Source organism: Chelmon rostratus, chromosome 1, assembly GCF_017976325.1.
Source record: "Chelmon rostratus isolate fCheRos1 chromosome 1, fCheRos1.pri, whole genome shotgun sequence".
Classification (NCBI taxonomy): Eukaryota; Metazoa; Chordata; class Actinopteri; order Chaetodontiformes; family Chaetodontidae; genus Chelmon; species Chelmon rostratus.
Window position 1 is genome coordinate 28,077,730 of NC_055658.1, and position 123,606 is coordinate 28,201,335.

At 41.6% G+C, this 123,606-nt stretch overlaps 2 protein-coding genes across 5 annotated transcripts; both read right to left on the minus strand.

The window, feature by feature from the left end:
- Positions 1-5,879: 5,879 nt before the first annotated feature.
- On the minus strand, positions 5,880-40,685 carry gramd2aa (GRAM domain containing 2Aa). The gene is made up of 12 exons (XM_041940242.1): positions 40,546-40,685; positions 30,145-30,249; positions 20,585-20,642; positions 19,120-19,192; positions 16,799-16,902; positions 16,134-16,232; positions 14,095-14,166; positions 13,949-14,005; positions 12,797-12,974; positions 10,230-10,323; positions 9,070-9,174; positions 5,880-8,147 (listed from the first exon to the last, which is right to left on the minus strand). Exons 1-12 carry the CDS (start codon positions 40,683-40,685, stop codon positions 8,144-8,146), a joined length of 1,089 nt encoding a protein of 362 aa, XP_041796176.1. The 3' UTR covers positions 5,880-8,143.
- A 1,748-nt stretch (positions 40,686-42,433) lies between these two features.
- On the minus strand, positions 42,434-115,944 carry LOC121607166 (zinc finger protein 609-like). Of its 4 annotated transcripts, none has more exons than XM_041937873.1 (9): positions 115,644-115,944; positions 93,508-94,391; positions 65,417-65,642; positions 53,600-53,687; positions 49,176-51,492; positions 48,686-49,055; positions 47,292-47,672; positions 46,956-47,034; positions 42,434-45,744 (listed from the first exon to the last, which is right to left on the minus strand). In XM_041937873.1, exons 2-8 carry the CDS (start codon positions 94,261-94,263, stop codon positions 46,961-46,963), a joined length of 4,212 nt encoding a protein of 1,403 aa, XP_041793807.1. In that variant the 5' UTR covers positions 94,264-94,391; positions 115,644-115,944; the 3' UTR covers positions 42,434-45,744; positions 46,956-46,960. The 4 variants fall into 4 exon arrangements, with proteins under 4 accessions (XP_041793807.1, XP_041793816.1, XP_041793799.1 ...); XM_041937882.1 differs by having other exon boundaries at positions 48,686-49,052; positions 115,519-115,944; XM_041937865.1 differs by having other exon boundaries at positions 115,519-115,944.
- Between the last annotated feature and the right edge of the window lie 7,662 nt (positions 115,945-123,606).

A 123,606-nucleotide genomic window follows, 5' to 3' on the forward strand; every position in this document is an offset into this window, starting at 1 on the left:
ATCTGACAAAATGGGTGATTAAACGTCAGTTGCTGTGCACCACAGTTGGAAAATGCAGTGATTACCAATCGGCTTAGCTGAGGTCATTTGGACGAGTTGGATCTTTCAGTTAAAGTTAATGACTGAACATAACAAATGCAGAACTTTCCGGACAAGATCAGCGACTGGTTTGATGAGTACGGAAGGCGCAAAAACATTACAGTGTTTAGTTCTGACCAGGTAAAATCTCCCATTCCTGTTGAAAAAAAACTTGGTTGCAGTCACACCTGTAAAGTCTGCTTACACCTGGTCAACCCATGCGGTCCATCCCTATGCACATTCATTCACCCTCTTTTGTGCATGCCTCTCTCGTCTCTTCTTTCAGGTACTGTCTGGGGCCCAAACTCAACTTGGGCGGCTCTACACCTGATACTGAGCCTCCCCCTCCCTCACAGACCTGCCTAAACAAACACCTTCCTCCTGCAGGTTCAGCCCCTTCCTCACATACATTCGTCCATCCTCTACATACAGTATGTCCTCATAGCATTAAACCTCCAGATTCACATTATTGTGTTGTGGTCTTCACCACGTGAACAGCTTTAAATAAAAATAAATAAAAATATTTAAATGCCAGAACACCTCACAGATCATGAGGGACTTGAATCAGTTTACCTGCAGGGACTTGACTTGGACGCATGCTCGAAAGGCTTGTTTGCCGCAACAGCTTTGAGCTCTACCTGCATCAAAAACACAAAAGCTTTCAGCATGCATTTGGCTTTAATCTATGTCCAGACATATACCTTCTCTTATAGCCATAAACCAACGCAGAGCTCCATTAGTGAACTCACTCACCGCTGTTGTTCATCAGTGTTGTGTGTAATTGATTTCAGGAGCAGCAGCCAAGGTTTCCCCTCCAGGTGGTTCATATTCACTCATCAGACTGAACCCCTCAGGCCTGGAGGAGGTATACACAATGCACACACACACACTTCAACACAAACCATACAGCCCCATAATGTGAGCTCAGACCCTCCTTTAACCTCTGAAAGCAAAATTTGCTTTGGGAGTGTTGCCTCTTGTACATTACATCATGTCCTGCCACCACACATCTGCAACCAACTACAACAACTTGGAGCCATTGTAGCCTCATTCGCAGCAGCATGCGTGAGAATCAGTTTGATTAAAACAAGCAACATCCCATCGAGAGGCCCCGGTTGACACAGTTACATCCTGGACGGCACCGCTTCCAGGTGTGCACCGCACCGTGACGCGCCTTTCTTATTCAGGAGGTGGAAGTAGGTCAGGTCCATATCAGAACATCACAGGAGAAATTAAAAGAGAAGGCAAGACTTGGATGCTCCACCGCATGTGCAGCGTGATTCCCCCTGAGATAATGCTCGCCATTGTGCTCCATGTTAACAAACTGAGATGCCAGCCAGGCTTGTCCATCTCAAGTCCTTGGATCAGGTGGCACATTGGAGGCGGTATGTAGGTCACTCATTGCCTGAGCACCCATTTAATGTTCTGTCCCTGCAGAAAACAAAAATTACAAATCTAATGTACAACAAAGCACAGAATAAGAAACTTGAGGTTTCAGCTTCAATATGTGAAGTATTTTAGTAATCCTGAAATGTTTTGTACTTCTATCGTCCTCTAATAACCAGGTAATTGGAGCAACACCTCCTCTAAAGTGCTCCATGTTGAATAAAATAACTAATTTAAATCACCTCATAAATTAGCATCAGGGAAAGAAATAGTTGAGTCACCACTCTTACTGTTCATGCCTTCCTTCTGAGAGTTAGATTTGAACCACTTTCAGGTTTTCCTGTACATGTAAGGCTTCAGCTAGCAGCTGGTTAGCTTAGCTTAGCTTAGCTTGGAAAGCCATGAAAGACAGAGTTGTAAGTAGTAGTAGTAATAGCTTGAGATTTTGTGGGAAATACACTTATTCTCTTTTCTTGCTGAAAGTTAGATGATAAGACAACACCAGAACACTTGTATGAGAAATCTAAGGCTACTGCCAGGAGCGTTAGCTTAACTTAGCACAAATGCTGGAAAGCCATGAAAGACAGCTGTTGTTCTAATGTGTTAGCTAGTTCAAAGGTGTAAAGTAATAGCTTGAGATCGTCTCTTTCTTGTCAAGAGTTAAATGATAAGATTGATGGCAAAATAACACAATAATTTAACACTAATATTTGTATGATAAAAAGGCTACTGCCAGCGGTCAGCTAGCTTAATTTAGCACAAACAAACAGAGAAACTGGTAGCCTAGCTTGATCCAAAGGTGAACATGATGTGTTAATTAGTGATGTTTAAGGTGCTGGTAGGTGGATTTCGCTACCTTCAGATCAAGCTAAGGTAGCTGTTTTGCTGTTTATTTGTGCTAAGTCAAGCTAACTGGCTACTGGCGGTAGCCTTCGACTTATCATACAAATATCAGAGTATTAAATTGTCATTTAACTCTCAACAAGAAAGAGAAAAAATGTATTTCCCACAAAATCTCAAGCTTTTACTTCACATCTTTGAACCATCTAATATTAGAACAACATTTCTGTCTGTCTTTCATGGCTCAAACTAAAAAGCCTCACCACACGTGTCTTATAAAAACACACCGTGCAGCCTGTGTCACTTGGTGGACACTTGCAACCAAAAGCCACTCACTCTGTGGAAAGTGTCTCCACACTGAGTTATGACGGGCCGCCTCTTGCTCAGCGGTTGGACTCGCTGGGTTCAATTAGTTCTTGCTGGAAGCAAAAGTAAAGAAATCCGAAGAGCTGATGAAGTGCAGATGCTAACACAGAGAGAACAAGGCCGAGGAAGATGAGGGTGAAGAGGAAAATGAAAAGGTACAGTAAATTTAGTTCCGTTTTAATGTTCGTACAGACGACAGTTGATCCAGACGTGAAGATTCAGACCTGCATGGTTGTTTTTACTTCCAGTCAGGGGCTGCAAACAATGAATAATGTCATGAAACTTGCACGAAAGCAGACCAAAAATCCCAACCTGACGGATTTTGCCCAAGAAAGGATTCCTTCAAGGACAACTTCTCCTGTATATACTCTAACGGGCTATTTAACATGCACTTTCCAGGAGTTAATGTGCACTGACATGTTGTAATATATTGCTCTGCTCTGAGTGGTTTCCCATCACTCCCAGAATTCAACAGCTCTTCGGAGAATGGGTGTGATCTGGCTGCTCTCAGTCAATGGTGGGCATGTGGACGTATAAATATAGTGAAGCTATCCAACTTGTTTGTGAACGCTGGGGTGTGTCTGTGGTCACAGCCAACCTCCGTTAATCAAAACACAGTTTATCATGTGGCTGCGTTGTGTTCAGGTCCTTTGAGGTCTGCTGGCTGAGGATAAATGAAATGCGTTACCGTTGAAACCTCGAGGTAGCTGACTACATTTTTGGACCATCAAATTCAATTGTAGTGTGACGTCCTGCCTTCTTCTTGGCTGGTTTTTCAATGGAAATGAGAAGAATACACCCCCATTAACATTTTTTTCCCACAGAGTTAACATTGATTTTTGCTCTTACACAGAACTGTACATACATCTGGAATCGCTAAAAGAGATCTATTAAATCAAATATCTGCTCACTGTATACATTTTCACATAATGCTTAATTCATGTTACGGAATATTAAAGAAAATTTGTTATCTAATGCAGTTTTCAAGGTCTTGCCAGGTAAAATAACGCACGAGCATCCATCTTACTTTTTAAATTAGCATTTTTTAATCATTAGCATCTTTTTAATCTAATATATGCCTGCGTAAACCTCCTCTCATCAAACTTCTTAAGGATTTTATTGCCATTTTATTGCCTCAGTGTGGTATATCTGCATAAGATGTGCAGCACTTGTAATTCCAGAGTCCCCTTGGAAAGGGAGAAGTATTTGCAGTGAAACGCGGCACCTCTCACTTCATAAACTGATTAACTGAAAAGCACTTGGATTGTGCTCTTGTGCAGACGTGGACACTTTTAATGCACCGCTGACGTAATGCATTCTTGGACCGCCTCCAGTAATGCGGCCTGTGTGTGACGACTTTACTGTGTGTAATACAGGCCATTACCATGAAGTCACAGTCAGCGTTCTCCTTCACACCACAGAGGTCAAAGGTCACATGGAGAGCATTCCAGGACAGACAATATGGCTCCCTGGAGGTATGGATGCGGCTGCAGCTTGTCTGGCCATCTGCTTCAACCTGCCCCCATTACTCTGCAGCTAAAACTGATTCCACACTCACAGCTACAGTGTTACTTCAGTTGGCCTCTGCCCTCTGTGCTTCTGAAGGTCCCAGAAGGCTTGCTGTTCAGCTGAGACCAATAAACCAAGAGTTGCGTGAGCTTCTAATTATAATAAGCTTCTTGCTTTTATTACACACTAGGTTGCGAAGTGCTGCATAGTTTAAAAACTGGCTACATAAGTGGTGGAAGACATATTCAGGTCCTTTACTCGAGTAAAAGTAACAATACAGTGGATAAAAAGGAAAAGTCCTGCCTTTAAAGTATAATTTAAATAAAAGTATAAGTCTAATTATTAGAAAAATGTACTCACGGTATCAGAAGTAAAAGTATTCATTTTGTAGCAGAATGAATCCTGTCAGTGTTATATAACCAATACTGGATTGTTATTAGTGATATGTAAGTAGTATTTTAATGTTGTAGTTGATCCAGATGGACCTATTTTCATCTATTTTATATAACTGGGTATTTTAATCTATGACAATGCATCGTATTTTATAAGGTGATCATATTTTTTGCATGGAAAATAAAAATCTGCAAAGTAAGTGGAACTATAGCTGTTAAATAAAAGGAGCAGAGTAAAAGTTAGTATAAAGCAGCATAAAGATACTCCAATAAAGTGTAACTACCTGAGAACTGTACAGCACTTCAGCAAATAACAGCGATGATAAAATACATATAAATTACTTACATGAATGTTAAACTGAATAAAAGATTCTTGAGGTTATAGGTCTTGATTATACTGGCTAAGTAAAGTACTTGTATAATTAAACTTAATCACATGTCCTGTAAACATGCAGAATGAAGAATATCTTGCATATTGCTTTTAGTTCCTCGCAGCAGGTCTTCACTCTAACTTTAAAAGCCCAAAAATGATTCAAACGACGCAAAACGAAGAGAGAGACGTGGCATCAGTCTAACTTTAGATCGAATATTCAGATTTTATTACTTGAAATACATTAATAGTCGGTGAGTTCAGGGTTTGATGGTCAGGTTTGTTCAGGACCCTCTGAACCAGGTGTCTTCCTCTCTGCTCCAGCCCCCCTGTCACCGCAGGAACTAAGCCAACTGTCAATCATTCTGTGTGAAAGAGGCTGCCGAGGTTGTCATGGTATCCAGGTGGTCCAGCCTTTGAAGTGGCAAACAGGCTTTTTCAGACAGAAATATTGAGTAGGTGTGATGATGAATTGTACAACAGAGCATTCAAGAAGATAAATGGCCTATTTTCATTCATCTGGAGACTTCAGAGAACCGAGATCAACGCACAATTTTGGGGCAGATTTAGAGTTATTTTCTAGATCGGTGCTGTTAATCCATGGCCATTATGTATTGGACGGATGTAGGTCATTTCTGATATTGTTACACAATGTGAGTGGAGTGTGTGAGTGTGTTTGGGTGTGCGGTGCTCTGTGCTGAACGTTCACTAGATGTCAGTGTAGTTTCTTCTAATGAGTCAGTTCGATACCCAGCAACACTTCTTTTGAACTGCTTGAAATCTTACATGATCAGAAACGTCCGAGCCACTCTCGAATGTCTGAAACATTTGATTCACACTGTGAATTAATTTGTTTTTCAATCCAAAATGATAAAACATGTCCTTACTTTTCTAGAGTATTTGGTCTTTTTTAAATGAATAAATCAGTCATTCCTTTTAGTTACACCATTTTCAATTGGGTCTTATAATGTTGAAAGGAAAGTTTAGATTTTACAGCATATTGCCACACACACACACACCTATCCACAACATACTACTTACACAGGACCGTGCAACAAATCATGATTTCCTTCTAACCTTCTTTCAACATAACTTTATTTTAAATCATAAAGATCCAAACATTTCAGGCTAATTTGGTGGTAAATCTGTATGAAATCATCCGTACGAGGTCTTTATCTACCATTGATGAAGTGACACAGCCATAAAAAATTGGGGCTCACGCAGCTTCAGTGAAGAGCTGGAACGAGCTGGTCCAGAGTAACCTTTCAGTGTGGACGAAGGTAAACTCATTTCAAGCTTGCAGTTTGTTAACAGTAAATTAAAGGGGCGACTGTATATCAAGCATTTAAGAATTGTTCTGCACTTAGTATTTGCTTGTGTACTGTAAGTTTTGCTCTTCTGAATAGCACAGCAGCGTGGTGATGTACATACTGTAGTGTGGAAACAGTGGAACTTAAATTCCATATGTCAGGTGAATCCTCAGACTTCTGTCCTGAGTACTTTTTTTATTTGACACTATTCAAATTACCACAATCTTACTCAGATACACCATTTACTCAGTTTGTTAGTATAAGTAGTGCATGTCATGACATATAAGAGACTATCATTGCCATAGCTCCCTTCACATTAGTTTCGGTGTCACGTGTTTTCTCTGTAGGTTTACAAAACTCTTCAGCTTCTTGAGTTTTCAAACCCAATCAGATAAAGTCAAACATGTATTTATATTCATGTATTCCTTGACTAAAGTCAGGGTTGTTTTTTGTTGCTTCTGAACATTTGACATTTAAGAAAATACACATTTTTAAACCCATGAAAAACAGTGACAAGTTAGTACATTTAAACTGAAACAGGTGGAAGAAAATGAGTCCCACTGGTGTGCAGCCAACGCTCCGTATGTAATGTATTAGGCATTAAGTGCTGCTGCCAACATCGTGTTCCAGTTTTATAATTTAGCCCGGGATCTAGAGGTTACTAAAATTTGCTGTGCTGTTGGGAGTCAAGGCTTTTCATGGTGGTCCTGCATCAAGCCGAAACGACAGCACGGAACATTGGATCGTAAAGTTTTGGCACCCAAAATGACCGAAAAATAAATTAAAAGCCGCAAACTTTCTTTGCTCTACATTTTGTTGCCAATTTAATTCATAGGGATTTCACAAAGTAGTCCAGGGCTACAGCTCACCCGTCTGCCAAGTTAGCAAAACATCTTCAAAGATATGATGACATGAAGACTCAGAACATCAGTGGGTCATTTTGAAGCCTTTGGTGACTTCATTTAAAAGCTGAAAAGAAAACACCCTGGGTGTTCCTTTCACACAGCAGATTAGTCCTACGGAAAACAAAAATAATGCATGTCATCTAACCATGTCATTCACATTACAGCTAACACCCACTAGTGATGTTATTGCTCCAGGCTATTACAGTTAAATGACGGGTAACTTCATTCAGTCAAGTGTCTGTGGTCATAACAGTACTTCCTTCCATAAATACCTTCAGCAATGAAAACTGAGTACCTATCGTCAAGCAAAAAATAGATCTAAACTCTTAGAACAGTTACATATATTTGAAATAACGTGGACAAATTTTAAAAAGTGCATCGTCGTGGCTAGTTTTAGCCCTCCTACTGAGGACTAGGGTACGATCCCACCAGGAAACATTTGGTTTAGACCACTTGTCGGTCAGAATATGTCAGATATGGATAAAAAGAGTCCTGGAAACTCACCTGAAATACCTTAACTATCAGTCTTTTCAAGTAATTCATGTATTGAGTTATCTCTTACCTTTCCAACCTCCAACACCGACCTCGCCTCTCGTCTCCATCACCCTAAACTTCATCAGTGCTCACGAACGTTTTAGAGTAAAGAGCTTTACACTGCAGAGTCATGGGGTTAAGTGAAATGTCTATGAGAGGGACAGGCCGTGGTGGACAGTCAGAATCTACAGCAAATCCTACTTTAAACTCAGAAATAAATACAGTCTGTTTGCATAGTCTGGAAGTGATCACTAACAGGGACTCTTTCCGAGGAGAGAAGGTCCGTAAGATGCCTGGACTTGGGCTGATGTTGCTCCTTCATGTTTCGTGGCTGCTCCGGGGCCGATCTTTTTCGGGCTCTGAAGCTGGTCCTGGATCTGTGCAGGACGTCAACGCAAAGCACGAGAAGAGCAAACAGCAGCCGATCCGATGGGTCACAGCGGAGAGCAATGGTTACCTGGATGAGAAGAAAGCAGCCACGTTGGCGAAATCTCGGGATTGAATGGATAATGGGTAAATAAATCAGCATGAATCTCCTTTGCAGACGCTGATCCCAGTACATACACTCACACATACTGCAATGCTGTGCATGTGCAAACCAACAGACGTTTAGATATCCCGACCCAAAGCTCATTTGTTTCTTTTACGTATTTAAAAGCTGTATGCAGGACAGGAGCTGAAAATTTACCTGGAAGCCCTTTAGAGATACATAGAGGTATATTTTTATAGTATGGAGGCAGACTCCTGTGCATAAATCCAGTCAAAATAAGTAAAAAATGAATAAATCCTGAAGGAACAACAGAGGGAAAGCATGTTAAACATATATCTCGAGTCATACTACAGGATCACATAGTCACCGAGCTGACTGATATATATTCATATATTTACATATCATTTTAACATAAGCCCAGAACTGGTCCCGGGGAGACACCCCTTCCTCCTGATTGCCACTTATTCTACTCAGCACACATTCAAAGGATGCTGTTTCCACCATCTGCACTGAGCCATTCTTTCAGTTCTGCAGCCTTTGCTGCCTTCCAGTGTCTTAAAATAACTCAACAGACTGTTATTAAACCCCAAAATAATGACAGAAAACGCACACTTGGATATGTTTGGTCTTTGGGACCGTTCCCCTAGTAAACATAACTTTGGACTTCAAGTGTAGGAAAGTTCCTGTTTTGTTAAATATAACTTTTGGTACAAATTCAAGTATAAAAATTATCCCACACTTTTGTCTCCTGTGTCTAAATCTCAGCTTTCATGAAGCCTGGATTTCCTTTACCTTTGATGTATGAATGTGTTTTTCTTTCGATGAAAAAAAAACAAAAACAGCTGTTTCAAATATGATAAAGTAGTGCTGATGTAATGTGCAGTGTTACCTCTCTCTCAGGGGTAGATTTGGGTTACTGAGGAAGGACAGCTGCTGCTCCAGACTGCACACACGAAAGGCCAAGTAGCACGATGACAGGATGAGGAGAATAATACTGAAGACAGAGGAGGAGACGCACAGATTAGCTGAATTATTACGATGGTTCTGACAGGAGAGACTGGAATGGATGTGGAGGAAGAAAGTTGTAATGCCTCTTAATGAACACCGGGAGGCGACGTTGCACTTTCTGTCAACACACGGAGGCACAACACTGTCCTTGAACAACCCAGTTTATGTCTGTCTCAAAGAACCAAAGCAGTGTTTTAACTCCACAACTGCACATCATGTTGCACTCCAGACTGCTGCTGAACAATTTTCAAGTGGCGCCTAATTGTTTTGAATGCGCTTTTTGTGCTTTTCAAGCAAAAAATCAATGAGGTGAAACTTGGGTGTAAAATCAGAGAAAATCGACTCCACATTTTTAAATTTATTTGGTAAATTTACAGTTTAAGTGCAGATTATTAAGATTCATTATGTAACTTTGAAAAGAAATAATGCATTTGTTTGGCTTTTACTTCACTTCAGAGGTTACTAACTGTGCAAGCATGTTTGGCTTTGTTACTTGCACTGTATTTTTAAGCACAAATCTATATAGAGTTTTATAATTGATCCATTTTCTAATCTGTGACATACCAGGGAGAAATTTGTCTTTATTCTTTTCCTCAGTGGTAGGTAGGGGTTCAGAGTGCACCGTCAGCAACATGACAGGCCTTCAGGAGCAGATAAGGATTCATTGCTCTCTCAAGGACACTTGAGCAGAGTGGCTTCATGCTCTCTGGGTGAAGGACAGTCTCCATGGTCACTGTGTCGCCCTGCTATGCTAGAGTGCAGGTGGAGTGAGGAGAGCTTGGTGCTGACTAAGACAGATGATTTGATCCATTGCAGTGAGTCTTAATAATTAAGTCTCATGGGAGGCAACTTCTCTGTGGAAAAACACGAAGTAAAAAGTGTTTTAACGGCTCTGATCTCCCGTGTTCAGTGTGACTGTCTGAATCGCCCACTATTTATATCTGCACGTTAATGCTCACAGTGTGTGTGTAGCTGTGAGTCAGCTGCTGGAGGAGGTGAAGGTGGAGTTGTTGGTGTCTGTGTGTCCCTCTGTATACTCACAGCAGGGTGAAGAACTTGAGCAGCTGGTACTCCATCTGGCCGAGCTCTGCCACTGGCTCTGATAAAAGACCTCTGTCTGTTTGCAGTGCTCGCTCTGCAACACACACACGCACACGCGTGCACGCACACACACACAAACACACACAACAACATAAAACCATTACCAGTACTTGGCTCGACTGTGCTGCATGTTTCACTTTTAATAGTGTTGACCCACCTGTTTATGTATCTGAGTGCATTTGGACTCGACATTCGGCGCTCTCACACAGTTAATGGTGACAATATTCACTTTGGACCTCCAAAATGAATCACAATGTAAAGTAAATCTTATAAATGATGCCTTCCTAAGGCTCTTGTTTTTGTTTATGTGATCATATATGATGAAAAGCCAGAGGGTGCAGTTATCAGAAATGATGAGGACAGTCTCGTCTACGCATTTGACATTCTTTTATTCGCTGCTAAGGCTCCCGTGATTGCTAAAAAGTGAATCGTTTTTATGTTTAATGTAAATTGTTTTACGTAATTTTTTGTGTAAAATATTCAATTATTTGCATTTTTATTGGTATTTTATTTTGAAGGAGAAATTAATAGAGAATTCTGTGTGCACATACTGTACTTTTCCTGTTTGTATATGCATGATATATAAATTGTATATACAGTACTGGATATGTACATTAACTGTGTGTATGTGTATAATTGTTTATCTTCCTTGTAAATACAATTTAGTTTTCCTTTTTTGTCTCTTACTTTAGTGCTGCTTTCATATCTTTTGCTGTGTTTTATTGTTTTACTCTATTCTAACTGAAATGATTTGGATATTTTTGTACATTTTCTGTGTGTGTAGCGTGGAGGGTCTACAGCTGCAATTCATTCTGCAGTCCTGTAACAACAGTAAAGCTGAACCTTTAACAGTGTATTGCTTCTACTGCTTTTTTATTCATTGAAAATACTGCAAACACTGAACAATATATAGTTTGAATCATACAAATCTGACTATCATATCCCAGGGTCTCTACAATTATTGTATGCTAGCTGACATGGATGCATTGCTTGTTTTTGCACAGGTGCTACTGTATACTGTACTGTACTATCTGTGTGTGAGATGTAAAGATACTATAATACAGGTACTGACTCAGGTAATGCTATTAAATAGGCCTACATCTTTTAATTACATTACTTCCCATCTTTCCACTCCACATATGAGCTGCGATGCTAATATACACACAGAGCTCACGCTGTGCAAATATCCAGCATGTAATGGAGAACAACATTAACATAGGTTGGTATTTAGAAATGATCTGCAGCCTGTCAGCGCATAACCGTTCCACTGTCCTCAGACAACTTTGACAGCAGACATTGTTTGTGTTAATCTCTACTTAATCTGCATCCGCCCAAAGCTTTTTAATACAAGCCCCGACACGATTTAATCTCCATTTGGAGCTTAATGCGTCTTTGCGTAAGAGAGATGTTGCCGTCCAAAAGCAATTACTCTCTGTCTTTCATTCACTCGCTCTCTGACACACACAGACCCACCAAATTCAAATTAAATGGACGCACATAACCTGAAACACACAAACACATGCCTCCAGACAACTTAACTGTGTCCACGGTATAAATATGATTTGACGATCTCTCACACTGTTGTCCTTAAAAAAGAAAGCGGCATTTTTCTGTCCTCAGTTCACTGACTTCCTCTTTTATGTAGGTCAGACAGCAAACTGTTACGTATTATCTATAAAACTGTTCATGGATTATCACCTCCTTTAAATCTTTTATTCCCCCACATACACTGACGACCACATAACACAGAGCCTTGTTATTCTAAAGATTAAACTGACAGAGCATTTTCCTGCTCCACTGGTGTAGAATACTTCAGCTCAACCGATCAGAGAGGCAAAAAATAAAGAGATTTTAAAGTTGATTATTATTATTATTATTATACATAATTATTATTTTTTGCAGATTAATTGTATAATTGGTACCATTTTTCTCGTTTTGTTTCCTGTAAATAAGCAATACAAGTGTTTTCATGTTTATTTAAGAAAATAAAGTGCATTGAGAAAATATTAGTTTACGCTTGAAAGGTGCAAAACAAAAAAAGCCCACGGGGACTTTCTGATCAGACGAAGAGAGAGCAGGTTTCTCTTCAGTCTGGCTGTTGAATTAAGTCCTGCAGGACACTGATATCCAGAGAGTTTAAAAGTCAAAGGATCAACAAATAGAAACTGATGTGACTCAAGCTATTTAGCAGAAATATTTCACATTGAGGTCTTCTTAACAAGCTGCTTTTTGTTGTAGCATCTGTTGCTGCACTACAATGATGCCACAGATACAGGAAAGTGTTGCAGCTTCAAAACTGCCTTTGAATTTGAGCTAATTGATTATGCATAGACAGTAGCAACCAGTGATATGGATAATTCTCTTATGAGACACTCATAAGCATGACACAACCTCCAGCCAATCAATTCTGAGAAGCAACTGAACATGTGCGGCCTTGAATAAAGCCTTGGACTTTATATCCACATGATGACACTGCATCGACATGGCACGAGAGAGAGTTTTATCACCTTCCAGTAACTGCTCTGATTTGAAGGGCGTGTCTGCGGGGCTCAGGCTGCTGGTGGAGTTGCCCAGGAGGTCAGGAAGGGAAGAGGACACGGACACCACTGAGGGTTTCCTTCTCCACTTTAACACTGATGGGAATTCGTCGACCACCGGGAACTCGTCTGGAGCCGGGAACTCGTCCTGTGACCCGGAGGAAAGAGGAGAACGTAAAGACGGTGGTCCGAATCTAAAAGAGTCTGAACATCTCAGGGGTCGGCACACAAGTAGTTCATTCATCTAAATCTGAGATGGTAAAAAATCACCAACACTTATAATTTAATGTTTTTTTATATGGATTTGCCTGGTGAAATGATAAAGCTTTAGCTTCATCATTGGCTCCCTAACTTTTGGCTTGTGGCCCCTAAAAATAAAGCGATGTGGCCTCACATTACACACAGTGATAGCAGCTCAACTGCATAGTGATTTTTCCTTCTCATATTGTTTTATGTCAATAATTTAGAGGCCAGACAACATGAAAGTATCCTGTATTTAGCGAAAAAAAAAAAAAGCAAAAATCGGAAAAAGACAAAAATAAATAAAACATTTGTGCAAAAAACTTTTTTTTTTTTTTTTAATTATTTCTTATCACTTTAATCATCTTGTGACTGCTCTCTTAGACTGAGAGCGGCTGAGTTATAATTGCACCACACATCATATGATCACTGGTCATTCATAAACTGTCGTCCACGGAGCTGAGATGTATTGATAAACTTGGTGATAAATCAGCACTTTCAAAGCTTTAAAGCTTCAAATCTATTGGTACCACATTCTAATAAGACAAACTTTATGAGGGAGTTTGAAGTTGAAATGAACGCATTAGAAACACACGAGGTGACTCCACTCAGCTCTTTGATAGCATCTTTCCGACTCGGGGGATAATTCACTGCGAGGCTGCAGCAGCAACAGAATGATCTATTGATCCTGTCTGTGTAAGAAGGTAAGTCAGCCTTCAGGTCAGCAGCAGTTGTAAGTGAGTTGTCAGAGGCCTTTAGGCTGACATGAAACACGAAGGAAACACTAAAGTCATTTTAATGCCTCTGAACCACCAGATGTTGAAGTTCCACCCAATTTGATCTCTACAGTTCTAGGATTTCATGCTCCTCTCTGTCACTGACCAGCGATAAGGTCGGCTCCTCCATGAACTGCTTCAAGCTCAGACTCTTCCCATTGACCTGGAGAGGGAAAGCAAATCACCTCTTTAACTGCCCCGTACAGCACACAGCATAGACCGAATGTACAGCATGCATGCGTGTCCTCTGACCTGCAGGTGTGTGCAGATCCTCCGGAGGACGTCGTATACGCTGTCTCTTGATAGCAGAGATACGAATACATACTGAAGAAACAAAAAAAGGGAAATAGTGATGTGAAAACTCTGTTGATATTCTGCTTATAATTTTCTTTTGCTCTGAAGTCCCGTTAAACTCTTCTGAGTTTACCCGCACACATAAAAATATTTACAGGACAGAATTTCAGATATTTAATCCTATTGAGTCTTGTGGGGAAAACTGAGTAAAGAAACAGATCAGGAATATTTTTGCTAATATCACAGGCATGACAGACACAGGACCCACACAAAATCCAGCTGCATTTTTCTGACTCTCTGCTCATGTTGTCAGTGTACAGTCAGTGCTTTCAGGCATGTAGAGAGGTGTCTGAATATTTGTACTTGCAGCCATACAAAGCAAATGACAATACATTACCCTGTTGGGGAGGAGCGCAAATTTGCTAGAAATAATTTGGGGGAATAACACTTGAGGGATTCAAAAGCTTTAATTTGGGGCACAAAGAGGATATTTTTCTAATCACGGTTTATTGTTTTGTGAAAAACTACGAACGACAGGTCAGTGGCAGCTTACCCAAATATCCCTCTGACCTGGATTAATATCGCTGATTTAAAGTATTTGAAACACTGTGCTATCGTGTGTGTGCATCTCATCTATGTCAGTTTTTGAACAGTCCTGTTGAATCTCATGATGTTGAATGAGCTGAAACATTGCAAACAGAACCTGAACTTTGTTGTGACAGACGAGAGCTGTGAACTTTTCACCTCATAAACAGAAGAAAGCACCTCAGTCACTTTTAGCAATATAGTTGCACCGCAAAGAGCCATATATGTGCACATGTTATGTAATGCATATTACACAATCATGCAGACATACTGTATAAGGATATTTACTCTTGTGCAGTATAAGGCATACAATCCTTATGCTATGTGTCTCACATGTTCTGACAAAGGTGGGAGTATAGTTGTGTAATTCAGCAAAAGACCAGTTCTAAAAAAATAAATTATTAGTGTTTTGCACAAACAGAATGTCAACAACTCTTTTACACTGCTGGGTTATGCTTTGACTAGCCGAGTTAACATGTAACCTTAAACAGAGACAGACAGGGGAAGCATGTGACCATTTGAGGGTGAAGACAGACACCATATAAAGCGTGAAAACATCTGCTGAGACATGGTGTCTGATGTCCAGCTGGTAGACCTCAGCGCTCACACTGTGCAGGAATCTAAAATCAACGTTTTTGTTTGCATTTATCTGGTAAAACAGTACAGTCACTCTTTTAATTCCTAATTAATTACTTGTATTATGAATAAATTATGTCTGCTTGACTAGGTGCAACATACTGTGGTCTCATATATATGAGTTGTTGAGTACACAGAATTCTCTGTATTAAGCAAAAACATCAACGAGGAACACAAAAAAGACTTGACAAGATTTTAAAGGTCTCGAAGGAGAGACCTGCTATCAGCATGTTAGCATCATGAGATTAGTGTTAAACTCAAAATATCACTGTGCCTGGCACCGGGACACTAGCATTGCTCTGGCTTAAATGACTAATTTGTGCTTTCAATTAGTCAAGTTTAGTCATTTGAGCCCTCAAATGACCAATCTTCCATTCAAATGACTTAATTTGCGCTCACTTTCCTCTCTAGTGGATTACATAATAAAAATGTAGATGTGAAAGATGTCACCATGTGCTAATGTTAGCTTGCTGACTATCCTTCTTCGTTGGTTGTTGGGGCCAGAACAGAAGCTGAAAGCACATTCTGCCTTTGGAAACACCGCTTGATGACAGACTGAGTCTGATGTGATAGAAAGCTAAGAAGCCCTTCTGACAAATTGCTGTAATGATGGAAAAACCCTTCACTCTCTCGTGCTACCAGGCTGGGACTCCACTCTGCTTCTATCTATAGCACGGTGTTGTTTTTTCCATCACACCTCGCCTGGAACATACAGCCGGGCTGCGCTAATCAGCTCAAGTATTTTAATTCACAGTGACTGTGATGGAAGTGTTTACCTTCTGGCCGGTGTCTGTGGTGATAGCCAAGCCATTAGGCACAAGTCCCGCTGTTTTGTGCTTTTTCACCAGCCTCACAGAAACGACAGGAATGGCCACCTAAAGAAGATGGAAAAAGGCACAAAAAAACCCAACATTTATAAGGAGACGCTCAGATTTGAGGAGGCAAACTTAAAAGCGTGTGATGAGAAAGTTATAGGTAAGCTAAAAACACCGGTGTGATTTGAGTAAATGGTGGCAGGGAAGGTACTGAAATACACTCAGGAAAAGTCCCTGGAGAAAATCAGTGGTGGACATGAAACGCGTCTTGTTTCAGTCAGAATGTGAGGAATGCAGCCTGAATAAGTAGCTTATTGTCACTCAGATGTCAGGAGAGGCTTGGTTTCAAGGAAATGAAGGAAAAGGAACAATGCACCGCATCAAAGAGAAAATCATATAACAGGTTACGGTTAAAGGTTCAGTAAGTCTACCTGTTCTTGGTACATAATTTCACGGTGGGAGGATTAAGACCGTGGCACTGAAAGTCAGCCCATTATCCCGACTGACTTTCAGTCAAATAATTTGTCAAGTTGTCCAATCAGCTTGTCAAATTGTGACTGGGAGTCACTCAGTTCAAGCTTGTCTGTCAGTCTGAGTTCATTAAGCTGCCTGTCAGTCATTCGTACCTTAATGTCCTTGCCGAAGAGGTTGGCATAGAAACACAGCCAGTTTCTGGAAATGTAGAGCCGGCCTTGTAGAAGAATATCTCTGAGTAGAGCACAGGAGTACACTGAAACCAGAAGAGACAAAAACACCTTTTCACCCCGTTTCAATTGTAAAATGGATAAAGAAAAACAAACAGGATTATTAAAACATTATCTCAGAACCTTCCCACTTCTTTACCGGTAGTTTTGGAAAATTCAAAATAATATCTCATTCGTCATTGAATTTTAAAGTTTCACATCAATGATTTTATTTTGATTGGTTGCACACAGCATCAAAGTGTTGAACTGTGCAAACACAGAAGTCGTTACTGTGCAGCAGGAGAAGTCGGTCATCCTGAAAGCTGACTGTTCATGAGTTTCGGCATTTACCCAGATGGCAGAACTGAAGCTGGACACGGTGCCAAGATTCCCATTTTTCAAGTGAATTAAAAGCAGAAAAAAGGCGACTATACAGTACGAGTTCACTGGCATTTGCGAGGCTGTATATGGACTTTGTGCAAGTACAGACACTGTTGCTGAAAATGCAACGATGGTGCGCAGCATGTTAAAGGTTCAATATGTAAGAAGTGGCCATTTGTTTAATGTCGCTATCTTTGGCCGTACCAACGAGCTGCCGTTAGCAAGTTAGCTCAGTTAGCTCAGTTAGCTAGTGGCCCTATTAGCTGACAGGAGTCTGCCCTGACCAAGACCTTGAAGTACCAGGGCATTGTTGGTGTTTACACTGTGGGCAATGGAACCAGGCTCAGCAGCCTCCCAGTAAATACTGCCACATCCGAACTGAACACAGCCTCCAAGACCGGAAGGTAAGTTTGATGACATTGAAAATAGTACCGAGGTGATTTACAGCGGCTCCGACCAGGACTCCGACCTTGTGCAGGTCGGATCGAGAGGTACGTCGGCTATCAGTGGATATTTTCGCATATAACTCTGCAAATTAAGAGTTCAATTTGACCAAATCAGAACAGTTGATTGTTGGAATAATGACAAGACTTTGGTGAGATTTATTTTGTTTCTGTCAAGTTTGAATGAAGTGCCTTTTACGATGAGTCAACAAGGAAATTCAGCTCATCTTTGTTCGGTAAACTTGAACCGTTGTGTTTTTTTGTTTGATAAGGAAAATAGACGTAAGAATATTTCCTTTCTTGACAGATTGTGAAACGTAGCAAACTCACTGCTTGCATACATCTCCTAGCATATATCGCCTCTCAAGGTACAAATAGGTGTCACACAGCTAGCTGGCTAGCATGCTAACTTTAATAGATATCTCTGCAACACAGTACAGAGACATGTTTGACATATGTCACAACTATTAATTATTTACATTCTGTTGATAATGTTAGTTTATTTTCAAAATGTTTTAAACTACAATTCTGGCCATATCTTACGCACTGCACCTTTAAAGCGGCTCGTAACTTGTGGTATTGTGGGTAGATACTAGAAATCAGGGCATGTTTTCCTGCAGAATTTTGCATGTTTTTAGTATTTCCATCACAATTTGACAATAATCTAGGTATAACCAACTTAACAGAGTTTAGACCGTCACAGATAACTTAAAGTAACGCATACTAGAATACTAGAAAGTAGTATTAGCATACTAGAAATCTTTACTAAAAATATTTTTGAACAATATGAATAAGCAAAAGGCGTAAGGACAATGAAATTTAAGTGCAGAATTAACAGACAATTTTTTTCTATTGCTTCCATTATATCAACATCGGATTGAATGTGTGCTGCTATGAATGACTCATTATTCATTACATAAATAAGTGAATAATTTAACCTTTACAGTATCAGAAAATTGTTAAAATGGCCATAGTTTTCCCTGACTAACAGTCCAAAACCAAAAGATATGTGGAATTTATGATAGACAACAACAAAGCAGAATATCCCTAAAATTGAAAAGCTGGAAAATGAGCTTGATTCATTTTGCTTGATAAATGACATAATGATTAACCAGTATTAAAATTGGTGGCAATTCATTTTTGTCACTTGACTAATTGAGTATTGACTCATCGCTTCAGCACTAGATCGCATTAGCCAATAACATAAAGAGCAATATCAGTCTTACATTGTTACTGTACATTAGCAGCTTGCTAGAAGAGCTAAATAGAGTGCAATCAAAATAGGCTGGCAGGTTAGGAAAATGGAAAAAAGTACAAATGCATGACAGGCAAATAAAAGAGAAGCTGAAGCATTACATCCAAGAAAGAAAGAAGCTGATTAATGATGCTGCAGCAGAAAGCACAGTCGTAAAGTTTTCCTCATGGTAAAAAGGACAGTACCTTTCATGAGGATCTCATCCTTGGGCACGCACTGGAACAGTTTGTGGTACTGCGAGTTGTACTTGCTGACAGTCTGTGCAGAGGGACAGGGCAGAGTCATGAGCAGCTCCTTGGCGGACCGGCCTGCCTGCACAGCACCAGCATCACCGGCACCGCCGGCCACTCCGCTGCCACCGGCCACTCTGGCTCCGCTCGCCGCAGACACCACCCTCTCCCTCAACGGACGCGAGCTCTGCACCAGGCTCAGCACGTTGGCACCGTACACACACACACACTCGCGCACATCCAGGGCCTGGAGCAAGCCGCTGCAAGACACACACTGTTCCCCTGCCGCCGGTCAGTATGCTGGGCCGAGATGGAGGACTGCCTCCGTGCAACTACTTCTAGTCTACATGCATGTACAAACACACCCCGACTCTAATGTATACACCTACACACACACATACACACATACACATCCAAAGCTACAGAGTTACAGCTGCAACGCCTCAGTTTACAGCCACTGAGCTCTTTCTCAGAAACTACAAGGCTCTCTTTCTGTCTCAGATACACCTCCAGTGACTCTACACTTTGCAGCGCTAAGCTGACACCCTCCCTCTCCTTCTCGCTCCTTTACACACATACACACTCTCTGCCCTTCATCATTCTGAGCTGAAAAAAACAACACCCACTCTAGCACACACAGGTACTCCTCACTACTGTCACTTCAAGTCTTTTCTTTCTCTGCCTTTGCCTTTCCCTCCCCCTATCTGTCAGTTTCTCCTCCTGTCTGTAGTGTCAGATAGAAAGTCCTCACTTTTTCAGAGCAAATCATACATTTTCTTCCTTGAACACACATTAATTCCCCGCTCTCCTCCCTAGCAGCTCAAACGTTCCAGGTCTAAATATCTCTGCCACCAGACGATCTTTCCCTGTTTTCGCGTCCTGTCCTGTGTCTCGTCTATCCTTCCTTCAACTCAATCTGCTCAGTTTGCTGTTGTCTGCCGCTCCTGTTTTTGTCTTTCTATTAATAGCCCATGCGAGAGCAGCTCCTGTCCTTAGGAATATGGCGCTTCCAGTAGGTTACAGTAATGCAGAGGGCTTGATCGCCATGGGGGAAAAGCCCAGCGTTACTCTTAACTGCTAGTAACTGTTAATTTAATCATTTGCATTTTTACCATGAATTCATGGGTGAAATGGTCTGAGATGATAAATCTGAGGTGTGGTTGTATTACTGTTACTGTGAGTGGCTCATATCATTGCTGAAACATTGCAAAATTATGGAGCTGTTAAGTATTTCAAATGTGGGAAATTTAGAGTCCTAACCACAGTACATAACTATTGATCACATCAAATCTCAAAGGGAAAGCAGTGTTTTAACAGTGAGCGTTGCTTTTATTATAGAATAAACATTCAGGTAAAACTGAATACAACTGGTTGGACTTTGTCCAATCATAGACACAGCAACAATTAGAATAAGACTCACCGAGCCCCGATAACATTTCTTCACATCTTCATAGGATAGGTCTTCAATCAGCTGAAATCTGTGATGAAAATGGAAAAAAAATACTTGACATTTCCTTATATGCATGTTTACCTCTCAATAATTACTCTACTGTATGCAAACTATATCATGCATCTACAAGTCTTCTCAACGTGCTATGGACAAAAATAAATATTAAAAATAATATTTTCTTATAAGCACATTTGAAGGCAGATTAATGCATTCATCTGGCCTGTTAGCTTGTGTGCGTGCGTACAGTATGTGCACATCTGTTTATCAAATGTATATTGCATGATAATCCCAGCTGGGTCAAAGCTTCCACATGACAAGTTAATCATCAGTGTGTGCATAACTGCAGGCAGACCAAAGCTGTTGCAAAACAATATAATCAAAGATAAATATTGAGTTGTTTAAACACAAATAGTGACCATGCCAGGAGATTATCCATGTTGTTCTTTTTATAGTCAGAACACAAACACAAACACACACACACACACACACACACACACACACACACACACACACACACACACACACATCACTGGCATCGAGCTTGCCTCAGGAGGACTAGTCAGAGCAGTGCAGCAGATGTCACAGCATGATACTCATGTCTACTGCTAATGCAGACAGAACCACCCAGTAGATAAAAGTACAGTATAATCAGCCCTTTAAGGAAAATGTCATTGAAATGAATTGCCGTCCCAGTTAAAGATGCTCTATAGAAGATATGCATGCAACGATGACAATCTGAAAGGCTACACGTTTTTGAGGGATAAATTTCTGACAGACTTCCCTTCCTCCGTATCTTTCTGTGAGTGCTGCTGTAGGTGATTGACAGCAGGCAGAGCGCGACATATCACAGCGCTGACGTGAAGACACTCCTCCTGCTCAAGGAGATACTGATAAAACAGAAGCTCCTGCACAACTAAACCACCGCTTCACGTTTACTGTGATGGATTATCTCACTCTGTGGAAGCTATTTTTCATACTGTTCAACAGAGAAAGGCATCAAATGAGGGGAGGAAAGTGAGCCGTGATATCTTCAACCCGGCAGAGTCCAACAGGGCTAATGTGAAGGAGACGGGAAGGCTGTTACATTTGTCAAACACATTAAAGTCCTCATCCTCAAAGCCTTTTCTCTTGCAACAGTAAAAGTGAAAATATAGCGTGTTTTATGAAAGAAATAATGGTCATATTCATCCTTTCTTTTCATATTTATTATCACAGGTGGACTGTAAGTATTTTTACTTAAATACTGTACTTACTCTACTGAGTTTACCACACTTTTTATACACAACACATATTGTCAGTTAATAAAATATGCACTGTTATAGATTAAACTAGACAACATTTTATACACTTGACAACATTAAACTCTTGCTTACATGTAGCCTAAATATAAGTGAATCACAAATATGTAGTTTTGCTGAAGTAAGCGTTTTAACGCAGGAGTTTTTCATTGTGGTATTGCGACTTTTATTTAAGTAAAATGTCTCAGTACTTCTTCCACCACTCCTTATAATACAAAAGGACTAAGTAGCTTCACTCTGCAAATTTCTGTCTTAATTTCTGTCTTCTATTTGAACATCAACTGGTGAGGATGCTCACATTTTGTTGGGATATGCAGCTTTAGCCTTTCAGCTCAGTCCCATGTAGCTATGTAGTTATCAAGTGAATATCTAAGACCCTTTTTTACCAGATTAAAACTGAGTACACTGGATTGGAAACACTGAAAAATCAGCCGCAACAGCGTTTTCAGAAGCTAGCGTTAGCTTAATTAGCTAGCTATTTGCAGCTAACCCAATCTGCCGCAGACATTTGTCATTTCAGCTACCAAAATCAAATTCAGCAGCTACAAATTCAGATGTTTTTGTTTACCTTTGTCTGAAGTCAAGGACCCGTCGTTTTCAAAAGTAGCTAGCTTAGAGTTTCGATGCTAAATCTGCCACTGTTATCATCATAAAGTGACCTGCTAGCTGTGAGACTGAGGTAGCAACAGTAACTAAGAGGGGCGGGGCTTAGCTAACACAGACGAGCCTTGCTAGCTTGCTTAGCCTTTCTAGCTGTTAGCACAGATCTGTGAAAACTATAAACTAAACTAAAAATGCAAATGCAGCGTAAGTTAAAAGTAAAAAGACAAACATTTCCAATATTTCATTCTCACCAGTTCTTCCAGAGTAATTCATGCATATATTTCTCAACAAAGCTGTGCTGCGATTCAACAGGGACATCATAATGTAGCAGCACCACATTTGTATTCTCCTTGAACGTTGTCCTTTACGACTATACAGCAAGGTGCCATTATGTTAAAATACCCCTCAGTGTTGCCTGTATAGCAGCAGGACTGCCATTGTCCCCGCTCTGATGAGACTCTCTGAGTAACAAGATAGTGTGACCTCTGTCCCCAAACAACTCTCCCCGACTCTGCTGCTTCTTTCCATGTCGACCTTCCACTCACGGTGGAACGCGGTGGAGATAAAGCTCTGACCACCGGGGTATCTGTCACCAAGACACCAAGATAATTATGTTCGGGAAATGCTGATTTCTCTGTCTGAGTGCACCGAAAAATAACACTTATCAGCAGGGGAAAATCACCTTCATCGTCATCATAAATTATATTATTTGTGGCAATGATGAACTCATCATGTAATTTCATTACCATATAGAGTACAATACATGCCATGTAAGGGGCTACGGGAAAACAGTTCTGTTTAGCATCAATATCAAGAATCAACTTTTGTTAAGTGTCTTTTTCGCATAAACCAAGGCAAGAAAACCCATTTTTATAATATACAATGTAATATACCTACAACAACATCCAATATTAGCCCAGGCTTATGTACAAATGCGAAAGAGAGAGCAATAGGTAGAAAACTAAGAAAACAAAGCTATAACAAAGATAATAGCAATGATCACAGTGTGGAGGTGGAGACAGGATAATTAGTGGTCTTCTCCTGCCACAATGCAAATTACAACCTGCAAACATTAGACACAGCTACTCTATATGCACAACATGCAGGGATTTGACAAAATGATCTAAACTTAAGGTCTTCTTACAGTACGAGCTTTTAACTGTGCGACATCATCAGCGGTTGGACTTTGCTCAGTTGTCATGGTGATGGATCTGTTGACATGTGAGCTCAGTCGTGATTTAATCCCTGTAACTTTCATCCGTTTTGGTTTAAAGTTCTCGGATGACGGTGTCCTAAAAGTGCTATGAGTGGAAACAACCGCCGAGCTCACAGGATCCATCTCTGAGACAACTGAGCAAACTCCGCTGATGGAGGCAGCGATATGGTTGAATGCTCCTGAAAAAGATAACATGTGGGCCTACTTCTTCAGAGGCCAAAAGTGAACTTTCATGCTTAACATAAAGCTTGTTTACATAGCAGCAGTGAACATTATCAGCTGCCTCAGGGAGAAATTCTGCCTGGGTTGTTGTATTGGACTGTAATATATCAAGGTCAAGGTATCTTTGTTATCCCACAGGGGCAATTTGTTGTACAGCTAGCAGTAACCGCATAACAATCAGACGAACGATAAGCAATAAAAACAATGCAATACATACAAAACATCACTAGCTGATTGTATCTGTGGCCAGACGGTGGCAACTTAAACTGCTTGGACCGGAGGTGGCTCGAATCAGCCAGGATTGACTGGGCATTCTTCAAAGTCCTAACCTTGTACAGGTGAGGAAGGCCAGTCAAGGTCTTGCCTGCAATTTTGCTGCACGCTTTGAAGACACCCTGCAATCTGCTCCTGTTGTTGAGGGTAAGTGACCCAGCTGATGGCACAGAATGCGAGGACTGATTCATTAAAACGGGAATAAAACATTTCCAACACTACACCGTCAAATGATAAAAGTTCTTGCACGGATGGGCCTTCTTGGCCTCTACATGAAGCTGGAAGGTCAGCATGTCATCAGTTACAGTTTTACTGCTGCACGAGAGCAAAGCGTCGCACTGATGTCCAAGAAGGACGCCTTCAACCAATCTGTGAAATCCACCACTACCATGGCCGAGTGAATCTTCAGTGAACTTAATGATATGACGCCTCACATATTGGCTCTGGCACGCGTTAGTGTACAAAACCGATAAAAGAGGCCAGAGGGTGCACCTCTGAAGCGATCTGGTGGAGGAAAAAAAAGAACATCTGATAAAACGCCATTAACCTTCACACGCTGCAACATTTCAGTTAAGAAATCCACCAGCCAGAATACCAGGATCGATAAGCTGTGGATGCTCTCTCACCTTCCTGCTCCAACCTGAGGCTGGATACAATTAAAAGTTGAGGAGAAATCAATAAAAACTAGTCACACAAAAGTCTTTGCACCCTGCAAGAGTGCCAGAATCATGTTGAAAAGGTTGTTTGTTAATGTGTTGACAGATCAGGAGAAACTGTATTTTCCTGCTATGCACCCTCGTCATGCAATAATCAGCAGAAAGATCTAAAATTAGACATACTGATGAATTTAAGGGCATTGTAAAGAACGTGGTGAAGGAGGCATGTGGCTGTTTTTCTTGAGAGGTCACTGTGTTTGAGTAGCTGCTCTTCTGTTTTGTATATCATGTTCTTTATGTTGCATTGTGTATGGCTGCTACCTTGGCTTGGTTGTAAAAGTAAAAGATAAATAAATTAAAAGGTGCCCGTCCCATGGTCAGCACTCCTGCCTGACCTGTAAGCAAATTAGAGCGGATACAAATTAGCTTGAACTGTGTTCAGAAGAGCATCTTTCACAATCTTCTCAAATGATTTCATAACAAGGGGGGTAAACGCCACAGGCCTGCAGTCATTAAGTGGAGCTTTTTTTTGGCACAGGTACAATGATGGAATAGGGACCCTCCGGAGTTTGAGAGACGACACTAAGATAAAACACAATATATCTGCAACTATACGACCTCCAGCGCCATCAGAGCCAAGACTTCTCCTTTCCTTTACACCCCAGAAAAGTTTCAGGACCTTGCTTGCATCGACATGCACGCTGTTCTGCTTGGGAACTCTTCCTCCTCACTGAAACCATGAAAAACGATTTAAAAAGTGCTGAGTTCATTAGAAAGATCAAGCTTGGGCCTGCCATCAAGAGAAACTGAACACTTCTAGAGCTGCATCCCCCATCACAGACTTCACACCCTCCCATGCCTGAATCACCAGCACTGAGCTTGTTCTCCACTCAGTCCTTGTAGCTAAACTTAGCGAGCTTAAGTTCTGTTTTAACTTGTGTCTGTAGTTCCCTGTGCCGAGTCACATCCCGTTGGCTAAAACTGGTATTTTGCTGGTTAATTGTGTTTTTGACCTATTTGCAGATCCATGGTTTATTATGTGGATAAATGGAAATTCATTTTCAGGGCCAAGTTCTCACAAAAGGTGATTTATGCAGTCTGTGGGTTCGTTCAGATCATCATCAGATCTCTCTAATCTTTCATTTTTGTGTGAATTATTGGATAATCGTGAGAGAAGTCGACAGAGGAAATCTCTCTGTGGTTGACAAACAACTCCTCTGAAGCATGACAAGGAACCCAACTAGACAATGTCAGGAGCGACTGGTTTAGTTTCTGGCAACGTGGAGTATTTTATAATCTTAGCATGTGTTTTTTTTATTTAAATCTTAATTTGAAAAGTTACTAGAAATGATAAAATAATCCAAACTTTCTTGATCCCACACCGGGCAAACTGAGTTGTTACAGACAGCAAGAATAAAAGAGAGACATAGAAAAAGACAACAGAAATGGACACAGAGTAAGATCAACTGTATATATGTACATTATATAGACGAGTATAACAATACTATTGTTTTGAGAAAGGATGACTCAGTTTCTCAAAGGAAAAAGGAAACATTTTGAATTGCACATGAGTTAGATTCAGAGATTAGTAGATAAATGTAGTGGCATAAAGAGTACAAAGTAGCATACGATGCAAATATGGAAAATTGTAGTTAAGTATAGTACTTGAGTAAATGTACTGGTCTTCAAGCATAAGGTCATTCATTTTTATGTCTCTTTTGTCTTTTGTTATTCTACTATCATCTTTTCCACCAGTTACAGAATCAGAGTGAGCGAAAGACAGAGATCCACAGCTCAGGCTGGAAAAAGACCCACGTAGGGTTAAAGTGTCAGAGAGCAGGGGGGGGTTGACAGATGCTATGGCTGCCTGCTGTGTGTGTGTGTGTGTGTGTGCATGCTTGTGTAAGAGCAGGATGAGGCTGTTGTTTACAGCAGAGCAGTGCAGCTGTGACAGCTCTCCTGCCGGACACCTTACAGACGCTTAAAGTGATACATCCTCCACTTTACATCACAAATTATCTCCAAAACAGCAGCAAGAACATCCACCCTGCACCCGTCCAAAACCTCCACAACAGCAAAATAACCTCATTGCTGCTGTAGTAGCTAAAAGTGAAAATATTCTTTTGCTTTGAATATCATATTGTGGTGTACGTACTTACAAAAGCCACATATCCTGTACATTAAATAAGTAAAAAATAGTGTCCAAAATACATATGAGATATAAACCTTTAAAGGTAAGAACTCTTAAACAATTTCAATGCATTTAAGATGAATTTAGAAAAGAGGATATCTAATAAGCGATCCATAACCGAACTAAAAACAGCAAATCAGGTCATCAGAGGAGTCAAAAGCTACCCTCTGTTCAACCTTTCCAACATTTAATTATTTTCTGTGGCTCGTCCTAGATGTGCAAATTCATCGTTTTCCTCATTAAGCTCACCCTCCTAGAAAAGGCAACCCATTACCTTGTGACCATGTTATGAACAATAGTGCATGTGTGCTGCTCTGCCTGCTGGTTGCTGCCTATAAATAGGATGCACAGTGGCTCTGCACTCCCAGGTGGAGAGAGGAGAGTGATTATTAAAAACACAGGCAGCTCTGTGGGGACTAACCGGCTCTCCAGTCCTCGCTCTCCATCTGTCTCTCTCTTTTACACAAGATCCAGGTCTTAATCAATACTGCTGCTGCATCTTGATGAGTGTAATAAGAAAACCGCTACAGGCAATTCCCATCGCCGTGTTAGGAGAGCAGTGAAGGCGGTGTATCAAGGTACAGCTTTATTTTTTTCTTCCCACAAAGGGTATAAACAAGGTCATGCTGGGATGACAGGTGGGGAAATGATGGACAGTTGTCAGAGATACGGCAGTGAAATCCAGCTTCAATAAAATTTGTCTTTAGGTTTATTTTGGATGTCATTCAGAGGGTTGGGCATGAATTCACAGGCCCAGGAGGAACCATGGAATTTTCCAGCTGAAGCGAAAACATGAAAATCACTAGAGCAGCCCTTGTAAGGTTTTCAGCAGCACCAAAATAAGGTGGTTTTCCAGGTACCGGGTGGCCTCAGTGGACTGTGAATCGCATTGTGTGCATGTAGTGAACCTGTCTGAGTACATAACATATTATGAGGCGGAAAAACCCGAAAATCCTCGACAGGGCAACAACAGTTGTCTTTGATCTGGTTTGGAAATAAAATTAAACCTGCGTATCAGCTTATACCCCTGTGAGCAAAGCAAAGTGTTGCCTGCTGCGAGTGTGTGTGTGTGTGTGTGTGTGTGTGTGTGTGTGTGTGTGTGTGTGTGTGTGTGTGTGTGTGTACGCATGCGCCTTCGTCAGTGTATCTTAGTGCCCTTGGCTGTGAGGCTGAATAGTGAAACTAATTACAAGCTCAAAGAATCCTAAATTGAATCCCAAATTAGAAAGCGAACACCTCCCATCGGTGGCCGGTGTGGAAGTGGACTCCGAGTCAATAATTTAGAGAAGGAGGAGAAGAAATTGGGACTGAGAGTCCCGACAGAAGTGGACTGACTCACTGTGAGACTTCAGAGCATCCACGAGAGGAAACTGTATGAACTGTTTCCTGAGTTTAAAATCAAAGATCTCTTCTTCTTTTTTAAAGAAACACTTCATACACATGTGAAAATGAAGTCATTCTTTTATCAGTGTCGGTTGATATTTTATTTGACCAGCCAAACATTCAATCAATTCCTTCCTGGTTATACTTCAACAGTAAGTGAAAGCAAGAGATTGTCCGTTTCTACTACATGCTACGTAACCCCAGTGTGGCTACAGCACTCTTGGATTATGTTGCATGAGCTCTGTGGAGGAACTTGATAGATGTTTGAAAGCTTTTGTTTGAGCTGTAAAAATATTAATTCAAACCGTTAAGGAGATGGAACAGGAGCATTTTCTGAGAGCACTTGGTATATTTTTAATTTAAAGGTTTCACATAAAATCATTGGAAAAATCTTAAATGTGCAATAATTTTGATTTTTGAACTTTGCGAAGATAATATCCTGCAAACATTTCACTGGATAATGAGTAGCAATGCTTTACAAATACTCAAATGTGTTTATTGTCGATGTCAGTCGGGAGTCTGCACGGGGTGTTTTATTTAGAAAATTCACCAGATCTGACTTCCTGCCTGGCTTGATGTGCTCTGTGCAGCATATAAACAGCCATTTCTAGTAAAATCCCTCTGATGAGCCCACTGCACACGGCCTGTCCAGCACCAAATGGCACACAGACAAAGTGAATGACAATTTGGTAAACTGTCCAGCAATTAAAGAGCTAAATGCTAAATATAAGTTGGTGGAGACCAAAACAGAGCTGAAAGGAGAGTGAATATTACACTTACACTCGTCTATTGGACAGCAACGCAATTCAAAATTCATGTTAATGTGAATTTTGTGAGAGCTGGATGGTGGCACAAAAATTAATGCAGCTTTAAATATTTATGTACAACCGGAACTATTACATGCAGCAACACAGGAGTGTGTCAGGCACTGGGACACACACTGCTGAGTGCTGCATGACTGACATGTACATATATATAGTCTACTATATATAGTCTTCTAATATGTACATATATATAGTCTATTTTTATTTTGTATTTTGTTTTCTTTCTCTATCTCTGCTGCTATTTTTCTTCCCACTACTATCACATGCTGCTGTAATGCCCAAATTTTCCCAGCTGGGGATAAATAAAGTTTTATCTTATCTTATCTGAAAGCATTGAAGTCCCTCCTATTCACTGAGTCTAACACTCACCATGCTTCAATGCTAAATCCCATCCCAGAACAGATTCCCCAGGATTACACTGCCCCTGCCACGAATCCATCTTATATAACACACAAATGCATTCTGTCTGCAGACACACACGGACATTGTGCATATGAATGCATGCACAGAAAATATGGTGAAACGGATTAAAATGCTTTATTCATAGTGTAAGTGCTGCAATTAAATTTTCCGAGCACATGCCTTCTTTCCAGGCCTCGAGGGGAACAGAATAAACGTCCTTTTTAAATCTCTGTTTGCGCTCTCTTTGTGTCCGTGCGTGCACGTTTGAGCATTGTCTGACATCAAATGCGGCTGAAATAAAAGCACAAAATAAGCGCTGTGAAAATAAATCTCCTACGGCTGCAACCCATGACCACGCACAGGATACAGATGGCGTGTGGGGGGTGGTTGGGGGGTGGGGGGCGAGCGTGGAAATACAGCAAGTGTTGCAGAACAGTGCGTGTTTGCGTGTGCGGGCTTTGCCTGAAGTGGCCGTGCGCGTCGTCGTCTTTGGAGGGGTCCTGGTCCTGTGTTGAGAGCAGGCCTGTTTCTTCGCTCTGCTCCTGCTGCTCAGTCATGCTCCTGGCCCTAAACACACAAACACACAGCTCCATGTTAACAGCGGGCACCTCTTCCCCGCTGGACGTTCACGTACGCTTGGTAAAAAAAAAAAAACGTGTTTGTTTTCGTGTCCACGTTTGGCTTCAAAGAGAGCTCTTCTCCAAAAAAGTTTCTGGGGGCAAACAAGTCGTCTCGCTCTCCAAAATCAACACAGCGATGATGCAACATTCAAAGTCTGATTCTGCTGGTTTACACTACATTAAAAAAAAGATCTTTGCTCAGCAGAAAACGGCTGCGTTCTGTTTGTGTAAATGAGGTCAGTGTCTGCTTGCAGCCAGATTGTCTACAAAGAAATAGATCACCTCGCAGGTTGTGCAGATGGCTGACCTGATGTGCTGCTGCGAGCTGACTAAAACATTTTCTAAAATATACTTTCAAACAGATACCTCTTGGAATTAACTATTACGGATACCAAAGAAAGAAGAAACCAAGTAAATGACCATGAATTGTGTAAGATGAGGGTGCGTTTGGGTGCAAAGAATGATACCACACACACTAATATGAAAACACTGAGCGAAGGGGTACACGAGCTGAAACTCAGAGATAACCAAATCACAGCACTTCAGCGTTTACTGTGATGGATTATGTGGTTCAGGTCATTTTACGGGCTTGTTGAAGTTGTTTTGCATACAACTTGAAATGGATGGCGGCAAATGGCTTCAAAACAAGCCTTGCAACCGCCATCTACAATGAGATCACAAAAGCCGTGGAAAAGAAGATGAGTGATGGCGATCACACGACTAGACTATATAATCTTTTCTTTCTGCCGTACCGCCAGTCACCGGACGAGCTCGAGTTCTCGTATACACTTGTGCTGCCCGTCGTGTTTCAAATGTGTTCGCTGAATGGATTTCAAACTGGTTGCTTATGCTAGTTTCATTTTTATCCTTTAGTTTTATGCATGAGCTTTAGCTAATGACTTCAGCAGTTTACTGTTAGATTTCAACTGTTGTCTCTTAATGTTAACTAGTTTAACAGCGTATCCATTTCTTTTATTCAACTTTTTTTATTATTATCAATACAACTATTTATCCAAAACTTTGGCTGTTACTATTTCCATTAGGCATACAATTGTGGCTAGTATTTTGAATAGTTTAATCTCATTAAAAAGATATCTGCAAATGAATGCAGAATCTGTAGGCAAGGGACGAGATTTTGGAATCATCTGAAGCGTTGTGTGGTTGCTGTTTGCAGTCTGAGTAGCATTGACCAATCACGTTTGAGCAGGCTTACATGCAGGTAAACAGTCCGTGTGGATAGCCAATCTCAAACTCATTGGCTATCAACAACAATTTAGCTTTTCTTTTTCTTCTCCTTTTTTTTAGCATTCATATGCAGATATCTGTTTATATAGATCAGCTGAAATTTCGTCTTTGCATCTGAGGGTTCTAATCGGGCTGCAAACATTGATCATTTTACGGAGGAAGTCTCAGCGCGGCTCCATTATCCGGATAACGGTTGGAAGTCACTAAACATCGGCCGTCATCAGACGACAGCTGGTGGGTTCCAAGATTGCTCACAGTATCCATTACTTTTAGCTCACTCTGTCAACTGTCATCTGCTAGCTTTAGCGAACTAAGCTAAATTATTTATCCATTAACATTACTTTTATCTAGCTGTTAACTATTTTAACTGTTTATCCATTACTTTTAGCTAACTATGTTAACTGTTATCTGCTAGCTTTAGCTAACTGAGCTAAACTATTTATACACTGACATTACTTTTTCTAGCTGTTAACTATTTTAACTGTTTATCCATTACTTTTAGCTAACTATCTCAACTGTTATCTGTTAGCTTTAGCTAACTGAGCAAAATTATTTATCCATTAACATTACTTTTATCTAGCTGTTAACTATTTTAACTGTTTATCCATTACTTTTAGCTAACTATGTCAACTGTTATCTGTTAGCTTTAGCTAACTGAGCAAAATTATTTATCCATTAACATTACCTTTATCTCGCTGTTAACTATTTTAACTGTTGATCCATTACTTTTAGCTAACTATGTCAACTGTCATCTGCTAATTTTAGCTAAGTGAGCTAAATTACTTAATCATTAGCGTCACTTTTATCTAGCTGTGAACTATGTCAACTGTTAATCCAACTGTTGTATCCACTTCTGTTTTATTTCAGCCATAGAGAGTTAACCAACTGTTTCAACCATTTTAACCACGACTTTTTGAGCTAACAATTTCTGTCATTTAGCCATTCCTCTTAGCTAGCTGTTTCGACTTCTCTGCTTGCTTGATAACCATATTCCACACACTCTAAATTGCCACCAAGCACCAACCGCCAGGGGTGAAAAATAAAGCCAACATGGAAGCGTCAAAAACTGCAGTTCCTCAAATGGCCACTTGAGGCTGCTACTTGAGGTCAATCACCATAGACTCAACTTTACAGCAGAAATAAACATGTTTACAGCCTGGGACAAAAAATGGTTTTGGTCTATATAGCTAATTACCTCGCTTTGACAGCTGCACAGGGGTGACTTTTTTTTACAACTTACACATTAAATTACATTAAGGTTCAAAGGGATGCATAATTATGGGAATGGCCACTTTGTGTGACAACTATCTGCTAGGTTTGAGTAACTCCACCCACGCTCCACCTCTTTGCCCATTTTTGAGTCTGCTGAGATGGCGATGAGTTAACTGACACTGAACTTCACAATGGCGCTTCAGAAACCAATGGGTGACGTCCCAAAGACTACGTCCATGTTTTATACAGTCTACGATTGCCACAGATGGCTTTTATGTGTTACACCTGCCTCAGATTGGTGCATGTACTGTGCAGTCAGCCTACAGCTGGTGGCTTTGTTATTGTAAATAACAACATCATCACACCAATTTGTAACCACACTGGACTCTTTATTTCCTTCCTCAACACAAATACAGTAAGTGTCGCCACAGTATTTTCAAATCAAATCCTAAGTTACTTTTTAAATTATATTAACATTTCACAGTCTTTCAGATACCCCCCTGACAGCTGCAGAAGAACCCCACACGGTGTATACACCTGGTTGGAGATTATTGACTATGTTTACATGTACAGTAATATTCCATTATTATTCCAAGTATGAGAATATTCTGAATTCTATACAGGTTGTGTAAACATCTTATTCCAGTTGGATTTTCTGAATTAGGCTCTCTCTTTCTTTCTTGCATACATAAATAAACACCAACCTGCCCTGTGCCATATTTTCCTCTGGGAGAGGGGAAGTCGTTACCACCTGCCCTGGTTTAATTACAGGTGCTGATAGAAATAGACTCCCACATGCAGTTTCCAATGTATTATCTCTAATTGGCCTGAAGCTTCGCGTCAGCTGCTTACCTGTTCAAACAACAGGGCCTTCCTGATCCTACAGGTTTTACACCTGACTGGTTATCTGTGATCACAGAGGCTTGAATGGGAGGTAAGGGCCTATTGTTAAAGATAAGGGAAGGGTTTGTGGGGTCTTTTCCCCTTAAGCCCGAGGTTAAGGGATTCAGGAGCGTATCTGATCCCAGATGCTTGGGCCTCAGGGCAAAATGGAGCCTCGTGGAAACAATGTTCAAAAGGTGCTTGCAGTTGTGCTCGGTTACTCTTTGTAAGTAAATGGTTTTTTTGCTACCTAAATAAGATAAGATAAAACATCCTTAACAACCAAAAATCTTCAGTCAGTATAAGTGGGCTGGATCTGCTTTGCACAGTGTTTTTCTCAAGTAATGAGTCAATTATCCTAAATGTAGTGAAAACATATACTGCCTCAACACCTTTCACTCAACTCTTGAGCTTTTCAAGGACGACACCGACTAGAATTAAATGTTTTAGAGCGTGCAAACTACAAAAAACTGCAAAGCACATATTTTTACACAACTGCTGCCCATTTTCATAACCATACTATGACTTCGGAGATCAATTTTCTGCCCTCCAGTTGGCTGTTGGTTCACTTTCAACTGAAAACCATCTTGCAGGAGAACTTACATGAGACAGAGGCCAGTTTGTCACCTCAGGTTCAGTTTAGATACAGAAAAAAAAATCCTTATGAGCTTTTACCTGACAGCTGGGACACCACACTGTGGTTACCCCGTTCACATAATGTTTGCTTGCGGTCTAAGAACCTTATGAAACACATGCAGCCCTGCTCAAAGAGTCATTGACACAAACAGACCTCTCATTATACGACTGTGAGAGGAACGACTCTCTTTCGCCATGAAGACGGTTCAGTCTGAGTCTGTGCAGGTTTGCAGGAATTGGAATTAAACAAATGCTCAAAAATAAAAAATCCATGTTGCCTCAGCTTCGTCACAGCCTGTGACTTCCTCTCTGTCAGCATAATATTGCATGCACTTGAAACTGACATTTACATTTTATTGTTGACGCTAGTCAAGAGACCAAGACGGAGAGAGAATATCCAGACTGACAAGTTTCTAATGTAAATAAGCTGCGAGATGCTCTGCCATTGCGCTTAATGTCATATTGCTGCTAAATAATACATCCAGCACACCAAACATTTTGACTCTATTTGTTAGCAGACTGCAAAAAACTGCTTCCTGCTTGGCAATTGGATCAGTAAGTGTAGAGACTTTCACATTCAACCCCAACGCCAGATCAAAGAACAGCAGGGCTGGGTGATTCTGCAGCACCCTGGATTACAGTCGGTGTCAGCGTTTTTTCACATCCCATTTTTTTTTTTTTACACTACCTAACCCACAGAACAGATATGGAAACAATTAGACAGACATTTATGATTAAACAGAGATCAGAAAGTTAGCTCCATAAAGTGTAATCATGTAGAAAACAAACAAACAAAATGTTTGGCACAGCTTCAGCCCTGTAGAGGGATCTACGATAAATTGGCTGATTTTTCTCTGCTTGTGTGTTTTTTTAAGGAAATGAGAGATCAGTCAGTACGAGCACTGAGAGTCTCACAGAGAAAATGAGCTGACGGGGCCCCTACAAACCCTCCATTCCTTAGTATCTGTTCGTTGTAAATAGCAACAAGTTTGCTGTGTGGTCATGTCATCAATAACGAATCAATTTTAAATAATAACATGAGCTGATGAAGCATGTCATGTGGTTTAGTGGTGAATATTCCCACATTTCTTCACACAGAGCCAGTTGGTGAAATCACCTCACAGAAACTGCCACACACTGGGGTTTTTGAAGGCTCACCCTGTCTGCCTGCGGGTGATACAACACTGCAGCATGGCCAGTGTTTGTGTTGGTGGTGGTGGTGGGGGGGGGGGGTTCAGGTAGGAAGGAGCAGTTCCCTTCACGACCCTGCAGACTAACACAGTCTTGATCTGGATGCGAGCCGCGACAGAGGGCCGGTGTCGCCGGAGCAGCGAGGTGGAAACACTCGGGGTGGGCAGCAGCGGCGGTCTGATGAAAGCTTTACTCTGTCTGCGTGAACGGGAGCGATGATTAATCTGTTTTTCAGCAGCAGCAGCTCCTCGAAACACACTCAGGGTTTAAAGCTGCCTTATAGAGACTCTGCATTTTTCCAAGACAATGCACACATGCACGACCCAGCATGGCGGCACGGTGATTGTTCTCCAAAACTAACAAGTGAACAATGACTTTATGTTAGAACAGAGAGGTCAGCATGTGTTCAACTACAACTGAACCTCACAGCCCCTTCAAACCTCCCTCCTGCTCTCCTCCTCCTCCTCATTGTCCTTCTTCATCTCAGGAGAGAAGCATTTTGTGCTGTCACAAGACATCCTGCAATCCAATAAACTGTAATCTTATTACGGTAGCTCGCCACTGGGATTGTTGAGTCACTGCACTCTGTCTGCCTCGCTCGCTCATCTCCCTGCAGCCCTCTCTGCCACTAAGATTGTTGTCTGCATGTCGTTATAATAACTTCATAATAATTTATCTTTCACAATCTATAGTCCAAATCAGCTTTGGAGGTGAGGCTGTTCTATATCTGTTGGAAGTGTGATGCCACCTCCCACTTCCTGTACACATACAGTGCAATCTACTGAAGCTCTCACTTATCACCGTGCCTGCTTGAACGCATCGGTTTAATAGAGTCTCCGTTCACATTAGCTGAGTCTTCATTCACTCATGCAAGGTCACTGACAGCCAGTGGCTTTCCAGAGATTCCCTACTGTAGCAAATGAGCTAAAGTAATCAGTAATTGATGAAGACGTTTCTGTGTGAAGAATTGTTGAGTGTCCACTTCCCAACAAGACAGCAGGCACCCAGCTTTGTTCACAGTGGGAGTGTGGAAGCAAAGGTTTCAATTGTCTGAGAAGCTGGAGGTGGGTTCGTCCTATTTTCAGAGAAAATTAAGAGTTGTCTGCGATCTTAAGCGCAGTCCACACGGGAGGTTTCTCTCATGTGGGAGGCGAAAACAAGAGTGTGCTTCTAAGAAATAATAATAATAAAAAATCTAAATAAATCCAAAAAAAGGGAAAATATGAGTGCCTAATTTGCACATTCTGTAAATAATTTTCAGAACTTTCATGAGATGCTAATTGCTCCTGGATTCTTCTCCTTTATCGTTGTACATTATCTTCATCTGGTCCTCTGATATTTAACAGAAGCACCACCTTTGGACTATGCACTCCTCACTGCTTGAGACCTCCAAATGTTGTTGTAACTGAAGATTATTTGGAGCATGATAATTACTGTTTGGTGTGAAATCCAAAGGGAATTTCATGGGGTATTTCATGGACAATGGTTTTGTAAAGTGATGTGTGTGTGTGTGCGTGTTGTCTACTTAAGACACCAAACACAAAATCATTTGTTCATTTTTAAAAAATATTAAGACTTCCTTTAAGAAGCAGCCCCACATCACTTTAAAGTTCAGTCAAGTTGCAGACTGATGTAAACTATGGGTAAGTGTTCAAAATGCAACACAGTTGTAATCATAAAGTTATCACATTTTCCTGACATTCTAGTTATTTCAAATATAACCAGCTACGTACACATTGTATTCCTGAAACTGATGTGCATATATTGCACTTGCCTTTTAGAATAAATGATGGCTTTTTACCATCAAAACAGAAACGTTATCAAGTTTGTCGCAAAAAACAGGTTCACATGCGGAACAGAAGCAGTTCTTCAAAATAAAAGCTGGAAATAATTCATTTTTGGAACAAATATAGAGTTAACAGTGCAACAGGGCTGGGGCCACACAAAAATTATTCATGTTGAATCGTGTTTCACTTATTATAATAAAGAAGCTAACAGGAGAAACTGCGCAATCCTATCTAATTAAATTCATTGGTGACAAGTACTCTACAACACTGTATGTCTATAAAGTTTAGTTTTAATCCAAAACATATAATTTGATTTACAAATAATACTAGAGATAACTTGTCACTTTTAGAAGCAACATTGGTATGCCTAACCTGCTATTATAGCCATCAACACCGCGAATTCCTCTCCGGTGCTTTTATTTTGAAATCCCCGCCAGAAACTCTTCTCTTCCTCTCGCTAGCTTGACATCGCTTCACGGCTCCTACCTGTAGCTCACAAGCTGCCGCGACTTTTTCCACCGTATCGTCGCCTTGTGGGTCCGGGAAGCCCCTCAGGTCTGTGCTGCATATCTCGGTGAAGTCATTTTATGTTCTTTATCCACTAAAAAGCTGAGAAAAAAGTCGAGGCAGGCACAAACGATGGGAGCTGCGGCAGGGAGCGCTGCTGGCGGAGCTGTGACCTCCTCTGCAGCGTGTCCTGTGTGAGGTGGGTTGAGCTTACCTACAGGCTGGCCCTGTGTGGGCTGTTTACACACTGCCACGGGATTAAACAGCGGCTATTTTCTTCCCACAGACGCCCAGAATAACACAACGACTGCTCCTTCACTACTCCTGCAAGACCAGCAGAGGACTGACGGCAGTTTGATTATCAACAGTGACACCATGAACCCATTAGTACAGCACAGGAGTGTGTCTCCATATTTTTATTAATAGTAATACATTAAAAAGTTGGGGATTGTATTAATTATTTATCTCTAAACGTATATATATATTTTGTTTTTATTTTATTTACTGTTTATAACTAAAATTATGAAGGCAATGTCTCAGTATTCCTTCTGATTGGCCAGTTTATCCAATTAAGATATTGACGGAAGTTCAGTACTTAAGTACAACTTTGAGGTACTTTTTTTTTCTTCCCACTGTTTTCAATGCTGCTGTAACTGGGAATAAAAAAAGTTTTATCTTATCGTATCTTATCATTAGTTGAGTATTTCCATGTTACCCTACTTGACACTAGAGCTGCAGCGTTGAGTCGATTAATCGATTAGTCAATGAGAATAAAATTAATTGGCAACTATTTTGATAATCAGTTAATTGTTTCGGTCATTTTTCAAGCAGAAATGTGAAATATTTGCTGGTTCCAGCTTATTAAATTTAAGGATTTGCTGCTTTTCTGTGTCATTTATGACAATGAATGAAGACTGTTTGGCGTCTGAACTGCTACAGATCTGAAGGCGTCACTTTGGTCTCTGGGAAACTCTGATGAGTATTTTTCGTCATGTTTTTGACATTTTAAAGACTAAACAACCAATTAATTAATCATGAACACAATCCGCAGATTAATCAAAAATGAAAATAATCATCAACTTCAATTAAAGTCCTGCTTAATAAACCAAAATTGTACTTTTTACTACTCTATATGTTTTGATAACTGTAGTTACTTTGCAGATTTGGATTATTAATACAAGAAATAAGTAAACTAATAAATTCTGATTCATTATTATGGATTAAGCCTCAGCCTGTAAAAAAGCTGAAATAACCTTTACCGGCAGCAACATTAGTGACACTTCTGAATGAAAGCATCTGTTATAATAATTCAGAGATCAGGTAAATATATTTTGGGAATGGAACATCACATTTTAGTACTTTACGTATGCTGTGATGATGATACTTATGTATTTTTACTTCAGTAATATTCTAAATGTTGGAATCTTTATATATATTTTGATATATATATTATATATTGCTGCTTTTACTTAAGTGTAAGATTGAATATGTTATATTATGTTGGAAAAACAGTAAAAAAGTAATAAGTTAATAGGAACAGTATTGAGAGGATTAGTCTAATAATCATGATACTGACAGAAAATGATTTAATTGTTTCCAGCAAAAATACGGAAACAATTTCTTAAATGCAAAGCCAGCTTCCATTTGATGAGTACTTTGTTATTTATAACATATTAAAGAGTAACTGAAGAAACTTGCTCAACCAAAGACAAAGTGTGTGTAGTACTGAGTCCTTTGAAGCAAGTACAAGTACTAATAACACTATAAAAATACTCTTAAAGTCCTGCATTCACAGCTGACTGAAGTAAGAATGCTTCTTCTTTCATGAATGGATCATATGTTTTATTTGTGAATCTATATGAATGTAGTGGAGTAGAAGTATAAAGTAGCAGAGCGGAAAGTACTTGAGTACTTAGTTACATTCCACCACTGGGTTTGCGCAACTGCAGTCCGAAGTAGAAAAGGATTTGCACACACTATAGACTGAAACATCCTGATGTATAAAGAGTTTTATCTGCAGTCGCGTCTACAGAATGAGAACTAGCTCCTCTCTCAGTGCACAGCTGCAAACATTCATTCATTCAGCCGTCTGTCATGTTGAAGAGAGTTCAGGTGAAAACACAGAGACGCAAGACACAAGAGGCTTTTATCCTCAGGAAAAATATCGTAAAATTACAAAATAAGTCTTGTGTGACGCACAGTTCGCAGCATTTTAATCACAACCTGTGTGTTGTAAATAAAGTTCCAATCATGGCTGAATCACCTGTGTCCAGACTGCAGGTGCAGCAAAAACGCTGACTGTGTAAAAGAGAAGAAGTCTGGAGATATCATGAGAAAATGTGACAAACTGCTGACAGAGAAGATGCAGTGAAACAGATGGTAGATGCAGCAGTGGTGATTCAGTGATTTAGTGTTTGTTTGCCTCCTTCCTGTGCATGCAGGGAGGCAAAAACACTTCAACTGCAAACTCACACTGGACGTCCTGACAGCTACTGTGCAAACAGACCAATAACATCAGCGGATCTGACTCCAGAGGAAAACATCTGCTTGTATATTCGTCTTATTTTGTAATCAAAATTTTTGTCCTTATTTAGAAACAAACACTGAATGTTAAAAACCCGAGGACCTTCCTCCTCCATCCACATCTCCTCCTCTGTGGTGGGTTCAGATGCAATAAAGGCCGTCAGTTTATTTCACCTGGGATCAGCTTGCCAGGCTAACTCGTGACAAGCGTGCCGTACATTCAGTAGCATCAGGGCACTTCCTGTGTGGTGCTGACTGACCTGGCTCTGCTGGCTGCTATCCTCTGACTGCAGTTACCATGAGGGTGGCGGTAGTGGGGGAGCTGGTAGTATCTGTCCTGGCCTGGGGCCTCGTCGGCAGGCAGGGCCTTAGGGCTGGCTGCGTAGATAGTGCATCCCATGAACACCTCCTGGAAGTCACCCTCAGCGAGTGTCCTACAGCGAGCGCAGAAGAGCCGTCCTCAAGGTATCCTTCCTCCGAGCGGCCTGTCCTGTGCTGATGCCAGCCAGCTGCTCTGTGGAAAAGCCATTGGCTCAGCACATTGCTATCTTAACCCCTCCTTCCCATCTGAATCTCTCCTCCAGCCAACCTCGTTCCCTCTCTCTCTCTCTCTCTCTCTCTCTGTCCCTCTCTCCGGCCCTCCTCCCTCTGCCGAGCTGAGAGCACAGGGATAATCAGATTTCACATTTACACTCAACAAAATCATCCCCGGCGTAAGCGCTCGCTGTCACTGGTGTTGCATTATGCTAATGCACAGAGCGGACTCTCGCTTCAGGAGCATTAGGGGCAGTTAAAAATATCCTAACCGACTGATAGAAGTGAATGGCACAGCAGCGGGTGCAGATAAAGTTTCAAGTGTGTGTGTGTGTGTGTGTTAGTGATGTACTGCAGAGAGTGAACCGGTGACGTGCTGCTAGGCTCGCAGCTTAATGAGCATTTTCATTTTCAGCCCATTACGGTAATTGTTTAGTCTTTAAACTTGTGAAAAATGCTCAGATTTCCTGAGCCTGAGGGGATCTCGCAATTGTTTGATTTGTCTGATCAACAGTTCAAAACTCATATTCAATTTAAAAGTACATAAAGCTTTGAGGAGCTTGCCAGCAAATGTTCGGCATCCTTGCATGTTTACTGACTGTGAACCCCCTCAGACATGTTCCCAGACTCGAAACACTTTGCTCTGAATATTAATTCACCTGATGGGGTTTTTACAGAGACATACGTTCACAAATATCATTAGCTACTCCCAGATTATTAATATTAAATCTACTGCTTCTTCCTATTTAAAAATCCAGAATCTATGAATGGGGACCGTGGTGTGTGCTGAACTCAGATTTAAAGGTTCCCTGTGGAGCTTTTGACCTTGAGTCGCGCTGTGGAGCCGTTTGATTATGATCATGGTGCCACACGATTCCACTGATCAACATGTGGCGGTAACACAGCAAGATATGCTGCAATGCACCAGCAAAGGCAGCGAAGAAGAGGAGGATGACTGCATGCAGGTGAGCAGGGATGCTGGGTTTAAAACAGTCGTGGAGGAAATGCACTTAACACCTCGGAGGTGCAGTGAATGTAAAATAACCAAACTCCACAGGGCCTCTTTACAGCGAGCACAGAGCAGACGAACATGACAACAGATGTTTACGTTCATCCTTCTGCACAGCGAAGAAACAACATGCAGCAATAAGTTTAGCTGCAGAAGAGTTTCAACAACAGCTTACATATTGTTTTAAATCTGCATGTCCTGTGTTAAAGCAAACCTCCTCAGGTACAGTCAAGCAGTCGCCAGTAAAACTCCCAAAAAGAGGCTAAAATCTGACATTTGATCCAGCTGATATTGACTGAGGCCTCTTCAGAGACGCTGCTCTCCTGTGGCCAAACGCCACAGTGCAGCTTATACACTCTGATGTGCATTTCTAGCATCATGCGTTCCGCTTCTCCAGGAAATGAATGTTGGGTAGAAAGCAATGCTGGACACTTCCTGCAATCTGGTGACTTAAGAAACTATAAATCAGTTTATTGTAAATGACCCACTCAGAGGTTGACTTGCCAAAATTAGAAGACTTTGAAGAAAACACCTGCACAAACACACAGGAACGCTGAAATTAGCATCATTTAACAGCATCGTCATGTTCACTCCAGAGCATCGACGGAGGCCATTGAGCAGGTCCCAGGACAGATTGTCTCATAAAAAGATTTATTTTTTTCCAGCCCAAATTTACAAAGGCAAGTTACAGAGTATTGTATAAAAAAGAACCATGGTAATGTACACTTTACACAAACTCCTGAAGGGCGGGAGAAAGGAGAGGGCAAAGAGTTCTGAATTTTCTCACACAGAAAGAAAATGAAGACATTGTAAACATCCTTGCAAGCACCAGAACTGGTGCTCTTTTTTGGGGGGGAGGAGGGGGTGGGGGGTGGGGCGGGGGAGGGGTTTTGTGTGACAGTAGGTGGGTCAGGAAAAGACAAACGAGCAAGTGTCTCTGCATTTTCACAGAAGAATGTTCAACTAGGCACCAATTGAGACAACTGCTGGCCAATAAATATACTCTTCACCATGAAACAAATACAGTCCTGCAAAATACAAGAGCCAAGCACTTTCCAATATGTTGATAGCAAACATTACTTTTCTGGCTTTTCATACACTTTAGTATATATGGTTTTCACTGGGCTTTGCTTACTACTGAGATAACATTACTACTCTCAGAGAGAGAACAAATGCACTTGTCACAACCATTGTCTGATAAAACTATATGTACTGTATGCAGTCTGCTGGTACTAAAACCCACTGACTTTAATGACAACATCACAGCTGCCTAGATTACCCTTACAGATTAAGTACAAGTCAAACACCACCACATTCAGCTTATTCATGTCAGCCATTCTTCTTTAAAATGCGCAAAAAAGTCAAAAGAGATACCGTCTTGCAAACTTCCGTGGGACGAGAAACTGGCAACTTATTTACTGGGAATGTCCAAGAACCTCAAAATGAAAAGCTGCAGTTTCATAATCATAAGTAGTGTCTCAACAAACAGCCAGCGTCCAACATCGCAGCGCGTTAGACATGAGATCAACCGGTGGCTTACGGACTCGAACGCACACGGTATTAAATGAGGGGAAAAAAAAAAAACTACAACAATGGGATCATCAAGAGTGATTGTGAAACCAAAATCAATCAAATTTAATTTAACGACAACATGGTCAATATTCTACTCGTTGTTATGCTTCAGAGGAACGTGAAGACTGTTCACAACCCGCAACAGCGCTGTGAGGCATAAAACCTTTAACAGATCCCCATCCTGAGCCAATTTGTCATCTCTGAATGAACCACTGCAGCACTTCCAGCTCAGAGCAGAAAATGTGCTTTTCTCACACCCATAAACAGAAGCCCTCTGAAATCAATGCAAACAGCATATGGATAGAATTTCACTTACAACCCCTGAGGTATGAGAGAACTGTAATTTAAAGCCAAGAGGGTCCCTCTGGTAGAACAGGCCCTGTTGACAGTTGCTTAAAGTTAACAAGACTTGGTGGAATTTACAGAGCGGCACCACCCGTCGGAGATCCAAAGGAGAGCCTCGAGCGACGTGCTCCTTTTCAGCCGATTGGCCAACCTCAGTCGTGCGCATGATTCACTCGTTTTGCCATGTTAGCTTTTGCTCCGAGCTCTGCGCTGGCTCAACCTTCCTTTTCGTTCAAGCTCACTGTCTGCGTCCGATCGGTTCGTGTTTGTTCTGTGATAGTGAGAGCGGGAAGATGTTTTGGGTCATTTCATGCACTCATGTTTAATGTGCCAGTGGTCGCGCTTACGGCACAGGCAGCAACTGAACAAAGCAAACTGCTGTCTGAGGTAGCAGACTCTTTGGACTGATCCAAAGCTTGCCGCTGGTGAGAAAACCGAGCCAACCACTGTGTGTTATGGTGAAGCCACACGAGCAAGGGATGAAGCACCATGAGATGTTTTCACCAGAAATCTGACCGATTCGCTGTTTTGTTTTCAGTTAATCTGAGTGAATTATCCGTTTGAGTTGCCACTGAATTGCTGATAAGGATCTGAGATGTGGACAGCCATCCAGAGGTCTGGAACCAGTCTGAACTGCACACCGCATGCTGGGATGAATGGAGATGTGAACCGAGCCTGTGATGTGCTGATAAAGTAGAGGTCAAGTGAGTCAAATCAAACCAAAGCTGGGGCGAAGAGGAAGCACCGTGAGACGTTCAGGGACTCTGCAGCGTTAATGATCTGAGCACATAATGTTAAAACTCTGTGGAGACCAGAAGCTATTTAACAGTGACACTTCTTAAACAGTTGCGTGCTGGGATAAATATAAACATTTATGCACATAAAAGTAGGCTAAAAGTCTATATTACAGCAGAAAAACACATGAGTCAAGTGAAATTTCACATTGTTTACAGAAACAAACTTGACGAGCTGAACGAAGCACAATCTTACAGTAAAACACCAAAAACCGTCACAAGTGGCCGAACGCAGGGATGACAATGCCCCGTGAACTCATCGCTCGCTGATGTGGCTTCACCGTTTCGAGTGAGTGTAAAGACAGAGACCCTTTCACTGTGAGGCAAAACCGGACTAACACCAGCGTCAGACACATTCAAGGATGAACACAATGATATGGACTGAAGAGAGAAGAAAAAAAATAGAAAAGAAAAGAAACATGAATAGTGTTTATTCTCCATTGAGGTGTGTGCGGTCCCTTCGCGAAACATGACGACATCATCCCTGAAACAAGAACTGAGGGTTCATAGAGGATGGGAATCAACAATGACGATGGAAGATGAAAAAAAAAAAAAAACCTTCAGTCTCAGGCTCTTAAGTCTCTGATGAAAGCAGCTGTTGCCATATTCCCTCTCCCCACGAAATATAGCCAAACATTTGTCAAGTTAAGGATATACTGTTGTTTCACGGCATACAATAAGCCAAAGACAAAAGAGTTGAAATCATTTCAATATGATTCACTTTTTTTTTTCAGTCTTTAATTTAGTTTGACTCCCCTTTCCCATCAGCCACTCTACATCCCCTGCCAATTTCTTTCTGCGTGTGACAAAAAACAATGCAGTCAAAGAAAAAAACAAGAAAAAAGCTGTTCTGGCAGTCCAATAGTCTCTTTTTGCATTGTATTTGTTGACAGTGCAAAGACTAGATAATCAGCGGGTTGGTGTTTCCTCTGCGCGATGAGGCAGAGTGATGGCTTTGAACCTGGGTTATTATCAGTCTTGTTACAGTCCAAGGTCTGGAAAATTTGGGGTCATTTACGAGGGGAGGGGAAAAAAAACAACAACAAAAAAACGACAATCTGCCTCGCCTCGGGACAGAAGAACTAAAAATATAGATATAAACACCATTCAACTGATGTCTAAAAGGTAACACCCGGGAGATTTTCCTCTCATGTGAGCCAGTCACATGAATCTTTGCAGGGTTGAGGTGTGACGGTCAGGTTTCCCTGTGAGAGATACAAAGGAAAGACTGTTAGTAACAGCTGTGGTGGACATTTGTACTTCACTGGTTCAGATGGAACAACTGCACGTTTTCAAGAGCCAAATTTATTTGTTTGTAGATTCAGATTTTATTTTCAAAATATGTTCTTAAAAATATTTTTTATGCAAAATTGTTTTCTCCACTTCACCAACCAACATGTAATGCTGTTGACACATGAATGCATCAATATAGTAACACACAAGTACAATATATATAATAATGAAGAGCTCTGCATAATCAGTGCTTTTACTTTTGATGCTTTAAGTACATTTTGCTGATAATACTTTGCATTTTTACTTAAAACATTTGATGAGAGGAGTTTTACTTATAAGAAAACTTGCAACTTGCCTTAGTTTAAGCTTCAATCATTGGTTTTTATATTTGTATTGCCTTATTGTTGTAATTAAATCTTGCAGACTTATATTTATTACTGTTGTTTTTACTTTTAGTCTGTGCTGTTTTAATCTGTGAAATGTTTTTAGTGGTATGTCTAAAGGGTTTGAATACTCCTTCCGCCAGTTTATTAGTACATCTTGCTAATGTTGGACTGTTGTATTGGACTGCAATCATTTCAGCCAGGTGTACCTAATAAAGTGGCAACTGAAAGCACATGTATTGAATCGCTCAGCTGTAATTTGAAAGCCCTTCCACTAGATGTCAGTGCAGGCTGCTCTGGCTGAGCGCGTCTTGGCGGGCTCATTCCACATCTCTATTATCAACACTGTGATCCACTTGTCCTCAGAGGACCTACTTAGGATGGATGAGCTGAGGGGCTAAATGCTGCACTGCATATTGTACGAGATTGCAGCAGAGGAGTAAAGGCTTTGTTTGGCCGGGATTTGTTTTCTTTACGGGCTGCTGCCACTGAGTCTGCAACATAAATGCTGTACGGAAAGCGTAGAGCAGGGAGCTCTTTTCACTTCAAATAAATGAGAGACAAAGAAACATTGGGTTTTATTTTCACAGGACAATCTGTATCTGTGCCAGTACTCACAACTCATCAGGTAAATATTTTAAACTAGAAATACGCTCATTGTTTATGTGAAACACAACGTCTGCCACCTGCGTTTGTCAGGCTTGCAAACGCTGCTCGCAGTTCATCTATGTGTCTCATTAGGCTTGTGTGTTGTTTCACAGTCAGTCTTTTGCGTGTCTCTCCGACTAAGGGGGTCTTACCGTTCTCACCTCCGTGGTGGTGGGTAGAGGGAGGGGGTTGCTGCTTGTTGGCTGGCAACAATAGCTGATGAGGAGAGACCTACGGTGAGTTGGAAAATGTACGGCTATCAGTGATATTTCCTATTTAGGTTCTGAACTTAGATCGCTGATCTGCCATAATTTAACAGTCTGCATCTACTTACAGTAAGTATTCTGGGCTGTGGGCCTTTTTATATAAGTAACTGGCATGAAATCTGCTTTGCACGTATAGCACCTTATCAAGTATGTCAGAACAGTATAACGTTTAGTGAATCCGCTGTCGAGCAGCAGAGACTGGACTGCTGAGGACTGACTGACCTGTGGCGTAGGACAGGTCATATTGGCCTGAGAGCAGGGGGTAGCCCAGGTGGTGGTGAGAGGGCATGATGCGCTGGGAGGGGGAGGATCGCGGTCGGTCCATGTCTCTTTCTCTTTCCCTCTCGCGCTCCCTTTCCCGATCTCTGTCTCCACCAGCTCCTCTGTCCTGCTCCCTCTCCCTGTCATGGGGTGGCTTGTCACCTACTGTGGGGGATTTGCTCTTGTATTGGCTGGCGTGCTGATGCAGGATATCCAGGGCTTTGGAGTCCGTTGCTGTTTTGGTGACAGTAGGGCTAGCGCGAGATTTGTCGCTGCCTTCCTCGCCGCCGGCTATTTTACTGCCATATGGAGAAAATGGATAGCCTCCGGGTAGATAAGAACCTGAAAGTGATTAAGAAAATTGATGGTTCAAATTTAAGTTTATATGGAACGCAAATGTGACAACTGATGATTGATTATTCTCATTAATGCTCACATCAATCAAGCTTAACAGTCAACACAATTGATTTCAGGTCACCAACCAGTCAATTTTGACTTCTGGACAAAATGTCACATCATCTCCTCGATAGTGCTTCTATATCCAGTTACTGAGAGTTTAACAGTCTAGAACCGGCATATTTTCTCTACATGGGATCATTTTGATGTTGAAATGAAAACACACACTGTAAATAGTGCAATGTGGTTCACCACAATGGGCCCAACTGCAAACTATGGTGTTTTCATTTCATCTACAACGGAAAGGGGCTTGTCAGTAGTATGTAGTAGTAGTAGTAGTTGCCATATCTAGAGGTGAATCACCAGTTATGTTGGTGTGATACAACTCTACCCTTTATTTTGTTACACATTTACTACACACATGTACTATTTTCTCTGGTGTAAATATATCAGGCGTTTCAGGAATATGTGGATTAACACATATCCAGCCTCTCCCAGCACTTTTATAGAGGTTTGCCCTTATTCTGATCCCATAAATATTTCTTTAGAAAATAAATAAATCTTAAGAATGGTAGGACGCCTGCAATTTTTTCAAGTATATTCAGTCTCCGACATATAATAGGCCTTTTCAGAATAGGTCAAACAAAATTAATCCTTGATTGACTTGACCTATCTAACTTATTTTCAGATTCCTCCTATGCTGTGTTTTCCCCTAATAACCTCCACCAAACCATTATTTCATGCTGCTTCACAATTTTCAAATATTACCGCAATTTCCAGCGAAACGGCCCAAAAATTGCTGCAAATTACAACCGAGTTTTCATGCAGAAAATTCAGTCAGTTCTGAATGAAATTATCACAAAAACACCCTGAGGTCCTGCTGAGACTGGTATAAGGCAGTTCTGATAGACAATCTAAAGCAGCATTAACAAATCCTTAGAGCCACTTTGTTTTCATACCTGGGTAATTCTGCATCATGACTGAGGGCATGCCCCTGTATCCAGGGTGGTTGGGGTCATAGCCTTGTCCATAGGGGTAACCATGCATGTAGGGCATGTAGCCTTGGTGCTGTGCTAGTGGTGATGAGAACTGCATGTGGGGATTAGAACGAGAGTCTTTGCTCATGGCCCGGTGGTCCTCAGAGGTGATTCTGGGATCACTGCCCTCTTTGCCGTCCTCCTTGGGCCCACTTTGACTGTCCTTGGGCCTGGGCCTGTCTTCCTTTAATTTACGATCGCGTTCCCGTTCTCTGTCCCTTTCATCTTTCCATCGAGGTTGTTGTTGCTGGTGTTCGTCTTCTGCCTGCGGCTTCTGGCTCTCAGGGTACTGCTGAAGGCGAGAAAGATGGTTAAAGTCAGCACAGAACAGCATCTACACATTGATATAACTCTTAAACATTCTCACAGCCGATTGAAAAGCATATATTTAACCTGTAGGACTAGTATTTACCTGTCTGTACCACATGGCCTGCTCCATCCCTGCCTGACCTCTGGACTCCAGTACTTGCTTAGAGTCTTCCTTTCCATGGTGGCCCCCATCAGTCAGCTTCATCTTCAGCCCCTCAGCTTGCTGGGACTTTGGGTCCTCCCCCTTTATGCTTCCCAGCGATTTGGAAGAGGGCTCAGAGGGCGAGTCCCTAGATTTGCTTGGGGGCTGCGGTGTTTTCCCAAGATCTGACTGACTTGGGGCTTTGGAGAGGCTTGGTGGCATTGGGCTCTTTTGTTTCCACTCCTCCTTCATGGAGGCCTCTCGTTCTTTTATGGCTACATCTGACTTCTTCTCAGCAGCACGATGCTGCTCAGCCATCTGTCGCTGCCGCTCCTCGTATTGTTGCCGGTAGGCTGGGTTGGTGTTCATCAAGTGGTTATGGTAGGCTTGATCAGGATGGTACGCATATGGCGGGACATAAGCATACTGGTTGTAGTAAAGAGGTTGCATGTACATGTTGGATCGCTGTTGGATGACTGAGGGTTGCTGTTGCTGTTGCTGCTGCTGGCCAGGAACACTGCTGTCAGGTTTGCGGTCTTCATGCATGTCAACCTTGACTTTTTCCTCACCTTGGTCCTGGTCATCATCCTTTTTGATCTTAACCTGACCTTCAGCCACTGGCGTGCCGGGATTGGGCCCGCCAGGACTGGGGTTGACATAATTGGGTGAGTAGTAAGTCTCATAGCCGTGATAGTATGGGGAATCTTTGCTGGGTGTCTGGTTTGGAAAGAGCGCTTTTTTGACACTTTCCCTGATGGCTTGGTCCTCTGTCCTGACTTTAACACCTTCTAGTTTCCCTTCGCCATCCTCACCAGCATCTGAAATGTCTGAATATGCTGGACTATTGGTTTTGACTGAAGAGTTGTCGGCACCATTCTGGTTCACCACGTGAAGTGGCGTGAGAGGCTGTGGCATTCCAGTGCCATCTATCCGACTAGCTACACCAATGGATGGGCTAGGGGCATTGTCAGAAAAGCTGTAAATCTTGTCAGCCTCAGCCTTGATACTGGCCAAGCGACTCTGATGTGGATCTGAGGAGCCATTGAGGAGTCCTTCCCCCTTATTTCCTTGATCAGAAAGTTCAGAGTATGGAAGCTTTCCTTCCTCCAGTTTTCCTCCCTTTCCCGGAGGCTTGGGGCTGTCAGCCTCCTTCCCGCCATCTTTTTTCTTCTTGTCCTTCTTCTTCTTGTCTTTGGAGCTATTTGAGGCAGGATCTCCAATGGCAGGAGGTTTGGGCTGTGTGCCTTTCATTTGGGGGCTTTTGGGGATTCCTTGTATCATTGGGGTAAGCCCCGGGGAAGAATTTGGGTTTCCTGGAGGAAAAGAATACATCTGCTGGGTTGCTGTAGAGCCAGGGCCAATGGGCCGTGGTGACTTCATGTTTTTCTGGGAGAGTTTATCAGCCTTGGTCCCAGTGTTACCCTTTTTGGACTTGTCTGATCCTCTCTTATCATCTATACCATCGTTACTGGCCTCATCAGTGAGGCATAGCCCATCTTCACACCCGTCTGCCTGCGTACCCACCAGTTCCGGATCAGTCTCAGCAATTTTCTTTTTACTCTGCTTTGAACCAAACTTGCCAGGAGACGGGGAAGGACTCTGAGCATCAAAATTCCTGCCTTTTGGAGTAACTGATCTTGCAGGAGACAAGCATCCTTTCTGAGAGATAGAGGCTCCATTACAGTTCCCTGGTTCAGGGTGGAGAGTTGAGTCCTCTCCATATTCACTGTCTCCATCTAAGTCCAGCTTTATGTCATCATCATTGTGGGCACGGGCTTGGTGGTACTTCAGACCATTGATGTGCTTGTACTTTTTGTTGCAGTTAGGGTGTGGGCAGTCAATAAGAACTGGAGAGGGGCAGCTGCGGTCGAGGGGAGGTGGAAGTGGCTCAGTCTTAATAGAAGGGATAGGTAGACCTGTTGATCCTGCACCTCCGCTGTTGGAGTTTGTCCGCATGCGTTTGTTGCCTTTGGTGTCCTCTGAGCTGGAATTGGGTTCCATGTCTGAGGCTGGTTTGGTCTTGCGTTTTCCGGCTGAGGAGGGACTGGCTTTGATGTCCTCTGTGTTGCTGTTGGGTGGGGTGCGGCGCTCTGATGGCGTCTGGCTGCCCCTCCGGCCCTTGCTGTTAGACGCAGCACGCGTCTTGTTGTTGGCGGTGCCCTTGTTGTCTGATGAGTTGCTGTTCTCGTTGATAGGGGTGTTGCTATTCGGTCTCATTCGCTTACCTCGACCGCGGCCATTCCTCATCTCCAGATCACTTGTAGGGGATTCGCAAAACCTGCAGCAGTGTCAACAACCATGGATAAGAATTAGTGATGCCACAGTATCAGTTGTTGATTTCAATACAACTCCATGTTTTAGTTAAGACGCATGGTACAATGGAAAATTAGCTACTCATTATTTTCTTTAAATTAACCTGGCTGTAACGATTGAATAATACTATGCCAATAACTATTTTGCCCAATAGACTCAACAGACGTTCAACACGAAATTACAATAAATCTCTACTAACTGACCTTAACAAGTACAGAAGTAAGTATTTAACCTCATTACTATCACCAGCCTAAATCTACGTAAGCACACAAATGCCTGGAGTGTAGTGCAATGGAGATCCCCTGTGTGCAACCAAGATGTAAGAAGTGATCTTATATTAGATAAACCTGTATCTGGAAGGTCCACGTGTTTCACAGCCACTGAGCAAACCCCAGCAACCCTCATTGCCAGCTAAGTAACGCACTGACCAAAACAACTGATGGTCAAGGTAAACAGAAAAGGCCTTTATACTTATGGTTTTTAAGACCTCATCATTTAGCTCCATTCAAGACATATGTACACGGTTTTAGGCTACTTCCATGCCTGGCCATACCCTTTCTAAAGAACGTTTAAGTGTTCAATGGGAATCTCCTATACATGGTTGTTTATTATAGTGGTATGCCAGTCACAACAATAATACCAACGATGAGACTACAACAGGGTTTGAGTGTATTTGAGTTCTGAACTCATAATAAACAATGACAATGATATCAAAATATGTACACCATTGTCCTGCCCCTGTCCTCTCATAACATACCCATTTGATATTTTGTGCACTATCAGTGAGTAAGCTCTTTAAACAAAGCCACATGTCTTTCCAAATGAAGGACACGTAAACATCATTTGAAAAGACGGCAGTGAACACTCTGGCTGCTTTGTAATCAAAACATATAGTCATTCAAATACTTAAAATAGCAGTTTGGCCTTATCTCTCCATAACAGTAATGTAATTATCTTTCTGCACAGCAGTGAAGGTTAGCAATCTGTGACAAAGAGAGACACCGGGCTGGTATGACTCACAGCTTCCTCTACAAGTCTCTCCAAACAATTTCAACCCCAGCAGGGGATGTGAATACATCCGTAGTCTGACAGTGGTAGAGGAATTTAGACTCATTACAAGCCCAAGTTTATATTCAGTCCGTTGAAAGCTTTCTGAATTATTCATGGTGTGTCCCTAATGTAGTCGTGCTGCAAACCGTAAGACTATCTTGGTGCAAATACAGCCCAGCAAACCTCACTTACTGAACATTACTGTTCTGTGATACATTAGTGTGATACAGCCTGTCCTTGTTTTCCATTAGCACTGCTTTAATCTTGATTTTTTTTATATTGCACTTAACCATGCATTTCAAATTTAGATTTATATTTACATTTAGATACAGTGCAGGTGTTCTAAATCAAAGCAAGTGCTTGTAGCAGCATTTTGCACAACTTGTGTATTTTGCATAACAAAGGCAAATACCCAGAAATTACAAACACCTTAAGCTACCGCCCACATAACACTGATCTAAGAAATTGCAGCCTTTGTGATAGAGAATGTTATACAATGTTGAGGAAAAGCTATTACTCCAATAATTGGATTCTGCAATCTGGCTTGTTAGAGTAGCTTTCTATTTCCACAGCTACCTCCTGGGACATCAGCCGTTTGCCAATGAATCCTGTTTCCCCAGACAGGAGATAAAGACTAACATGGACTTGAATGTCCAGCTGCACTCAGGCGAGTTGGTGCATTAGGCCATATATCCTTGAGCTGATGCTACTACAGCAGATTCATATCACACAGAATATGAAAAGGTTAAGAGACCAAGCGCAGCTTAGATAGAGAGAGCGCATCAATGATTCATGGCAATCATGAATTCTTTTCTACCTTGACATTTAAAACTACCACGTGTGACAGCATATTCTTTGTACAGTGTGCATACTGTGTAAAATCAGTGCATGTAGCTTTAGTTTTAACAACACGAAACAAGTGAGGGACCATTAATAGAGCAAGGGCAGATCAGGTGATGCGTATGTAAATATCTATACGCCACCCTGCTTTCTCCAGCTGAAACAAAAACAATGCTCCTTACCTGGGAGGAGCCCAGTCATGTCGCGTACAGTCCAACAGGGTGCCCACATATGTCTTGTTTCTCCAGGTAACATTGACCACCAGCATGCCTGTGACACAAGAAATCAAAGAGGTCATTTATTACGCGTTAACTCCAACAGCGAGTCAGATTAAAAAAAAAAAAAAAGCAACAGAGAATGTTTCATATATAACCGTCTGCACGATGTGAGCAAAACGTCCATCATGGCTGCTGCATCAATGTGTTGATCTTTGCTAAAGGGTGTCACATGCAAGACAATTATACATGTCAGAGATCATTTTTTTAATCTTCTTCACACAGTAAAGCCAAAGGGACAAGACTGACTGATACCTTCAAAATGACTTGGGACAGACTCAACTGCAGTCAGTGCTGTAGAACCTATATAAGACAGTGGCAGAAGGTCTCACTGAGAGTGATATCACTGAGGTTCCTGGGGAATACTCGCTGAACACCATTTAAATAAGCCTTCTCACAGTACAGACGATTTCCCTAAAGGAGAATTATTTGGAGGCAATTTTTTTTTTCCCAGTCCTCTATCTCACTTTGCAGCCCTGAAACGTACTACCTTAGGGAGAATATGGATCTACCAATACAACAGCTTTTTAAAAACAAGCAACAAGATCCTGGATTAAACCAATTCAGCGTGAACGGTTCAGTTTGACAGACTGCAACTGAGTGTGCAAGAGAAGCTCCTTGACTTCTCCGGTATTGCTGCAATCTGTCACACTTAGAAGCTTCTGTGTTGCCATTTGGCTAGTGTGAAGTTGGTAGCACTTAGTGTGAGCTACACAGTCCGACCTGCGCCGAGCGTAATAACCTGACCTCACATTTAAAATCTAAAATTAGTTCCAGAAGATCGCACAACTCTATGTGTATGCATTTCCTTCAGAAACCAAATACTGTTCATCTGGCAACAGCTTGTCATCAAAATGTCAGAATCAAGTATGCAGATTTGCACAAAATTACTAAAGTAAAAAAACATGTTCCACTTTGGACAGTTAACTGCAGTAAATACAATTTATGCGAATGCAAAAGCCAGCACAGAGCGGCTGCTGTTGAAGGACATTTTAAATGGACAGCACTGTAGAGGCAGATGAATGACAATTTGCAGCTTTTGCCTGTAAATTCAAACGTAAATCATCAACCAAACAGCTTCAGAGGATTAGGAGCAACCACCGTGCACAAAAACATTTTGAATTTATTGCCCCCACCATCCCCCTCACTCCCTGGTGGTGACCTCAGCTTGCCACTTCAGCACTGCAGAGAAACTGGAGGCTGCAGCGAGCTAACTTATCTAATGGCACAGGAATGCTGGCTGGCAGCTTCCGTCCCTCCGAGCATTTTATTAGCTTAGGAAACCTCTCTTGCTCACCCCATTTTCCCTCTCTCCTTCACCCTCACCCTCATTTCCTCTTTTCAATGGTATAACCATCCCCGGCTTACAATCTTTTTCCCTCCCACACACAAGTCACAGTTCAGACCTCATTTTTCTCTCGCTGCCTCTGGCATAAAACAGCGAGTGTATAAGGCATTTATATATGTTTACAGGAACCTGCTGACACTTGGCCACAAGTCTCTTCCTTCACTGTATGGCCTGAAAACACGAGAGCTTGGTCAAGGCTAGATCCAACTGCAAATGTCGTTTATGTGTGTGCAGGGTAGGGGAGACGTTCTCCAGTTCAGATTTCTGTCACGTTAAAAGAACACAGACCTTTTCTGAAACGCCTTTAACAGCCCGCCCCCCTAAGCTCTCCAAACACTCCAACACAAAATGGCTCTGGCAGCTGGTTGTGGCAGGATGTAAATCAAGACAGGGCAAATGAATGAGTAGCCTTTCATGATGTGCAGGATATAGTCTTCCCCGCTTTCTCCAGCAAGGGGTTTAGAAATTATACCATGAGCTGTTACAAGTCTTTAATCATTTTATTTTAAATTAGGGGCTTTATGTTAGACTGTCTCCTCACTTCAGTAGCTGCGACAATGGATGAGCATGGATGGAATTTTAGTATTACTGCTGAGATAAGCTATAAGATAACCTGCTGAGAGTAGCTTTGTATTTAGCAGACAGACAGAAGAGTGGTTCTCATGCCACTCTTGGCAAGAATGCAATTAACATATTGCACAAAACTTTAAGAATCCTATTTTTCATGCTTACTTGTAACCAACTAGAAATGAACCCTGAATTTTATTCCAAGACTTCTGGACAAACAGTAGCCCATGCATCTAAACTGGTATTTCAACCCCAGTCGACACTTATGCAGCCTTGGCCCATCTTGAAGCCACAGCTGTTAATTTAGCACATCAAGATTTTCGGATTTCCTGTAATTCTTCCCACAGATTTACTCAAACTCAGTCAAGCTGAACGAGGAGTATCTCAAAAACCATCTTCGAGCCACTGCGGAGGTTTTCTTTAAACATGACTCAGATTTGACCTTCGGCTCAGTTATCAAGGACTTTCAGTATCTTGTTCTGAAGAAATTCCACGGTGTATTAAGCCATGCGATATGGATCGCTGTCCTGTTGGAACACAGATCTGAATTCACCCACATTTCCCTCGACTACAACTCTCAGGCTTGCCGGTGAAAAGCAGCCCACAGCGTAGGGTTGCAAACACTTTGCTTCATGCATGGAAAAATGGACGACAGGTGACAAATCAATCAATCTTACTGAGAAACTCGCTGTTGAATCTCTAAATACACTGTTGATTGATCGGACAGAAATACTTAACTTGTTATCAGAAGCAAAAGGTGAGTAAAAACCTCAACCATCAAGTACCCTATAACTAATGCATGGATAGGGCAGCCATAGGAAAAACGCGTTCAACAACGGCTACTGCTAATGGACATTCACCATCTGACATTACTAACAAATATGCTGCAGAAAATCCTGTAAAACTTTTCATTACAGACCAAAATCTTAACTTTCACTACACTATCAGTTTCTTTGCTTCAGTCTCAAAATCTTTTTGTAGCCTTGTTGTAGACTCTGTGCTAACTGCCATGTGCTTTTTCCTTAGATTGGCATCCTTCTGGCCACCCTCCCAAGTTGAAGCCAAGGAACTCTGTCATCCCGTCAGAGTGGTCTTTGGCTTCTGGGTCACCTCAGATCTCTCTGCCTCTGCAGTACTTTCTGTGAATGCTAATAAAGTAGTTATGTGGGACATCTCAAGGAAATTCAAAGAAATCCGGATGCATCTCAACTCAAATGGGAATGGTGCTAAAAAAGCAAGGCATGGTTACTAACTCAAAAATGCTGCAGCGCTTCATGTTTAATTAAATTGTTTTAAAAGGGCACGCAGAATTAATGCTGTTCGAGGCTTTCAGTGTGTCTGCGCTTAACTAAAACTGAAAATGACAGACCAAGTTATCACGTCATATTCCTCATCTCATGCGCAAGTGACACCTAAGAAGATGCATCAGAGCCTGGATTATTCCAGCTAGTAGAAATGATGACAAGATAAGATGATAAGATACTTGAAAATCATTTTCCATCATTATTGCAATGCTGTCATTTCTGCCAGATTTTTTCCTTAAATCGAACTGATTATTTTGTAGAGATAATTATTATTTCTGAGTGAAGGGGAACAATCAGTTCTACCCTACGGCATATAAAATTAGATGGATTTTATCAAAAATGTACGTTGTTCAGATGACAGTTTCTCCTCATTAAGCATCTTAATAAGTATTGCTGTGCAGATACTGACATATTAAACAATGAACTGATGTGATGATTGCACATCCAGATCGCCAAGCCTGAGTACCAAGAAGTCTCTTTAAATACAGCAGATTTTTAAGACATTTTTTCAACTACAGAGGGGCGGCTTGGAAGGAAACATAGATATAATGGTTGGAAAGCTAACCAGTAACATCTGTTGGTTAAACCATGAATGCACTACAGGGAAACAGCAGGTCTGAGATCAGTGTTCTTTACCATCATTGTTGCTGAACATCTTTTGTGGGGGAAACCATCACTTCTTTTCTGGGAGTGGTGGTTAAAGATGATGGGATGCTTTCAGATTATTTTTAATAACTACTAATAACATCACTAAATCTAGTAAAAACTTGCTTCTCAAATGTTCCTATGCAGAATTTACTTTTAACATAATTTACAACACATTGTTTTGACTGCACTACTTAATAAAGTCTCTTGACACGGGCATCTGAATTCATAGAATATCTTGGCAATATCCCAAAATTATGCTCAAGGGTATTCAAAAAGATTAAGTTTCTCTGCTGAAAGCTGAAAGCCATCTGAATTATCTGTACACTTTCATCCCAGGAATAATTTTCAAGCTGTCGGGACAAAGATGTCAACGGCGAGTCTGTCTAAACACGGAAAGCCCTTGACAAAACAACCCAAACAAATTTCCCCGTGGCAGAAAGCAAATGACACAAGAAACTGAGATGACTTTCCATGCATGATGATTTGTTTACACACGGCGAGTTACATATCAGTGCCCGTGTGAGCCATGATCTCCGTCTATACTGACTAGATTTGTTTCTGGGCAAGAAACAGACTGATTTGGAGCAAACCCAGCTCCCACCCCCTCCCCTTGTGTCGGCCTTATTAGGGTCACTCATGACAGCTGAGTGAAGCCCACATCACTGAGAGGAATAGGCCTGCAATTTTACCACTCGCTCCCTTTCAATGCCATCGAACAAATGGCAGCCCTCCTTGTGCACCAACCTCCACCGTGTACTTGTAAAGGATTACTTGAACAAGAGGGTAATGTAAGGGGACAAATTAAGTCAGGAGTAGGTCGTCGACTGCATGGGTGACTGCCCCCTCCGGCCCTCCAACTCCCCTCTTCCCTCCTTAACACATTTCATTAGGTTGCAGTGGGAGCAAAATATCAGGTCCTCTGCTGCTGGTGAGGGCCGTGGGTTCACTGGCTGACCTCTGCTCTGCTTCAACTCAACAGGAATTCAGTGGGGTTAATGGCATTTTCACTGACTGACCTTGTCAAAATGCCTTTGTTATCTTTGAAAATGGGAGATCACTCGTGTGTAATGACTGGGTGTGACATTATAGGACTGCTCTCGCAAATATCAAATTAAAGGTTTGTATTCGTCTTTACGAGCTTTCTGATTAAAACAACACAGGTCTTGATTGAATAATAATAATAGTTATGTGAGCAATTACCAGCACTTGCAATCATCACCTTTTGCACAGTCAGATACTAAAGCAATTATTGACAGATTTTACAGCCCTCTTTGTATCCTAGAAGAAAACAGCTCTTTTCTCAGCTCCATTTTCTCTGCACTCAGAGTACCACTCATCAAGGTTGCATGTAGACATGAAAGTGAGAACAATGAGAAAAATAGTGTCAGTATTCATTACGGAGGGAAGATAAAAGATAGCCGGGTGCTGCCACGAGCAATAACTGTAACATTGATAAATGAACCGTTTGAGCATTCAAGTGTCTGAGCATGTTTCCAACAGTCCATTTTAAGAGTGTTTCTGCACTCGTGGTGCATAAAATGAAGCCGAGCTTGTCCGGTTATGTCAGTGTCAGAATACAAAGACCTAAGACTGACCTTTTCTTAAGTCCTAGGCTGACAGGAATTTAGGACGAAATGCATGAGTCACTTACAGCGCTGGAATGCTGGTTATACAGTGAAATGCATCACTTTTAATTGTGTGTTAATTTTGAAGTAATAGTGAAAGATCCATTGTTAAGCTGAAATGATTTGTAGCATCAACTGAGTAGCTCATATAACATTAATCAGCACCTATCTTAATAATCATTTGAGCATTTTTTAAGTAAAAATCTGCCATTTCCAATTTGCTATATGACTGTAAATGAAGCGTTTTTGAGTTTTGGACTGTTTTTGTTTTTGAACATGTCACACAGTCTGCCACCAGCAGTCAGTTTCAGTTGAACACTGAACAGCACTTGTTGTTGTTGCATCCTCCATTTTGTCAGATATGAGAGCAACAAAAACTCACAAGAATCCTTTAACGACTCCTCAGATGCCCTTGATGATCTGTAGGCAATCTACTACTATAACAGCTATGTATGAGCAGGTTTAGTTTTTCCATGATCAGTTTCTTGCTAACCAAACTAGCCATTACACTAGTGGCTAATATGTTGTTAATTGAACAGTCTAAGCAGCTGTTTATTACTGTTGGGCTGTTTACTCTTTCTACCTTTGCTCTTATTGTTGTGAAAGCTACGTGTGTGCCTACTTGATTAATTACCGTGTTGTACTCCCTGTGGTGACTTAATGTTGATCTTCCTGGTGTGAGGAATAACTCATACCTCCGTAAATCTACTTTCCTTTTTACTGTCCTTCATTTCGATCATACTTTAAAATCTCTATCATGAATTTGTTGTTTTCGCAGTTTCACAATTGCTTCCAGAAAAAGACTTTTCGACTGCTTGTCATCAACACTGTAAGTGTATTTGGCTTGCTGCATAGCTGTGCACCCACATGCACGGCAAGGCAGAAATGAGAAACTGCAGTTGCTGTAGAATAAAATAAAAATATTTTGTATGTTGCAGCCCTTTCAAAAAGAAAAGACAAACATAACATAAAAAAATTCCACATCCACGTAATAAGTAAAGGTTTGCCAATGATCAGCAAATGAGACAAGCGTATGGTTGATGATTATATTCTGAGTTTCTGAGCGTTCAAGTGAGCCGTATCTGAAAGTTCAGGCTGCGCTGCGGTTCACACGAGGTAAAAGTGCGAAGTCACTCTCACTGACAAGAATAACAGCCTATGAGAAGGTCAGTTCCCTCATACCGCTGAGAGGCAAAGGTAGGCAGCATTAGTATGCCCTCCACATCGTCGCAGCATTTTCAGCCGTGTGCAGCACTTTCTCCCTCCTCAAAAAAAAAAAATCTGTACATGTTTGCTCCAACAGCTCTAGTAGGTCACAAAACATGTAGAACAAATGTAGCAGCCAAAAAACCCCCCAACTATTTGACATCTCTACCAACTTCATGAGCATTTATTGCTGTAAATAACTTGTAGTGAGGCAAGGAGCTGTTTCCTCAAATGTCATCTGGGTAAACACACAATCTCTCCGTTAAAACAAACCCTCTGGTGTTTCCCCTTAAACGAGATGGTGCTGAGATTAAGAGACAGGTCTGCCAAAGGCGCATTACTCAAGCTCTCGCTGACGTGTACATAGCAAACATGATATCTTATGACAACCACTGGCAAAGCCTACAATTCCACCAGGCATGTGAATTATGTTTCGAGACCATTTAAGTGCTTGAAAAAATGCAGTTGTCGGCCAGTATGAACAGGAATCAATTCCCTCTTAAGAGATTTGGGTTCGCTCAGGCGCCATCTTGGTAACACCACCCGGGGAAAAAATTTGTGACTAACAAGGCAAGCCTCCTCCCTCGAAGAATGGTGGTTCATCTGTATCTAAATTTCCTTGCAGAGTCGTATTTCAACCACATATTGAGGAAGAGTGGTGAATTCTTTACATGGGAGTGCGTTTGCCTGGAAATTGCTCACTTCCACTCTTGCGTAGTTAACGGTGATGAGGGTGAAGATTGGCCGGGTAGGCTGGAAAGTAAACACGGCTGAGGATCTGAAAATCTACAGAATGCAGGCTAGAGAAGGAAAAATGTGCATCGCTTGTTTTTTTTCTCTTCAACGCGTCCTGTTAACTGAAGTTGGTGTGTTGGTGATTGATTCCTCACTCCTTCTTCTTCTTGCTCATTGGCCTGGCAGAGGGCTACAGGCCTCCTGAGAGAGCTCGCTCTTATTTCAAGGACAGTTTCTATGGTGAGTTCACAGAGAGCAGCCAGTGCTCGCCTTTGTAAAAAACATTTCAATGAGGCCACTGACAGGTGGTCTTCAAAAGAGCAAGGAAGCATAGCTGGCAAGTGAGCTCCAGAGCCAAGTGCTCCTTTCATACAACATTCCCCTTCTCAACTCACTGACAGGGCTGCAGGAAGAGGAAAGAAAGACATCTCTCAAATGTTTATCCAGGAATATGTTTCACACTGACCCCTCTTCTATTCAGATGTCAAACAGCTTTTAACTCCTGTGCTAAAGCCGGTGCTACAATGATGTAATGTGTGCTGCATAAATAATCCATGAGACAAACATTTTATCACAAACAGGCTGTATTATTTATCTATTAGGGAGCTTAAGAAGCTGTGGGACCTGCTTTGGGAAAAGACTGTTGTGCACTGGAGGGTCGGTGTGTGTGTGTGAGGCTGGAGGGGAAGGGGTGGGGGGGGGGCTCACTGGCACTTTAGAGCTGCAGTGTTTGGCCAAAGGGGCCCCCTCTGTGTTCCCTCTACCCTGGAGCAGGAGCCAAGGCATTCTGGGCTGCGTTTCAAGAGCAATAAACTTCTCCAGCATTTTAGAGATGACATTTGGAGGTATCAGCATGCTAAGCCTGGGAGGGGTTGGCCCATCGCTCTGCTGACACGACCCTGGGAGCTGCCACTGCCTCGTCTGCGCTGAGGGGATTTGTGTCAGTGCCGGGCCTTAAAATACCACAGCTCTGCCCCCCCTTCCTCCTGTCTACGCTTCACTCGCCCCCAGACTGACTGAGTGACACAGACTCACTTTCCCTCACCTCATATTATCCTGTTTTTCTCCTTCACAGGACTAAATGCAACAAAATTGTATGGTTTTTTTTTTATTTTAGTCTTATGGGATATTGTGTCCATTCAGTAATCCACATATACATTTAGGCCGACATTTAAATCTCGCCATTATCCAGATTCGGTTGAACGGGCTGCAACATCTGTGCTCAAATTACACAGCATGAAAAATTTATTCGGCCTCATCAGACAAGATTCCTGTCAGCCCTGACCAAAGGTGCGGCTCCTGTGATCGCATTGTGTTAGGTGCCGCTTGCTTCCTTCCTCATCTGTTTCTTTCTCTGGCACTCTGTGAGTCGGGTGAGGCACAGACAATTACTGAAAGCCTGTTGTTCATTTACTCCCACAAGGCCGAAAGGCGGAGGTGATGAAGCAGCTGTTGGTTGGCATGCTAAACGAAACGCGCGCACACACAGTGCATGCCTAAACAGCTCTGTATGAGACTTGTCATGCAGAGAAGTGGGGGACTGCTCAACTTCACTGCTAATCAGGATGCCTCTGCTATGTCTTTGGGGCCTCTGTTTGTTGCTCTTCCCTGGTACTCTGTCTGGATTTGCTTGATTTCCTCATTTGGTTCTAATTTGCTCAGTTGCCCCACAATGAGAGAAGTCTGCTGTCATAGGTCTCTTCAGGAAAAACAGCAGAATGGCAGTGCAGTTTGAAGTACGCAGCATCTGGGTCTCTCTTATTTTAAAACTAGCCAGTGGGTTGTTAGGGGCTCGTACCATTACAATGATGTACAGTAGAAGGAATAGAGATCTTTGTGTTGTTAAATGTAGTGTGCAAAATGTAATGCAATGGGGGCTATTGAGAAATTCCTCCCTACAACTACACTGAGTGTGCCAGACACTGACAATCACATATCTGGTAAGGAACAACAAGCACAACGACAGCTGATTTTGTCAGCAGTGAACAAGCAGTGGTGTCAGAAAACCGAGGGCCACTTCACAGCTGCAGTTATCAAATATATCTCTTCATCCTTTATCACATGGTTTCCTTCCCTGACTGGCTCCCTGACGGAGGTTTTGTCTGGGATAAAAAAAAAAGGCTTCAAAGAGAGCAAAATGTGCTGGTTTCTGGAAACCCTCCTGGCCTCACAGCTCCGATGGCCATAACAACCTGTGTGCTACACCTGCAAAGTGCCCCCCCACCCCCTTTCCCTCAATATAAACTCCCGCCACCTCCCCTCTCCACTTCTAAAACCACTCCAAAGCTCCCACCAGCCCCCTCCCACTGAGCCAGATAGAGTAGAATCAGAAGAAAACACAGCCCCATCAGGCCAAACCACTACCTTTTCAGCCAAAATAGCAGCTTTGAGAGAGTGAGTGCAGGCAAAGGACAGACTTGGACGGGGAAAGGGAATGGGGCAGGGCGAGGGGGAGGGTCAATCACTCTGTGGGAGGCAGAGAATGGGGGAGCACAAACATAGTACTGGTGCTGGCTCTGAGCCATGTTTGTGTCACTAACAGAAGTAGCCTTGTCTATCTCCCCCCTCTGCCCCAACCCCCTGCCTTGCACTCGCTCTCTCCCAGTTTGCTTGGAAACAGAGTCAAGGGGTGACTGGCTGGATGCTTGGTAACAGAAAAGAGTTGCAATAGAGAGGAGAACAGGGGTGAATCAGACACAGCCCAGGGCTGGAGCAAAAATCAAAAAAAAAAAAAAAAAAAAAAAGGGAGGGGTGGGAGGGGGTGGCACTCAATAGCAGGGACTGTGCTTTGGGAATGTTGATGAGGCAGGGACCTTTTTCTGTTCGGTTCCTCCAAGTGAACCAACAAGCAGCACCGTAGATGTGTGGGCGATTTGTACTCAGCATGCCCGCAGAGCAACTGAGCGCGAGCTGCTTTGAAGATTAGGTGTTCGCGTTATTTCACATGCACGACAGAAAAAGAGGGCAGTTTTTCAGACCCAGCAAAACCTGATATTGCCAGTGATACATCTTAAAATTAAATAAGCTGAATGTGGTTTCGATCAAAGGCAGGAAAACTGAGCGAGTCTAAGATTTCACTCGGACTGCGCTGCAGGAGAGGAGCCAACTCTATTCCCAACTGGCACGCTCGCAAAAAAGCGCTTTGTGTTATGAGGCATGTTGTTGTTGAGACCAAATGTCTCTGTGCAACAAACTCCTGTCTGCTTACTCCCGAGCAAAAAAACAAATCAAGGTCACCTAAGAACTGCCTGCCAACTGCTATTCTTGTTGGCAATATTATGCAGCATGTGTGCTGTTAAAGCACACATTAGTACCACCACCAGCTCCTGAGGCAGTCGGGGCATATCCAATTACATTTTAACAGGCAAAATGTGTATGGTAATGACAGCAAGATGATAATTTCTTAAACAACAGAGGCTTCATTTAAGTGTTGACAAACCCATACCTCTTTAACGTATTAATGCAACCACACTGGTTATGTAAACAAAGGCACAAAACAACCTATCACATGTGTTTCTGCCTTATTTTCTCTTACGCCAAAATCCAGGACTGAGCTATTGTACAGCGATTCTTCTACACTGTTAATAGCATTTTGGTCATGGAACGTAAAAAGCAGAGCTGTGCTGTGTGTACATGCTTGAGTCACGTAGCTTCTCCTGCACCGAAGGAGAAAATTCAGTCCAACCAATCCGGTCTACGGTGAAGGCATCTAGGCACAACAAACACGAGCTTGACACAATAAACAATATGTGAGCTTTGCAAGAGGAAGTAGGATTCACATACTTTACAGCATCACCTAGAGGATAATATTAATGAAGCACTCTGGCACCATCAAACAAACACGCACTGCGCCACTTTACAAAACTCCAACGCAAAATAACAATAATCCATTGGTGGTTCAATTTCAAAACATCTGCATCCCTAATTTCGTTCTGAAAAAATAAATAAATCTCCTCCTACATAAGAGCCTAGTTTGCCAAAAAGGTTATCAATGCATTTTTGCAGCAAAATGTACAACACTTCATGTATTTGTCCAAAGAATCATAACATTTGGCTTTCGTTCCACAATCCACGCACTTTTCTCTCTTTTGTTTGTTTTGTCAGACAGCGATCATCAAGATCAGTTGGCTTCGTAGTTTATGTTTCATATTTTCACCTTGTAATTGGGAGTGGAGTCAACTTAATGAGTCGAATCGGCTTTGTATTGAGAATCGATCTGAATCATGACACCAAGAATCTGAATCATGAGATTCCCAAAGACCCCCACCCCACGTTAAATCACTTCACTTACCGTCTTCGGTTTCCTGCCACACGATGCCTTCGAGATTGACGCTGGTACCAGGCTCGCAGGGCCCCAAGCACTCGGGCTCAGTCGCCAGGGCCACGTCGGATGTGTTCACCGCCACTGAGCGTGTGCGCACCATTATCTGCTCGCACGGCGAGGCAATCTCGCTGTTGCCTACTGTGGCCAGGAGATGGAGGGGAGGAGGTGCTGGCGTGGAGACGGGAGATTCCATCTGTGAAGAAAGAAGTCAGGGTTGAGAGAGAGGAACACACGAGACACTTCAGAACCACTGTATAAACACATACAGAGCAGATGTTCAGATACGGCCAATGGATGCCACAAAGAGGGCAAGTTCACAAAGTGTTGAGCACATGGAAATCATCCTGGTATGCCAGTGGCCCTTGAAAGCAATCCTAATCGGTAAAAGAGATGCAGCACTTAGTGTTGTAATATAGTACTGTGTCTGTCCTCAACCTTAGAGGTGATTAGCAGGCAGCGAAGGCAGGGAGGGACATGAACTGCTTCGACTGCCTCTGTGGAAGGACAGAATTAGTTATGCAGGATTGGTCAAACAATCCCTTCCCCAGCTTTCCTCCCTCGCACACAGCCGAGCAAGATCCGTGACACCAAATCATCTCACAGGCTGATCACTCATTAATTCGCTCAATTAAAAAGCTGGTTGTGGTAGGGGAGCGGGCTGCTGAGGGTCAGTAATTGATTCCACCTGTTCTGACACACTGTGACAGCAATGAAGAGCCAGTGGGCCCGCATGGAAAACGAAAATGAAAAGGACGAGGAAGGGAGGCAGACGACGGGAGCAACTGAGGGGAAACGTGCGAGAGAGAGAGAGAGAGAGAACTGGAGGTAGAAAAAGTGTGTAGGCGGAGAAGAGACAGAGGAAGACTGACTGTGATTTAAGGGCCACAGTGACACCAGGCTTAGTGCTCTTCATTCAAAGCAGTCGACATTAAAGCTCTCCAAATCATTAGCAATGAACTGCAGGAGGAATGTCATGCTGCAGCCAACAACACACATTTATTAATTGGGCATAAACCACTCAGTGCTCAGGAATATGCTGCCAATGCTGGATCCAATTAGAGTGAGAAGACAAAATAACAACTGACACATTGGATTATAAGCCTGTACACCCTTTAAATAATTGCTTTAATCTACTTTCGGCTCCAAACTGAGTATGATGTGGAGCTGAAACTACTTATCACTGCATATATCTAAGCTACTGCTTAATTTTGATCCACCTAGGAAATGTTGGCCTGTTGGTCGGTTCGAGGGTCTGATACTTTGGTCCAGACTGAAACATCTCAACAACTGGTACAATTTGTTATCATGGTCCCCAGAGGATAAATCCTAATGTCTTCACTGGCCCCCCTTTTCCTATAGCGCTGTATTTAGGGCTAATTAGCTAATGTTACCGTTCTATCACACTAAAGTAAGATGCTAAACACTATACCTGCTAAACAACAGCATCTTAGTGCTGTCAAAGTTAGCATGATGTGTTAGCATTTAGCTCAAAGTATCACTGTACTTAAGTATAACTTTGAGGAGCAACCAACGTGACCGTGTACTTGCTTTTAAGTATTTATGTCTTAATTTGCTTTTGTATCATGTATTGAGGGGAGAGAGTATATTGGTTTGCTCGTTATTATTTTATTTTTTCCACCTTTTTTCTTTTTGGGGGGCAACGTGGGGGTCATAATAATTGCAATCTCGCAAGACTAAGTCATACTTTGCAGTACTTAGTATGCAAGACTGGCAAAGGCTTGCTATGATAACCTACCAAATAAAACCAAACTGTTTTGGATAAGAACAGATTAGCATTTTAATTCTCACTTTTTCATATTGTTGTGTCTTCATTGACGATGTCATTTTAGAATGTGTGATTTAATGTTATGTCTTTCACATTTTGCTCAAGGTGAACAACATGTTTGCTGGAATTTTAATTATTTGATGATTTGAGATTCATAAAAAAATGCTGTGATTGATCATATTTTATAAAACCAGTTATTCGAGAGCAATACCGCCAGGAACTATTCTGTGTGAGACATTTCAGATCAATCACTGAATCTGTGAGAAATCTGAATCCGTGATGAGCTCAATGCTTCGTAAACCAAACATTAGTCCCTGATGAAATTTAATATTAGCTCAAGACTTGTCATCACCCAAGCATAATATTTCATGGTTTACAGAAATGAGCGTGGATAGCACATTTCTCCCGCTGCTCATAGGAAGAGCAAATGAATGTGTGCAGAGAGCGACAGAGAGTCGGGCCTAACGACATCGTAATCACTGTGTGTCAGTTTCTGACGCATGATAGGGCCAAGCTGCAGGCCGGCTGAGTGAATGAGACAGGACAGGTAATCACCCGAGCTGTCACCACACACTGTTGGGCTGTATGGAGACACAGAGAGCCACAGACAAGACCACACATCAAACTCCGCTTCAGAGTGACAGCCAGCGGTGAAAGGTGCAACCAGGTTCGTGCAGAGCCTCCTCTAAATTGACTTAACTCCTCAAACTCAAACTGTTTATGTCAACATTTTGGGAACTGACATTTTGGGAATAATTGTGACCATGGCCAGGTCACATAAGGACCTGGAAATAACCCCTTTCCTTAGTGAAACAGTGAGGTTGAGTAATAGGCTCATGTTATTAGATTCACATGATCAATTTCTTTGTTTTGCGTCGGAGGTTGCGTGTCTAGTCGGGTTGGGCCAGTGGCTGACAGCCATCTACCACTGAGCTCACTACCACTGTAAGGTCATGATTCAAAACCTAACCCTTCAAACTGGTTTCCAGGTAAAGCTGTAGTATCAGAAGCCTTTTGTTCCTCCAAACTCTGAAAACTGGTGATTCCCAGAACAATTCCACCCAAGTTAATGATCTCTATGTTTCAAATCCTCTTGATGAATTTCACAGCCTTATCTTAAATTCAGATTGATTATAACCACGCCTGCGTGAACTTTGACTCTATTGTTTCCACTTTAATCCTGTTACCAAGCTCGTTAAAAGGGCAGGGGAATTATTCCATTTCAACTGTCACAGATGAAAGCGACAGGCCGGTCTAATGCAGCTAGACAATAAAGGAAGCATTCACTCTGTAATGGTGCAAAATAATTAGAATTGAATCACAATGGAAATGGGACCAGTGTACAATGTGCATGAACACTGGTGCTCTATTTCCAAGTTCTATCAATGGGTGAGTGAACAAAAGGACTTTCACTGCGGGGCTGCAGAATGTAAACCCACACAGTGAAATGCCTGACGTCTTGTCCGGGGGTTTCAGAAAACCACATGTGACTGAACTACACAACTTGTCAGATTACACGAGGCCCTATCCAATGCACACATGATGCCAAATCCCATGATTTCTTCCCTCCTTGCAAGACTTTACGAACATCTCCACCAAAACCACAATGCCTGAGTGTCACGCAAACCCTCCCTTAGCTGAAACCCAATGCCAGCTCCTTGAGAAAGCCAGTGTTGGACTGACTGACAAAAATCCCATGACTCTTATGCTGACAGAGGGGGGACTGTGCATGACAACGTGCCCATGGGAGACAGACGCATGCTGCACTTTTTACTGGACACATTAACTTCAGCTTTAACTTGTTTATTAGAGTTGGGATTAAGAACTGAGCACTGATCTTGAGCGAGGATTACGGAAGGATTACGCTGCAGTGTCATATGGAGACACCTGTCTTGGCTGTACTCAAGTGGAGTGTGGAGCTCAAATACAGTTGACCAAATTATGCTTCCAATCTTTCATTGTACACCACGCTGAAATCAGCAACAGAAGTGCCTTAACCTAACTCTGACAGCCACTGAAATGGCTGATATGCTATTACTCTACTAACTATAAAACTTGCTGAAATGGAAATGTGGAGGAATACAGAAATGACTATTAATGTCACAAACCATGACCTGGATGAATTGTTTTGTAATTCAGTTCGGTCCAGTAGAGTTAGCTCACTGTATTCTCCATAACATCTGAAAACAAGCTTGTTAATCATGCACCAGAAATACTGAGCAGTGAAACACAATGAAATCATAAACAAACCGAGGGAGCCAAAGGATGACTGCCGTTATCTCGGGTCATTAGACGGTAATAAACTTACAGCAAACTGCATGTTTTCTCCGGATTCAAAATCATGCGGCTGTGCGATACGTGACACAGATATTATCGTCTCTAAAATTGTTATGATTGGAAAGCCGGCATTCGTTCTCAACAATGCACCTTCTTCAATTCAATACACAAAGCTCATGTTTAATGGATGCATGTTGTGGTCATGGTTTCATGTGAGTCTGCTGTTACAGGTCACAGACAATCATGTCTGCAACAGTAGCTCAATACGCATCACTGCTAAACCGTAGAACTCCACTTTCTTCTGGTGCTCTTTATGCATCAGTAGGTGCCGGCTATAAGCCCCATAAGCAGTTTCTCTTTCTCATACGATTTTTGTGTCCACTCGTGCTTTCTTTACTTGAGCTAAGCAATGCACACTGTTTGGATTGACTGCAGATGAGGGTTTATCGTCTGTTTTTGTATGAAACACGGGTCGCAAAACGGATTCTTAAAACACTGTACTCTCTGTATTTCAAAATAGTACTTTATGGGTCAGTTTAGTTTTTTATTGAAACATGCAGGGTACAAAGAGTAGCTACAGTATTCAATATCACACCTAGAGAGCATGGAGCATGTGGTTAACTCAACCTGCCTGTTATACTCCTGTTGGATTAAGACGTGGGGCTGGGTATTGCTCAAAAATCTTCGATACCAGTACCGATACAAACACCTTGACTTATATACCTATTCCTATACCAATTCCTGAACCAAACTTTTTGCAATACCAATTTTCTAAAATGCATTTTAACAAAAAAGAATTACATTACACATTAGAGTACAACTGCCCACTTCAAAGGAGGGGGCCATTTATTAAATGTGTCTGTTGCCTATAAATGCTAAATATCGGCACTTAAAGTAAAGTGTTGCCCATTCATCTGACTTTTCTCATGATTTTTATGAACTACTCTGCTATTATGAAAATTCAGAAATCAAAACAAATGTGGCACATCAACATTCCTTTAAAATCGTTTGCCAAACAAATCGTAGCAAACTGAATCGAAGTCTAATGAAAAAGGCGTTTCCCAACTCTTACCTAAAAGAGTATAATTGATCTAAATTGGCTCCTGTTGATTGTTTAACCACTGATCAGTATAGCTTTGGCAGCCTGATAAAGCGTGGGAAATTCAACACCATCTTCAACATCAAAAGAAAGAAAACATCTGTCTTGAAAAGGGAAAACGTAATTCTTGCTGACACAAGGTGCCATCATTAAGTAAAAAGGAGTCCTTGCTGAAGTGCTATTAGCTGGCTGAGTTCAGTGTTCTCGCTTCAATTATGTAATTCTTTTTGACACCAGGGGCAAACCCTGCGAATATCTTTGGCAAGTTACTGAGGTCGAGGGCAGTGGAGATTACGCTTCTAACTGGCTCTGGTCGGTGCCTCTTTCAGCACCGCTGACACTCTGTTAAGAAACATTAGAAAAAGGGGATCCAAGCCCTTTATGTGGCTGTCATGGAAACAATGTAGGGACTTGTAATCTGTAATACATTGTTGAATCCACATAATGAATTTCAGAAAAGCAGCGTTCAAATTTGAACCAGTCCAGAAGAATCGCGTTGCAGAGTCTGATTATCAGCATGCAATCACATCATTGCGTAGCTTTTAAAATGAGCTGTATTATTGGGGGGACTGAAGTAGCATGGTTATTAGCATGAAGCTACAATTGAAAACAAATGGACGAGCCTCATCTAATTTGATTACTAAAATGTTCAAATCAGCCAGGGGACAGAAAAAAAAGGAAGATGTAAAATGGATTCCTTTTCAAGTCGTGAAAACCTATCCGATTGTTTTCCGACACTGCGCACCGGCCTAATTCCTTCACTGAAACCACACTGTCATTTTCTTTGAAGCTCAGAGTAAATCTCAGAAACTGGGAGAGAAAACACAATCAGGAACACCTGACATCTATTGTAGACCACCAGCTGCCAAAAGGCACTCAGTTTCTAGGCAACTCCTCTCAGTTTTAGTTGCTAATTGTGCTTTCAGGAAAGTATAACCACACATAAATAATACAGAGAGGAAACTAAGCTGTGATGAAGTCGGTCACCCACGACCTACAATCTCTTTGGAGGCATAATGAGTGAGCCAGGATCTCACTGGGAACAGTTATTGTCGAGCAAAGAAGCCGTTTGCCAAGTGACTCTCTAACATTACAGGCCTATGTCATGCATATAAACGACACATTTTTCATATAACTGACTAGCAGCGTTTGAATAACGTGTAGATTTATGCAGCACACGTGTATTTTACTTTAAAAGCCTAAAAAAACGAACCTTAACAGAACATGGAACTTTCTAGACGTCTCCAGGAAATGCTGATTAGTGTCAGCCCACATTTTTACACTTAACATTACAGCTCATTTTTATGATGCAACACAACCTCCAAGTTCAGAAACAGAACAGTGAAAGACGAAGCTATAAAGATGAAAAACGTCTGTAAAAGCAACAGCTTCACATGCAGCGCCGAGCAAACTTTCATCTCTCAGCCCTTAACAACAGCTGTGAATCACAGCTTAACTGGTAAAAAGACAAGTAATGCTTTCACGTTTGCTGTCAATTGCAGCAGCAATCAAATTTAATATCTCCTAAGTGTGACACGTTCATTCACATTCAGAGCCACTATTTTACCGAGGCCTTCAGGCAAAAAGTACAAAAATCTTTGTCAAAGAGAAATCTCTTCAGCGAGCAGGCGAGGCTTCACCTGTGGTGACATATGCACTTGCTGATGAAAGGACAACATACATTAGTCAAGAGACTGCTCCTGCAGCAACCAGCAGCATGATGGGAAGTAAAAGTGATATAAAAAGACAGAAGGCACAAGGGACCGCGGGGGAGAGGACTGAGCCAGGATAAGTGGAGCTTACCAATTTGCTCACTTATGAAGCGGTGGCCTAATTTGCCCGGTAAAGCAAAGTCACACAGAGGAAAATCTCCCCTTTTACGACTACTCTAAAACTGCAAAAGTCAAACTAGACCAATATTTGGTAAAACTGTTTGCAACCTTTCTGACCATCTGAATGCTTGAATTCCTGGTGCTGTTGGCAAAGTCCTCAGATTTCTGCCAAAAAACTAAGAAAACGCTGAATTTGCTTTAAATGCCTTTTCAGAGTATTATAAAAAACTGCTGAGTTTTAAAGAGAAACACCCTGTTTTAGCTTGAGCATGACCTCTTCACATACTCAAACAGGACTCAGTCTACAGCCACACTAGCAGCACAATGAAGCTGTAGACAACAGTGCTTTGAGCTAAATGCTAATGCCTGCATGCAAATGCTCTAACAAATGATAATGTCCTGATGTTTAACCGGAAACATGTTTACCATTCGCCTAGTTTAGTGTGTTGGCATCCCAGCATTTGCTAATTAGCACTAAACACAAAGTACATTTGAGACAGATATGAATGTTATTATTTTTTCACGGTATTTGGTGATAAACCAGATTATTAGACAAATTAAGATGGCAGCCTGTGATGACGTTAAAGGAAGATTCATCCTAAGAGGAACATGAATGTCTGCACTAAATTCACATCATTATTGTTTTTCTGTGCAGTTACAAACTCGACCATTTTTACACCAAAATTAGCACGAAGATGCACACAGGTAAATCCGCTAATTGATTGACTCCTTCCTCGCTGCCAGTAGACGAGTTTGCCTTTCTGTTTCTTCTTTTTTTTTTTTCCTGGTGCGTCATGTTCAATGTCACAAACACACCATTAAACAGGGAACAGTGGAAAACAGCTTGGAGGGCAATGACAATGCCACAGTGGTTACTTTTTTAATACCTTTTACTTCAGGCCGTTTGCGCGGTAACATCCGGAATTTCCAACGCACGTCACAGCATTGTGCTTGAAAGGGGACGAAAACTAGCGTGTCCACCCGGGTGTCCTGTTTCCATCCCTGCCAATCGGAGCTGGAGCCAAGACCCGTGACTACTGCAGAGTCATTTCAGGCTGGAATGAATACCAGTTCTATCCTTTCCCACCAACGACAAAAGCCACATGCTAGTGGGTGTTGGTGGGTGTCTCGTCCAGAGTGAAAGGGGTTTAACCAACTTATAAAACGCTTCGCATGTCTGATGACATAGGCTTAACTAAAACTTTCATCTCTTCATTATCACCTCTAGCTACGCTCTGAACAGAACGAGGCTAACAAACAGACAATGAACGAAAGTAAAAGTCCCTTGAGGGAGTCAGTATTTTCTCTGCGCTATATGTGTTCAAAGCAAGGAAGAACTGGAAAGATTACCTACATTTCTTTGTAAGAAAAGCTGACATCATTTGTACCTGCTTAGCTCAGGGATCTGGCAGGCAAGCTGGATGCCGGTTGGTTGACTAGCTCACACACAGCAGGTGGTTTGGTACACTTTTCTCTTGTCTTGGTTCGGCTTGACCTTGTCAACCTAATTCCTTCCTTTCCTCTCTCAGGCTCAGCCGGTTCCCTTGAGCCTACGCCTGCTATTGTTTGTTGGATGACAGGGTGGGGGTTGGGTTAGAAGTGCTCTGGGGTGGGCTGTTGGGTATCATGAGGACTAAAAGCTCCTCAAATGGAAGTGGGGCAACCTGAACATCTCTTTGTGTTAACTGCTGATAAAACGTGCTGCACGTCTATATGAGGAACTGCCTGCACATACTGTATCTGTGCTCTGTTAACAGGAACAAAACTATTCTTTTTGCCTGGTTGGTTTTTAAGATCGTTTGTGGTTGCACAGTCAGTGGTTAGTGGCTGGATGTCCTTACAATACAATGAAAAACACACATAGAATAACACAACTTACTGTTGTGCAACATTGAACACTGGCAAGTAGGGCTGCAACTAACAATTACTGTCATTATTGATTGGTTTGACTGCTATTTATTGAACTAATCAATTTATAATTTTGTCTGTGAAATGTCAGAAAATAGTATAAAGTACGCACTGTTAAACAAAGCCCAAGGCGACGTCTTCAAGTGTCTTGTTTTGTAGTTCCAAATCCAAAGATACTGAGTCTGCTATTATGCAGCGCAGAAAAGCATCAAATCCTGATTTTTATAAATTGCATCCACATTTTAGCAATTTCCTCAATATTCAGCCTCTTGCAATTGACTCTGCTTTTATCACCAACAAGCCCGTCTGTGTTTTCTGCATCGCGGAAGTCATAGGGCCCTACATGTGATACTGCAACTCAAGTTAACTGCGGTGCAACACTGAATACTGTTATTTCATTTTAACACTGTAAACATGTCGGACACTTCCATTGTCATCAGCTGGGACAGATTTGAAGTTAATCTCCACGGCGATTCTGCCAGGTTCTAGTGGGGATCATCTCCCCTTTTCCCTTCCTCCACTTTCTCATCCTTCCACTCTGACCATAGGTCAGTTGACAACAACAGTATCTGTTACAACAATAAGCCACATTCTTGCCAAGGTCACTCACTTGTGTCCAACAGGGGGAGAGAGGCTGTGCTGAAGCAGGAATCCAGATAAACTAAGCTGAGTCTAGGAGGATTTCTCTCTCACCAGCCCTCTCCATAGTCATAAATCTTATCTCACAGCAAAGGGAAACCTGACAACAAACCGAGAGGCTGTCATCAACAGCTCAGCCACCTAGATTCCCACCCAAATACCAATGATTCACTCTTTGTCGTCTTACTAGTCTGAGGCCTTGACCAAGGCTTCGAGATCCGGCTGGAAGGAAATCTAGCTCCCTGTGTATTAATGTTTACAGTTCACTATGATGTTGGCAGTTTCAGGTACCTACCATCCTGAAACCAAAAGCCTAAAGCCGCCGAGTAAAAATAAATGCTCCTAGACATACGATCCAGAAACCTTACCAACTAAGCAACAAAGGATATTCTACTAGTTCCGCATATTATACAAGGAAAACAAGTTGTTATTCAGGCTGCGAGATTTCCCTAGAGCCCCTAACCTCAAACTATTTATAGATGTTCTGTTAGTCTGTTTCCCTTGTGTTGACGCTCTGCTGTGGGTGGTGCCTTCTCCAAACATTAGAAAGACAATCCCAAGCCACACATCAATGAACACTTCTTTCTTTTTTTTAAATATGAATTATGCCAAATTACTTTCTATTGTTTTGTTACTGGGACTGACACAAACAAGAGAAAACAAGGAATATTATACTTAGCACAACATGGATGTGTGCAACATTAAAATTACAGCTTTGGAAGGTATATTAACTTGAGTCTGGCAATATGGCTAATAATAAATAAATAATCAAGCACTGATAAAACGCTTAATATACTTACATCACAGTCAGTAGCTGACTGTGAATCCCTTGATTGGCTTCCAAAGTCTATTCTAGGCTTGTCAACTTGTAAAAAACGCAGCAGAGGTTTCAGCTGTTCAGATGTAAACGCAGATGATAAAGGTGCGGAGGGTAAGGCCACGGCTGTAGGAGTAGAAATATGTGTTTGGACATGTGGGGGAGTGCACTGTTCTGCAGATTGCGCCTGAGCTGCACTCACTGTGCTGTCCCTCATGCTGCTGCTTTAACGAGAGCTTGCTACTCTGATTGACCTCTACTGCTGGCTGTCTCACAGAGCTCCTATTGAACCATGTCTATCTTAATGGACAGTGATGTGCACTATTACTGAGTGCTAGCAGTTCCTGCACTACAGCCTCAAAGCCCTATAGACTTTTACACCTTAATACACCTTGGGGCAATGAATGCTGTAGCTCGCACCGCATGACATTTCAACACTTACTGGCGAGAAGGAAAAATAGTTGTAAAGGCAGATCACAAGAAGAGCGTAGCGGGGTAAGTTACACCGCAGTTTATTTTCTGATCCAGGCAGCACGTCTATGACTTGTTTTGATAATTATAGTCTGGAGCTGACTTGAGTATAATCCAGGGAGTTATGTGAGAAGCTTTTCTGGAGTGAAAAACATGCCTAAACAGGCCGACCTGGAAATCAATCTACTTTAGCAAGTATCAAATCAATCTAAACGCTGTTTGAAAGTACTCAGTAGATGCACTTTGGCAAAACAACAAAAGGAGATTGAGGCCTCAAATGATCCTGAGACACCTGCTTAATCAAAGGACATGTGGCGACGTGTCAGCACAATGCAGTAAGCCATCCGCTGGAGCCGCTGGTGGGGAATCGCTAAACAAATTATATCTCTGTGCCCTTCAGATCATTAAAAGCACTAATAAGTCAGGCTGCGGTGATGTCGAGGGAGCGGGAGTAAAGTGAAACCCGCTATAACACACCAAATCTCCCTCCACTCTGCCAGCCGCTTAGCAGAGGTCTGCTGCTCTCAGCCATCAGAGTTTGATGACCTTGTTAGTTTGAGTGCCTAATCTGCTAATGCCCTGATAAAAATAAACAGTCAGTGCAGTCATTGTGGTCCCCCCTCCTCCCTGTCTGCAGCTGCTGTCCATAAACACAGATGATACCTCCATCTTTATTTATCCTGGGGATCTTAAGAGCCAGGGGGTCAGAATTATGTATCGTTAGTGAAAAATAAATGGTATTTAAGATGCCGTGTCTTATGTATATTTGATTGTATATATATTTGGATAGAATTTTCAAGATGTAATTTAGAATGAGTTACAATATCTTAAAAATCACAAAACTGCGTATGTGCCTCATTTTCAATATTAGTTAGCCACCAGGCAAAAAGACTATTTTCACTCAATATTTGGCTTTTTATTTTAAGCCTTTTTTTTTTTTTGGACATTTATTCCCAACACTGTGCCTCTTTGGATCTTAATAATTCATATCCAATACCACATTTGAGATGGGATTGGAATAAATAATTAAACTCACAGTATTTATTCGAAATTCTTCCAAAACCTCAGCTGACGAGTCACCGATGTTCTTTCAGTGTTTACTCTTGACTTCCACTCGGAACAATAACGCCCTGGAGGTGGCAAACAACAGCACATCTAATTCAATGAACAGTATATGAATACGGTTCTCAAAAATCAAGTGAAGGTTGAGGTTTGAATGGGTTTGACATTCATCTTAACTAGATCAGGACAAAACCCCAGATCATCATGGCGGGGAGGTACAGTCTGAAGGTCATGTAGAACAGAAACAAAGCCTGCGAGCTCTTTCACCATATTTTTTAGTTTATTAAATGTCCCAATATTCAGTAATAACCAAATTGCCTGGACCTTTACAGTAATACCCTCAGCTATATTATCAACAATAAAAAATACCATAGTAAGTATGACATATGACTTAAGTGAATGGATTTAACAGCAAAATGTCTCACTCTTCAAGGGATACATAAACCTAATGGATATGATTAAATATAATTTAGTTTTCCAGATGGACTGAGAGGCCCCACTTACGAAACATAATTGAATGTGCGAGCTCAGCTCATCGCCAAGGACTAAACAACTCCCCAGCCTCCACTACAAAGAGAAGCTCATTTCCATATTAACTTCACCTTTATTGATCCACTCACACATCCTCTCGTCTTGGTGCTACACAAACACGTCCTTTCGGGATATTTGGAAACGGCATGGTGCGGGAGAAGAAAAGCACTACAACTATTTAACTATCTCTGGAAAAACAAAGTATTTTTATACAATTGTACATTCTTTTGGTGGTAGGTTAAAAGTCTCCTCAGCAAAACAACTACACGGACCACTAACTGGTGAAGCTTGCCCTGCATATCAAGCTGCAGGGAAATAATACCCATTCTTCACATGCCAAGCAATCAACCGCTCAGCCCATCTGTGCACCAGTGAAGTACCTTGAGACAAAAACAGTAACCCAGCTAAATGCCAGTCTGTCCACTTGATTTATTTACATTTCAAAATGATTTCACAGTTCCAACGAGGGGATCCAAAGGTGCAGATGCTCCACGTCTGCTGCACAGTTTTGCTTATACTACTTTGGGTGTTTGTATACACAGACATGTTCAAACATGTTTGTCAGTGTGCACCATCTGCTTGCACACTTTGCACGGTCACAAATTTTGGGCTGGACATGAACATAGGCAGATGACACAATGTCACGCGGCCCTTCACTGCCATGCAGGCGTGGAGAGTAGAGATAATGATTAAGTGATCAGGTATTGCATATCTGGCGATTTAAGCCGAGTTATCCTTGTCTTGACTTTTATTGAACACTGAAGAAACACTGTAGATGCACAGTGATCGATTCAGAAACACCAACAGCATGGTGTTGCTTCATTGGTTTGGGTTTACTTCATCCAGCCACACCAACGCAATACAATCTGCGAAGCCAGTTTGAGTGATTCATCCAAGAGTTTGTCAGATGCCAAGACTGCACAAAAGGTTAATAAAACTATGAGGCAGGATTTTACAACTTTGGAAAGTTATCACACAACAATCCCTTTATCCTCCAACTCAATGGCTGATAAGTCAACAGTAAAACAGTCATGTTACAAAGCTGTCTATGCAGAGTGTGTACATATCAATACTTAAGGGGTTAATACAGTGTGTTGTATGGGTGTAACGGTACACAAAACTCACGTTCCAGTCTGAAGCTCAGTTTTAAGGTCACAGTTTGGAGCGCTTTCATTTGTGTCAATTATTTTGAAAAAAATATTAACATTCGACAGTGGCTCATTGTCCATAATACTTATTGTAACAGTTAAGGCACTCAAATGTGATGCTGTCGATGAGAAAAAATAAAGATGCAAATGTCTGTGATGCTCAATCTTAAGATGCTGACCTGCTGATAAATTCTCAACCACTTCTGCTCATTTACACAGAGTACTATGTTACACAGTATGTTTTTGTCTTGTTCTGCAAATCATCACATTCTGGTGATGCAGTCAAAAATTACATGTTTTGAAGACAAACAAGACTTCGGTTGACCAATGTTGGCGTACGGTTTGACACTAATGTTCATTTTTTAATGTGACTGAACGGGGAACTGGAATGCTCCTCGTCAGTGAAGCAGCGACACGACATGAGCTTGACTAGTCGCGAACTCTCTGCGTTCTCACCCCCACTGGGGCGATCCACTGGTCCCATTGAACTCGATAAGGGCTAAAGAGTGGAGGATATTGCCCAACACTTTCAGTGTGGTGTATGTCCTCACATGAATTTTGGGTGTATTGGGGAACATAAAAGTAAAAATAAAAAGAAGAATAATAATTGCTAAGGTGCCAACCAACGGGGACTCTGACAAAGAGGAACCTGGGATCTTTAATGCTTTTCTTTGCACAATTATGGCTACTTAATTATTTCCAGCAGTACTACCCACATTACAGCCTTACAGCCATAACTGCAATAAATAAAACCCAACTGACAAGACTGCTGACCAAATGGGTCCAGAACAGGGATGGGAGGGAAAAAAACAGCAATGGGATGAGCACTGTTTTGACAGCGGAGTCTTTCTCTGCCTACAACAGATAATGCAACGCTTCTGTATTCAAGGACACCGATGCAGTCTCCATTGAGCGTATCAGCATTCATAAGAGGGCTGCTGTGGCAGGGGTGACTTTGATGCATGTGGTACTCTTGTTTAAGCAACAGAAACAGCATGAGAAAATCAAATCCTCACACACTTGAGACTCTAAAAGTCATTGGCAAACAACCAATTTTTGAGGAGAGGTATAAGCAGAGGACAACCTACATTTATCACTTATGGCATTTAAAGCTTTTAATGTAGTAAATCATGTATATACAGATAATCTATAAGACACAGGGACACACAAGTCTGGAGTGAGAGTCTGCACTATTAGAAAGACTTGATCTAGTGGACAAAGAGGAGGAATAAAGGGTAAAGTTGCAGCAAATGTATCAAGTACAAGATGCTAATTCTATGCTATTTTACATTTAGTTAGCAAAAAGCTTAGAAATATACACTTTACACTTGATGGGGGACAGGCTAGGCTCTGTCTATTATGACTCTGGTTTGGCATTAAATATTTCCCAAACTTAACACGCAGTTTGAAGTTAATGTTTGGTTGAGTCATCTGCAGTGTGAAGCTGGTTTATGTGGTCTCTCTGCTGATAATACCGTCATCGTAACTCTTTATATATTGTTATTTTAATGTTCTCACCGCCCCTTCATGGTCCAAGTCTGGCCCTGGTCAAAGGGCCTCTGCCAGATGCATAAATTTAAAATGTCGTGTAAACAGTGACCGACTCCTCGATGCCAAAGTCAAATAGTTCCATGTCATCGAGTTTGAAAGGACTTGGCAGCAACGCAAAACCTTACTTAAGGTAGCAGAACAGCACAATCCAACAGCGTTGGAACACTTAATGCATATAGAGTTTATTTATCTATTTATTTCTCTTGAAGAGCATTAGATTGGGGTGAGGATTTAAGAGATTCAGTGGTGATGAAGCGTGAAGCTGTTGGACTGAGGCCCAGGTCAGTGAGCCACACGATGCTATACCTCGTTCTTAAACTCTTTCCCCTACATGTTAAACATGACGGGCTTCAGTGTTCAACTCTCATGACAACCATCATTTGCAGAATAAGTAAATCTGAGGCCAATACTGCTGAACAAAAGGAATAAGCCTTGAATAAATCACTTTGCTCACATTAGTATACCATTGGTGATGTCTTGCTTTTATACCAAAATGACATCTTAATTAATGGTTAAAATAATTAAACAATTAACTGAAACATAACTCCCCATAATTGTCAACTTTTATGATAATCTTAGAGGTTGTCAATGAAAAAGTCATTTTTGGTTTTATAACGATGTGATTTCCTCATTAATTTTGCATAATTTGATTAATAGCACAGCTACTAGTTCTGAAACAGTTTTAATTGGAAGATGCTCTTTATTTCTCTATGTGAGGGGGGGCCTTGTACACCAACAAATCGCTTGTAAGTGTCATGGATCAACGAATCTTTGAGAAATTTTTCAGGAACAACTAGCAAACACTTATCACAACATCATTAATAAACAGTTGTATCAGGATCTGAGCACTGAAAAAAGAGCCCTGCGAAATGCAAACCTGCTCCAAATTCAGTCCTATATTGTGCAAGCATCCATCGACTCATGAATGTTTGACATTGGTCCCAAAGGACGGACGTGTTCTCCCTTTAATTTCTATCAGCGGTATAATCCCCTTTTGAAACCCTTTTTAGGGTGAATTAGAAAGGCCCTGCATTCAAAGAGATGAGTGGAGAGAAGGGGGCGGGAATAATCACAAGGGCCTAGCTGTCTGTGTGGATTAGAATGGGAAAGAAAATCCTTTCATCTCAGATCTGTACTTCCAAGCTTGGAAGCATGCATGCACACCCTCCCATGCACAGACATAACGTGCCGAACCTCAAATGCATACCTCTCACAAAATAAAGCCAAATTAATATACAAGAGGCAGCTATTTATATTTGAACAGATGATATTCAATTATGCTCAAAATGGGCACGGTAGTCACTGGATTAGAGAAAAGCTCGTATAAAAGCTTTGCTCTCGAGGCTGACCTCTCAGTTCGGCTCTTAGGCAAGATGGAACGCGTGATCTAACTTGCTTCTCCAATTTCTCATGCTGAAATGTGGACTGCTGCTCTATTTTTGGCTGACAGCCTTTTGACACACAGCAAAATGTAACGAGAGGGATAAGGCCGGAGAACATCCTCAGCCAGAAAACAGACGAAACAAAAAAAACACCCCGAACAGCATCATCTGACAGATAAGGAAACGGATTAGCCATTATGTGTGCTTGCTCAGTTGTCTACCTTCGTGAGGGTTTAACTGACAGTAAAACGACAAGTAGACTAACTGTGTGTGACAGGAGTTGATGCCAAAAAGGCCGCAACTGTAAGACCATAAATATCTCATATGGCTAGAAGATAAACATTCTTATGGTTTTATTACACCAACGCAATAAGAAACGTCTGCTTATTCTAATGAAGTTAAACAATAATACGGTTTGTAAAACTGTAGACAACCCTTGTGCTGGAGCTGTATTCATTCACTAGGGAACGGCTTTGTAGTCCAAATGTTGCAGATTTCCCAAATAATAACTCATCGTCCTTTCCTCGTTTTAGTCAAAAAACACTTGACGCTTCACTTGAGTCGAGTTTCTGCTGTCCAGTATCTCAGAAGAGACACTCCATTCAGACTCACTGCAAGTATCCAAAACTGAAACCAAACAAGCCACACACAAAAGTGCTGTTTTCCCAAAAGACTATACAACCATTCTAGTGGTATTTTTAGGCCAATTATAGATAATCACACTGTGGGAGCTGGTGCGCAGAGCTGAATTAAGAACCTGACTAAACTATATGGCACCCTGTATAGTTCAAAGCATCTCTCTAAATGTCTATTTTAATGCAAAAAATTACTTTTTCCAGACGACATGTAATGTAGCAGCTGGCTGTTAGCTTACAATGATCTCACTCCTTATTTCCCACCCTACCCCAACACAAGTCAAATAAGAGTTTGGCCACTAAAAGATTCAAGATTCCAGATGCCAGATTCAAGATTCCAGATGCCAGATTCAAGATTCAAGATTCCAGATGCCAGATTCAAGATTCCAGATGCCAGATTCAAGATTCCAGAATCCAGATTCCAGAATCCAGATTCCAGATTCCAGATTGCCTTTATTGTCACTGAGCATGGATATGAACATGTTAACGAAATTTGCATTGCCCGTGTTAGAAAGAAGGATAATAAGAAAGCTAACAAAATAAAATAAAGATAATAGAATAAAATAAACGAACATGCACTAAAAATATGCATAAATGCAATAAAAATATACTAAGACAATAAAAATATACTAGGATGCAGCTGAATATACTAGAATGTGGATACTAAAATGCAGCTGACACTAGGTTGGTGTGTCTGTACTTAAATGTTAAGTACACAGACAACTATTTTGACAATTAATTATTTATGCTATTTTTCAAGCAAAAATGCCAAACAGTTGATAAGATCAGGAACAGGTTCTCAAACGTGAATTTTTGGCGTTCTGTTGAACATTTTTCACTATGTTATGATAAAAAATATAATCGCCGTTTGCAGCCATAATTTTCTTAAAAGCAACAGCTCAAAAAGGTAGAGCTGAAGGGTCCATAATTAGGGAATGAGAGAGAATCTGCAAGTAAATCAGCTTTATGTCATTGCTCTCACGTACTCAATTCAAACTACAGCAGATAATAGTTCGCAACATGCTGAGAGCAGGTATGCAATGACGGCATTTCACTGACCGGAGACACAAGTTGAAAGTTGACGTAGCTAAAATATAAAGCTAGAAAATCTCATGACTAGATCCAGACGGGGTCAAGTTTGGGAACCGCAGGCTTTTAAACTCCTGACGGCAGATTAGAGATGACACTGGAGGTTGGAGATGAGTTTCAGAATACAGTATTCACTCTCAACTTCATGCAGGAAAACCAAAGAACATCAAGTGGTGAAGGTTATACCTCAGTGGACAGAAATACTGCTTGATGACAAGAAACGGTAGTAAAGAATTGCACAGCAGAAACATTAATGATTTTCTGAACTTGTTCCATTTAACAACAAGCTGGCTGCAAAACAATCCCCTTTGAAAAGTATTGGGGTGGGGTGGGGTGGGGTGGGGGGGGCAAGACACGTAATCCTCTATAATCACTCCTTGCTCAAACACTGCCTTGGTGTTAACTTCCTCTTTGTAAAACTAAAAACCTCTCACAAACCGTTAAGCTCTTGAACTACTAATGCTTTCTCATCGAGCCTTAATGGTCAAACCTGTTTCGATACTGACAATTATTCTAACATGTGCACCAGAAAATGCACAAATTCAAGGGCTGAACTACCAAGAGCAAAGAATCATGGGGAGGAAATTCTTTTCACGTGGCCAAAACAATAGAGATCGTGCACAGACAAAGCCTTCAGCAACGACTGAGAAATCCCCCAAACATAGTCTGCAAACTCCTTTACAACCGTAGCAAGTCAGTGCAAACTTTGAGCCACCTCTTCCCTCGCTGGTAGAAAATTCCAGTTGAGGGGGGGGAAAAAGCCACGTCTGCTCCTCCCCACTGTGTGGGTTTTGTTCTGCTAATCAGACCACATGCCTCAAGGATTCAGGAATCCAAGAGCTCTCAGCCAGCTCCTCTCATTCCACATACAGCCGCAGCAGCCTGTGACAAACTATTCAGTGTGTTGGGGGGTTAAAGACTCTATCCATTCATAACACTGTTCAACGCTCCCTCCCCTCCTCTCCTAATCTCAGGCAGTTCTTTACGCCCCCCCACCTCCACCTCCTCTTACCCCTCATGTGCCCTCTCTCTCCCCTCTCACCACAGCACAGTCCTTTTTATCTATCTGCATACTGCACACTGGGTCTGAATAGGCTCATGGTTTATTATTAGACCATGGTCCAACCACACACCCACCGCGGTTTTAAATAGAAGAAACAGAACTAAGCCTACGTCGCGTTAGTGCAATGAAAGTCTTGATATTTGGCTTTCTCTTTGCCTCGCTTGTTTTTTTTCCCCCCCTTCCTATTTTGGTTTGTTTCCTCTCTGTTCTCCCCTCCCTGGGTCTCTTGCTACTCACGCATTGAGAGGCGAAATGAGGCACACTGGAAATTTGCAGGCTGACAATGGAAGACAGCTGCTCTTGCTGCATAAGTCTTTCATGAGCTGAATTAGTTGTACAAGCCTTTGCTCCCTTCCCCCCACACATGCCTCCCTCGCAGCGAGCTGATCCAGACACAGCGAACGCACCTCGTGGAAAGCTTCGGAGAGAGAGAGACGGGGAGGGAAAGACAAAGCATGACAGGGGCTTTGTTTGACAGATCTGTGATTTCTTTTCGCAAAAGTGGCTCAATATGTTTTGCGTCCCGGTTGGAAAGCATCACATAAATTCTTAAAGCGCTGTGTTACGTTGTTTTTGTTTAAAACAGAATGTAAAATGAAGTTTCCAAAATGATACTGATGTTAAAATAAACTATTACCAGGTTTCAGGGGGCTGAATGCTTACAGAGTGCAGATATGACCCCCGCTGACATATTTTTAAAATACATTCAAAAATCCTATCCGGGGTCTGAATTTGTGTCCAAGTGTATTTCAAGACAAGAGCCTCTGATGACTGGTACACTTCACACACTAAATTACAACAATAATGTCTAAACTGATAAAAGTGAAGCATGAATGACTTTTCAGAGATCGAAATCCACAAAAACACAAATACAATTATAAAGGCTGATTAAAGAAATCTAACGTCTTTTATGTCACAAACACAAAAGAGCTGGTTTTCAAATTATGCCTATGAAAACGTCATGAAAGCAAAATACTTGAAAGTGGGAGTCAAAAAGGGCTATTACTATCACCAAGCTATTCTAATGAAGGAGCAACAATATGGCATTCACACTCCCAGCATGGAGTCTCAAGGTTTACGTGCACCTTAATTAGCTTTGGAAAAATTGTCAGGTGTGATTAAAAACACTGTTCTGTTGATTAAGTCTGCCTGTTACGAAAACACTTGTGATAAGACAGATATTACCCTTTTTTTTTAAAGGATCATGAATCACCTAGATGGATGTAATACATGCCTCCAGGCCCATAAGACAAATGAATAGCAAGTGATAACACAACTGACAGGGACAGGAAAAAAAAAACATCAAAGGGATTGATGAAAAACTGCCATCTTTTTCATCTGCAAATCAAATCTCTGTGCAGAACTTGATCCTTTCACGACTAAGACCAGTTGCACTCACTCCAACCACAACTCTCCAACTGCGGTAAAAGCAAGCTTACTTAAAACTCAATATCAAAAGTGACAACAAATCCCAAAAGCCTTCGGGAAATGGCGAGATGGGACACAAATCAAGCCAAACACTCACTAAGGTCAAGGTGACTACAGGCAGTGGAAAGCTCTGGTTCCAGTATTACATATTTCCAAACAAAAACCCTCCCGACAAGGATTTCCTGAGCAGCGAGGCTATAAACTTTGTGGGCTGTGGCATTCTTCTTCTAATTCAATATCTGAATATGTGGTCTGCTGTGTGGCCTGAGGAATCTGGTGTAATGGTGGCTTATGCTGTAGTGATTCTCTAGCGTGGATTTCTAGGGTTAAGGTCGATGACTAGTCTGCACGGCGATCTGAAGATGTTTGTAAATGCAAAAGGTGCTTCGGTGCAGAATTACTGGACTATGGCCGACTTAAACACAGTCAACAACAGCATGTGATGGAAATATGCTAAAGAAATTACAACAAGGAGGTTTGCAAGATAAAACTCATTACATTGTGGAATAAAACACTCCACGACTTCAATTGTGTCCACATTTTTGATAATTGTCTCTCAACGTCCAGCAATGAACAAAATGTAAGATTTATTTGCGATTAATAAAAAAAAATAAATGTTGAGGAGAGAGAGGCAGCGTGCTATTAAGAGCTCATGACTTCAACAAGCCCTCGGGAGTGCAACCACATCGGCGGATGCAAGACGTCACTTCATGGAGGACCTCGTGGCTGTGTGCACTTAGTCAGATATTCTGTTTGAGAAAATGAAAAAGCTACGTCCGTTTCTGGCCAAGCGTCGTAAACAAGGAGGCGTAGGAGGTGAGAGCAGCCTCCAGCGGACCCACTTACCTGGTGTGTTCGTGCTGCATGTGGAGGTTGTGCAGCAGAAGATCCGTAACACTGTGTTATTAAATCCTTAATATCTTCTCATGGAATTGTTCATATTTTATTCATCTACCACATGATGAGACACTCTTCTAGGAAAAGATGTGCTTACATCATAAAATACAGAATTCAGATAAAACAGGAAACACTGAATTTTGGGAAAGAAAATAACACAGAATGTAAAAAATAAGAACATAAAAAAAGGTGTGGTTATGTGCTGATTTTAGAAAAGTTTTTAAAACTGATTATTGGATGCCAAGTAACCTGAGAAACAGTGTTTCCTTCGCTGACGATCCATGAGCACTGGATCTCTGCATGCAACTGCCATTAAAACTATGACATTTGAAAATATCAGTGTTTTGCTGTACTTTATTTTTCTACATCTTGTAACTACACAAGCTACTTTGACTTCCGCTTCCGATTCTACAAGCAGTTTTGATTTGCAATGGCATGTCAGTGTGGGATAAAGGACTGTAAACCTTGAAAATGTGTGGTACGCATGGTATGCACCTTGGTCTGCTGAAAAAAGGAGTATCCCTGGGACATGGGCATTCACATTAAAAGAAAACATAAAAGAGACAACCAATGTTAATGTTGTTGCAATGCCATTTGTAGATGTATTTGAACAGCTGTTCAGTGATTAAAAAGAACTCGATGGCCCATTATTAACTTCTTTCATTTGATTTTTATACTTTCTGTAGTCTAGTGTTTTGTTTTGCTTGCAAGCTCAAACCAGTTCATACTATTATGAAGGCAGCAGCTAATGGCAGCTGTGGAAAACAATTAGCGTCAAATGTTTTCTTCCTGTAGTAGTGAGGGACTCCCTGGGGGTGAATGTTTCAAACAGGCAGAGCAAATCACAACAGCAATGAACTATGGCTGAGAGATAATTCATCAACTTTCAGTGGACTCCAACATTGAGCATTTGAATATGTTGTATTATGTGTTTAAAACTCTGTTTCACAAACGTGATTAAAAACGGAGTTATGCAGTGATCACACTGAACAGAAATTCAATTATTTCATGTGTATACATTTATACCCGTATCATGAGGAACAGCACTGAGTGCAACCATATTGCTTGGCTCTATAATGAAATCCAGATAAAATCCCTCTCTTGATATGTGTAAGGGCTGCGTATTGATTGAACAGAGCTAGTTTGTCAGACGCAACATCCGACCACGGCAGAAATCACACACTCGGTTGTACAAAAGAAAATAGTTGACAAAAACGAAAAAGGAAAGGTGGAGGGAGAAGTTCAAACCCTGGTTCCTTTCTCACCTCTGCAAAGCCGACCAATCGCATCGTGAAGTGACTGTAAATGTTGGATTTTCGGTTCCGAAAACAGAAATTGTCGGACACAGGACACACTAATCTGACAGCGGAAAGATTTGAGGGGAGGAGGTTTTCTAAAGCTATTAGACCGCTCGACGAGCAGCTTTGACAGAGTATACTGGCAGCTTCATACATCACTAATGTCTGTAAATATATAACCCGATTCCAAAGAAGCTTGGATGCTGTGTAAAACATGAATAAAACAGAATGTGATAACTTACTAATTTGTTGAAGTGTGAACAATTGAAAACTGTACAAAGACAATATATTTAATGTTTGACCACATTGGCTTCATTGATTTTTGTAAATATCTGCTTATTCTGAATTTGATGCAGCAACATGTTTCAAACCAGTTGAGACAGGAGCAACTACAGACTGAGAAAGATGAGGAACGCTCCAAAAACACCTGTTTGGATCATTCCACAGGTAAACAGGTTGATTGGTAACAGGTGATAGTATCATGATTGGGTATAAAAGGAGCGTCCTGGAAAGGCTCAGTGGTTCACAGGCGAGGATGGAGCGAGGTTCCCCACTTTGTGAACACATGACTGGATAAAGGGGATTACTACATGGGCTGGGGAACACTTCGTAAAACCGCTGTTGGTACACAGTTTGTGCAAGTGAGAAAGTTTTTCATTTACATTTTACACAGTGTCCCACCTTTTTCAGAATCAGGGTTGTAGGTATGTGAAGATTGAACATATCTGGACAATCACACACTCTTTAGTATACTTTAAATAAATAGGATAATTTGAGAGAAATTAGGTGCTTTTTTTAGTCCTGATGATTAATTATTTCTGTTAATAAAGCAACATCTCTGCCTATCTCCAGAGAATTGGTTTCACCAGAACACGGAGAGGGACGCTAACAGCCTCAATTTGTAGTGAGCTTCTTGATGTAATTTACTTCCCTTCTTAAAATAAGTCACAGCCTCTCTTCTATTCCAGCCCTGGCACGACTTAAAAGGAATGAGCTGTAACACAATAGCAACAGTCAGTCAGGCACAGGCAAAGAGAACGATCTCAAGCTCGTTCTGAAGAAATCCCTCCACTCCCCGAGCCGGACATCGGCTGCAACGCAGAGCGGTGGCTGAGCTCTTTCATTTAAGTGCAGCCTTTCTCTTCTCTTCCCCCTTTTCAAAGTAACACTGCCAATGTAATTTTCCATGAGAGCTGCTCCATTTATCAAGGCCAGTGGCACACTGAGGCAGCTGACGAATGCCTTACTCCTCTAGATTTGTATAATGAGAGGTGGGAGAGTGAGACACACTCAGAGGTGGTTAGCACTTGTACGAAGGAAGTAGAGATGATTTATTCAGCATCCGAGAGCCAATGCTTTGGGGAGCTTTAACTTAGGACACAGACAATGTAGCCATGCTATTACACCTCCGTCATGGAGAACAAGACTGCGGGTGAGACGCGTACTGATTAATGCTTGAATTACACTGGACATGGCACAGCTAGTTCTTTTAAATCAATAGTCAAGTTATAATGAGGCTGAGGAACATTTGCCGGTCTACTTCCCAACAGTAACTGTTTTCTAAATTATGCTGGTTTGCTATATTTAATTTATTCATAATAAACACCCAATCAAAAATTTAGATCAGGCTTTGGATTGGAATTAAGTTCCATATTCCCTGATATATATATAAGACAAAGGGTCTGACATGAAAGAGCAATCTGGACCAAATTATTTTCTGAATTTACATTTACAAGCCACAACGGTGAAATACGTTTCAGAATATTTAAGTTCAACCCTCAAAAATGGTGTGACACTACATAAGCACATTTAAGTGGGATCCCCTGATCCTGCCACAGGGCACTGAGATGGGAAGTTGTGAATGAGGTCAGTAGTCATTTTCTGGCCACTTCTTTTCATCAGATTCAGTATTGAGATTTTTTTTGTGCATGCAGCCAAAAAAATGTAGCCTGTAGACACTGAACAGTCACTGCTGCGGCTAGTGAGCGGGATTCTACTGTCACATCTGTGACAAAAAACAGTCATGTGAAATGTTCATTCTAGGCATGGGGATTATGTTTCTGGCTGATGTTATGGTGGAGTGCAAGATGAGATGTCACAGCCAGAATGAGACTGTGTGAGACTGATGTAGTGCGGTTCTGTTCGGCCACATGGCTGCGAAACTTTTACCGCTGCCAGAGGGAATATCTGTTACAGAGCAATTTCAGTTCAAAGGGCGTGTGAAATACAGTATGTATGCTAGCTAACTGCAACTAATGCATATTTTTAAGAAGTGTTGGCAAACATTTGTCACTCATACTGAACAGCCTGTCAAATGAGTTCTCCCGAACCCCCAGGAACTGCACCGAGCTGCGATGTTTGCATAGTGGCCACAGTTGGTACTGCAGGTTGTGTGACAGCCTTGGGTCCATACGCATCAAAATACACTTATATAAAACAGAAACATTTTTCTGAGTGGGTTCAGAAACTCTGAAACTACTTTGTGTTACCATAATTTGAGCCATTGGGCCAAATATGCACTACCACAGAGAGCCACATCAGTACAGTATAGTAGCTTTAGGAACTTTTTGGGCATACGCGCCTGGTGATTGCTCTGCAGAACTTGTTTTTTTTCTCTTACTTTGAATATTTTGACTGTTATGCACCACAACACCAAGGCAAATTCCTTGTATGTGAGAACCTACTTTGCAACACACCTGTTTAGTATTTTGATGAGCAACTTTCGACGAACTGGCGTCATCTTAAAAATACAGTATCCAGTTCTTTTTCTACAACCAGGATGTTCTTTTATCACTCATTCTTAGGGATGCACCAATCCAAAACTGATACCAGATTTTGTTTGACCAATTTGTTGTTGCATTTACAAGTTTTACACTTGATCTGTAATTGCAAACTGTAAAAAGATTTTCTACCAAGTTGTCGGTGCGTGACCAGTTATATATTATAATAATAATAACAACAATTCAGTAAATCTAACCATGTATGTATTTGTTGTATTTTGTTTAAGCCTAATGTAAGCTAGGAAAATATTTAGGTCAAGACTGATGTTGTCTTACACAGACAAGAATGATCCCAGTCTCTTCCACACCGGGAGGCACAGAGCTTATTAATTAAACACCAGTATCAGTGCTCAGTATCAGCAGATATCCAGATTCAGAAACTGGAATCAAATCAACACTGAAAAAAAAAGCAGATTGGCGCATCACTTCTCCTTTTCTTGCAATCTCCTTAACCTCCTCTTTTACCAGTTTAAAAACTATTAGGCTGCGGTCATTCAAAAGCATATGAGCAGTTATTATTAAGCTCATTGTCCTAGGTTTGGCTCCATCCGTACTTTCGCTGTGCTTGACCTCGTTTTGCTGCTCTTCCTTGTGTGATCAAACAATCCAGTTTCTCCATGTTGAGGTAAGCAGGACAAACTGGCTTACAACGTCCAAATAACAGAATGTTTATAGACATTTTGTTTGATTAGATGGAAAAATGCACCTTTTAATGCATTTTTACTACATCCATTAAGCGAGGTTGCCAACCTTAAAACAGCTATTCAACCCAAACTTGATGCGTGCTGCAATTTAATCACTGTTTTTCCCACCACGCTTTCAAGGATACATTTCACCAGCTAGCTTTTTGAAAGCAGTTGTGACCTCTCTCCTTTATTCTGTGCTGTCAACCGATTCATGTGGTTTCTCCCTCAAAAGTCTTTTCATTCTAAATACATTATGATTACAAAGACTTTCCAGAAATTTCCTTTCATAGCAGTCAGCCCAAGGAGACTCTACGGCTTGTGTTCATGACTGGGTGTCCTGGATTTAAGGAATCAAACAGGCTTCCTCTCAGCCCATCCCCCACGCCACTTTCAGAGCAGCAGGAAAAACGACGAAGGCGTGCTTTGCACCAGCTCCCTCCCCCACACTCTGCTCCACCAGGCATTGCTGGGGCTTGTGGGATTAAGAATGGAACACGATGACAGACAAAAACAGTCCTCAGCACCTCCCTGCTCTGCTGTCTTTTATACTGCCAGAGCATGAAAAGGCTGCTATGAGGCATACAATAGACACAGTGATAGATCAACTCTATGAGTGAACAAGATAAGTGTGGGTGAATAGATACACAAATCTTTATATTGTTCTTGTAAGATAATGTCAGCACTGAAATTCTGTGAAGAAAAGAAGTGGAACACGATGTGACATTTACTTCACTTCACAGGCGTGACGCAACGTATGTGGCTGACAATGTCTATCATATTCTTATTTGACATAAACAGTTGTTTTTTTACTCACTCGTATATTCCGTGCAACTGATGTTGGTCTTGGTATTAATTTTCAACACAATTCTAAATATGAAAGCATATCATAACTACTGTGTGGACTACTTCCTGTAGCTGGTCTCAGCATCATTTTCGTCGAGGGTGCCCTCATTCACCGAGTGGTAATAAAGGAGAAAACAGCGGTAGGTCTTTTTATGCACCACATGTCAGCCAGCTTCAGGGAGCAGAGTGCATCTCCGAGCCTGCTGCAAGCGACAGGCTATTACAAAGCACGACTTGAAGAACCCTACAGTGTTCGGTCCTGTTGTGTCCTATTGTATTAATTCACACCATGATAATTCAACAGATGAAAGCCTGTTTTGTTTCAAAGATACTTTTCACAGACAAATGCAACTCCACAGTTGCTGTTTGTTTCTGGATCCTGGATGAGAAAGTGATAACTGAGTTGGTGCTAACACATTTCAACAACTGTGCCTGCTCAAAAGAAGGAGTTCAGCGTGCAAGTAAAATTTTACAGCACTAACTAGAAAACATCTAAAATATAATAGGAAGCTAGCCAGCATAGCTTCATTTAGAGTTTGCATGTGGGCATGTTGGTTATTAGAGACCAATTACCAAAATAATTTACTTTTTTAATACAAATGTATGTTATGTTAAATTAACTATGTAAACTATTGATTTTCCACAGGAGCATTACAAACATTAGGATCATGTTGCAATGTAAGCCTGCCAACTGACAATTGCACATGTGTCCAAAAAAACCTGGAGTCAATAATTTGTGACGAAGGCAAATATAACCAAAGAGTAGTCAGTGAAATAATGTGACACAACACAAAACAAATCCATGCAGCATCAAAAGAGTAAAAAGAGAAACGTACCTTTTCATTTTTCACCTTCTTTAACGTCTTGCATTCACTATTACCATTTTCCACCTCCTCCGGTTCAGTTTTTGTGGTCAATGCTGGTACTATCCCAACAGCTTCAAGTGCAATATTCCCCATTTGATTGGCTTCTGCCAAGTCTGTTGATTGTGTGTTCTCAAAGGACGTATTACGACTATTCCCCAAAGCAACTTGGGCTTGAGACACAACATCCTTCTCCGCAGCAGCTATTGCCACGACTGGGGCTCCATCTGTTTTGTCCTTCTTACTTTTCCCACTAGCTCCTTCTTTCTCTTTTTTACCACTCAGACCACCTCTGGAGGCTTTGCCCCCTTTCTCCATGTTCTTCCCAGAGGTGGAATTGTTGCCAGCAGCTCCTGCACTCGCTGCTGTGCCTGTTGGCTCCCCTTGAGTCCGTCCTGTTTCTTTTTTGCCCCCATCTCCTGCCGAAGCTTTGCTACTATTGTCTTTAGAGTTCTTACTGCGCTTGTATTTGGATTTGCTTTCCTTACCTTGAGAGCCAGACACTGGACTAACAAACCTGATGTTGTCAGGCAATGCTGCCACTGCACTGGGTGGTGCCGCCATACCGTCCTTGGTGCCAGACATCTCAAGTTTGTCCTTCTCTAAGTCAGCGTCAAGGTCAATAATCAGATTTCCAACACCGATATCCCACTCATCCCCGCTGTCGTAAGTGTCCACCGCATTAGAGTCCACACCTTTCCCGCCTGCAGTGCCACCACTTAGGGACATTTTAGTGCCAACGGCCCAGGATTGCCTCAGTGAGGTCCGACACCCTCTCAGACGGTTGGGACTCAGGGGCAAGGGTTAGAGAATCCTCACGGTCTACTCGTCCCTGTCCCATTTATCCACATTTTGCCCTTGAAAGAAAAGAGAAAAGAGTTATATTAGTCTAATAATTCTGACAAAAATAGTAGTACTACGGCTCACTGCCATCACAAAACAGAGCATTTCATTGGGTACAAAACAAAAAAAATCATTTGATCTGATTTGATGAGCCAGTAATTCTCTAGTGATCACTGCACAAACCACTATGGTAATACCCACTGGTGTGACAGCACTGCTCCGAAACCCTCTCTTCATAATCACTTCCCACTGTTGTCATGGCAACCATGGGAAATGTATCTTAAATCCTGCTTGACAGCCAAGGTGGCCCCACTGTTCTGAATGACTGGCTCTCTTTTCACAAGGCACTGCTGATAGTGTCACTGCTGATAAATAAGGAGTAGCTGGCCTCAGACACCCCCGCACGGTTTACGGAGCCGTGCCTTTTCAACTCAAGAACACAATGGTAATCTTGTATTAACAGAGGAGCTTAAACACATGAATGAACCAGTGTATGCCACAGGAGAACATCAGCTTGGTGTATCTGCTTACACAATATAGCCAAAAAGGTCAGCGTGTTTCATATCTTTCAGCAAATAAATTCAAGTACGGATCCCTGGTGTAATTTTAGACATATGGCAGATTAACATTAAAATAACAGAGCAATATCTTTTAAATGGAAAGCTCAAGAAATCAAGGTTATGTGGGCTCAGTTGCACGATGCAGATCAAACACATAATCAGATTAGCACTGCTTTTGATAATACTGAAGGTCCTTTTGTTGGATCTAAATATTTCCAAAGCCTTCTTTGTAAAAAAATAAGGCAGTCATTGATTGCAATGCGCACCAGGAGCAACTGTAAGCATCAATGTAACATCAGCTTGTTTGTTGTTTGTGTGTTCGTCATGAGCGAGCGGCTGTGAAAAGAGGTCTCTTTAACATGCAACATTGAAATGCAGAGGATTTTTAAAGGTAAAGCACATGCAGTTTCCCTTGGGAATAACACATGCTACATAAATACAGTTTGCCTTGGCAGCTGCATCATGACTGCTCTTTAGTACTCGCCTTCAGCATGTGCAAATTAGTTTGTCAATTTTAAAAAACCACAACCAGTGGTGTTTGGGATGAAAACCTTCTATGAGGAGAATCTTAAAATATATTGGTGAATGTTGAAAATAAAGAACGCAATCACAATGCACCATCTGCTTAATGATACAACATTGTGTTTTAAATAGCTTCTGGCACAAAGTAATATTAGCGACATGCATATTCACGTAACCATTTCACTCTGTTGAATACTGCAATTATGGTTACAAGGCATCAGCCAGTCCAATAGACGATATACTTCATATGCCAATCTGTTCTGGGAAAACAGGTATCATTGCACCTTCTGTATGATTTAATTCTTTGAAGAACTTGCAGTATATTCAAACCAGTGGCCCAATTTAACCCCACAGAAGCTGTAAATAAACTGGTGCTGCATATGAGGATGAACTGGTACCAGAAAGAGTCCATTTTCCTGAAAACCTTGCACTGACGGCCCCCCGAGAGCTCACTACATGCGTGTAGGTAAATAATTAACACATCTGTAGTTCTCATCTCCCGTTGCTATAACGCGAAGGATAAGGAAGCCTGAGCACAAAAGACTCTGGAGTGGTGCTAAGGGTGATGAGATCAATACTGCCTCAAACAAGCATGAATTCTGATGATTCTCTTTGTGCTGCAGAGACTCCAAGCAGCAGCACACAGTGGAGCCGCAGAGAGATGAGCTTAACAAAATTACATATGTGGTATCAATGTGATTCTTATTGATGATTAATAGCCGCTGTTTGCTTGTTTTATGTTTTACAGTGGAATCCTACATTTTCTAGTGGATATCTGACATCTTTTCTCAAGATGAGACTTGCAGACATTTGCTGATGAATGTATTAGTACCCAGACCGTGGTATTTTTTTATTGCATTGTCTTTAAGATCTGCAGTTGAAATGATTTGATTCAATATGCATCCTTGATTTGAATCCACAACCAATTTAACACGCTGTTTCAGCACAGAAAAATTACCAAAATTCTCACTTTTACAGTTAATTGATAAACTGATTGCTTACATTTATTTCAAATAAAAATAGTGCTTCAGAATGAAGAACATGAGGCACATGCACAATATTAAAATTCTTACAAATTCTCTTCTCACCCCCAGATTATTAGCCTTGTGTAAATAAGGCTCATCCTGATGGGCTTATCAAGTCAAATCCCAAAGCTTCTCCAATAACTATGACAGCATCCAAAGAGATTGTATGGGGTTATTAGCATATTTTCTGTTTCATTATTGTTGGTAGTGCAATTAAATTAATATCTCTGTAATGGAAGCGCTCAAAGAAACATTCTGTACACTCATTTGTCCAGTTATGACACCACATACCAGCCTCCGTTCACACACGCAGTTTTATCTTCCTCAGGAAATAAAGTCTAAGAGATACAAAATGCAACTAGTGCATCTGTTGAAATACGAACGGTAATGGGCTAGTCTTTAAAACAGATTGTTCCCACTGACGAACAGAGAAGCAGTCATTTTGCACTATCTACCATTACTCTGCCCTCATTAGTACAACAGTCCAAAATGGCAGCTGGATCACATAATGCACAAAGCTCATGTTGATTCAGTTAAGGGGCCATTTACATCACCCCCAGCAGTGACAAAGGTAAACCTGTTGAACAATCATTTGATCACCGTGCCTGCTTATTCCTCACAGATGGCTCCCCGAAGGAACAACAGTTAGTGGCAGGTTTTTGAAGGGTGGAGAGATGCAGCTGTCCCTGTTTGACTGGGTAAACAGTTGTGAGGTCTAATTTGTCCAACACCTCCACAAAAGAGAGGTTGTAACTCTATCGGCAGTTGACCTACTGTACTGACCTTAGCTGGAACTGCAGCGCAAGCCCTTTTGAAAAAGCCCCACTGAGGAAATGTCCCAGCGAGTGCCCCGTTGAGCGAAAGGCATGCAGGCTGTGCAACTCCCAGAGTGCTTGTCCTTTTTTTCACAGATCCAGTTTCATTCAGCCATCTATCACAGAGGCCACATAAGCTGCGATGAAAGTGCAGAAAAGGATAGGGGAAGGCGATTTCTGGTCGATTTGCCGTGCAACACAACTAAATCAGAGCTGGCGTAATGTAGTTTTCCGCGTGTGACTGTTAGGAACACCATCTGTGCATTAAATAGAAATTAGAGTGGGGTTTAGATGAGGTCTGGCTGTGTTTGGGCACCGACTCTGTTCAGACACGGAGCACAGCATAGGACTTATTTAGCCATTTTTGCTGACTGTTCATATGTGAAGGACAAAGGTGTGGATGGAGGTGATGTGCAAAGAAACGTGGAAAATAATAAGAGGCACAAGGGGGAATATTACAAGTGATTCCTACTGTGAATTTCATTTATCTTTTATAAAAGCTAAACCATCAATTTGTCCTTTTTAGCAACACAAAGGCAGGCGACTCACGAAAAAACATGGAATTCACCAAACATACATTCGTTTTTTTTTTCCAGCAGCAAAAACAACAGCATGTGATGGATAACATATGTTTCCAGTCCCATATGTCAGAAAGCAGAGCAGGTAATTATAGTTTCAATAGCACACATGAAAAACAGCTTCTCAGCTCAGGCTTAAATAACATACATATGTCCTCAAATTAGGCGTGTGTTGACATGAACATTTCACTGTATGATTATCAGGCCAGAACAAACTCAGTACATGATATTAACGTAATAATTCTGTAAGTAAGATGAATATCTTCAAACAGTATAAAAACACAGCTACTTTGATGGCAGAACTTTATTCCCTTTCATAACACAAGGAGATACCTTCATTTAGAACAATAAATGCTATAAGCGTTGCTTTCACCACGATAAATGTGGATTTAGTAGCCACAGGGCTTCAACCTTTGTTCGTTGTTGTTCCTGCTGTAATTATCAACATATAAATTTACACTATGCTGTGACATTTTCATTTTTTACTGAGGTGCGTATGCAGCCATAATGATTATTGTCTCATCTCTGCTCCCAATACTCATTAAGGGCTAAAAGATGCTTCGCTGAAGATTGTCTTGCAGCAATGAAGGGAGGGGTGTGGTTTGTTGTAGCTCACAGAGGAGATTTTAACACCTTCAAAATCTCAGCTACATGCCCTGCATAGCTATGGCTCTGTGTATCAAACAAGCGCTGACTGGTTGAAGAGTGACGAATATCCAGGAGCACTGGGGTTGGGCCAACACCCCATGTGCAACTAAAACACTAAGACGAATGGCAAACTAAACTATTGAACTGCCCATAATCACGCCCACATAACTTCCCATAATCAGCAGGCTGAAGTGTAGAAGAACAACAGCTGTATGTATACACCAACATAAAACTCTAGGTTAGCAGCTACAAAGTCCATCTAATACTGTATGCCTTCTGTGTGCAAGCCATTCAGCCAGAATACAAAGCATACGAGTTGTTAGCAGATTAAAAAGCAACTGTGGCACCAACATAAGCCAGAAAAAACAAACATGAATTGAATGTCGAGTGTGCATCAATGTGCATCATTTTCTCCGCAGGTCATTTAAAAGGCATGCTCCGATCCAGAGAGCCCCACAGTAACCTCCGTGTAATTGGATTGTGTGCTTGAGCTGATTACCAAAATAGAAATGCACCCAGCCAATCCAGGTGATGGGAATCAGGAGTCTGTGGGTCAGCCAGCATCTTTATCAGTAACTACTTCAACGGCAGGAACGCAAAGATCTCCAGCAAAGTGCCACCTCACTGAAGCCCAGAGTGCCTTCCAGGGGCATGCATTACAGAGATGATTTTATTGATGAAAACATATATATTCTAACCTTAAGATCAAATCAATACATCACATTCAACCTAAACTGCAAACTTAATGAAGTCACGTTTGATTGATACTCCTTAAACCCAAAAAAAGGTTGAACTGTTATTTCCAAATTGCATTTTTTATCCCTGAACGCAGCAGCTTTCTGCATCCTGAGGCCTGGCAGCTGTATGACTCAAATTGACAGTAACCAAACAAGTGTGAAATATGCAAATTGCTCTATGGCTGATTAGGCTGTCCTGTCCTAATGTTCAGGCTCTGGTGTGATGCAGCAAGAAACAAAGCTCTCACACCAAACTACCATCACTCTCCATAGTAGTTTTCCAGGAAAGAGAAATGCAGCAATCTGTCTCTTTTTCTTTTGATAAGAAAGGTGACTGATCCCCACCAATTATCAGTGTGCATGCTGTGTTCACTCTCACATTAAGACTACACCCACACTGAGGTGGATAAATCACTAAACAGAGTTAAAACAACTCCTGTCCACACTGGTGTTCATAAATGCTACCAGATTCACTCCTGCGCGGCTTCACAGACTGTCGAGCGAGTCACTAGTTTACGTTTGCAGCGCAGGTAAACTGGAACAGTGGAGCAAAAACAGCAAATGAGATCTCACAGAAAGCCAGAGGCTTCTTGACGTTACTGCCACAGAGCTCCTCGCCACGTCTAAGCAGGCAAATTACACAATTTACAACATTTTCAGATATGTGAAAACTATAGAGTGTATTTGAAAAGCTCTGCTGTTGATGTGAAAAACAAAGACTCGCTGTGGATTAAAGGGCAAAGCAGACATAAAAAAATAAATTCAAATTCAGCACCGTTACTGTGGACGTGGCTAAAATCCCTCCTGATCAGTAAGTTGTACAACTCCAATCTCAAAACAATTTCGTGGTACCTTCCTCTGGGACCTATATTCCAAAACTCTCTTTAAATAATGTTTATTGTTTGTTTTTCCAGGCATTAATAATGTAGTTGTAAAAACATATGTGTATATCACCAGGATGTTGGCTGGATGTCAAATATGACAGCACTTATGAACTAACTAGGCACATAAATACTGTTTACACAACATGCATTGACACTAATGTGCTTTCATATAGCCAGCTAATCTACTGCCAAAGGCTGCTTTGCAGTGTGGTGCAGGGTGGGTCCATAGTCAATAGCAAAGTACATCAAGCGGACTAATATTTGGTTGTTTTAACTGCTGAGACTTTATAATGAACATATACCTCTGCTGCTAGGTGACTGACTTTGTCATGTGTAGTGTATGTATGGGCTTATCTAATTCAGCCAATGCTCAAGTTAGTGAGGGACCGTTCAACAACAAGGTAGCACAAAATGCTTTACATAAGACATAGTAGGCATTAAGACAAGCTATAAAAGCAAGAAAAAAAAACCCATCTATAAAGACAATATAAATAACAGGCATAAATGGGATTGAAAGTGTAAAATAAAAAATAAGTCAAATTACTTCCGAATTGCATCCATGTTACATCCATGTCTGCCCAGGCTCATTTAATATATGTAGTAAAGATGTTGAGAGAGTTTAATAAAAGGCATTAAGTGCATTTTCTGGTGAAATGGAAGTTCACCATATTCATTATATTGACATGTATGACTTCAGTGAATAATGTTCAGTATTGTCTTCACTTAGCAGCTATTTTTACAGAGGAGCACAGAGGGCTAATAGAGAGCTTCATCACATGGTGCAACAACAATCACCTGAAGCTCAATATCAGCTTGTGGTGGGCTCCAATACTTCAAATATGGATGCTGCTGCAAAGAAGCTACAAATTGTAAAACTTGGATGCTTCACACACACGTGACAACACAGAAGATCAATACAATCAATACAGTTTCAAGGTGGACACCAAAGATTAGTGTCACCAATTCAGCATCTGACCACATTTCACAGCTATGGTGTTGAATCATGGCCAGAAAAGTGTTTTTGACACTTTGATTTTAATTTGACCACCAAATTCTGATCAGTTCATGTTTAAGTCCAACTGGACATACATGTCAAATCTGAAGTAATTCCATGAAGGCATCTCTGAGACATCACGTTCAAGTGAGTCAGACAGATGGACATATGTACTGCCGGATGGACAACCCGATTGCTTAATTGGGCTGTCGCCAGCATGGAGGCTTCACAATAAGATGAAGTCGCAGCAGAATAAAAATTATAGTGCAGCCACAGTGCCGTCTAGGATAAATAATAAACAGTCTCAAATTTGATTTAATAAAACTTGTCCTCGTGAGCATCATCATAGTGTAACTGAATCAAAGAATTGAATCACTCCGCTGGTTTCAATACACAATACTCAGTTTTAACACAAGAACTAGGGCCACGACATCAGTACATCAATCAACAACAGTGCAAAATTGTTTATATAACCAGCATTGTTTGTGTTTCATACGACTTCTTCACACAGCCAGTAGGCTCTCATGTCAGATGCAGCTGAAGAGGAAAGCATTGCAAATTGACAAAATCAAAAAAAGACTCATCTAACCTTGTGTAGAGTACAGATTACACTCAAACAACTATCTAAATGGTTCAATGTCTGATCATTATAAAAACTTAACTACTGCTACGTAAACAGGGCCAAAAGCAATGGAGGAATTTAGTCAGGCACAAGGTGTGAAGAGATATTTTAAAAACAAATCTTGATAGGCAGATTTAGCTTTAAATGTAGAGAGATAAGTGAATTAATGAGGAAAAAGTGGGGGGTGAAGCCAGCTGACATCTTGAAGTGACATGTCTAATCGTGGGGAAATAGAGATAACCGCCAACAAACTCAACTGAGGGCTATAGACATATTTTTGAGATGACAACTCAGCACTAGAAAAGCACCAGTTCGATATATATTACAGAGACAATCCAGATTAGTTGGCTAACTAAGAATTAACGACATGTTTTGTGGGTGAGACAAACTACTTCCAAACCAACAGTAATCTTGATCGCTCAGCGGTCTTTCTACCGAGACAACGTACACTCACTTTGACAGTCATATCAGTAGATACAAAGAAAGAACTGGAAAGGCCCCGGACAGCGTAAACCCCCCACACCGAGGCGAATACTCCCTGCTTCTGTGATATGCAAATGTGCAAGCTCTTGTTCAAACATTTTTCCAAAACGTCTCTGGTGGAGTTTATTGCAGACAGTTCACGGCCGGATGTAAGGAAAGAGTGTAATTAGATGAATGATTTGTGTGTGTTTACATTTCTAAAGCCACACCTTAGTTTGAGGAACAAAGTGATGTTATAGTTGTACCAGTTCTCCCATGAAACTAAAGTCCCTGAGCAACTACGTGTCGGCCATCCCAGAGGATTGCTGCTACGTATAAATGTAGATTGTGATAGAGATATAACTACCACCCACTGGATTTTAAGATGTATAAGGTGTATAACTACTGTATCTGCCCTATGAGTCAGATCCACTCCAAAATTTAATGGGTTCTTACTTAACCCAGGCTACACCCTCCCAACAAGCTTTATGTAAACTGGGCCAGTAGTTTTTTCTGTAATCCTGCTGACAGACACACCAACAAACATAAACATAACCTCCTTGGCGGCGGTAACAAAGACTTGCTCTCAAGGTTTGAGCAGCTGACATCTCTGTGTGAGCTGAAATCAAATTGAGCAGAATATCACAGTTGAATTGTTGGAAGTAAACAAACATTCACATGAATCGAGGCTTAATGAAGTGCATTATGTCGTTTGACAGTGGAAATGCTTGCCACACTAAATTACTAAATGACTTTTATTCATGCAAACTATCAAGTACACACACACACACACACACATTTAGGAGTAATTCCTTGTCAGCACAGTCTCAACATCATTCCCCAATATTTGTAGAAAGGACCCTCATAATTTGGTCAAGCCTAAGTCGTGGTGACCAGTCTAAACTGGGAATTTGACACACCCATGAGTACAAATAAATAAACAAATTGCGGCTTGTCTGCGGCAACAGTCGATGCGGGGGATGAAAACTCTCACACAGTGGCCAGAGTGTAAGCAAACCCGAATCTCAAAACCCCGACAAGGTGCCGGATTGATTTTTCCTGTGCTCAAAGAGGAGAAACAAGAGCAGCCCCATTAACATGCTCAGCCATTCCACTCTGCCATGATTTCTGAATTACAAAAGCCAGTCACTAGCATTCTCAAAACACTTCTCATTATCCCTGCTCACTTCCTTCTATAATTGAGACACTCCGTCTCAATGCAAGTCGATATAGTAACAGCAGCATCTACTGTGGCGCACTTGTTCGTGTTTGTGGGCAATTGTAGAGTGGGCTCGTTGAGTGAGTACTTGATCTCTCTGTGGAAAGACTTCAGGTTGAAATCTGTCATGAATCTAAATTAATATATCATTATATCCATCTATATGGTGGAGTGTGTTGTTTAACACTAATATTATGGCACATTTACTGTTGGGGGATGCTTTTCATACTCAGCTCCTGAGGAATGTTCATGTACTTTGTCATCTTGATGCTATCTGACCTCAGCAGTTCAGAGAATTGTACATTTGCATCCATGTCAGTAAATGACATGCCAACTGTATAACACTGAGGTAACATTTTCTAATTTTGGGATTATTATACCTGCAAAGAGCCATTTCTTGGTAGATTTGGTAGCAGCGCTCTGTTCACTGTTCATTAGTTGGATTTGGTATTACATCTGTGCAAGTCCTTAAACTTGCCAACGGAAAATGATACTAAACTGTGAGTAGAAAAATGAAAAACAACACCAGGCCCTATCTATCAGCTGTCTGGGAGCTACTCAGACTACATAGACAAGGTCATGGGGGGGCTGCATGATGGTTTTACTATTACAGGAACAATTGCCTTGCTTTTAAGTGAGATGCTTTCAATCAGCTACTCTTGTCAGCTACAAACAGTCCAATAAATATCTGATTTGTTGTTTGTTCTCATTACACCAGCTGTCGGTAACAACCCACTGTATTATGTGCAGATGAACAGCAAGTTAAGCGCAACATAGTCGCATGCAAAACAAATTAAATTCATTAAATAGTTACTTTAGCAACAAAATATGGTAATTGGGCTCATTTGAAGCTGCAGGAGAGACGAGTCTCTTTTAAAAAATGAGATTTTCTGGAGGTGGTAAATGGCAGGTGATGTGTGCTAATCACTGTGGACGCTGTTGTGTCTTCTGCTAATATGTGATAAAACAGGTTTAGCATTGTCAGGTAAGTATAGTAGCGTCATATCTAACCACTCCAGGAACTGAAAACGCTACTGTAGAAACATCACAATGATTTCTCAGCAGAAACATACATCTGGATTTAGCTTCTTCTGAAGAAGCTAAATCAAGATGTATGTGAAATAAAGAGAAAATCCACAAATGAGCTTCAAGATGTATAATGCAATGCCACAACAAGCAATTTAAAGTGCAGTACTTCACAGCCATGTGTCACACACCCACTGTTAAGATTTTTGGTGGAAAACTACGTCCCATTTGCTGCTGATTTACACCTCAACACCTGAACTTTACTCCCATGTAAAGACAATTAAAGACACAGCTAAAAATAGCATAGCGAAAAAACACAGCTTGCTTGCGAGTACACGTATGTTCAGAAATAATACGTTTTGTTTCAGGCTTGATGTTTCTCTCCATTTCTTCCCCTCATTCTTGACATAAATCAAGCATTTGTCCATTTTCTTTTAGCTGGAAGCTACGTGTGGAAACTTTGGTTAAAGAGAGAGAAGACAGTGCAAATCTAAAAAAAATAAAAGTATTTAAAAAGTAAACATTTGTTAGAAAGTATTTTCCCCATCAATCAATGCTATGCTGAAACAATCCATCATGTAAACGGAAAAGGGGTTACATAAATACGCTGAGCAAAATAAGCTTGTTTTTCCACTCAAATACTGACTGACAAATGAGAGAGAAGGAAGAGTTGTGAAAGGACAAGGCCTGAGGCCAAACAGCAGACAGTCCCCTGTCTCACACCGCTGTGTGAGCTTCTTTATGGGTCTGTGTGTGCGTAATAGAATAAGATAAAGACACTATTTTTCGCTTCAGTCTTGTGTATTGTTTATTACATGCATTCCTGCACAGGGAGCCTGCCAGGCAGGATTCCAACAAATTCTTTCTGAAATCTGAAATACCCATCTGCACAGAGAGCATTCAGTCAAGTTCATAACATCTACATATAACTTCAGACTGGTCTAACCCATTCTGAACCTCCTTATAACTGACTATATTACATGTGACTGACCTGCAGAAGTCCGTAATACAGCAACAAAAGCACCACAGAGAACAGCGGTCTAACTGCTCCTGTGCAGTCAGGAGTCTAACTACGAGAGGACAACAGGCCACTGCTGAGTGACTAATAAACTGCACTACTGTTTGTTCCATGGACAGTTGAGGTGTTGCCATGTGAATGTCTAACTAGAGAGAGGGCACGGACAACCATTAACCTCAAATAACTGCCCGCCTCTCTTCCAGCAGCTGCTCAACAGAGGCCAAGTGAACAAGCAGGGCTTCAAATAGCGTTGTCACTCTCACATGGTAGCTTTCCAGAATCGATGCAGCGGCGATCTGCTCCTGAGAGGCACAAGTGTCACATTCAGAGACTGACGGGTATCAGGAGCAAGCACCGATTTAGATCCAATACAGGATTGATCAGAATACTGCAAGTTTCTGACAGTGCGGTATCAAATAATGATCAAATATGTCTCCTGTAGCTTTCTGTGTATATGACACCACATTATACAGGCCTCCTTCCTTCCGCCTCACGCAGCTTCGTAGTGCAGCTGAACTGTAGTTCCTAAAAACGCAAAAGTAAGCAGTAACATCTGACAGTGAGTGCTGACACTTAGCTACGCACTCAATCACTGCCAGCATCTGAAACGCTAAACTGCAAGTAAGGCAGGGGAGGAGCTGCATGCTACATTTCACTGTTAGTAAAATAGCCCATTCAGTTCTACCCAGTATACGGTGATAAAACTCGACCTGTGTGTTACGATGCATCATATTTTTTCCCGACTCCAATAAAGTATAATGGCTTGTTGGTGCTGGATGTTTGCTAAACCTTTTCACTAAGGTTTACTCCCACTTTTCAACTCTTATTATCCCTCATTCACAATTTTAGACACAGCACAAACTGAGCCCTTTATTCTGTTTCACATGGTCTTAAACCACCGAACGGCACTGCCGCTGTTAACAACCACAGCCTCCATGTTGCAAAATGGAAATGCTGAATGTAGGTCTACTGTTAGTTTAAATATGCTTGCCTTATTCAGACGTCTGCCAGCCTTGTTTACATATTTGCCGCCACTGTGACTGACTCCATTAAAAGGAAATGACAAGATTACGTGTGCGTCCACCTGCAAAAGTGCAAGTTAGCTAGTCAGCCACTAAAAGAGCACATGTTTGCTTGCTTTCCCCTCAGACGGTAAATAATGTAAACTCCCGTCCTTTAGTTATCTCCGATTCTACATGCCTGTCTGCTTTCCTTTTCTCCAACATCGCCATTTTGTTTTACAGGGCCTGCCAAATTAAAATGCAAAGCAAACAGGTCAGACATCGTATTCTCCCTTCTGTGTCAGCACTTCATCTGTTTTCTTTGTTAGATTACAGTACGGTGACAGTAAAAACTAACACAACCATCCACCTTCTACCGAGACAATGGCAGATGTGCTCTTTTTTCAGCAGTGCCATGCGACATTTTCATATTTAGACTGATATATTCGCAGCTTGGAGGATCCCAATATTTCACTTTACTACTAATAACACTAAAGCTGAATTTATGATTCTCTGTTGAGTTGTTTCGCTGCTCCTGCTGTGGATGCCTACAGCGTGCAAACTGATTTATGGTTCGGTGTAGGATTTAACCCGCTGATTGTCATAGCTGTGCTACCACACTAGATGGATGTGTTGTACATACATTATCGGGCTGTGTCGTGCATTTATTATGCACCCAAAGTAATTGAGTTTACCTTCATTTATTCCCTTTGTTCAGGATGGCGCTGACTGTAGTTAGAAGAAGGCTTCCAGTGGAAATTGCTTTTGCAAGATCACGAAATACACATTCGTCTACCATCACCGAAGAGGAGGATAATCGGGCATCCATGTTGTCTTCCCTATCAACAAATGTCACCAGTAGTGGAAAAATGTAGAAGCAAACAGAAAGCAGACCAAGCTGCTCAATTACAATTCTTGTGGTCTCCATGTAGCCCATGTTGCGTCTGTTGCCCCGCACGTAGATACCACAACATCTCAACACGGAGGCATAAATCTGTCTTAAGCTGCTGAGTGAACCCACCCATATTTTTACAAACCAGTCAGGACAGTCCAATCCACTTATGTTAAAGCCACGAGATTGCTTCTCCAGTGTTTAGACGAATGTCCACTCTGCAAACGGTTTTATCGTGTGCAGTAAACATCATGGTGACGGCACTGAAGCAAGAAGAAAACAATGTTCACCGCCTGCTCCATGGTGTGATGTGCCCAGCGCCGTTAGCATTTTTCTTCTGTAATGGGTGAGAAGTGTCATTATCTTTGCAGGCCTAAACCTGGAGGGGATCATGTGTTTGGTTGTGTGTGTTTGCGTATGTGTGTGTGTGTGTGTGTATCCGTTCAAAGCAAATCTCGAATACAACTGGACCAATCATGCCAATATTTCTGTGGACATTAATGACTGCATGTTCAAGGACTTCTCATGGTTGCAGTGATTCACAATTTTTGGAAAACATATTTTATTGACTGCTCTGTTCTAAACCCACATTGACTGATCCCTCCTCACTTAGAGATACATCACACAACTGCAAAGGGCATTAGCAATCAGCTAGGCTAAAAACAAAGCCTAACTCGGCTGTTGCAGGCCACATTTTAGCCTTTGTTATGGCTCAAAAACTGACATCTGTAGAAAAGTTTGGTCTTGACCCGGAGCATCTGCAGATTCATTCCAGACCCGATATGTTATGGTCCACTAAAATTAGGCATGATACGAGATGAAGAAATCCCTGTTTCTGTTATCTTCGCCACCATCTTGAGTGTAGGCCTGGCGGAGATCTGCACTCCACTGAGTGCACTTGTCTAAGTTTTACAACGTTGTTAACTATTTAAGGTTTTCCAGGATGTCCTGATTTGCCGATTAATATTTCAAACCGCACTGCCCATTCCGTACGTTCTGTAGTGCTTTGTAGTAATCTGACCTTTATGTTTATTTCTCTGATAATTATTTAGTCAGAAATTTTCTTTTTTAAAATGCCTGTTCCAATTTCCCACAGCTTGGGGTGATTTATTCAAATGATTTGCTTTATACTCTCTTACTCAGCAACTGTGTTCTGGGTTTATCAATGATGTGGTTCTTTGTTTCACATAAACTTCAACAAAAACTGCCATCTCCAACATAACACAACTGCAGCACTCTTGTATGTGCAAGATTTTCTACCAGTGACAGAGGAATCAGTGTGTTGGTTACCAAAAACAGCAACCAGACGACACAAAATGGTTGACAGTGGTCAAAGTGTGGTTGGCGACAGCAATGGGCCAAGAATTACTGTCAAACCTTCAGGGCCCGAGTATGATTGCCTGTAACTGCATGCCAAAAAGGACTGTTTTGCTCAAAATTGGCAGATATAATGGAAGTCACTCTATAAAATGCAAAGTAGAAAAAAGAAAGCAAAAGACAGCACTCCTTTCTTTAGCAACATTTCCATTACTGAACAGCTGAAAACACATATTGCCTAATAAACTAGTCCTGTGATATTTACTGTGTCCTCATCTGTCCTGGAGAATCAAACAACTGAAGCCTTCGATGCCAGTTAATTCTTTATCCACGCTCAGTAAAAGGGACTGGACATGACCACTGTGAGCCTGGAACGGCAACACTTCAGTGGTCTATAAAGCGATGCTGGTTTGATGGGGATGTGCTTTAAACCAAACCGGATGTAAAATCTCAATACATCTGTTGCCACATGTGCTCAGGCAGCAATGTGAAACAGGACAGAAGAACTCTTCTAACATTAACACAGCTGTGCAGGGGGGGGGGGGAATCTGAAAGTATTGACATTTGTATTGAAGTTCCACTTAATCATGTGTTCCAGCTTTTGACTGCAGCAGTTGTGTCATTTGCAGATGTTCTCTCATTTCCTTGTCAATATCACGCGTGAGGCATGTTTCATCCCAGGGAGACAACTGTTCCTCTTTGATTCTACAGATGACAGTGGATTCCGCAGTATGATTAGGGCAATGGGGACAGAACCACCCACTCACTGCCATCACGCTGTAGTACTGATGTGCTCTGAGGGATTCCCACACATCACATCTTCACAGACCTTTCATGATCTAGACTAAGCTCGACTCAAAGATGTATCTCTGTGTAAACACTGTGGCATTCGTACAGCTAAAATCAAGTTTACAGCATCGGGGAGGACATTGGGCTTGTTTTCTGTCAACCAATTAGGTTTAAAAATTGAAGAACAGCTTCAAAGCATCGCAATCTCACACCGTTTTCTCCACACTGGTATATTAACCAGCCATTTATAGGTGGATAATTGTCATGTGCAAGTTGCAGTGAAAAGATCACCAGCGTCAGGAACAAGTGAGGCGAGAGCGATAAACGAGGTCATGTTGCTTATGAGTGGATGAATGAAGACTGTCCCGAAAGCAGTAGCATGTTGAACATAATGCAGTTTGACGGGGCTTCGTTCTTACAACAACACCAAAATCCACCTATCAAAACCGGCCTGAACAGACTCACGATTTCTGTGGCTTTTCTTTCTAAGAACACAGAGGACGATGCTTCAAAGCAAAGGCAAATGAGACAGCATTTTCGTAGCACTCGAGACTGTGCTGCGCCACAAGAGCTGACAATATCTTTATAGCGTGTGTGGGGGAGAGCTGAGTATAACCTGGGCTCGCATCCCAGGAAAAGATGGATCACAAGTCTCTGGCAAAGTAGCAACTGTGCATCAAGAATTCAAAGTGTGCTCTTTTCTGCTGTAATTGGCAATTCACGACTGAGAAATCCAATCAGTGCCATAAAAACTAAAGCAGAGTTGCATATTCTTTGATACAACTTTACAACTCAAATGACTGCTGTCACATCTAGTCAACATTTAGATAATATTCTCACAGAAGACAACAATTCACATATATAAAATGTATTTTGGTGGCCAACCCAGATGAATTTGAAGTGTCCCAGGCTGGTCCACAGGATGGATGACTGGATGGATCAATATTGACTACACAAACGCAGATCCATTTCAGATTCTTTGTTTACTCCGACCTGCTGCATTTCAAGTGAACCGCAAGCTGTCAGGAACACACCTCGCTGTGCTTTGACGTTTTCACAAGCAAATAAAACAGCAATGAGCAGTTTTAATTCATGATGTTTACAGAGGCAGTGCAAGTCTGTGCATGAAGTGAGCTGCTTGGAGTAACATTAAGAAGCGTTGTTTCCATTGCTACTATTTCCATGCTTCTCAAGCACTGCTGAGAGCTGCTTTTGAACCTCAGCGTTTTGTTCCTGTTGGAGATGAACAGACGACTCAAATACAGTCCCGACCTCTGACTCACAACAGCTCTAGATGACAATTCTTAATGGATAAGATAGAAAACACAACACAAAACACTTACAAGAAAGCTTTGATGTATGCTTTTTAATGCAGATCTATTAAACTGTTAAAATATGTATCTACACCACTTAACAAATCTTAATGTGAGCCTACTTTAGGGCACATGTGCAATATGAAGCTGCAGGATGTAGGACAATAAAAAATACTGAGCTGGACTCTGTATTAAGGCTGTAAATAATAATCATTGTCATAATCGAATTAATCTGCCGGTTATTGCCTCATTTTATCATGTGCCCTATATAACATCAGTCACCGGTTAAAATGGCCGTCACAATTTACCGAGACCCAAGGTGATGCAATCAAGTGGCCAACAGTCAAAACCCAGAAACATTTAATCTACGATAATGTTAAGACACGGAGAGGCAGCACATTTTCACATTTGAGAAGCTTTAATGCGAATATGTTTGGAGTTTTTACTTAAAAAAACTGATTTCAATAGTCAAAAAACGAATGCACTAATTGTTCTACTCTGCACTGATAGATATCTAGAGGGCTAAGAGCAGAATATAGGACAAACAACTTGACTGAGAAATCTCGAACATTAATTCTTCCTTTTAAATGTCTTCCTGTTTCCTGCAGCTGATTCTGTGGATTAGGAAATAAAACGTCTGCTGTGTGCAACTGCGCTGACTTGAATTTACAATTACTGGCTACGATCTGGAGGTAAGGTCATGTATGCAATGCTGTTTTTCTGCTCTCTTAAGATGTTGGAGCGTCCCACCAGCGCTCAAACAAGCCCAACCCCCCATCACTTCGGGAGGACCACTTCAAATAAATCTCAACCTTGAGGAAACGCTGCATGTTTTCAGCTACAAAGGTGCTCCATTTCATCTCAACCTGTCTAATGACATTAACTACATGATGAGGCTTAATATGGACTCCCCACTGCACAAAGAGAATTAATGAATGCATTCGCTTCTCATTTCGCATGTGTTCTATTTCTTTCACCCTAACCCAAGAATATGCATTCATTAGAAGTAAATTACGTCATTCAAGTGATTTCAAGGTACCCGAAAGCCTTCAAATTAGCAGCTGCCTTTAAGGATACAGGTTAAATGCTTTATTACTTTGCAATCAGCTGGTGTGCAGCCATGAGATGACGGGAGCCTTACAAAGCCAACATAATCCCCTTGTCCTGGACTAATCTGATGGCCCGGACCTCTAAACAAACACTGTTAAATTCTCGTCTTCCACACGGTTTCTTTGACACATGGCCTGACGTGGAACAGATTTTAAAAAGGTGCAAAAACGGACAAAATAAACACAAAAACATAAAGTATCACTGGTTTTTGCAGATCCTTAAGATTCAGTATTTCCTTCTGGTCACAACATATCTGAAAGCTGAAAGCCACAGTGTCAGCACATACATTAATCACTGAAATCGGGGTCACACCCCAGCAGCTCAATTAGCACAAAAATTAAACTGGTGGATTAGGAAATGGCAATTTCTTCAAGTGGCGTCGCTCTCATGTCGACCGGGCGTTGCACAAATTTACACATCTCTGACAACTATACAACGTCATGCTATTATGTGGAGCTTAGAGTCTTAAATTTTACTCTCACTCTGCAATTGATGGCTCTGTCAGGTTGTAGAAAATGTGCCTGACGTGTTACAACAAGGCCCCTAACACCCTTACAATGATTGGAACAAATTATGACTAAAAAAAGGTAATCAGACGGAGAGGAACTGCCTTTGAAAAGGTAGTCAGCTGGAAAGGAAGCGGTAACAGCTCTCAGCTCTCTGCCTCGCAGTGAGCTAGTGCTGAATTTTCCTCGTTAGAAAAGGCAGAAAAGAACAAATAACGATTGAGTACAAACAGGAACACTGGTGCTCAGATAATTATTTCATCAGCTACATTATTTCAATTTTGGGAAGGAAATTCTCTTCCTTTCTCTTGTATTTATTTCAGTTTGGCAAGAACATTAGAAGAATAAGTAATAATAGGTCTCAACGTAAAACACCCTTAAAAATGCATAAAATCAATACATGAAAGGCAGTAATGAATCAATACTGACCAAACACTTACAGGCTAAGTGAAAGGCTTGAATCATTTATAGGCACAGCTGACAAATTACGGTACCTCGAGTTAAGTTGATCTTCTCACTGCTCCCTGGACTAAAGCAGCCTTTTGTGGCCGGCTGAGTGAAAGGGTGAAATGCACCAAACAGTGAAGTTTATTCTACTGTGTTCACATCACTAACTGTATGACACCTGAAATCATTACCAACCACCCATTCTGGTTTCAACGGCTGCTACAGCACAGCGAGACTACACTTCAAAACAAACCAACTGCTGCTTCCTGCTGACCTCTGTGACAAAGCGTTAAGTACTACAAAACCACAAGTCAGCGGCTAGCTGACTTGATGCAGCACCAGGAACTTCCAACATCCAAAATACCGGTTGAGTGCCTAGAGCAAATGAGCCATGTTTATTGCATGATGCACTGGAACAAAGTGGATTAACAGCATCGTGACGTATTACTACAATTGTGTGTAGGAGGGTTTCATGTAATATCTTACGCCTGCGTTTATGTTAGGTTTCCCTTTATCAGTGTCAGCAGCTCAGAGTTATTGCCACACCCCGACAATGGAGCTGCCAAACTGATATTTCAAATTAACTGCAGCATTAGCCAGGAGCGCTTGAGGCTCTTTAGGAACAAGTACAACGTTTTACTGCCAAATATTCAAAATTCCTTCTTTCTCTCTGTGATTGGTGCGTTTATCTGAAGAAATAGCACTGACAGCAGGTGACGCATTTCAGCATGTCATTGCACATCTTATGGCAGCTCTCACCTCCATTACTGGACATTCGTCATTGCTTGGGTGGATAGTGTGCTCTTTAGTCCAAACTGTATTGAAATAACGGAACAGTCCAAGATCAATATATCATTATACTATCTTTTTTACATAGCTGTAAAAACAAACTTGGTATGGATCCCATAGTTGTTGTTTTTTTTACTGTAATCAAGACACATATTAAGCAAGTCTGATTCACTATAAACCTGTCATGGGTCTGTGGCGGAAAAACTATGGAAAGGAGACCCCGCTTTTGGATTATATCAAAACTAGCTTGACATTTCTGCACTGCAATTTCTTGGTACTTATCAGTCGACGTATATTCCAAAACTGATAAATTTGCAATAAGCTGCCAACAGATGTACAAGCCTGGCCGATTCATCTGTCTTAGTAAAACTGAATTCGGCCTTTTCATAGACACCATTGACCCTCTCTCAAATATATCCCTATGAGGTAATGCTAAACACTCGCGGAGACTCGATGTCCGTTCATTTAGTCACGCCAGATGGAGGATCGTCACAGTTACATTGTAAGCACTTACGAGCGGCACAAGGAGAAACAGAAACACAAATAGCACGTGAACAACCAATCGTGTGTTTAACTGTTAGCAGCAGTGCATTGGGAACAATGAGCAAGGCCGTGCAAAACCTATGGCAACTTCATCTTAAAAGCTTGCCTGCACAATGGCGATTAAAACCTAATCTCCTACTTTTGTTGCCACAAACCATCTTTTTGCCTATGCGAATATGGCAAACTGAAACTCAGACGAATATTGCTGTTGAAAGGAAACCTTGTGTGCAAACTTTTTATTATGAAATTCTGCAATTTGGAGCTATTTTATCAAAAGCTGGGTGTTGTGCTGCAGACTCCTTGGCCAGTCTCTAATGTGGCACTGCCATACTCTCTGGAGCAGCACAGACCACAGGGTAGAGCACAGGCTGAGCCCACAGTGGTCTCGTAAAAAATGTTTTGTGCTTTAATTGAATGACTCATTTCAGATGGGACAGCCCCCACAACACCAGCCAAGGAAAAGAATCTGGAGAGAAGAGTCCCACATTTTTTCACGTCAGAAAGCTCTAACTCGAGGCTTATTAGACCACAAACCACCATTTCATGAGATCTTGTCTCCTTGAGGAGCACTGGAGAAGGATGTTCTAGATAGAACTTGTTAGAGCACGGCTCCCATTGTTGTTACACTGGCAGCGGAAGTGAAACGTAGGGTTCAAATAGTCACAAACATTCTCACTTTGTGCTGAATCCTCGAGAGCGACACGTTCATGAAAAACGTTCCGGTTTCAGTTTTTCTAGAGATCACTAAAAACCCTCGGACGGGCGCTCTGGGGTCCCCGGTACCCCGGTTGGGAAACACTGTAACCCCAACGGTCACACTGGTGGAATCCGCAGCTTTAACTCTGTCAAACTCACGTTTCCTCGTAACGTTTTGCTGCCTTAAATTTCACTTTAAGTGACATTTATTTGAGCAAAAAGTGTGTTTTTGTACCATTAATAAATTTTACTCTCCTCCTCGAGGTGATAGCTGTCCGTTGCTACCCTTGTACTCAAGTTAAACGGCTTTAGTTGGCGACTGCGTTGCATGTTAAGTTAACCGTTTTCACGGGTTTACACGTTAGTTGAAGTTCAAGAAGCTAACAGAGCTAACTTAGCTCGGGGTAATGAGCTAATCTGACTAGTACGCTAGCTGGCAGAGTGAAACAATGAGCTCAGAGTGCAGTCAGGCTTGGCTAGCTTGCTTGCTGCTGCATGCTGTGTTGGCTACTTATATGGTGTACAGCTAGCCAGCTTGCCTTGCACGAAAGGCTAACGTTAAATGGCTAACGAGTCGTAGCACTATCAACAATGAGAGGAAAAAAAAGGCAAAAATGTACTAACTTACCGACTTAGCTAGCCACTCCTATTCCAAACCCTGGTATGTCCATGGTGGTGTGCACTCCATAAAAAGAACAAATCAGAGGAATTGGCTTGAATTACAGTAAAACCTCTAAAAAAAATCTGAAGTACCAGAAAGCAGTGGCAGCGCACTCCCCAAGACATCCAACACAAGAGAGGAGGGGAGGCCAGCGATTCACTGGACTTCTGCCATCACACTTCGAGATACCGTCCACATCGAAAACAACCGAGTGCGGAGGGCATTCTATCGGTGCGGTCTCAAGCCCGACACAAGTCCGGTCCTCTTCCGCGACCTTATGGCAATTAATCCCACAGTGAAGAGCTTCCCATCCAGGTTAATTCCTCCGTATTCGCCGTTTCTGGATGAGCGCCGTGGTGGTTCTTCGTGTGGGAACTGATACAATGTAGCCAACCAGCGGCAGCGGGAGCGGGTAGGAAATCCAGGATGAGGCGTTCCAGTCGGATTGAACTGTCACAGTCCACGGCACCCGGGCTAAAGATACGGAACTGGATTAACAACACTGAATGGACTGTGATTTGACTCGTTTGTTTGTTGTCAAAGAGGAAAAACCCAGCAGCGAGCCCAACTGCCATCCAATGTGTTGAGTTACAGAGGCAGGGAGCTGGTGGTCAGAGGCAGGGCCGGAGCCAGGATTTCAGTCTCCTCCAAACCCTGAACACCAAAAATAAGTTTCTTTCTGTTTCTAGACACACTGCCAGAAATAAAATTCCAGGGAGGAAAATCCCTTATTTAATTTATGTATTGTTTGGCCTAAAAGTAGTCCAATTGATACCAAAATTACTGGAATTTGCCTCCAAAGCAGCAAATAATTAATTGTTGATTGTAAAAAAAAAAAAAAGGTTGCAAAAAAAACAAAAAACAAATATTATATAAACTGTGACTATGGTTGCAACAGAAAACTATTTTACTTATCAATTAATCAGACTGGTTTTCAATCAATCAATGAATTGCTTCAATAATATCCAAAAATAGTGCGAAATGTCCATCACAATGTCCAAATACCACCATTGGTCCAAAACATTACATTTACAATGATTACAAAAACAGAAAGAAACCCTGAAAATCATCACATTTGACAAAGAGGAATCAGTGAATGATTTCAGCTGCTAAATCATTTAAACGATAAGTCGATAAACAACATTTTTGTCACTTAACTTACAGTTCATTCAGTAACGACTCATTGACTCTTCATTTAGCACCAACTGTGATATACGCTGTCTACTGCTATGGCATACTGAATTATGGATGTTTCAAACACTAGGAAGAAATCAAGTAATACCCGCTAGACCATCTTTAGATTATAATTAGGTTACATAACTGTGAAGGTGTAGAAAAGCACACATGATGCTGTGTAGTTGATAATGACTGCCTGGGAAGTCAAACTGGAAGTGTTATTGTCAGCCGGAAAAGCATCGACCTGACTTATCATCAGGCTGCATTACTGAAGCACTGATTCTATATTGTCCTTGTTCTAGGAATGATAACAAAAGCACCCCTTTCTAACAAGGTACCCTTTATAATCAGTTCATAAGTTGCAGCAAATAGCATTGTTGATGGTTAATAAGCATTTACCTGCTTTATAGAGCAGTCATAAGACTGATTCAGAACAACTTTTGGGTTGCTGTGTGAAAACTACTGGTGTTTATTTGATAATAATGCATTTATAAATGTTGGTAGTCCAATAATTGATGTTCATGGTTCCTCACTTTGAAATAAACCACCTGACCTGAAGATATAAACAGAAATAAGTCTTTAATAATTGTTTTTTTTTTACAACAATCCAAGTCTGCAGTTGTAAATATAGTTCAGTTACTGGTGGGTGGATCTTTGTCTAGTTTTTCCAGAGAAAAGCTGGTGAACAATCCATTGGAGCATCTTCCTGATGACTGAGTGTCATGCTGGTGGAGCATAAAAACAACTTGGCAACCCAAACGTTGTTCACATCAGTGGCTTTTATATATGTTCTAGATGATTTTTTGAATGCTGTTAAAAGCTAGTATTTACATCTTAAACCCCCATATAAATGGCGTGTTATTAGAAGCGATATCACTGAAGCGGCCTATTATAAACACTTCATGAAGCTTAATTTGTCACATACTGTAACTGCATTTGGTTTAGAGAGTGAGCGTAATCTTGAACAAACGAAAGGAAACATTCTTTTTAAGGCTTGATATCATCTGTAAATAATTGCTGGTTCACTTTCTTCCAACCGTGTCAAATGTGCGTCATGTTGAATGCCAGCGATTTCAAATCTTTTAATGCTCTTGATTAAAGAAAAGAAAACAATATGGAGGTCAGAACTTGATCTTGACGCTTCAGTGCAAATTGGACATGTTACCGTTGTGACAATCTAAGCCATGTTCCAATTTAACTGAAGTGAATCTATTAACAAACAACCAAGAGGGAATCTCTCAGTGAGCCGGAAAAAAAGGGAAGATTGCAACAATAAGACCCTTTAAGATACGTTAGGATTCCAGCTCTCGCAGCACCACGGATAACCTTTCATGTTTACCAGCTTCAAACACCGTGAAGGCTTTAAGTCGTTGTCTCTCTCGGCGCTGGTTTCCCAGGCAACAAGAATATGATAATGTTGCCTTTGACATGACAGAAGGAATCATCTCGCTAACAAACAGAGACAACAGGCGCAGGGAGGGCTGGGGGAGAGGCATGGGAGGGGGCTGAATTAATGGACTCATTTTCACACAGAGGGAAAAGCAGCAGCAGCTACTCACCATCCTCCATCCATCCTCCATCTTCCTCTGTTGCCTCCAATGCATTCCTGCTGGCAGGCACACTCATGCCTTCCCCTGGGAGCAGCCAGCCTCCATTGGAAAGCTAAATAACAGTCAGGGGCAAGTGGGGACCGGAGGGGACAGATTTCTGATGATGACTGCCCTTCAAGGCTGAGGCTCGAAAACCAAGTGCTCTCGCCGCCGAGCGTGGCAGCACCGGCTAAACCCTGAAATGAACGAGCTGCGAGGACGCCATGTGTTTTCCATCAGTGAGAAAGGGCTAATCAGCCAGCCATGTGGAATCACAGAGGGGCTGGCTCGATTCGTGTGATCATCTTTCCATTACTCCATAAAAGAAACTGTAAAGGCTTGAAACCCATTTAAAAGAGACTTTTGTCTTTAGCGCGTTTGAAATGAAAGATCCGTGTCAACCGACAGCAATGGAGCACATTCATGAATGACAGCAGAATAAAGTGATACCAAACAACATAATTACGAACACAAGGACAAACAGCTTAATAGGATACGGCATTGTAGCATTATGAATAGATCAGCGATTCAGCAAATAGTTTCTACTATGACCCAATTCTTTTCCAGTCTGCAGATCGATACGACACAAAGCTGAGTGAATCACTGCAGAGGTGAGATTTTTGCTTCTGCATTACATCCACTCATAACACTTGTGTTTTCCCATTTGTAGCTACACCAGCGGCATGTCTTTAAGGACGGCAGTGGGTCAGTCTGTCGATCGGTCCACCACTGTGGTTCAGACTGAAATGTCTCACTGTTGGTTAGATTAACAGAAACTTCTGTACAGATATGCATGGTCCCCAGAGGGTCAATCCGAGTAACTGCTGATCCACTGATTCATCCTCGAGTGCCACCATGATGATGACATTTGTGGTTTTGATTGAAATATCTCGACAATTATTCAGTGAATTGCAATGAATGTTCTGTATAAATCCCACAGGGAAACGCTCCAGTGAATGAGGGAGTGATTTTGGACTCAGCTGTAGTCTTGTTATAGGATACAGAGACAGCCAGGAAGAGGATTTGGATGCCTTTTATTCACAGTGTGGTTTGATCACCTGGTTTTCGCCATGCAAACACCATTTAGTGTCGAACGGATGGGACTCATGCAGACCAAATGCATTAAACTGAGCAGAGAATATTTTTCTTGACCATCAGATTGGCCGAGAGCCAAGAATTAATCAACAATGAACAGCGATGTCAATAAGCAGATCTGGTTCCTGGTGCACTCTCGAGCCAAACATGTGACTTGAATAATGCATGAAAAGGCAAAAACAAAAGGAAGTAGAAAAAATGCATTCATTTGTCTTTTTAACACATCAACCTTGTTGCTCCTCGGACAAAAAGGAGCTCAAAAATAAAAGTAATGACTTTTTTTTTTTTTTTACTCTGCGCTCTAAATTTGTACAAAACATTTCATTTGGGACGAACTGATGTCTTGACCCAATTAGTCAAACAGAAATCATAGCAGTCATGAGGCATTTACAAAACATGTCTTTGAATGGAGCTGACCTCGAAAGAAGGATTTCAGATCAGTATGGGGATTGTTACGTTTTTTTTTCTTTCGTTGCCTCTCAAATGTCAACAGTCTTGTCAAATGTCTGCACATCTGTCACATCATTACATTTTAACAGTCACGAGAATAAGAACACATTTTGTAAGCCTGTGGCAAAAAATGGGTTTGTATGTATTGTCTATCATATAGCAATATGCTAATAGTTAATCCAGAGTAATCATGTTATGTATCTGTTACAGTGCCTGCTCCGAAGAAAACAGAAGCCTGGAAGGGACTATTTTACATATTCAAGAGACTAAAGCTTGACAAATCACTGTGTTCAGAGATTTACCCTCATGACAGCAGAGGCCTCGAAGACAGACTATCATCAGAACTGTCTTCTGTGTGGCGTCATGTGTGTTAAAAAGCTCTGAGAAGCTGCGAAGACGCCCTGGTGGGGGGCTTTCTGTGGACTGTCATTCCAGCCTAACATGAACACGCAGTAGTCGCTTTCCGTTTCTGTGGTGTTCTCTTTGGGAAAGTGGTTTTAAATTTTTAAATCTTCAAAATCACCGTCCACGTTTGTGTCGTTGCAGGTGCCGTCGCATTCAGCGAGGTGAAAAGGTCACGGAGTAAATTGACCACTTATCAGTGGATCTTTAGAAATGGCAGCGAGTGAAAGCCATTTGTGATGGGAAATCCATGTTTAATTGAATTTATGCATCTGCTCTTCTATTGAGGACTCTGAATCAGTTTCTTGTCAAGCCAGAAGCCCTTTGTAAAGTCAGTTTGGTCTCGCTACTGTGCAGATTTATCGATAATTGCACAACACAGATTTCCTTTGATCATAATCCTTGGTGGGAAAGATATTTTATAGAACAGATATTAATATTTACTGTTGCAAACATTTCAAGGGCAAACAGGTCGTAGGCCCTCATAAAGAGAAAACACTTAGAGGGATCCATGTCTTAGATCTCTGACTGCATTTTACTCACTTGCCTTGGGGGATGAAAGCTGTCCAAAGTTCATTTGCTTCCCCTCCTCAGATGGGGCCCACCTCGTACCTCTGGACTAACCAAAGCCGACGAGCCATGACACACTCTGGAGGCAGGCGTGGGGGGAATTCTGCTCGGCTCTAAAAAGCTGAGTTCCTGCATTAAGGTGTCCCATCAGGCAGTCGTAGGTGTGATCAGGAAATGCGTTTTATGAAACACACCTCCAAGGACTGTGAGTCAGATGAGAAGATTGACACCATTCTTGTGTCTGGATGTTTACTTTGATATATAATATGATATATATGTATATCCAGTAGCCAGTTAGCTTAGCACAGATGGAGACAGCTATTCTGGCTCTGTCCTAATGTAATAAAATCTCGCTAGCCCAGTAGGCGATTTGAGTAGGGATGCCTGACCTGTTGTTATCCCGTCGTCCTCCCTCTCCCTCTCCTGGTAGCAGAGAGAGTTTTCTCTCTGTCCTGCCCTTTTGTCAGTCTTGGATCTATAATATTCTCTAAACCATTATGGTAAATACGCAATTCTGTACTATATTGTGGCCTATATACTCGATAGATTTGTGTCACCTTCACGATCAAAGTGACAAGTAGCAACATGTAGTCACAGCGAAACAAGATCAAGAGGATCATAGAGACACACTGCTGCCTGTAGTATTCCTATAATATTCTTATAATATTTCTATGATCATTCAGTTGCATCTATGCTTCTAAAAACAAACCCCCACACCCATGTGGATTACTCCAACCCTAACCCCTAAATTCCACCTAGCGCACGACGTTCCATTCAATGAGTGCATTTCCACCAGGTGCACAATGTCTCCGTGTCAGAAGCGACCCAGAAGCATATCTGCGCTCTGCTTCACAGAGAATATGCGCTTATTTTTGACGGACGATGCATCGAGCCAGACAGGAGGTCAGAAACAGGAATGATGTAGAGAATCCAGTAGATTTTCAAAATAAAACGCCCTGTGCAGATTTCAGATCGTACATCAAAATTAAACACAATTAAAACAGACAGAGAAAAGAAACAATTTAACTACAAAGCCTACTAACCCATGGCAGAAGCACAAAAACCAAGGGAAAACAACCAAATAAACACAATCTGAGCAGGCAGGCAAAACGTTCGAGTAAATACACGCCATATACAAAACGTCACAGATATGTGCAGACGGAAACCTCAGGTTACCCTGCAAGTGGGCCTTTCCCCTGTTAAAAATGAACAAATCATCAACTGCCTATCACCAAATTCAAAGCACACTAATCAACACACAAATTAACATTGTTTCTTTGACCTGTCCAACATGCAAAGTGTAAAAACTACATGGTCAAGTTTGCTGTTGTCTTTGTGCTATGTTAAGTTAGGCTAAGCTAACTGTCTGCTGGTTCCAGTTCCATATATACCTCACAGATATGAGAGTCGTATCAATCCTGTCATCTAACTCTCAGTTCGCAAGCGAATAACCACGTTTCCGACAGCTATTCCTTTCACTGGTGTACAGTTGTACAGTGTGCTTTCTGCTGGCCTGGTGAAAACTGTGACTGTCTGTAGTCCTGAGATGTTGTGGGAATGAGGGAAAACTGTGATCATTTCAATGCAGTGAATCCTGCTGTCTTCAATGAGCCACTATTGACACCATCCCTCTCTAAATATTTCCTTTGTACAGCCACCCTGGCTTGGCAGGCAGTGCTCTGTGACACATTATGAGATGGATGAGCCACAAGCTGCTCCCAGGTTGTATTGTTCCCCAGCCTGCCGCCACCTCTTCTAAAGTGCTCCAAGGCCTAATTCCTCTTCCAGGCCTGTGGGGATGGGGGGGATGGGACCCTGCGCCCTCAGTCCAATCAGTCTCTCAGCAAGCACACAAAGGTCCTGCTGCTTCTACAACTGGAAACTTGGCTTAATGGTGAGGAGGGCATACTGCTGGACTGGAATCAATTGCATTTAGTTTCAATCAGGAAGTTCAGCTGGTCCTCTTTTTCTGCCCAAATGATGAATAAATACACCACCTTTTTATGTCTAATTTAATTTAAAACCATAGCTAACTGGATGAAAGTTGGATGGGGACAGGAATTTGAGCTGTGGTGCTCAAAACTGGATGACACCCTGCCTGTCGCATTGCTTCTTCCACTCTGATTTGAAGCTTTAACCAGCAGCTAGTTAGCTTAGCACAGCACAAAGACAGGAAACAGGTTTATACAGGTAGACCTGCTCTGTCCAAAGGTAACACCGTCTGGTTACCAGCACCTCTCCAACTCAGCATGTTATATCTTGTTAATCTGTTAGTTTAATGATATTTGTAGTTTTACAGAGTTACATGCAGCTGTGGCTCTGAACAAATGCAAGACAACCAGCAGAGACTTCAGGAAGTTACTGTGCCTAAACAAAGAACAGTCTGGCACAGAATTCCCTGCAAAACAGCAAATTGTCTTTTTACACTTGTTGTTTTGTACAAATTAGAGATAAAAGGCATTAATTAGTGGGCTGTATGTGTGCTGGCAGGTTGTTACCCTACAGAGGCAGGCTAGTTTTTTACCCCTGTCTCCAGTCTTTGTGCTAAGCTAAGCTAACTGCCTTCTATCTGTCGCTTCACATTTAACAATGATATCTGTCTTGTCATCCAACTCTTTGGCATATTTCCCAAAATTCCTTTAAAAACAGATGGATTTGCTGCTTTTCATCTGTTACAGCTCACTGGAGCTCAGACAGCATGGCTGCTTCAGTATTCAAACGGCTCACCTTGAACACTTCTTCCGCACAAGTACATCACATCTTTTGTGCATGA

Bases quoted from the DNA above. Each gene is read 5' to 3' on its own strand.
- gramd2aa (XM_041940242.1), bottom strand. From the start codon at position 40,685: ATGGGATGCACTATCTACGCAGCCAGCCCTAAGGCCCTGCCTGCCGAC. The intron at 14,006-14,094 runs GTCAGAGGACAC...TTCCCTCTCCAG, and splicing joins GGATCTGCACACACCTGCAG to GTCAATGGGAAGAGTCTGAG. The intron at 9,175-10,229 runs GTGAGTATACAG...CTCTGTCTTCAG, and splicing joins CTCAAGTTCTTCACCCTGCT to TATTATTCTCCTCATCCTGT.
- LOC121607166 (XM_041937873.1), bottom strand. From the start codon at position 94,263: ATGTCCCTAAGTGGTGGCACTGCAGGCGGGAAAGGTGTGGACTCTAAT. The intron at 65,643-93,507 runs GTACGTTTCTCT...CTTTCTTCACAG, and splicing joins AGAAGGTGAAAAATGAAAAG to ATGGAATCTCCCGTCTCCAC. The intron at 47,035-47,291 runs GTCAGTCAGTCC...AACTCACCGTAG, and splicing joins TGACCTGTCCTACGCCACAG to GTCTCTCCTCATCAGCTATT.